The 144,179-nt window shown below is 34.6% G+C and overlaps 1 long non-coding RNA gene and 1 pseudogene across 2 annotated transcripts; one reads left to right on the top strand and one right to left on the bottom strand.

Moving 5' to 3' along the window:
- Window positions 1–28,545: 28,545 nt before the first annotated feature.
- LOC108586340 lies at window positions 28,546–109,473 on the bottom strand. 2 transcript variants are annotated; one of them, XR_001903531.3, is made up of 5 exons: window positions 108,702–109,473; window positions 102,417–102,553; window positions 65,707–65,794; window positions 31,752–31,801; window positions 29,371–30,870 (listed from the first exon to the last, which is right to left on the bottom strand). It is a non-coding gene; the product is annotated as an uncharacterized LOC108586340 (long non-coding RNA). The 2 variants fall into 2 exon arrangements; XR_001903529.3 differs by lacking the exons at window positions 29,371–30,870; window positions 31,752–31,801 and adding an exon at window positions 28,546–29,355.
- LOC110743491 lies at window positions 62,171–64,733 on the top strand (annotated as a pseudogene).
- Window positions 109,474–144,179: the final 34,706 nt, after the last annotated feature.

The following is a 144,179-nucleotide window of genomic DNA, read 5'->3' as shown; positions in this document are numbered from 1 at the left end:
GGGGATCGCTTGAACCCAGGAGGCGGAGGTTGCAGTGAGCAGAGATTGTACCACTGCACTCCAGCCTGGGTGAAAGAGCAAGAATTTGTCTCAAAATTAATTTAAAAAGAAAAATAAATAAATAAATAAATAAGTAAAGTAGTGCCATGGGGAGGTGATTCAAACAGAAAAAAAAAAAAAAAAAAAAAAAATTTTAAAGCAGCTAGAATCCTCTATACACATTCTTAAACTAATATCGCCAGGCTACTACCTCTCTGAAACCAGACAGCTGGAGGTTGTTATCCTCGAAAACATCTTATGTCCTATAAGAAGAGTTCTCTAAGACAGCAAGCACAGCTAAGAAACATACAGAAATCAGGGAAGTTAAGGGGAGAAAGTCTACATACTAATTGGAGAGACTTTACTAGTCACCTGTTACTGCTAGGTTCCTAAAAGGAACAGCGACAATGGTATATCCCTCAGGAGGAGATTGGAAGATTGCACTGAAGTAGACTGAACCATTCAAGAGAAAAGGTTCATTGATACTGACATTTGCATGCCATCCCTCAAAGTGATAATCTATCTATAGTGAATACTTAAAGTTCATTCAGGAGTTAAAATGAATAAAACAGAAATACGTGAAATAAGATGGATAAAACCTTATAAGCATTATGTTGAGATAACAGAATGTTTCAGGATATATTCAATTTACAAACATTTTTCTCATACAAAACAGTAATATATATTTGAGTAATATGCATATGTGTATGAATGTATAAAAACATAAATGGGAATGTATCACACCATCTTAATAAGAGGCTATCACTAAGAGGCTATCTCTAAGAGGAAAGAATGGAATGTGTAAGTCTTATCTATATCTTTATCATTTGATTAAAAAAGAAAACTGAAGCAAACCTGGGAAAAATTATTTTTTGTATTTTAAGAATTTTTTTAAAAAATATATAAAAAATAATTTAAAAAATAAAGATATTTCTTCTGCTTAAGGATAGAGTAAACGTTAGAAATGCTTGTTCCCCAGTGCCATAAAGAAATAGCACTTGAACATAAATTTAATTTTCTCAGCAAGGCCATTTTTATACCTTCTGCAGAAAGGGTACATTTGCCAGCAGTTTTGCCACGAGAGTACACCGAACAAAGGAGACAGGTTCATTTATAACCTGATGCATCCCTCCTACTGCTGTGTCCGGGTTACACTGGTTGGAATGGGACATCATATTTTGTATTTATCTCAACTGGCTAGCAACTTAGAACTTTTTAAAAGAGGCAAAGACAGAGGAGAACAAAGGAAGGAGGAAGTAACTTGTGGAGTGCTGAGCAAGGTAAAAACACCTTCAAATAAGGAAGAGGAACAGGCTATGACCTAATGCTAGCTTGGACCAGTATAAGCATGACAGGGCAAATATTTAGACTAAATTGTGGGAGCTAAGAACATAAAGTACATTGATTTTTTTATTACGGCTAGCAGATATTTAAGAATCTTAGTATGGGTCTTTGAATAAATTTTGTTTTTAAGAGAAGTTACTATGTATTCCTAATTAGATGGAGAGGAAAATATTTGAAGAGGAACCTCTACTTCACTTTTACAGTAAATAACAGTCACTGGCTATTTCAGGACACTAAATTTCTGAAAGCGAATAGGACAGCAAAAGACCATTTCCTGAAGCATTCTCAATGATGGCTGAACAAGATGACAACGTCCTCTTTCAGGACACCTGAAATCCAAGAAAGGCATCTTTCATATTACTTAAAAGTATCAAAATCAGGATGTCAAGAACATGGGACGGTATTGAGAGCACTAAAGCGTCAACGTAGAGCTTTACACAAGTAGATGAAAAGAACAAAAGACACTGATAATAAAACAGTGAAGAAGAATTTAAGTAAAAGGAAGAACATGCTAACCCTGATTTGAAGCCTAACTTAGTACAACTGTTAAATTAAGTTTAACCTAACGCTGCCTCCTTACATATTTTAAATTCAGCCTCACGATTTCTTTGTACATAGTGAACTATATCTAACCGGATGTGTAAACAGACCGTAATCTACTCTTGTGCCAATCACTGAGTTTCAGCCAATCAATGATGGCCAATTGTTAAAACTGTGTTAAAATAAGGCAGAAGCCAAATTGTCATCCATGTGGCTGTTTCAGTACTTCACTTACATTTTCTCTATGCCATTTTCCTTTTTCTATCCACGAATCTTCATTGACTGAGAGACAGCACTGGATCATCTCTGAACCTATTTTGGTTCAGGGGCTGCCCAATTTGTGAATCATTCTTTGCTTGATTAAATTCTGTTAAATTTAAGGTTTTTCTTTTCTTTTTTTTTTCTTTTTTTTTTTTTTTGAGATGGAGTCTTGCTCTGTCGCCCAGGCTAGAGTGCAGTGGCCGGATCTCAGCTCACTGCAAGCTCCGCCTCCCAGGTTTACACCATTCTCCTGCCTCAGCCTCTCCAGTAGCTGGGACTACAGGCGCCTACCACCTCGCCTGGCTAGTTTTTTGTATTTTTAGTAGAGACGGGGTTTCACCATATTAGCCAGGATGGTCTCGATCTCCTGACCTCGTGATCCGCCCGTCTCGGCCTCCCAAAGTGCTGGGATTACAGGCTTGAGCCACCGCGCCCGGCCAAGTTTTTTCTTTTAACACAACTCTATATAGGCTAAAGCCTGGGTGGCTTAGTACAGCAAAGCAAAAGGGAAAGTCAGATTTCTGGTTGCTCGTAATACATCAATTGCATGAAAATAAGAAAATTCAAATAGCAGTGGAATGCAGTCCTTTCTTGTGTATTATTTTCATGCAATAACAAAGAATCTAACCGTCAGACTTGATAAGAAAATGGTTCAGAAAGAGGCATATAAAGAAATGGGTACAGTTCTGAAACAACAATAGGATAGTAGGTTTTGTACTGTTCTAAGGAACAATGACATTGTGTAGAGGTGTTGCAGGATCAATCAAGTTACATAGTCAAGTTATATGAGAAGGAAACTGGGAAAGTATCTTTCAAGCTGCTTTTCCTGTGTTCATCAGAAAAGCTTCATTTTTTGTTTTACATATTGGAGATATATATATATATATATGTTTGTAGTAAAAAGGCTATAATACATACATATTTGAAATAATTGGCGAAAGGACACATAAATTATAGGATAGTTTTATAAGTCTGTCTGACTTCAACATTTTTTAAATAGATTTTAAAGAGAGGTTAGTATCATTTTTAAAATAAATGTTAGTGCTATTTTAAAAGATACAAGATTTTTTATGAAAATATTACAGACACTGCATTTAAATAATCTAGCCCAAACTGATTATTAATTTCACATAAAGTACAATTCTGCTTTCAGTGTCTACATTGTCGAACTTTTTAAAAAATGAATTTGCAGAATAGATAATAACTTTAAGTAGCAGCAATTTAAACAATATAGTGAAAACTCAGAGTGTCTCAATGATGACAGCCAATGAGTTCAAAAACACCTGTAGGTGATTGAGAGAGAGATGATAGATATGTAAATACAGAGATTTAGAGGTAAATATTTTTAATATTTTCTAATTTCACACACTGTCCAATATATTACTTTTAAAATTTAAACATGCCTTGTATACCAGATATGAAGAGGAGACACTGATATAGATTCCATGACGTCAAAAGAATGATAAAGAAATAATATAAACAACTTGATAGCCACACATTTAATAACCTACATGAAATGGAAAAAAAATTGCCTGAAAAACCTAATTTGTGAAAATTCACACAAGAAGAAATTGCCAGTCAGAATAACTTATACATATTAAAGAAATACTATCAATAATTAATAACCCTCCTATATAGAAAGTACCAGTCCCAGATGAGTCCACTTGTGAAATCTACCAAACATTTATGAAAAACATTATAACAATTCCTTACAATCCTTTTCAGAAGACAGAATCCGAGGGAGTAAGCTTCCTAACTCATCCAATGAGACTAATATTAAAACAGCACAATGATATTACAATAAAATAAAACTACATAACAATGTCTCACATAAGTGTATATGCAAAAATCCTCAACAAGACAAGACAAGTCACTGTAGTTTCACTGATTGGAACAAATTTACCATTCTGCTACAGGATATTGACAATGGGAGAGGATATGCATGTATGTGGATGGGGATTTTTTGAAACTCTTCGGACTTTGTGTTCAATTTTACTGTGAACCTAAAGCTTCTCTTAAAAAATAAAGTTTTTTAAAAATACCTTGAAGACTATTTTTATTAATTTCAAATTTTATAATGAGTATGTTCAAAATTACTTATTTAATTAAACTAAATCTGTATCTCCATATTATAATCTTACATCCTCTTTCCCTTTGACAGATCCTCCAGATCCTCTAATATCCCATCTTACCTGCTTACATCCACTGTCTCTCCCTCCCTGCCTCTATCTTTCCCTGTCTTCCTTTTATTTTTTCTCCTTCCTTCTCTACTTCTCACCTTTCCTTCCTTGGGATTCTTATGCTGTCAACAGTAGAGACATTTTAAAAATTATCTTAAGTATTGAGGGCATATGACACAAACTTATGGTGGAATTAGGGCAGGCAAGCACAGTGTCTCCGCAGTCACAGGACCAGGTCTTAGGTTGGGACTCAGGCAGGACTAGGTCTTAGTTCAGGAAACTATTGTCAGATAAAGCCAAGTGTATGGCTCTGTGATTGCCAGTCTGGTGACTCAACTTCTTTCGGTCTCTATCTGCTCTTGTAACCATATGGCCTACTACTTCTCTTTGCTTGCCTCACATTTAGACTAGTTTTAGTAAAGTCCATTTGACCCTACTAATTACCATGAAAATAAAGCATGCCTTTGGGCACATACACCTCACATGAGCTCCTGTACTAGCCAATTAATGTGTAAAAGCTCTATCAAATGGTGTATTTTCTTGGTTTATTAAATAATCATACAAATACTCTTCCTCTAATAACCTTGATAGACATTCAATCTAGATCTAAATTCTATGAAATTCATGTATATTAGTTTACCACTCCACGTCAATTATCTGCTAAAGCCTTTGCGTTGTCCATGTGAGGAGTTTTCTAGTTTTAAACTTTCAGAGGAGACTGGTCAATAGATGAGGCATTTGGGTAAGGGTAAGATGTGGTAGTAGTGCCAAAGCCCATCTATAGAGAAAAATCATGAAATTCTTTAATTAGTTTGAATTCTGAATGAAAAATAGAAATAGAAAAATAGTTTCTGTGATTTAAAATTGCTATTAAATACTTGTCATATATGCTTTTTCTTAAAAAAAAATGTTCTTTTTAGGTAAAGAAGTAGTGTATGAGTTGTCAATTAATTGATGTATTGGTATATATACATATATATTTGTATTTGTATGTATTTGTGTAGTGTGTGTACCTGTATGTGTAAACATAAAAGAACACTAATGACTAAATATTGAACTTGATTACTTACATTGCAAACCCTGAGAAGGAATAATGTCTTATTTTTGTCATGTACTGTACCACAGCACACACTTAGTACTCAGAAAGTTAAATAACAATAATAACAATTGTGTAACAAAAATGGTCACAGGGGAGAGACTGGTAGCAGGAGAATGAAGTCCAGTAATAATAACTGATACAATACTTGACTCCAGAAGAACATGTAATTTTTCATCTCTTGTACCCCCATGAGACTCTTAAAATTATTCAGGCAAAGTTTGACTCACAGAACTCCAAGCATACATAAATGCAAGAATTTATAGTCTAAGTCTGTTATAAGTAATGGGTCAGCGCACATCTGGGAGATTTGCAACAATAGAACATTTAGGGTGAGAGTGGTTTAGTATCCAGGCATTCTGATTTCACTTATACAGTGGGTTAGAGTGTGCAGTGAGTGGCTAAGTCTAATGGAGAATGTCTCCAGTTTGCCTGGGAAATTATAGAAACCTAAAATGTAGCAGAGAAAAGGGGCATGCCTAATAGCAGCCTTGAATAAAGATCCAAAAGTAGGCCTGCATGTGGTATAAACTACCGATAAGCCAGGTGGATTAAGATACTGGATATATAAGGAAGTGCAATTGCAAATGAGTCTGAAAAAGCTGCCTCAAGCCACATTATTAAAGGTCCTGAACGCAAGACTCAGGAGTTCATAATTTGTCTTGTAAATAGAGTGCCATCAATATAGTAGGCCACTATTACAATCATACATGAGTTTTGAAAATTTATTTATGAAAAAATATAAAAGATAAATGGAAAACAGAAGAAGCAGAAACTAAGGAGGTATGTGCCAAGGAGGCCTGAGGTATATTCTGGAAGTAAGGATGGAGGTGAAGGGGTGGAATTGACAGGATTTGAAAGTTTTAACTTGGAATGAGTAAGAATAAAAAGACAGATATGAGTTCATGTTTTTAGAAACTGTGTGTGAAGGCATTCACTGAAATAGATAACATAAACTTAAAAACAGGGAGAGGGTAATAGGGAGTTTACTTATTAGACCTTTTCAGATTGCACTGCAACACATCCAGATAACTGAAATCCTTGAAGATATAAAAAACAGAAACCATATCATCAGGACCAATAGAAAAATGGAGACTGGGGATCATCTCATAAAGAAGGTAAACAGTGTCCTTTATTCACTACAGTAATGCTCCTCCATAATAGAGATTTAGCTCGTCAGTGTCACTCCCTTGATTCCTCCCATTGCTACTAGTTTAATAGTCTCTCTGATCTCATTATTTTCCTTCATATATTTTCATATGATATCTACTGTAATTTAAGAATAAAAATGAAGAAAATATACTTGTGGTATGAAAATCAACTAAGAAGATGAAATCAAAAGATTCCAAGTCAACAGGGCTTTCAAATAAAAGTTTGAGGTAGTCGTATTTCAATTCTATTGGCTCAGGAGATTAAACCTCCTTGGCTTTGTATAACAGCTATAAGAACTTAAGCTGACACATATGTGTTGACTTATTTATTTAATTAATAAGTAAACATGGATCAGCTCTGCAGTTGCTAAAAGAATTGCACAATATATGATGTACATTGAAAATGTATACCAAGCTTGGATCAATTAAATCCTACATTTCAAAATATGGTAGATAGAATACTGGCCCTCCAAATTTGTTCACATTTTCATTCCCAGAATCTATTAATATGTCACATGACAAGAAATAATTAAGGTTGCAGGTGGATTTAAGTTTGTTAGTCAACTGACTTTGATATGAGATTATCCTGCATTATCCAGGAAGACCCATTGTAAACATAAGGGGCCTTATATACCAAAGAGGAATTTAGAGTGGTCACTGTCAGAGTAAGACTCAGTCAACCATTGCTGGCTTTTACAATGGAAGAGGACCACAAGCAAACAAAGGCAAGCAACTCTTAAAAGCTGAAAGAAAAAAAAAATAATTAAACAAATACTTTGAATCTAGTCTCCAAAGAGGAATATAGCCCTAATAATCCTTTGATATTAGCCCAGTAAAACTCATTTTGAACTTCTGACCTCCAGAAGTAAGTTAATAATTTGTTGTATATAAAGCTACTTCATTTATGGTAATTTGTTACAGCAGCAATAAAAAACTAATACACAAAACATTTACATATTTTAAAATTTTGTTTCTTTTTAATTCCTTAATTGGACAACTGAAATATTACAAACAAGCAAATGACTTTAACATGTTGTTCAAGAGCATCAAATTCTTTAATACAATTTCTGTATCACAAATGACAAGCTGTTTATCTAAGCTAAATTTTAATGGGAAGACTTTCCACTTTGCCTTCGGGTATCTTACATATCCTCATTTACATGGAGAAGAGTGAATCATTCAGTATCTAAATTCTAGGTAGAATTCTAAGGCAGATACTGTGCAACTTTGTATCCCCAGGGAGTAATCACAGGTCTTAGGGCTCTAAAAATTGACCATTGGTGTATAAAAATATACAGTTACTGTGTGAAGACTGAACAATGATAAAAGACTAACTGTGGTAGTAAACATTTGCAATGGACCTATCTCCTGATGTTCACGAGTTTGTCTAATACTCTTGACTTTTGTTAGAGCTAGACCTAGTGACTCACTTCTAATGAATACAATATGACAAAAGTAATAGGATGTCAGTTCTCTTGCTACCTACCTTTCTTGCTTAGAGGTCAGGCATCTGCCATTTTATCAGATACTGCATGTAGAAGTAGAAACAACAGCCAGTGAGAATCTGAGGACTGCCAGAAAGCACGTGAATCAGCTTGTAAGATCCTCCCCCAGGAAATCATTGATATGACTATAGTGCTACCCAACTCGTTAGTTGCAACCTCATGAGAAACCTTAAGCCAGGACATTCAGTTCAGCCATGCCTAAATCCCTCATCCTCACTCACTGAAAGAAAATAAATGTTTATTGTTTTAAACAGCTATGTCATCAGGTAATTTGTGATGCAGTAATAAATTAGTAATTCATTAACTGAAATACATAAAGAGTAACTGGTATAGCATATATAGAAATCTAGGTAGACTATGGAATAAAAAATATTTGAATCTAGCATTATTGCAAACCTTAGCCTATTACCCACCTCAAGGGTATACAGTGTCGGGTGTGTTGAAATGGTCTGAGAAAAATAGGATATATTTGAAGAATGCTGCTGGAATATTATGCCAATATCTTTGTATTCCTCCAACTAAGCGAAGTGAAAGGCTTGTTAAAAAGCTAAACATATTTCCTTTGTGCTTTGAGGATCATAGTTGAGTGGTGTTTGATTCACACCTGAAAAATCTACAGACTAGAGATTTTCTAGAGTGGACCGTGAGAGCAGAATAGTGGGAGCAGAATTAAGACATGTATATTTTTCCACGGACCACGTGTGGATCTCAGAAGGAAGTCAGAACAGATCGTTCTGAAAAGGGCCAGAACCCGAGATGATTTTCTCTTCAGGTTAATCAACCACATCAGAAGGAGTTCGTAATGCACAATAGTATTTTAAAGGTATCAAAAAAGTTAGCCGGTCTGAGACATTACTTGTCAAAGAAAAGGACTCTTCAATCATTGAAATTAAAGTTTGACTTGGAAAATTTTTATCTGGGGCTAACCAAAAGAATCCCTTTGAAATGTGGATATAACAATAACAAAAACCAAAGATTGCCACTCTTTTATTGAGTACCAACTTATAATTGTAGAAAGTATTAGAATTATTTGGCGATGTTTTAATGTTAAATCAAAATTTCAGTCACTCCTGATTTTATTGCGTCTACTTTTTGATATCTTTTTAAACTGATATATATATATTGAAACTCAGTTATATATAAAATATATTTAAATGATATATAATATATCATATATATTTAAATGATATATATCATATATATTTAAATGATATATATCATATATATCATGTATATTTAAATATGATATTAAATATATCATAAATATATATCATATATTTAAATATATCATGATATAATATATGATGTATTTAATTATATCATATATATTAAACACAATTTAAATATATATAATATATAATATATATCATATATCATTATATATATATATGGTTAAAGTCCAACAGTTTTTAATAGCATGTAAAGTGTAAAGCTTATTGAGCCTGGGACTTATTTTAAGTAAAAGTTCATAACTGAAGTGGAAAATTTGTAAATGGATTATTTCCTATAAATAGGTATTTACAGGAAAAGGCCATCTGCAAACAAAAAATAAAAAGTTTTAAACTACAAAGGGTCAATATCTGACGTTTCCTACACTGACATGACTTCAAAGAATCAATATTTTTCATTTGCTTTATCTGAAAGGAAAGCACTAAGTTAGTACCCAGAGACGCGCTGTAGGGATTTATTATTGAGGTTGCTTTCCTAAAGTACATTTAAATATTAATAATTTAAAAAGCACGGCCAAATTTTTAAGAAATATTTCTCTTTTAAAAGTAAGAAAAGTAAAATCATAAAAATCCTTAGGTTTTTGGGTAAAATAAGAACTCTACTAAGACTGTGGAATATTTATACTAAGAATTGTTCTAAGAAAATCTATATAAATATTGTACTTAGTTGCTGCTGAATGAGAAATGGACATTCTAAACATGCTCTTAGATATACAAGAACAGTTAGACTTAACCCACAAATATAGAGGTCTTTAGAAAGAAACTTCTATATATTTAGCTATCCTTCTCACAATATAATCTTTCCAAGCTAAACAGTGGACCAATGTTGATCAATATGGAAAAATTAAATGATTGACCCAAGCCTTTTTAATGGAATGCTGTGAGAATGTTATTCCTATATTTAAGTCAATTAACTAGTATTGGAGAATTACATAACATGATGTGACACTAACTATATGGTACAAAATAATATAGACACTATGATCGAATTTTGTCTATATGTGTGTACACATATATGTATATAGATTTTGGTGCACAGTACTATAGGTGGGTAGGTATCAAGCATTTACTCTTTGTACCTTAGGTTGTGCTAAATCATTTTTAATTTTGTTTGACAATTGTTACATTCTAATTTTGCTATAATGAATATATATTATTTTGAAAATTTAAAATGCTATAAATTTTCAAGAGAAATGTAACTAGATATGTTTAAAAAATAAGTCTATTATGATTAAGTTATCATGATAATCAAAGAATAGTATTATAACTTTATTTTGGCCATATTTTCCAAACCGTGTAAGTTTATTACTGTGTGTTAGTAACGTGAGCCTTTTCTGGATTTGATAGCATTCATGGATAAGTTTTCATGTCTCCTCTGTATTCTACATTAAATTTATTGTTGTTAGCATGGATTCTTGATCTGCCTTTTCCTCCCCAAAGCCATGAAATGTCCAATTGAGAACAAGATCAATTATTTTTGGATAACACTGTTGAGTATTTCTTAACATATCTTGAATTGTATATTCTTTGTAAGTAACTTGCTAATTTTTTTATATATATACTTTAAGATCTGGAGTACATGTGCAGGACGTGCAGTTTTGTTACATGGGTGTACACGTGCCATGGTCGTTGGCTGCACCCATCAACCTGTCACCTATATTAAGTATTTCTCCTAACGCTATCCCTCCCCTAACCCCCCACCCCCCGATAGGACCCTGTGTGTGATGTTCCCCTCCCTATGTCCATGTGTTCTCATTGTTCAACTCCCACTTATGAGTGAGAACATGTGGTGTTTGGTTTTCTGTTCTCATGCAGAACTGAATGATATAGAGATCTGTAACTTGCTAATTTTAAAACATTTAGGAAATACTGATTTTTGTAACCATTATCTTATTTGCTTTGACTCAGATAAAATTATTAAGCACAGATTTAAGCAACAGAATTTATCAATTTTAATCTGTCCCCCCCCCTAAATTTCAGAATAATAAATCATGCTAGCACAAACCAGGTGGCTCCCTAACATCTCACTTTTCACCAGACTCCAAACCTCAGCAGCTGCTATTGTCTTTTCTTTTCCTATCCTTGCAGGAATGATGATGAGAGGAGCAGAGAGGTAGAGGAACAGGATGAAAGGAAAGGAAGATGAAAAAGAATAGGGGAGAGGTAGAAAAAACAAATAAAGAAGAACAAAGAGAAAATAAGAAAGAAAAAGAAGCAACCATTTAATGAAACATGCCTGGTATTATAGTAGACTGTTTATGAAAATTATTTTGTTCAATCCACACAATAATCCTGTGAAGACTCTATTAGTTTCTGTGTTTTACAGGAGAGAAAACCCTCAAAGAGGCTGAGTAACTTGGTAAAGGTCAAACATGACATTAGGTAAAGCTACAATCAAAACACAGGCTTCCTGACTTCCAAGTGCTTCTCACTTTATTGCCTTAAATTTTTCCTTGCCTACCCCTTCATTCCCTCTCTTTCTCTCCTCCTTATTCTCCACATTCAGTAATGTAAGTGGCCTTCGGGGGAGGAACATGGTCACAGGGCCACAACTCTATAAAGTGATGGATTTTTTCCCAATTATTCTAGACTTCCAACTCACATAGATGCCAGTAGTGTTCCGTTGTTGCAGCTGCCAGATCATGAAATGTTACTGCATATTTTTGTGCACAGTTCAAACAAAATAAAATATGAAAATATTCATTTTGTGAACTCATATTTATACTTTTTTCATGTTGTTATATTTACAAATAAACCCACCAATGTTAAGCAGAGAATTTAAACATCACTTGGATATCAAGATAAAATGGACAACTGAGAAAATTGCCTGTGTAATTTATGTAAAAAAAAATTATTTTGTCTTTCTGGAATCAAGTCTAAGAGATGTCTTGATTAAAGTCATCACTTATTTACATAATTCTGTAAATTCTGCATGTGTATCTATTAAAATATGTCATTTTTACACACCAGCCATACCCTGTTATGAAATTTAACCAAGCTAATTCTAGAGACTATGACTAAAATGACTACCTGGTATGCCTTAGGTCTATTTGGAGTCACCAAAGTTTTTTTGAAGAAAATAATAACATTGTAATGTAAAATATTACAATGAAATCCTCTTTAATGAACAATTCAGTAGACATTCAGCTCCAGTTAGTGGTTATGTTAATGAAGTAACTATTATTATTGATGTTAAATCAAAGACAATGTATGTCCTTTTTCTTTATACTAGGCTCATTTATTAAAGTTAAAATTATGTGTTGTCAGACCTTCCTTTTATAAAATTCAAATGTTATTACCATAATTATTTATTATATAAAACTAAAATTTACAATAAAGTTTGATCAAGACATTTTAGTTGCTAATTAATAATGTAGAAATCATGAAACACTATTTTGGCATAAATTTTTTTTGGATTTAGTTAGTTCATAAAAAGATGTAGAAAGTTTATGTTTTCTTTCCACTTATGTCAGAATTATTATTTAAACCTAATACTAATATTGAATAAAATACATGGAAACCATGAAACAAATCTGTAATAATTAGCTGACTTGATGAATTACTACATAATTATTTAATCATCACACAATTATGCTTTGATTGTTTTTTATTAAGTTAATTTACAGAATTGTGAAAACCAATGTGCTTAGAGTGCACAACAATAATCGAAATACAAAACATTAATACAGGGAAGAAAAATTCAATGCATATTTAATCAGAGTAAAATCTCAAACAGGTTCCCATTGTAATGTACAACCTTAGGTGCAAAAATACAAAACAAAGCATTTATTAATCAATATAAATATTGGTTCATCAGGGTTCTCTGATATTTTCTTATTTTAACTTTTTTGTCTTTTGGGTTTCTTGTGCTTTTTGTTTTGTTTTGTTTTTGAGCACAAGATAATTACTTTCACAAATTTAATGCAAATGACATAAATTGCTCTAATGTTATTCTAGAATGTCAAAATATTCCTTAATAAGTTTGAAAAATAAGAAGCAACTATAGAAAGGGAGAAACCCGAATGTTAATAAATGAAGTAAATTCTCCTAAGACCAATAACAAAATGTGAGGTTTACATCTAACAACATCTTTTACTCTGAGAAAGACATAAAAACTGCACTGTTAGCTGTGTCTTTCTTATTGTTTGAATTGTGTTCAAATATGGAATTACTATGATCCAACATTTTAGGATTCCATGAGGTAAACTTGGAATTGTCTTCAAAATAAATATTCTTCACCTTTCCTGTCAGGTGAGATATGAAAGTTTTCAAACCTGTTAATCCGAAGCTCAAACACAAAATAAGAATTGGTATGTGGTGACAAAGGTAGAAATAAGAATGTTAATTTAATTTTTTATTTTCATTTTTTTGTGTGTGAATAGAATCTTTTTTTTTTTTTTTTCTTTTTTTTTTTTGGGATGGAGTCTGTCTCTGTTGCCCAGGCTGGAGTGCAGTGACACGATCTCGGCTCACTGAAACCTCCACCTCCCAGGTTCAAGTGATTCTCCTGCCTCAGCCTCACAAGTAACTGGGACTACAGTCCCACTGATTTTTGTCTTTTTAATAGAAAAAAGACACCACATCCCGCTAATTTTTGTCTTTTTAGTAGAAATGGGGTTTCACCATGTTAACCTGGCTGGTCCTGAACTCCTGACCAGAGGTGATCCACCCACCTTGGTCTCCCAAAGTACTGGGATTGCAGCTGTGAGCCACCACACCCAGCAGAAGATTTTGACAGAGAAACAGTTTTGTGAGGAGACATTGAGAATATGTTATTAAAACATGTAAGAATGTTGACTTTAAAGCTATAAGGTAGGTAACCCCTGTAGACTGGATTACTCAATTTATATATAAAGGTATACACAGACATATACAATATATACACTTACATTATATAATTATATGACTATATATTTAAAATATGTAATTATGCTTAATAATATATGTCAATGGTTTTATGTACATTAAAATCCAAAGTTAAAAGAAAGCAGGAAGGGAAGAATGAAGGAAGGCAGGCAAGAAGCAAGGAAGAAAGGAAGGAATGGAGGAAGGGTAGAAAGGAGAGAGCCAGGGAGGGAAAAAGAAAGAGGGAGAGGGAAGAAAAGGGAGAGAGATTGATCAAGGGTCAGGATCTTTGAGGTATTTATTCACTTTGTCTAACCAGATATTTTATAATTACAACCACATGGTCCTACCACACAGTAATAAAAACTTGCACCTTTTTTTTACTCTTATCAATAGCTATTATTGCATACTTGAATTTCAGTATGGATAGTGAAAGATTCATTTTTAAAAATATAACTATGCTATTTTAAAATGTAATATTTTCATACTACTCTTACCTAATATAGCATTTTTGGCCTATAAGCAAAACAGCACATTTAACACAGACTTTTAAAATGAAAGAACGAATACTGTAAATTAAAGGAATTAAAGGTTTAGAAGATATTCCCCAAGTGCATGTAAGTAATTTAAAAGCAGTTAGGTATTAGCCTGTATATAGAGTTGGCTAACACTACCAACATCATAAACAAATGTGATACAGATTGATTTTAGAATTTCAAGTTTTGTTCACCTAGGTAGATATTTAATGCTACAACTCATACTTTCTCAATATCTTCATGGAATAACTTCTGCCCTCTTCTCATCGGTGTATCATTCACAAGCGTTAGTAGCTTCTAGCTTTTCCTTATATTATTTCAAAACCCCAATTCATTCAGAAAACTGGAAATTTAAAAATAAAACTTTTTAAAGGGATAACTTAACAATTACTAATCCAAAATCCAAAGAAAGCCAAAATCAAGTCAAATATGTGGAAAATTGAAGTTTTGACTGGACACGGTGGCTCATGCCTGTAATCCCAGCACTTTGGGAGGCTGAGGCAGATGGATCACTTGAGGACAGGAGTTCCACATCAGCCTGGCCAATGTAGTGAACTCTATCTCTACTAAAAATATAAAAAATTAGTTGTGTGTGGTGGTGAATGCCTCTAATCCCAGCTACTCAGGAGGTTGAAGCACGAGAATCGTTTGAACTCAGGAGATGGAGGTTGCAGTCAGCCAAGATCCCTCCACTGCACTCCAGCCTGGGTGACAGAGTGAGACTCTCAAAAAATAAAAGAGGTGAAGGGGAGGGAAGGGGAGGGGAGGGGAGGGAAGAGGAGGGGAGGTGAGGGAAGAGGAGGGGAGGGGACGGGAGGTGAGGGGAAGGGAGGGGAGGGGGAAGATTGAAGCTTTAAAACTAATTATAGGCTGGGTGCGGTAGGTTACATCTGTAATTTCAGCATTTTGGGAGGCCAAGGCAGGTAGATCACTTGAGGTCAGGAGTTCGAGACCTGCCTGGTCAGCATGGGGAAACCCAGCCTCTACTAAAAATACAAAACTTAGTGGGTGGTGGTGGCATGTACCTGTAGTCCCAGCTACTCTGGAGCCTGAGGCCAGAGAATAGCTTGAACCCAGGAGGCAACAGCGGCTGCAGTGAACTGAGATCACACCACTGCATTCCAGCCTGGGCGACAGACTGAAGAGGGAGATTCCATTTCAAAAATAAACACATAAACAAAAATAAAAATATAACAAAACAGTTATTAATGTATCTCTCAATCTCAGAAATAATATATTTGCTTATTGTTTATATATGATTTTTACATATTTATATATCACACATATTTGTACATCTCTATATATCCATATTCAAACATGTTTATTGTGTATTCATGTTTAGGAGGAACAGAGTTTTATCTGATAACAAATGCCATTTAGTTTGAATAATATTTATATGGTTGATAACTTGTTAACGAAAGCCAAATATTTCACAGTTTAATATTTCCAGAAAAAAAAAAGTGGGGAAATCCCTGGTATATCAATGAGCATAAATCTGAGATGGGGCAATCACTAAATGATTTTGCTTGTTTATATTGCAGCCCAAACCAGACAGCCTTCTATAGATACTATCATACAAAAAGTTCCTGTAAAATCATTGAAGCTTTGCTTAGGAAGAACTGAGTAGAGGGAGTGTTAAAATCACAGCAGGAGATTCAACTCAGTCCAATTTATCCTGTTGCTTTAAAAACGGCATTGATCTTATGCAGCAGGTGTGGCACTTGGTTATTCTGGGCTTTTGCATTATCAAAAGCTTCTTTGACTTTAATGAAAACTGTATCCTTACACATTGGAAGCTCTATTGTGATTGAACCTGCCTATCTTTCCGATGCCTTTACTGTCACCAGAGTTCCTGGCCCTTCCCACTTTTGTGGCTTCTACTTCTACTTTGCATTTTTTTTATTTCTTCCTTAAGACATTCAGAGTCTTCAATGTTCTTTTTCACTTTGCTTTTTAGCTATTGTGCCTACTTTCCCTGATTCCTCTAGTTAGAGATTCCTTAAGCATAGACTTTTATATCCAGCTCTTGAAAGTAAGGAATAAAGCACAGTCAATAATGAGATGTATGATTCACTGTTGCACAATTTCAAGTTAGTATAGTTCCTCTCAGAGCCAACTGCAGAAAAGACATACATTTGGGTTTTACTCCTTCTACCATTATGCATCTTCATTTTGCCTTAGCTTTGACCTCCAAGTCCAAGAGCTCGTGCTTCTTTCTCAGGAAAGATGTTTCACCTGAGTCATCTTTGAAGCCTTTCCATCTTCCAGAATGAGCTAAGTTATGTCATATTCATCCAGGATTCTGCTTTGTATACAACCAGCTAATGGGGTAAAATAACTTGAGCATGGGTGACCAAATAGCTTAACGTGTTAAACTGCCTAGGTAACATTTGTACAGGTAACCTCTAAAAAGAGTTTCAGTTCCTAAAAGCAAGTAATCAAATTACCACCCTGTGTATATTTTCAGAAGATCATGACAATGTGATGATTTCCCTCACTATTCCCCTTCCCTACCTATCCTCATCTCTTCCTCTTTCCCTCTAGAGCAACCTGGCAGATTCACACTCTTCTCTAACTCTCTGCTGATTTAAATGTCACACACCCGCAGGCACATCATAAGTGTTATTTTAGCCTTTTGCATTATCTTTGGAAGCATTTATCTCAGTCTTTAGCAATTATTTGAGTGCATTTCTGCCTCTACCACATGATTTTGAGCTCTAAAAAGGCACAAAAAATTTTCTTACTAGCACAAGTAAATATTAAAATACTGTTAGTTAAATAAAGGAATGAATAAATTAATGCTCAAGTGAATGAATGAGGATAGAAATTCAGCTGGAGGATAAGAATCTCTTAAAGTGATTATTTTTATCATTTGGTCAAGTTATGTAATCCTTAACGTCAATTTCATCACCTGTAAAATGGATAGTAAAGATGATGTGAGAATCAAATGTGATTATGTCTGTGAAAACGCAGTGTAAAGTAAAAAGCACAATGCAAATATTATCTCTGACTACTTCATAGCCAAATTCTCCTGGCAGTTATTTAGCTGTTATTCATACATTATCCACTGATTTTGTATTTTTTCCAGATGTATACCATGACAGATTGCATTTTGGCTCCCCATTAGTGACACCCCCTTCCTTTAGGACTATACATCTCCACATATTGCCATGTGAGAAGCAGTGCCTTCCTTGTCACCCCACACCACTGACAAAAGGTTTGCATGAGTGACTTGCCACAGCCAATGAAATGTGACAGTGTGCTCTTTTCCAATAGCAGCTTTAAGAGCCATTGTATCCTTTTGCTGCCTTCTTGATCTTTCCTCTCTGCATAGGAACAAACTATCCCATTGGGAGCTGCTCCTTTAGCCCAGATCCTGGAATAAAGAAAAAACAAAGAGCAGCCATGCAACCACCACTGACCCCTGCATTTAACATGAGTAAAAAGTAAACCCTTTTACTTTCAGCCATGTTGACACTATAATTAATCAACCAGACTAATTAATTATAGACTCCTTTGAGAACGAATGGTGTGCTCTTCATGATTATACTGAGACAACAGACGTGAATAAGGATAGTCCTGGGCAAACAGGAGGAATGCACACCTTACCTACATGAAATAGTTTGAGTTAAAAGTTCTACAAGGCATATCACAAAACATTTAACTACTACTCCCAATCTTTCCCACTCCCTATATCAATTACCTGTAAGCTTTTATCTTAATTTTGGTTCCATCAGCAGTGCCTGTTAATATTATTGTGATTCTGTAAATACTTTTCTGTCTTGCGTACATATATTATTTTATTGATTTTCATTTTCTGCATAATTTCTTCCCTGGAATTAATTATCATTTTTAAGCTTTCGCTCGCTTTCCCATGAATATGTCACTAACTCAACTCCAAACTTCCTTCCAGTTATCTAAATGTCCTCTCTATTTATTCCTGTGCATCAAAAATTTGTGAATTTTTTTTAAACTTGAAAATTCTTGAAGAACTCCCAGAGGCCCCTACTTTCTCTAGATGGAACTGCATGTTCTCTAAATCTGACACACATTTGTTGTCAATCATTCTCCCTTCACCAGTATCTTGTGTATTCCCTTGAATTTTTTTCTCTCCTTTATTGGATCCCTGTTTTACAAAGAATTTTTTTTTTTTGTCTGTCTAGGTTTAATCCCTTGTTTTAGTTGAGACACCTCAAATTACTTTCTGGTGAAAGGTAATGAGAAATAATTGTTTTTGAAATTTTGCATGTCTGAAAGTATCTTCATTCTGTCCTTATTCTTAATTAATAGTTGAATTAAGTGAAACATTTTAATTAGACATCAATATCTGTCAAAAGCGTTCAAAATATTTTTTCCATTGCCTTAGCTTCAAATGTTGGAAGCTATTGTCTTTGCAGCCATTACTATTTCTAACATTTTATATGCGGACTATATACTCTTTTTCCTTGGAACTTGCAGAATGATTTTACCAGAAATATAACATTTCACAACACTGTGTGCCTTGATGTGGATCTATTTTCACTCACTGTGCTGGTCTGCTGTTGTTTCTTTTTGAATTTTAAAAATTTATTTGATCGATCTATCCATCTTATTTATTTTCTTTGGTTTTAACAAGCAAAATATAAGACTTATCTAACACAGTTCCATATCTGGTTTCAAAGGATGTAGAATAATTTTTTATTACATTTATTCCTATACAGGACTTCTATACACACTCTGTGATAACAATTCTATCTGATATTCTACAATTGTGTCATAGTTTATGAACTAGCTTAGTGAATTTACAGAGAAACTACTTCAACCTTCATGTGCTCACATGCATGTCTTAACTAAGGCGAAAAGAGACATTTTAATCTTAATTCTATGAACGAACACATCAAAGAATAGTATTTTTATCCATTTCTGCTATTCTCCCAGACCTCATCCCTAGGTAAGAATATATCATGTTCACACTGTTGTGCATAATTTATTTAGTAAGCACTTATTTTACTCCTCCATTGTGCTGTGCAGTTTCCTAGGTTAATATCTGATTTACTCTATTTTCATACTGCTATGAAGAAATACCTGAGACTGGGTAATTCATAAAGAAAAAAGATATTTAATGGACTCAAAGTTCTACTTGGATGGGGAGGCCTCACAATCGTGGCAGAAGGGGAAGAAGGAGCAAAGGCATGTCTTACGTGGCAGCAGGAAAGAGAGCATGTGCAGGGGAACTGCCCTTTATAGAACCATCAGATCTTGTGAGACTTATTCACTATCACAAGAACAGCATGGGAAAAACGCACCCTAATGATTCAATTACTTCTTACCGAGTCCCTCCCACAACATGTGGGGATTATGGAAGCTACAATTCTAGATGAGATTTGGGTGGGGACACAGCCAAACCTTATCATTCTGCCCCTGGCCCCTCCCAAATCTCATGTCCTCACATTTCAAAATTAATTATGCCTTCCCAACAGTCCCGCAACGTCTCCATTCTTTTCAGCTTTAACTCAAAAGTCCACAGTCCAAAGTCTCATCTGAGACAAGGCAAGTACCTTCTGCCTATGAACCTGTAAAATCAAAAACAAGTTAGTTACTTCCTAGATACAATGTGGATACAGGCATTGGATAAATGCTCCCATTCCAAATGGGAGAAACTGGCCAAAACAAAGGAGCTACAAGATCCATGCACATCTGAAATCCAGTAGTGCAGTCAAATCTAAAAGCTCCAAAATGATCTCCTTTGACTCCATGTCTCACATCCAGGTCACGCTGATGCAAGAGGTGGGTTCCCACAGTCTTGTACAATTTTGCCCCTGTGGCTTTGCAGGGTACAGACCTCCTCCTGGCTGCTTTCAAGGGCTGTCATTGAGTGTCTGTGGCTTTTCCAGGTTCACGGTGCAAGTTATCAGTGGATCTACAATTCTGGTGTCTGGAGGATGGTGGTCCTCTTCTCACAGCTCCACTAGGCAGTGCTTCAGTGGGGACTCTTTGTGGGGGCTCCCACCCCACATTTCCCTTCCACACTGTCCTATTAGAGGCTCTCCATGAGGGCTCTTCACTGGCCCCTGCAGCACACCTCTGCCTGGACATCCAGGCACTTCCATACATCCTCTGAAATCTTGGTGGAGGTTCCCAAACGTTAATTCTTGACTTCTGTTCACCTGCATGCTCAACACCACATGGAAGCTGCCAAGGCTTGGGGCTTGCACCCTCTGAATTCATGGCCCCAGCTGTACCTTGGCCCCTTTTAGTCATGGCTGGAGCAGCTGGGATGCAAGGCATCAACTCCCAAGGCCTCACACAGCAAGGAGGCCCTCAACCTGGCCAATGAAACCATTTTTACCTCCTAGGCCTTCAGACCTGTGATAGCAGGGGCTGCCATGAAGACCTCTCACGTGCCCTGGAAACATTTTCCCCATTGTCTTGGTGATTAGTATTTGGTTCCTCATTACTTATGCAACTTTCTGCAGCCAGCTTGAATTTCGCTCCAGAAAATGGGTTTTACTTTTCTACTGCATTGTCAGGCTGCAAATTTATGCTCTGCTTCCTCTTGAACACTTTGCCACTTAGAAATTTCTTCTGCAGATTCCCTAAATCATCACCCTCAAGTTCAAAGTTCCACACATCTCTAGGGCAGGGGCAAAATGCCACCAGTCTCTTTGGATAGCAAGAGTGATCTTTACTCCAGTTCCCAAAAAGTTTATCATCTCTGTCTGAGACCACCTCACTCTGGATTTTATTGTTCATACCACTATTAGCATTTTGGTCAAAGCCACTCAACAAGCCTCTAGGAAGTTCCAAACTTTTCCACATTTTCCTGTCTTCTTCCGGGCCCTTGAAACTGTTCCAGCCTCTTCCTGTTACCCAGTTCTAAAGTTGCTTCCACATTTTTGGATATTCTTACAACAACACCCCACTCTACGGGTATTGATTTACTCTATGAGTTCAGTTTCATACTGCTATGGAGACATACCTGAGACTAGGTAATTTATAAAGAAAAGAGGTTTAGTGAACTGACAGTTCCACATGGCTCTGGGGGTCTCATAATCATGGCAGAAGGTGAAGGAGGCCGCGCAAAGGCATGTCTTACATGGTGGCAGGAAAGAGCATGAGCAGCAGAAGTGACCCTTATAAAACCAACAGATCTCATGAGACTATTCACTATCACAAGAACAGCATGGAAAAAAAACTCACCCCCATAATTCAATTACCTCCCACTGAGTACCTCCCATGATATGTGGGGATTATGGGAGCTACAGTTCAAGATGAGATGTGGTTGGGACACAGCCAAACCATATTAATATTCTTGTCAGATTCAACAGTAAATGCCAAGGCTCCAAGTAGGGCATTTCTTGGCATGTGTGAATAACAATAAGATAATACTAATGCAGTTCAGGAGAGAGACAGAGTTTGGGAGGAGGTAAGAAGTAAAAGGGCTCATCATGTGAGGTCAAGTAAGCCTTTGTCAGAGCTTTAACATTTACTCCTCCTGATGTGAGGAATGACAGGTTTCAAGAAGGGTCATAAAATGATCTGCTTTAATAATTCTATAAGACAGCTGGGCACATTGGCTCATGCCTGCAATCCCATCACTTTGGGAGGCCGAGGCAGGTGGATTCCTTGAGGTTAGGAATTCGAGACCAGCCTGGCCAGTATGGTGAAAACTCTGTCTCTACCAAAAAATACAAAAATTAACTGGGCATGGTGGCATGCATCTGTAGTCCCAGCAACTTGGGAGGCTGAGGCATGAGAATCGATTGAACCCAGAAGGCGGAGGTTGCAGTGAGCCAAGATCACATCACTGCACTCCACCCTGGGTGACAGCGTAAGACTATGTCTCAAAATAAAATAAAATAAAATAAAATAAAATAAAAAATAAAATAAAATAAAAATAATTATATAAGAAAACTCTGACTTACATATTTAGAATAGAGAATAGAACAAGCAAGTACTAAGGCAAGGGATGAGTTAGGTAGACATTGCAATAATCCAGATAAAGAACAATGGGTAGATAGGACCAGGATAGAAGCTATGAAAAAATTAGAAATAGAAAAATTTGGTATAAAATATTAAATTTGATCTTACCAAATTTTTCTATTTCATTTTTTTTTCATAGCTTCTATCCTGGTCTTAGATTCTGTATAACATATTAAAAATTGATCTTGCCAGGCATGGTGGCTCATACCTGTAATCCCAGCACTTTGGGAGGCTGAGGCAGGCGGATCGCCTGAGATCAGGAGTTTGAGACCAGCCTGACCTATGCAGAGAAACCCTGTCTCTACTAAAAATACAAAATTAGCTGGGTGTGTTGGGCACCCCTGTAATCCCAGGTATTCAGGAGACTGAGGCAGGAGAATCACTCGAACCTGGGAGGCAGAGTTTGCAATGAGCCAGATAGCACTATTGCACTCCAGCCTGGGCAACTAAGACCAAAACTCAATCTCAAAATAATAATAATAAGTAAATATAAATAAAAATTGATCTTGATTGGATATGAGGTATATGAGGAAGAGAGCCAAGGACAGCCTCAAATTGTGACCCGGGCAACTGCAAACATAGAGTTGTTATTCACCACTTCAGAAAATGCTGTAGGAGAAGGTTGTGGGACAGAGAAATTAGGATTTTTAAATCAACAATGAGATGTCTTTTATGCATCAAAATGGAGATGCACATAAAACCATGTGAAATATCCATATGCAATTCAGAAGGGGGTGAATGTAATATCAGCAGTCAACTTTATGAATTCCAAAAGGTAACAGCAAAGAGAATATACAGCCTCAAGACTGACAGTATCACCACTGAGGTCACACAAGTGGGTCATCAGTCATGTCAAAGCATAGGAGATGACAAGGCAAAAAAAAAAAAAAAAAAAAGAAAACAAGAGAAAGAGATAGAATATAATAAACAAGGAATGACTACTTGGTTTGTGGGGATGTCAAAAGGATGAAGACTGAGATACTGCCACTCGGCAAGTGGAAAGGAACAAATTTGTAAAATAAACTCTCCAAAGACCTCTATCCTGGATAATTGATATTCAGTCTCATGGTCATTTGGCTCAATTTATAACATCAAAAGTGTAAAATAACCTCAAATATTCTATAGTAGGTAATTAGGAAGATAAATTATATTATAGTCACAGGAAAACAAAACATTTTATAATATTTAGAAATTTTTTGAGTCCTGATGCTGACCCAGAACAAGCTAGCCTGAGTCTGCACAGGTAGAAGAACCTCTGGTGAATTACTGGAAACATTAAGAAAGAGTGATATTAAATGCTGGACTTTCTATAATCAAGTACTGAGTTGCTCAGAGTAATAGGGACTTGTCTTGCATATTCAATATTACTATATTTTAAATCATGACCTAATAGGGCGTATGAGATAATCACTTAAATAGGAAATCATGGATTAGTCACGATGGCTTAAACCTATATGAGATATGTTATTTGAGCAATGAAGTTAGCAGAACCAGTTTAAGAGTAAAATTGTGTTTTCAGTCTATATAAGGTTTTAGAATTGCATAGGCCATTGCTTCAACTCAAGCCCATATACCTCAATCTCAAGATAATTATTTTGTGTAAAATCAGAAATACAGACAACATAAAATAAAGAAGATATAAAATTTGTTTTAGACACATGCATTGATTGATTTGTGAAGTGTTAAATATTCTCAAATATTTTTCTTTGTTAATCATGTGCATAAAACATACTATTCAAAAGACTGGAATTTCTAAGGGTTATTTAATATTTATGTACATCTTATAGTCTTTTTATGAGGTAGCTAGCATATTTTCTGTCCTAGGTTTTTCTCAAATTGTAACTAGAAATAATGAGTTAACTACCAAAATAGAAAATAACTAATTATGAGAGAGGACGGAATCAAACGCAAGTAAATATTGCTTGCCAGCAGGGAAGAGCTCCTTCTGCAAGATAGGAGGCATAATGTTGCCCGAAAACTGCTTAGTTTGCCGAGATGACAGACAGTTCACGAAAGAGTATGTAGCCAACAGGTAGTTAAACAGAAGGAAAACTCAGTGGAGAAATTCCATTAAGGAGAAAGTACCTGTCTTAAATGTCTTGGAAATGTCAAGAGGAGAGCAGAGAACTTTCTACAAGGATCCTCCTATTACAAAGGAATTTTCTCTGTAAAGTTGCATGGCCAGAATGAGGCATGCTTTGGCTCTTGCAAAAATCTCTAAAATCAGTAACATGTAAATATTAGCCATGACTAATACTATTAATATCATGGCTATTATTGTTGTTGGTATTCTATAAGAATGGAAGAGATCCTCATATGTAAAAGGAACTTATGGGGAAAGTCATATCATCATTTTTCATTTAAGTCTAGAATAATTTTCTAGACTTATAGGTCATATAGTAGCTTCACAGATAAGAAATCTGGTTTTGACCATTGTAAGAAGTCTGGAGAGCTTGATAGGAAAAAAACAAACAAACAAAAAAAACAAAAAACAAAACAACAACAACAACAACAACAAAAAACACTGCCTCCTTTTTTCCTTCTTCAGGATGGACTTGCTTTATATTCAAGCATCTATGCATTTAAAATATATTTATTACACACCAACTATATATCAAGCACCTATCACATACCAATGAAACAAACGCATTTCTTAAAGAAGGAGTCTGGGATTTGGGAACATATTAGCATGAAATTCTCCCAAACAGTAGTCCCTGAACAGAAAGCTGAGGGGAGCCAGAAATCTTATGCAGAAACATGCTTGATTTCATTCCACCAGAGAAGAAATTTGTGTGCTTCCCACCACACAAGCAACAGAAAATTACAAGCATGCCCTGCTCTATCACATGATTTGCCTTAATAATAAGCAAGAGTAATGTTATGAAATTCAAATGCATACAAATACTTGTATTTCCCATGAGAGACCTAAACAAAATAGCAAAATGAAAAATTTTATTTTACTACTCTCCCAATTTCTTTTCTTTGGAACAACTTCTATATCCCAAATCTTATTTTCCTCTATTCTTAAAGTGCCCTTTAACTTTGTACTACATTCAATCTCTCCAAGTGCCTGCATTGAGGTACTTCCCTTTCACCCTCTCTTCCAGAATTTATCTTGTACTGTTATTTATTGCTCCCTTAAATTACACACACATACACATACATACAAACAAACACATACACACACACACACATACATTCTCTTTCTCCAAATGACCACTTTTCAAGTATTAGATAATTTAAATTATTTTAAATATAGTATTTCACTTGTATGAATGACCACAGAGTCAGCTGAAGTGTTTAAAATGAACACAATTATCACATATTCATATAATCAACCCCAAAGCTATGAAAAACGTACATGGGGTTTAGGAAATCAGAGCTGAAAAACAGGGCCTCTAATGCAGACTGGCCTATGAATTGATTTATTGAGCATCTGCTTTATCATTAATGATTGATGGCAGAAGCAAGAGTGTTAGAGTGAAGTAGAAGAGCTCGTGTTAAAGTCTTTGACTGATCAGAACTAATTATAGGCAGCTAATTTTCCCAAATAACTGCACATTTCTCTCACACTTCTGTTACTTCTTCTGACTTCCTGCCCAGACCTTCTACCTGACTCATTTTTACTTTTCTCTGTATTTAAACTTTTAGTTCAAGCATAGCCCTTTCATGAAGCCTTTTAGAACTACACAGGCCATGGAACTCCCATGGGACATGTGGCTATGGCAACTTTATTTGAACATCTACTTCTATGAAAAAAGCCTTTTGAAGCAAAGGGCATAACTGTGATTTTGGGTATTTTTACAGGAAAAGACACTGAGAAGCATTTTTGTGCTTTAAGTATAAATATACGATTTGAAGAAACAGAGAAAGTTCTCTAGGAAAGAAAGAAATTTGAATTAGAATGTGCAAGAGAGCAGAGGAGGAAGAGGAGAGGATTTTGTGGAGGGCAGAATGAGAGAGAGTCAAGCATCTTAGAAATAAGAGCAGAGCCTATCTCCAAGAAAATACTGCTGAGGATCAAAATCAAGAATGTTCAATTTAAGTTACTTGTTACATTTTGCTGTTTTTCCTCTTTCTTCTCAAATCCAGTAGAGTTTGCTGCATACACACAAATGCTCTGTGGGTCTCCTTTGAGGAAATTGCGAACAAGGGGGCATGTTTTACTTTTGGGGCTACAAACCTGGGGAATCAGAGTTATTGTGAACATAATTGTCTCCCTTCCATTTTTACTGAGGATATTGTGGTAATAACAGCTGTTTATTCTCCAAGTACCTTTTGCTACCAGTGACTCTTTCTGATGCACAGAAATTTTGACTGGCACAGTGAACCCAGCCCTAGAGAAGAGTGCCCTAGAGTTAAGATTTAGCATAACGAGTAATATCCTATGGGGAAGGATCCACACCATTCTGTTCTGTTAAAGTATATAGATACCATTCTATGTCTCTATATACATTCCATGTATCTATGTAGTGTCTATATACTATATATAGTGTTTATACATGGTATATATAGTATGCTATATATACTATAGATACCATAGAGTACTTATATATAGTATATATACCATATAGTACATATATACTCTATAGTACATATATACTATATGTATATGTACTGTATATATCATATATACTGTATATACAGTATATATGTGATATAATGGTATATATAGTATATATACACTACTTCTATATACTATATATAGTACATATGTAGTATATATACGCTATATCTCTATACCACATATATATGTACCATATATAGTATGTAGATATAGTGTATATATACTATATATACCTATATCATATATGTGTATATATACTATACATATAGTATATAAATACTATATAGATACATGGAATATACATATAGTGTATATATCTATATACTACATATAGTATATAGATACTTCTGTTATGGTATATAGATACCATTCCATGTAGCTATAGAATATAGAATATACAGATACATGGAATGGTATCTATATGCCTCAACAGAGGTATCTATATAGTATCTATATACTACATAGATACATGGAATTGCATTTATATACCTCAACAGAATGCACCGCCAACTGGAAAATAGAGAATGTGTAAATATATGATTAAGAGGTGAAAATACAGAGATGAATGAAACAGTCTCCTGTCATCCATTTACCTCAGAACTTATTCCATATTCAGGATCCCTTGTGCTAGGAATATAGCATTGTTTGCTAAAAATTTTCCAAGCCTTGGGAAAGAAGTTTTTGTTGAGGCAGAATCCACAACTAGAAGAAACACAAATGCTCATCTTTTTGTTATGGTGACAGGAAAGAAAGATTTTCTGGACAAAATGTACCCTTGTGCCACTGAGGACTCAGTGACATGTGGAATTTTCCCACTGACCACTGGAAATGTACTAATGGTGGATCAGGAGTGCTTGTGGAACTGAAGCCTCGACAGAAAGTTACAAGTTCCCATCATTTAATTATAGTGACAGAGAACCTGAAATTTCTAGCTAAAACACATCTACATATTTCATGGGTGCTTTTTTTTCAGATTTCAATGTGCCTAAATTTGTTAACTTATGACTATTGCCATTCAAAAGCAGATGTGGTGTAGTTGTCACTGCCTGCCCCTGTGAATAAAATATTTAATATTTTAGAATAGATGTCAGCTGCTTAGACAATAATCCTAGAGAAAACAGTGCAGAATTGTTTTAAGGAATGGTGGATCACCAATGCTCATGTAGCCACAGAGGATGAGTGTATGTGGAAAAAGAAAAAAGATACTGATGATTCCTGCTCAAAAATTTGAATTCTGAATATAAAGTTTTAGCTTTAAAATTATTTAACTAATTTTTTCACTTACATTTCATTTTTTTAGGTTTGAACGAGAGTGACATATAAGAAAATAGTTATTTCAGTAAGAATAAAATAAAAGCCGCAAGTGACATAAAAATATTTGGTCATAGTTAAATGGATGGAGCTTTATTCTTCCACTTTCTGTGCTACATATAATAACGGTGCACATATTATAGGTGGCATCTTAGATCCAATAAAATTCACTGTTTTGAAAATTTGGTCCTGGTCAAGCAGAAACTAAAGTTTGTCTAGAAGTGCTGAGGAACAGAACTGAAACGTTTAAGAACGTCTACTTCAAAGAAAGCAGAAACCTTTGCCTGAGGGCCTAAGTTAAAGGATACAAGTCAGGGTAATAATCTAATCTCCTAATACTTGCATGTAGAATCAGATCCACATACACAGCCTAACAATTCAACTTTATTTCCATTTTTCCCTGAAGATATTGTGGCAATAACAGCTGTTTATCCTCCAATTACCCTCTGTCTACCAGTGACCCTCTGTGATGCATAGAAATGTTGCGTGGCATAGTGAACCCAGTCCTAGAGAAGAGTGTCCTAGGGTTAAGATTTAGCGTGAGGAGTAATACCTTAAGGGGAAGGATGCATATTATTCCATGTATCAATATACCTCAACAGAATGTACCACCAGCTGAGAGGTACAGGATGTATAAATATATGAGTAAGAGGTGAAAATGCAGAGATGAATGTTCTGGAACAGAGCAGTTCCCATCATCCATTCACCTCCAAACTTATTCCATATTCAGGATCCCTTGTGCTAGGAACTCCACCTGAAGAAGACATTACAGACTTAGACAGCAAACACCTAGGAAAAAGAGATAACAGTATGAAACAGAACATACACCCTCTCTGAAGAGTAGAAAACATTTACCTTTAGTTTGCTTACACTGTCTCTGTGCCACACAGAAAATATACCATCTTCATTGTTCATGATTATTTGACATACAGCACCAATCACTTCAAGGAAAGTAGTTGGGGAGAACATCTGAAAGTTTTAACTACATAATGATTGTATTTTGTCATCATTACATCGTATTTGGGAAGTAGATTTAGAGACTTTTGCGGGGTTTACAAAATCACTAGAGAAAAAGAGTAGCTTGTTGAAAATTATTAAATTAGCTAGCACATAGTTCCATGCGGGAAGGATTTGTTTTTCCCAGAATATATTGAGAAAATCCTTTAAAGTAGAGATGAAGCTCAAAAAGATGTTGGAAACAGACAGAAAGGAAACAGGTAGTGTTACATTTACATATATATTTGGTGGTGGAGAAAAGCACACGAGAAAGCAAGGACGGGACACTGTGGATAAAACCAGCAAACATGCTGGTGTCCAAGAACTTGTGGAGAATAGTGGCCAATAAGCTTTCGAAAACTACATTTTAAAGATTTAATAAATTGTATTTTTTCAGTATTATTGTGGAAACAACCATATTGGTTTTTTCCAGACCCATAATAAAATCAATTATACAGATGGATCATCTTTAATTTGAAAATTTGAAATCTGAAATGCTCCCAAATCCAAAACATTTTGAATGCCATTTTGCTCCACAAATGGCAATTTCCATTAGGCACCGAGTTGTCTCCTGGCAAAAGAAGGAAAACAGGAGCACAAGATGCTGTTTGTCCCATGTAATGTCACTCAAAACAGGATAGAAATGAGAGGCTACTGTGCTGCTTAGTTATGCTGGATACATCATTTTTTCACTATATTAATAACAAGTTATATTTTCTATTGTTATGTACTTATGTGTGAATAAATGTAATAAATGATTGCTTATCAGGAGCATATAAATTCAGAGTCGGGAATGATGGTGATGTCAAACAATCACAGACTGTCCACAAGAGTGGCTGAGATAGTGACAGCTTGACTTTCTGATGGTTTGCTACATACAAGCTTTGTTCAATAACGAAGTTATTTAAATTTCTGTACAAAATTACCTTCAGGCTATGAGTATAAGGTACATATAAAACGAGTGAATTTTGTGATTAGACTTGAGTACTGTCTCCAATATCTCACTATGTATATGCAAATATTCCAAAATCCAAACAAATCAAAAATCTGAAATATTTGTGTTCTAAGCATCTCAGATAAAAGATACTCAACACGTATAAGTTGGTTTTGTTTTAACTTTTATTTGCTTATTTTGTTGTTGGTATGTAAATCAAATAGAAGATATCAGGTTGCACATCTAGGACAATGTGGTCTAAAATCAGAGCAAACTATTTGGAATAGCAAGGTGACTCATGAAGCCAGTGATTCAGCCGAAGCCACAGGTGACAAAAAGGATGGAAATTCAACCATTTGCTTCAAGTTCAAACCCTGGATATACAGGAAAGTATGCAGAGCTCAAATGTAGGTGGAAGAGACTACTTCAGTTTCTCTGTGTCTTATCCTGAAATAGTAATTATCTTAACAACTATGACTTTTAAGAAATAGTAGATTATATATCAAGTATAAAATTTACTAAATTTCATCTTTTTTAAAGGCAATTACATTTTCAAAAAGAGATTCTGAATTTGCAGCATCCAACCTAACACAATGACATACAACTATGAATCTAAATGAAAAAATAAGTGTTAGTAAAACCCCAGTTATTTAGTAGTTATCTTCAACATTGTGGGGTTATTTTTAAATTTTAAAACAGAAATTTTGTTTTCATATTTTAAACTTTATTCCACTTATGAGATTTAATATAATGTGGGAATCTATTTTACAAAAAATTTCTCACAGCACTTCTTATTATTTATTTAAAACCTTTGACCTGATAAATTTCCTTATTGTCTAATAGAAGAATCATGGACTTCAATTTTTTTTTTTAATTTTAAGACATTTTATAAGCTTTAAAAATAGATATCAAAGTTGTACCTATAAAAAGCCTAGAAAATTCCTGAGCATCTCAACATTTCAATAGCAAAAATTATTTTATTTCACACAATCTGTTCATCAATTATCTCAAGTAACAGACAAAACAAAATACTTTTTAAAACTATAATAAAATTATTCTAATGCCTCATCTCGTAAAGGAATCACTGAAAGACATTTAGAAGCAATTCGGTTACCCCTACTGTTTTTCTAATGCAGGATTTGATTTAAAGTTGATAACAATAAGTTTAAATAATTTAAGCAATTTTCAAATATGGTTTACCCTTCTTTTGAGGTTCACACAACTCACTTTCCCCTTATTGATACAGTGAAATTACCTCTTTTTGTTTGCTCTCTCCCGTTTCATTGTACAGTGCAAGCCCATCTCCTACAAGTGAAATAGAGACTTAACACTGACAGTCCATTTATTTCCTTCCAATTTTCAGCAGGATTCAAAATTCTTCAGTTTAAAAGATATTCCTTTAAGGCTAAGATTTAAGGGTAATTTATTAATACATGTAAGGGTAAGAAAGTAAAGCCCCCTGTACAGTTCCTGGAACTGGGCACAGAATATCTTCCTCAGTTGTTTTGGTTTAGGTCCATAATTGCAGTCGTGCCATTTAATTTTCCTTCTTTCCTTCTTTCCTTCCTTCCCTCCCTCCCTCCCCTCCTTCCCTCCCTTCCTTCCTTCCTTTTCTTTTTCTCGTTCTTTCTTTCTCATTTTCAGCAGAGGTAGGGTAAAATAATCTTTAAGGCACTTGCCACATTTAAACAACTAAAAATCCACAGTTAATGGAAGGATAGTTATTTTGAGGTAATAAAATACTCCACTCATTGAAGGATACCTTTAGAGATATACATATAATTACAAAGACAGAGTTGATTAATTGGCATTAAGGAACTTGGCTTCAAGTTATCCACCATTCTAAAAGTTTAGAATTTACAAGTCCACCATTTAAAAGTTTGTATGATCTTTGACAAGTAACTTAATTTCTCTAGACTTATGTTTTCTCATCCATAAAATGAGAATACTCATAGGTTATAGTGAACATTGAAAGAAAAGGGTGCCAGCTATTATCATCATTGCTTCAGGCATGACCCAAGGACATTCAAAAGATGCAGATTTGGTCGTATGTGCTTAGAAGATTCTCTGGTCTGAAAGCAAGTACAAGGGCAGCTTTCTGGTCTGCATGGTTATAAAGCTCTGTGAATCTGCTAAAAGAAAAAAAAAAAAAGGTCTGACACTTCTGAGGCCCATAATCTTTTCAAGGATATTGGCTCAGTCCTCAATCCTGTACAGTTCTACAATCTCTTTTCTTTGTGGAATGTGCTAGTCCATTTCCTAGGATAGCTTGAAAGAAGTGGAATGTCCAGGTGACACCTTTTACCCTTCCACACCTTCTCCTGAATTCCATAATCAAAAATGTTTGCTTCAGGTATATTGTCTCCTGTGGTCAGTGACAATGATGTATTTTTGTTCTACCCTTTGCTATCCTGAGTGACAATACTGAGATTAACCTATAGGACATAGGTTTCTTTTTCTATTATGACTTATTTACATCAATGACAGTGCTGGGACATTGCCCCACTCTCTGAGAAAAACCCAGGCAGAAAAAGAATAAAAGTATTTTCAAATCAGACCTCCTTATATCTGGAATGATATGAGACTATGTCATGGACAAAAAGAAGGAAAACACTTTATTCAATTTACAAAAACACTTGAGAGCAAGCTCTATAGATATGCACACAGAAACATGTAATCAGGCAGATAAGAAAGATAATGCCATCAACTCCAATAAAAAATGGAAAATATAGGAAAAGAACTCCAGCTAAGACATTTAGTAGTTATGAGATAATAGAAGTAAAAACAAATGTAGATGTATCTGATGAAGCCTGGATTTGGCTTTCACTGACATAATAAAGAATATTTTTTCTATCCCATAATATTTTTCACATTTTCAAAATGGCTTAATGATGTTTCTTACATTTTGGTAATATCTTGGAATAGTCCAAATTTGACCTTGATCATCACACACAAATGTCTGGGACCTAAGAAAATTTACATAAAACAGCTCACCAAGGCCAAGGAAATGTAATCATAGAAAAAATGAGTGTGCATTGTAATACAGATCCCAAATTCCTCATTTGCAATTCCAGTATCCAAAAAATCTAATAACCAAAAGGTTTTTCCATCTAATGACAAAAGCCATACATAATGACAACACCAGACATACCCTGATGTGTTCACTGATTTTTTTAACTTAACTTGCTTAAATATTTGTAACATATTTGCTATTTAAATACTCATATTACTCATATCTTTTAGAACTATTAGCACCTGTGATTAAAAGATGCTGTCCCTGAACCCTTTGGGGTATTAATATAATACAATTTTGGTACTATTGTAATGACAAGAAGTTTCCATAAAAGCAACCAATTTATATTCCTTTGTTTTGAATTCAATATAATATCTCACAAGAAATTTTAAAAGGAATAATTAGGCACACACATGACAACTAAGAGGGCTTTCATTGGAAGGGACATTTTATGTCATAGATTACATCCAGAAAACAAAAATGCAGTACTTTAAATAATTCAAGTTTAACGACCTTTCTTTTAGGAAGAAGATTTTATTGCTTCCCAGAAATATCTAGCTTGATTGATATTATCTTTCGTAGCAAGAAAATTGTCATTTTAACACTCATTTTTGCCTGCTTTATATGTTTGGCTAATCAATTAAGGCAGATAATCTAAATTATCACATCCATTTCAGATTGACACCTAAGTAACACATTTATCATTTACAAATTTGAATTCAGTGACACAATTACAGAGAACATAATTAAACCAAATGGAAAATAAAAATTGACTTAATTTTCTCAAAAACACCAGGTCAGAAAAAGTGATAGAGATGCAGCTGTGCTTTTGCATTCTCTTTATTGTCTCCTGTTCAGTGAAACATCTGCTTCGTTTTCCAAACTACTAAAGAGGCTTCAAGCCCTAATAGATTCCACACAGAGTTTTATGGTTTGTATTAGCTGAGTTCTTCTCTTCCCTTTATTCATCTGAGGAACATCTTCCTCATAAATCATGTTTAACTAGACAAGTTAGTAGAGCGATTGTTGACATTCTTGTTTGCAAATCTCTCAAACTTTTACTTGTGATGATTATGTCATTTTTAAACATAAAACTACTTGTATAAGATAACATCCATTTATTAGAATAACAAAATATTTAAAGGAGCAAACTCTTAAACATTAAATAATTATATACATAAAAAGTTTAATGAATTGGCATGCATATGAATGCCTATGTACAGTCGTGTGCCTCAAAATGGTGTTTTGTTCAAAGATGGACCATATATACAATGGAGATCCCATAAGGTCATAATACTATATTTTTACTGTACCTTTTCTGGCATGTTTAGATATACAATACTTGCCATTACAATTGCCTACAATATTCAGTACAATAACATACTGTAGAGGTTTGTAGCCTAGGAGCAATAGGCTATATACCCCACAGTCTAGGTGCGTAGCAGGCTATACCACCTATGCTTGTCTAAGTGCACTCTATGATGTCCATACAAGGAGAAAATCGCCCAGCAACACATTTCTCAGAATGTATGCTTGTTATTAAGCTGTAAAAGGATTCATTTGTTTCATATCTAAGTGCATATGAAAATACACACATTACCATGAAAATATAAACTATATATCTATTTAATTATGAATAATCAATACCGTTTTTAAGACTATGAATAGGTAATTGTGGAATTGTAGAGTTGTCATAGTATTTTACATAAGACTATGATAAATTGAAGACATAGGAGGCTGACATTATTTTGAAAAGTACACAGTAACCATAAAGCTTTTAGTCAAACCAATGAAATGAAACAGGATGAAAATAAACAGTCATTTGAAGATTATTAGCATATATTAATACGTTAGAGAAATAGAGACAGAAGAGAGAAATAGAGTTTCTACATATGAGAACTGTATTCTGTAATAAGAGAATAACAATTAGAACAAAAACATTCCTAAAATATACAGAGACATAATTTTATTATAAGGTTGTTTCCTTGAATACCAAGTTTTTTAAATGGAAATTTAGTCATATACTTGGAATATAAAAAAAATTTGTGGATAAATAAAATAACCTACAAATGTCTGCATATGTCTCCTACATAAGCAAAAAGAAAATCAGGTTCACTTCATCATCTTCTCTCTCAGTGTGAGAAGGAAGTAGATGTTTCTAAAGAGTAGGGCAAGGATGTCCAATCTTTTTGCTTCCCTGGGTCACACTGGAAGAAGAATTGTCTTTGCCACACATAAAATACACTAACACTAGCTGATGAGTTAAATAAAATAAAAACTCAAAGAAAGCTAGTAACATTTTAAGAAAGTTTAAGAATTTGGTTAATGGATTCCTCAGCAAATTAACGCAAGAAGAGAAAACCAAATACTACATACATGTTGTCACGTATAAGTAGGAGCTGAATGATGAGAATACATGGACATATTTGTGGGAAACCACTCACACTGGGGCCGGTCTGAGGGTGGGGGATGGGAAGAGGGTGAGCTTCAGGAAGAATAAAGCTCATGCATGCTGGACTTAATATCTTGGCGATGGGATGATCTGTTCAGCAAACCACTATGGCACATGTTTACCTATGTAACAAACATGCAACATCCTGCACACGTATCCCTGAACTTCAAAGTTGGTAATCGAAAAAAAAGAAGAAGCTGAAAAAAATTAATTCAGTTGCAGGACAGCCATTTTGTAAACAGGACAATAAATAACTGCTGACACTAAAAAAAAAAAAAAAAAAAATTACAAATTCATGTTGGGCCACATTCAAAGCCGTCTTGGGCTGCATGGGGCCCTCAGGCTGTGGATTGGAAAAGCCTGGAATAAGGCAAACATTATTTCACATAAAATATTCTCCATTTTGAAGAAGCCAGGAAGTTTGGATGGGATCGACCTATTTCTCAGTTCCAAGTATTATTGATAGCAACTCTCTCGCTACTGCGATTATGCTGCCTCACAGCGCTGAGGAGCCAACCCAATAGGTGTTATCCTGTTGGGTGAAGCGACTGTTTTCCGAGGCGAGCTTGGGAACCATATCGGTGAATCAGAGAGCAGTTCAAGAGTTCTGTAAGGTGGCTGGAAATAGTAAAAAGTGGAAAACAACTCAGCTCTGGATAGTGTTATGTATAGATGTAAACTCTGAGACTAATACAGACGTTCTGCTACTGGTAGGGAAACCAGCCAGAGAAGGCCACCAAAAAAATAAAACCCAGAGTGTAACCACAGCAAACCATATATCAAAAAATATATCATAATATGTATCAAAAATTATACAAAAAAATCAAAACGATAAAAAACTGTGTCGAATATAAGGCAAAGTAAGTTTTTTATTCGTTTTTTAAATCATTGGATCTGAGGTGTAGAACTGGACTATTAGAGTCAAGGTATGGAGTGACTTAATTTTTTTCCTCTCAATGGACTAAATTAATTAATAACAAACATATATTACTTTAAAATACTTTAAAATAAAAAATATAATTTATGCAACATTTTTGAATCTGCACTCATTTACAACATCAATATCATCAGGAACTTTAACAAGTATCTTTCAAGAGGCCAGGCTCTGTAGCCAGGCCACTGCTGTTTTAAGAGCATGTACTAGCTTAACACTGCACATCCTTAATACCTCTATGCCTTAGTTTATTCACCTGAAAAGAGACAAAAGTTGTACTTACCCCAATATGGTTTTCTGATGATTGAACAATGCAGTATAACTATTATCCTTAAAACAGCCTTGACCCATAGAAATTATTCAATAAAAATTGTTAATATAATCACTATTACAATTACTATTATTGTCTATTATAAGTAGTAGTATTTTGCTAATGTCATCTAAAGGGTATCATTATGATGATCACTGTTTGTTACCCACACTCACCATTAGCATTTAAGGATTTTCATCAGTAGAGTTACTAGATAATTAAACATGTACTAAAATATGTATGACTTTAGGAGGCTGAGGTGGGCTGAGACCAGCCTGGCCAACATGGCAAAACCCTGTCTCTACCAAAAATACAAACATTAGCTGGGCCTGATGGCACACACCTGTAATCCCAGCTACTTGGGAGGCTGAGGCAGGAGAATCGCTTGAACCCAGGAGACAGAGGTTGCAGTGAGCTGAGATCATGCCACTGCACTCCAGCCTGGGCAATGGAAAAAAAAAAAGATAGATAGATAGATAGATAGATAGATAGATAGATAGATAGATAGATAGATAGATAGATTTTTATATATTTATTTATATATATTATTATTTCTAATAATCAAACAATCTATTTTTGTCAAAGACAGCTTTGTAGAGCTTTGATCTGACTTGTCTATGAAATACTGGCATTGTCTTTTCTTGCAGACAGAATATATCATATTCACATCTGTCCACTTAATAATATGGAATTACATTACAAATTGTAGTAGAATGAGAAACTGGGATTTCATAATGTTAGACACTGTGTGGCTGAAGTTGTTCAATCTCTTACCTCAGATTTTTGTAGAGGGTAATTACTTTAGTAACATCTTTTTCTGTCTAAATATTACTAAATTTATGACCCAACTTCCTAAGTGTTTTAAAAATAAAACTATTTTGGTTCAGATAGCAAAGAACTGTGAGATGTTCTCTGCTTTCAAGAATGGCTCCCTGAGTTTGAAATGTAACAGCTGTAAAGCCTCAGAGACTCACAGTTAAAATGTGTTTCAAACTGACTTGCAGTATTAAATGCACACTATTTATTTTAGAAAATGTGCGTAGGCATACTAAGTTAAAAATATCTTCAGAGTGGGCATATATGCTAATTAATATATTTTCTACAAGTATGTTTATATGTTGATAACATAAATGCATGCACACACACACAATAGCTGTTTATATGTAGGTAAAAGAGAAAAGGTTAAGAGAGAAAATATATAAGGAAAATAATTCAGGTTTAAACATTTTTGTAAAGTCACAATTTATGCTACATAAAGCTTTGAAATAAATTCATTATAATGTCAAGCTAATTTGCTATGTTTTACAATGATATTTTCACAATAATGCTACACTTGGTTTACTAAAAATTAAACTACCTGAACTTTTTGAGTATGAGTAGTCGGAATTTTCCATTTCTTAGCCTTTACTAGATGAAAGATAGTTTTAATATTTGTAAAATACAGGTATATAAATACACATAAAAAATAGTTAATAGTTAGAATGTGGGTTGAGTCAGTATCCTAAGGTCTAAATCCCAATTCTAATATATAACTTGTTAACTGTATCACTTTAAGTATGTTGCTTAATGTTTGTAGACTCATTTTTCAAATATGTACAAAGGAGCTAATAGTAATACTTATATTACTGGTTATTCTGATAATTGATTTAAATACATATGTAATATACTTAAAAGTACCTTACTTATACTAATTACTCAATAATAATCTATTATTATTAATCCATATTAACATGACTGTGTGCCTTTACATGACCACAAAAAGAGTCTCAAAGGATTTGTCTATGGTTTTTAATATAGGTTGTTTTTTATAAGACAGCTGGGTGCTGTAAAAGAGGGCGGGACAAGGAAGTCCGAGCCAAACAAAAGAGAAAATAGACCAAAAGTTCTGCCCACATGATATATGATATCCAGGTAAACTGGAATTTCAAATAAATACAATATTTTAGTATCATCTGCCCAATGTAATATTGGGGCATACATATAATAAAAATGTATTTTTGTTTGTCTGAAATTTATATTTAACTAGGCATCCTGTATTTATTTTAAATTGATTTTTACTAAGTCAGGCAATCTTATACCAACCCCCCCAAAAAATCATACAGCATATGTGATATAATCCAATTTATGTAAACTAACTCATCTTTATTTGAGCATTTTGTGTACAAATATAAATTAGATTATTTAAGCATATTTTTAATCTACAGGAATTTGTATATTATAAAGAAAAATATAAAATATATATACTATAGGATATATAGTATCATTCTCTCACATTACAATCAGGCAAACACAAATCCATTATGTATATATAAACATATATACACATATACATATATATACACACATACACATATATTTTTTAAAAAGAAGATAAGTTAAAAAAAAGGAACTATTCTGTTCAGTGCAAAATCCATTTATAAAATAAATCTCAGAATTGAAGTTGCATTAGCTTACACAATGTATAACTGGGAAGAATTGTGTTAATTTTGATATTCCCTAAATTCCATCATTCAAATCTGGTAATATGGCGTTTAATAGATGCTGGATCTGAAACATATAATCAAATTTTTATATCTCAATATGAGAATTTGATTATATAAGCATAGTGGATTTAGTGTGATACCTACGTTGATCTAACCCCCCCTTCTTCCCATTTAAAGAAGTGTAGGCTAACACAGTGTCACGATTTGGGCTTCTTATTAAACTCAGGAATTAGCAAAGGAAAATTAATTCACTTAATTAGCTGCAGGTGAATGCCTAAGAATTTTATGTATGCATCATATATTCAAAACTATTATCTGAAATCCTCTGAGACCGACTTCAGGCAAAGCTGGAGACAAAGCTGGTTCGGTGATGAATCAACTACAGCAATTTTAGGAGAAATTCAGAAATTATCCTGACATTAGTCATTAATTAAATTTTTATTTTTGAAAATGATAAGGACCTTCAATTGCTTCCATGTAACCATCAACTCTTTGTTTACTAAATTCTAACTGTGCCAATGACTCATAATTTCTGTTATTTTCTGTATTTTTCTTCACTTTAATACATAAGTTTAACACAGAGGAAGTAAAAATCTACTTTATATAATATTTGGCTGCCATCATTAATACTTTCCAGTAGGACTGCTATAAGTTTATAACATTAAGGTAATTATTCTAATTGCATCAGCAACTTTAACTGTTAGTTAGTGTTTCTTCTTGGTGCAATTACATGGAAAAGTGATAGCAGATAATCAAAACAATTAAAATGGGTGATGTAATTGTTGAAGGATAGAAATTAGTCTTCAGAATTTTAAGCAAGGGTTAATTTATGTTCCAAGATACTTTTTAAAAAGTCTTTGATATGAATATTCACAGAGAAGGAAAGAAAGAAAGGGTTGTTTTTCTCTGTCTCATTATTAAAGATAGAAAGTATCCTAGTTTGCACACACAAAGATGAAACTAGTGACCCATAGTAAGTAAAGCACAAGGTTTGAATCGTTTTTCCAAAGCAGTCATCATTTTAGAGATGCAATCTCACATTTTAATTTAGTTGCTATTGCAGTTAATGATACACAGCAGTGGTGGCTTATTGAGGTGGGAAGTCAATCTGTGGTCACTTAAATGGAACAGAGCTAACTATAAGATCTGTAACTATGACCTCATTAATACCCTGCACTAATCAATTAAATTAACTAAATTCAAAAAAGATGTAATTATCAGTATCACCAATGTGTTAACAAAAACAGTTCATATCTGCTGAATGTTTCCAATGTTTTCTGAGATAGTAAGAAGCATCTATCTACCAAAAAAAAGTCAGTTTAAACATTTATAAATCATTTGTACAATTACTTTGCGTATAAGATGACCTCTAACTTGTTAATCTTAATGTTTCTTATTTTAATATTGTTGGGACATTTGTAATGGGAAAATGGGATCTATTTATGCTATAAAAAATATATTCTCAATAAATCCATGTACTTTACCACAGATTTCCTGTCTTTTCTGACTTTAATTTCTTGGCCTACCCAGTGCCCTTTTGGTTTCAATAAACAAAAACCCATTCAAGTTTCAAAATAAATGAACAAAAAGGATGAGATTAGACAGAAAGTTTATTTTAAGGTCAGCAAGATCTCACAGAATCAAAGAACTAAAATAGGAAAGCTTCATGTTCTGGCAGCACAAAGTCAGAAACATGGGCTCATCTCCTTATCCCCCTGACTCTGCAGTCTGTCTATACTTCTCTTTTCCAGCAGTTCTGCTTCCTTCTGTGACAGTTTCTATATTTCCTTAGCTCATTTCAAAATTTTCCATCATGATGATTTTTAAGAAAATAAAAGTGTGAGATAGCTCCATTCTTCAAATAAAAAGAGTTTTAGCTGGGCTTATGGTGGTGACTTTGGTGTTCGCCTGCCCTAGACCTTTTAGTATGACCAGATTGATTAATCACGCGGTCTCTGGGGCTGTGAATAGAAGCAGATCCAGACCACCACCATCACTGCCCCCTTACAGAGCGGTGGACTGAATTGCAGAAAATTATGGGGAAAGTGGTATTAATCAAACTTGAGAAAGTCTGGCACTACAACTTTTTGGCCATTTGAAAAATCTGATCTTCATCCTAAAATCAAAGATGGAATTTATTCTTAAAGCAAATACTATATTTGTGCTTTGAAAATGCTTTGAAACTGCAAGGTTGAGAATGGATTTGAAAGGGATTTACAGTAAATTAAGACTGATAAAGAAGTTATTGCAACACTTCAGACAAGGGTTACCAATGGTATGGGCTAGGGTGGCAACAGAAGAAATGAAGGATAATGGGAAAATTTCAAAGCAATTTGGAGCCCAAGTCCAAGGACAAATGACAAATTAGAGGAGGCAAGGGAGGGCAGTGAGGGGGAGGGATGTGTCTTAGGTTTCTGGTTTTAGTTGAATGAATGGTATTATTCTAAAAAACACAGATGCATGAAGTTACGCACTGAATCTTACACTCTATTTAAAACCCCTATTGGGTATTGCCTAACACAGTTCTATATCCTCAGAAATCACATTATGACTCAAAATTCACTAATAATTTTTTGGGTTTTGTTTTTTGTTTTTAGATGAGGTTTTACTCTGTCATCCACACTGGAGTGCAGTGGCAAGATCATGGCTCACCTCAGCCTTGACCACCCAGGCTCAGGTGATTCTTCCACCTTACTCTACTGAGTAGCTGGGACTACAAGCATGTGGCCTGGGTTAATTTTTATATTTTTAGTAGAGATAGTGTTTCACCAGGTTCCCCAGGCTGGTCTCAAACTCCTGGGCTCAAGACATCCACTCACCTCAGCTTCCCAAAGTGCAAGGATTACAGGCATGAGCCATCATGCCTGGACAGAATTTTTAAGATTAATAATTTTTTTAAGTCACCATTTATGTATAAGGAATTAGGAGTTTTGAATTTTTATAAAATTGTTACTTGACATTTAATAACTGTACTTTTTTGAGATACTTTAGTACATGTATACAATGGGTAATGATTAAATCAGAGTAATTAGCATACTCATCACCTCAAACATTTATTATTTCTTTGTGTTGTGAACATTCAAAAATCTTCTTTTCTAACTTTTTTAATATGCACACTAAACTATCATTAACCATATTTACCATACAGTACTACAGAACAATAAAACTTATTCCTATTATGTAGCTGTAAGTTTGTATCCATTAACCAATCTTTTCCTGTTCTTCTCTCCCAGCTATACTTCCCAGCCTCTAATAATCACAATTTTACTCTCTATTGCCACTCAAATTTTATTGTCCTCCCATATGTGAGTGAGAACCTGTGGTATTTCTATGCCTGACTTATTTCACTTAACATAATGTCCTCCAGCCTCATCTGCATTGACAGTATTTCATTCCTTTTTATGGCTGAATAGTATTCCATTGTGTATACATTCCACATTTTTTAATCCATTTGTCTGTTGATGGACACTTAGATTGATTACGTATTTTAGCTATTGTGAATAGAGCTGCAATGAATTTCTGGGGGTGCAGGTATCTCTTCAATATATTGATTTCCTTCCATTTGGATAAATACCCAGTAGTGAGATTGCTGGATCATATGGTAGTCCTATTTTTAGTTTTTGTAAAAATCTCTATGCTGTTTTCCATAGTGCTTATAGTAATTTATATTACCCCCAACAGCGTAGAAGAGTTCCCTTTTTTCAGTACCCTCATCAGCATTGGTTGCTTTTTGTCTTTTTGATGATAGCCTTTCTAACTAGGGTAAGATGATACTTCATTGTGATTTTTATTTGAAACTTTGAAAATCTTAAGATTGCTAAGAAGGAGTATGGTAGACTAAATAATGGTCCCCAAGAGATATCCACACCCTAAACTCTGAAACCCGTAATTGTTACCTTAAATGACAAACAAAGGCTTTGCAGATGCAATTCTCAAGAGATGGGGATATTATCCTGAATTTTTCCAACAGGCCCTAAATGTAATTACAAGTATCTTTATAAAAGAGAGGCAGAGGAAGATTTGGTAGATAGAATAGAAGGCAATGTGACAATAGAGGCTGAAAGAGAGATGTAGCCACAAGCCAATGAATGCCAGCAGCTGCCAGAACCTAGAAGAGGCAAGTGATGGATATGGATTCTCCCCAGGGGGAATGTGGTCCTGCTGGCTCTATTTTTCCAGGCAACACTGATTTTGGATTTTTGGTTTCCAGAACAGACAGAATAAATTTCCCTTACTTTAAGCTACTAAGTTTGTGATAATTTGTTACAGCAGCCATAGGAAACTAATGAAAGCAGCTTTTTGAAAAGCAGATTTTTGAAAATACTTAATATCCATACCCATGACATAAGTATCTTCTGATACAGCATTAAAAATGTTTAATTCAAATGAGAATATTTTGTTTCATTGAAGTATATCTGTAGTTCTCCTACACAATACAGCCAAAATACAGGTGATACAGGCACCTCAGACATAATTATCAGAAAACTGCAGATATATATTTTGTAGGATTTAAAGGCCTTACTGCAATATTAGCATCAAGTTGAAATTCAAATAGCATGTTTGTAGGTAAATAAAGTGAATAAATATCCTTGATTTTTTTGTAATGCATACAAGTTTATTCAAATAGCTTATATAGTTTAATCTAAACTCAGTTTTGGCAACCATTTGATTAATTAACTATACCCTTCTACCAGCATTACCAGCATAGACCCAGCTACAACACACCAATCTTAGAAGCAGTACCCTCAGAACCATAATTTTAAAGTTCTACTTTATTGTTTTAGATTTATTTTAAGGAAGATAATGGTATTGGAAACCCATTTTCTTTCTCTTTTTTTCTTTTTTTTGTGAGATGCAGTCTCGCTATGTTCCCCAGGCTGGAGTGCAGTGGCATGATCTCAGCTCACTGCAAGTTTGCCTCCCAGGTTCAAGCGATTCTCATGACTCCAGCCTCCTGAGTAGTTGGGACTACAGGCACACCCCACCACATTCAGCTAATTTTTATTTTTTTGTATTTTTAATAGAGATGGGGTTTCACCATATGGTCCAGGCTGGTCTTGAATTCCTGGCCTCAAGCGATCAGTCCGCCTGGGCCTCCCAAAGTGCTGGAATTACAGGTGTGAGCTTCCACGCCCAGCCTGGAAACCCATTTTCAATTATTTTTAGACTATTCAAATGTTAGACTATTCAATTATTTTTAGACCTAGCATGAGTCAAACATAAATTATAAATATAAAATGGTACCTAGAATACTCTATGTAACTTAATTTGTGGGTAACAAGTAGATAATTAAGACTTAATAAATTTTCAAGTATTACCTTACCAAACAATAGAAGAAAATGGTGAGTATATCATACACAGATGACTGAAGGTAAGAAAATAGTTGCCCCTGCTAATCTGATATGTATGTTTATAAGGAATACTTTTTAAAGGCGTTTTTCTCAACATGAATTCTGTGTAAGAAGCAAGTAATCATACAGAACAATTTCAGAAAACATTATTCCACGGCATAGGTCTCAAGAGATGTTTATAAGCTGATAAAAGACCTAAAACTAATGGAAGTATTGATGATAACAAAATCAAGTATAAAATGTAAGCAGGGATTTCTTATCTTGTGTTTTCAATCATTTTTCCTAAGTCAATAATTAAATGGAGAGCATATTTCTTTCTTCATATTACATTGGTGATTGCATTTCACTCTTATTGTACCCCAGAGATGATAGAATGGTTCTGTAGGTGTGCCCAAACTAAAACTACTAGTGTTGGTTAACAATGGCACATATGTTACAAAATTCTATTATAAATTGCTTTCGTAGTTCTGAGATAGCCCAATGTATTTTATTAATCAGACATCCAGACATTTAATGCTTTAGCTACTCAAAATAGTTCCAAAGTGAATGATCAATACAATCTCTTCATTGAAAATATGTATCTCTTCAGGAGGAAGTTTGAGATTTATATCAACATGAGAAGTTAAAGAGAAACAGTTTCTTTGTTTAAAGAGATTAGCAATCTTCCCCAACAGGCAAATATACAGCCATTTCCACCACCAAAGTTTCAACACATGCTTAACCACTCTGATACTTTAGTTATTTGCTCTCTTCTCCATTGACTATGCTACCTGTGGGTAAGTCTTCTATTTCAAATGTTTGGTTCCCATGTTTCATGCTGGTTTTTTTTAAAACTTCAAATGACTAATGATTCTAGATTTTCTCTTCATATTTTTAAATAGACTAGATTGAATAGTGCTGGCAACTGGGGAGTTGTCTAAGCAGGGCATTAAACAACACTGTTCCCTATCATTCCCCCAGAACAAAGTCAATGCCTTGTACATTGTACAATGTACTCCTTGTACATACATAGGAGTACTATGCAAATAATAAGTTAATAATTAAAAAATGAACAAATAAAATACAAAAACAGATTTTAGAATCAAAAGCAATCATGTTTATGCATAAAGAAAATAGGGAGTAAGATTTTTGGATATTACTTAGTATATAAAATAGAAACTATAAAATTACTGAGATAAATAATGCACAAAAACGGAGGGAAGAAGTCTGTCTAAAGGAAAAACGGATTTCTAAAATATAGGAAAGGAACATCAGAGGGAGATATAATTTCCAATAATTTTACAAAGAGAAAACACTAATGTGGGTTAAAAATTTTCCCAAAACTGTCTACATGATGGAAAAGAAAACTCAAAGGCTCACAGAGGCAGCTCAAAGACACAAGTCTTTAGCACACATTAGCCATTTTTTATACACAAAGTCAACTTGGATGCAATGATTGTAAAGCGGGCCACTATTGAACAATGTCTTTGAGCCCTTCCATCATATTCCAGAGATGTGATAAAGATAAGTGCATAATATGCTCATTTGCCCAAATTTAGTACAAAAGAGATAGGGAGTGATCTAACTAAGGTTACTTTAATTATGATAATATATTCAAAAGTAAGGAATTTCATATCTATGAAGTAATAATTAGCTTCATTGAGTGGGTTAAAAAGTAAGGCACCAACATGTATTTTTATTAGAGCACATCTGTTTTGTGATAGAAGAGATAGTGCAGAGGACAAGGAATTATTATTATTGGGTTCTTTGTCATCCTGGCACTCCTACTGACCTGCTAAATGATATTGTGAGGCCACTAGAACTCTCAAGATTACATTTTCCTCATATTTATGCTAGGAGGAATACACTTATATTAAATAATTTTTAAGATATTTTCTATGAATAAGGATTATTTTTAACTTGTAATTCAGGTATGAACCCTCTAATATTTTCTGATCATCTGTCTATTTATCTCATTTCACTATAAGATAAAGAGTCACATATTATCATCACTTTCCTTATTTTATCATCATACTAGGTTAAAAATAGCTTTATTTTCCAGTAACAATATTATCACTTGTGATTGCCAGAATGATAGGACTGTACAATGATGCAAGTCTTTTAGTTTTCTTAAGGTATGACATAAATAAATATATTTTATCTATAGTTCACTTGAGCTCAACAAATTGCTTTTACCATTTACCACTTAAAAGTCTTAAGTATACCAGATGATTAATGGATTAATAACTCAAGGTTGCCTAAGGTTGCCTGCTATTGAGGACAATATGGAATATATAAGCAAGATTGGAAAATGAAGTGTCATAAGATTCAAGAAGAGCATGAAATGGAGAAATGTCTCATGAAGCTGATTTTATTTGAGAGAGGTCTTAAACACTGGGCTTATTTCAACGGTGGCTCTAAATAAAAATGAATTGCCATGGAGAGAAAACCGCTTGTGCAAAGGCATTGGAATGGAAAAGCACAGATTGCATTTAAGGAGCGGTTTATTGGGTAGTTTAACTGAGGAAGGAGTTTGAAAAGATTTTTTAGGACTCTTTTCTATAAATATTGCAGACTATTCTAAGACACTTGCATATAATTTTCTGTACTTTATTAAAATTAATTTAGAACTTACCCAACAATAGTAAAACAGAAAGGTACATTTCATAGAGAGAAATTATCCTAATAAAGGACCCTCACAATGTGAAAAATGCCTGATGGTCGTTTTTGTCGATGTCCTGTGGGTAAACTGAAACACATAATCATGTTCCATTCATCTGGTAGGGTTAGCTGATAATTGTGGTTTTCAAATAACTCAGTTCTAATGTTAATAGTTGCTCAAATATTCTATATTAGTATTTCCCGGGGTGAGTTCCATGGAACACTTTATATAAATGATGCACTAAAGATAACCTTTTTATAAAAAATATCTTGACTGTACACAGCATCTTAAAATTCCAAGAAAGAAAAATTAAAAATAACTAAAATGTATTAAACATTAACTACATATTATGGTACCATGCTAAGAACTTAACATGAGTTTTATTTGTTAATTCTCACAGCCACATGCTTTTTGTAGGCACTATTATTATTCTTGTTTTACAGGATAGGAAATTGTGAATTGGTAACTGGCAGCATGATGCCAGGAACCAGGATGTTTCATTCCAATATCCTTGTGATTCTTAGCTTTTTTGGTCAGAAAACTTCTTGTGGGGATCATTTCTGATGAAAAATGGTAAATGCCTGTGTGCTTCTTTTTCATGATAGCATAGCTTACCAAATATTTGTGACAAAAATCCAGAGGAGACTAGTCACATTCGCTTATTTTATTAATTTTCATGGTGTCTTTATATTTGATAACCAAATCAAAACCAATTAATAAATCTAAAAAAAAACCAGCTTTAGGTATTTTATCTAAAATGTAATTTTCAGTTTCTCAAATAGGCAACAAATTTTGCATGTTTGTTTTTTTTTCCAGGAATTTACTTGATATATAGTTTAGTTAGACAAATAAATATATCTTCCTTGCAAGAGTTATGATGAGCACCCTGTAGACTTGAAGTAGGCAATTGAACACATACAGGAATCATATTTCCGTAAACTTCTTCTGTACCTTACACTAGAGGTACTGCATTTACATGACCATATTTAAAAATAATTTCCAATGAATTTAAAAGAAAAATAATTTGGAATGTTATTTACTCATTTTTATAAGAGTGACTTCTGTATCTTTATGGAGTTAAGAAGAAGTGAAAAACAAAGTTTCACTGGAGACTATTTGTTTTCTTTTTCCTTTTTTTTTTTTTTTAATGAAGTTCCAAGACTGGGAAAAAGAAAAGAAGACGTAGCCTGACTTCTCCTCCTTCACTATTTTTTAAAGTTTTATTTTATTTAGCTGACCCATAATTAGCTAGATATTTATGGGGTAAATATTTATGGAGTAATGTCAATATATGAATGCATTTTGTAATGATCAAATCAGGGCAATTGGTAAATTCTTCACCTAAATATTTATTATTTATTCATGGTGAGAACATTCTAAGTCCTCTCAACTCACTATTTTGAAACATATAATATGTTCTTATTAACGATAGTCACCCTTCTTTTGCAATTGATACAGTTTTAATACATGTCCCCAACCAAATCTCTTGTTGCATTGTAATCCCCAATACTGGAGGTGCAGCCTGGTGGGAGGTGCTTGGATCATGAGGGCAGATCTGTCATGAATGGCTTGGGCTATCCCCTTGGTGATAAGCTCTCACACTGAGTACACACAAGATTTGGTCATTTAAAAGTTTGTGGTATCTCCCACAAACCCTCACTCTCTCTCTCTCATGCTTCTAGTTTTGCCATGTGATGCACCTGCTCTCACTTCACCTTTCACTATCTCTCATGCTTCTAGTTTTGCCATGTGATGCACTTGCTCCCACTTCACCTTTCACTATGAGTAAAACTCTCTGAGGCCTCCCCAGAAGCCATGCAATGACAGTGCCATGACTGAGCATCCTACAGATCTGTGAGCCAATTAAATCTCTTTTCTTTATACATTTTCCAGTCTTATGCATAATATTGGTACTGAGTAGATGGGCATTACTATAAAGATACCCAAAAATGTGAAAGCAACTTTGGAACTTGGAAACGGGCAGAAGTTGAAATATTTTAGGGGGCTCAGAAGCCAGAAAGATGAGGGAAAATTTGGAACTTCTTAGAAACTGGTTAAACAATTGTGATCAAAATGCTGATAGTGATATGGACAGTGAAGTCTAGGCTTAGGAGGTATCATATGGAAATGATGAACTTATTGGAAACCAGAGCAAAGGTCACATGTGTTATGCCTTACCAAAGAACTTGGCTCCATTCTGTTTATGCCATAGGGATCTATGACGTAGGAGCAAATAAATGACTTAAAGTTGGAATTTACATTTAAACAGGATGCAGAGCATTAAGGCTTAGAAAAATTGCAGGCTGGTCATGTGTAAAAAAAAAAAAAAAAAATTTGGTGAGGGGAGAAAAATTTAAGTAGTCTGGTAAGCAACCACCTGCTAGAGATATTTGTGTAACTACAAGGGAGCCAAGTACTAATATTCAAGACAATGGGAAGAAGATCTTGAAGGCATTTCAGAGATCTCTCAGACAGCCCCTCCCATCACAGGCCCTGAGGCCTACAAGGACTGAACAGTTCTGTGGGCCAGGCCTGGGGTCCCACTCTCTCTGCAGCCTTGGGACACTGCTCCTCCATCCCGGCTACTCTGCCTCCAGCCTCTGCTCAAAGAGTCCCAGGTATAGCTTGGGCTTCTGCTTCAGAGGATACAAGCTGTAAGCCTTGGTGGCTTCCACATGATGCTAAGCCTGTAGGAGCACATAGTGTAAGAGTTAAGGAGGTTTGTCAGCCTCCACCTAGATTTCAGAGGATATATGAAAAAGCCTGGGTGCAAGGCAGAAGCTTGCTGCATGGGTGCAGCCTCCACAGAGATCCTCAACTAGGGAAGTGTAGAGGGGAAATGTGGGGTTTGAGGTCCCAAACAGAGTCCCCACTGGGGCACTCTACCTACTGGAGCTGTGGGAAGGGGTCCACTATCCTCCAGACCTGAGAATGGTAGATCCACTGGCAACTTGCACACTGCATCTGGAAAAAAATAAAGGCACACTTAACTCCACCCCATGAAAGCAGCAACAGAAGCTGAACCCTGAGAAGCCACAGGGGTGGAGCTGCCCAAGGTCTTGGGATCTGATCCCTTGCACCAGTATGCCCAGGATGTGGGACATGGAGGCAAATGTGATTATTCTGGAGTTTTAATATTTAATGACTACTGAATACCTCTGTGTTTTGAAGCTTAATGCGGCCTGTAGCCTTTTTCTTTTGATTGATTACTCCCTTTTGGAACAGGAATGTTTACCCAATTCCTTTATCCCCATTGTATCTTGAAAATAAGTTATTTGTAATTCTTCAGGCTTATAGGTGAAAGGGACTTGCCTTGTCTCAGATGAGACTTTGCTTGAGTTAACATTGGAATGAGTTAAGACTTTGAGAGACTGTTGGGACAGTATGACTGTATTTTGCAATGTGAGACAGAACGACATTTGGGGAGTCAGGAGTAAAATTACATGGTTTGAATATAGGTTTACACCAAATCTTATGTTGAATTGTAATCCCAGTGTTGGAGGTGGGGTCCAATGGGAGGTGTTTGGATCATGAGAGTAGATTCCTCATGAATGCCTTGGGCTATCCCCTTGATGGTAAGTGAATTCTTGCTCTGAGTTCACACAATAAAGGGTCACTGAAATTGTGTGGCACCTCTCTACCTTTCTCTCTTGTTCTTGCTTTCACCATATGATGTACCTGCTCCTAATTCACCTCCCACAATGAACAAAAGCTCCCTGAGACCGCGTCAGAAGCCAACCAATGTTGACACCATGTTTGTACAGCCTACAGAACCACGAGCCACTTAAACCTCTTTTCGTAATAAATTATCCAGTCTCAGGTATTTCTTTAGAGCAGTTGCAAAAACAGCCTAATACAGCAATCAAATGCCAAAACTTATTTCTCCTAATGGTAACTTTGTCATTTGAGACTCTTTATGTGCTCTATGTTTTTTAGTACTCTTCTGGATTAGCTATAATCTTAATGTGACAATTATGCATTTTTATGTTCATCTGATGCAAATTAATCTTATTTCCTTGCCATCAATTATTTTGGAGCCTTAATATGTAATGACTGTTCTGCTGTGTTTCAAACTTGCTTGAGGCCTGCAGCCCTTTTCTTTTGGCTCAACAGAAGGACTACATATGGAAAGACTACAATTCTTAGTGCTTGTTTTACTTAGTCTGGGCCATATCATTGAGATCTGACCAATGGGATGTGCTTGGAAATTATGTATACATTCATACGTTTCATAAAGCATCCTAGCTGAGCCTCCACACTTTATCTTAATTCATCTGTCAGACAGCTGAGTGCAGAGAATACCTGGAGGATACATCAGGATGAGAGCCACAGGATTGAAAAATTCTGGGTCCCTGTTTAAGTACTTTAAATAGAATTTCTCAGTGGAGCCTCCAAACTCAAATGGGACTGTGAGAAATAAAATTCCATTCGAGTTGCTGAGATTTGAGGGTTGTTTGTTTTAGAGGATAACACAACCTACTATGCTGTCTTTTTCTGTTTTATTTAAAACAAAAGTATATATGTGAATCTGCCAATGAAGTCTCTTAATCTATTTACAAATACTAAATCACTTAATGCTTACTACAACCTCATAATATAAGTAGTATTATTATCCAAATTATACAAAGGAGAAAACAGAAACACATGTTCACACGGCTAGTAAGTAACAAAGCCAAGTTCCACTCTAGGCACTCTGGCTGCAGAGCTTCTGATCTTAAATTCCGGCTATACTATCTGAATTTAAGTAACTATTCTTTTAAAGATTTCATGGGTTTTTTTTGGGTGGGAGCTACTTTGTGTCTTTCTATGTTTCTGAATATTTCAGCAGTTTTATAGCTGGCTAATTATGGAGAGACCAGAAGAGACATTGGCCTGAGTCTTACATTTAAGAATGACCCCAAATGTGACCTAATTAAATTTGAAATCACTGTGCTTTGTGTGTCTTATGATTGAATTAGTTAAATGTAAAATATTTAAATATCTGTAGCTCTATTTTCACTCTTCTTCACGTTCATTCAAATTACTAGGCAGCATTAATATTTGGAAGTGGCCCAGTCAAGCTCTTATTCTCTGAGAAGTCCTGTTTTGCACCACTCATTGATGAATACCTAAGAAAAACAATTTCCATTCTATGAAGCTCAAAATGAATTCAACAGACTATTTCACTGAGTATCTAAAAGCTTGTAGATGCTTAAGGAACATTCCATGGTGCCACCAGGTAAGCCTCTGACAAAACTGCAGTAGGCAGAGATAAGGAGAATAGAGAAGCTGAATATGTTCATTTACTTGTACTGAAATGAACTTAGAAACCTTTTATGTTCATCTAATTCTGGAAAAAATTACATAGATCAATCTTTTCTATATCCTGTAAGAAATTGTTAGGTCACATCTAAGTAGAAGTTGTGTTATTGACAAAGGAGATATTGGCTAGAGCATCTGTGCCACCTCTGGCTTATTTAGCAGCGAGTCATGGGATCTGTAACTTTCACTTGGCTCTACGGAAAAGAAAGGAAAGATCTGTGGCTAATGAAATGTCAAAAATGTAACATCTCTAAGGGTTTGGCTCAACCCTTCAGAGTGCATCAGAGGGTCAGCACCAAGCTTCAAGTTAAATCCCTTCACAAACTGAGATCTTTGGGTTGTGAAAAACATTCTTTTTTTTTTTTTTTTGCTTCATCTTTCTGTCAGTTATTTTTTTCTGCCTTCTCAAACTAAACTGTTTGTTGCTTTAACGAATAATTGTATCCACGGGATTTGAGATTACTGTGAATTGACTGTATGGAGTGCTGTCATTTTATAAGTGGCATGCTCATGCAACTTTTTTCAGATTGCCAATGTGTTCCTGAGTGGTGCTATTGAAATTGTATGTGCCTATGTTTATTTTTGCCTGTCACATCTATTAACTTTAATTATCCAAATTATCCTTTTGTATACAGTACTACCATTTATTATTTTATCTGTTATCTAAAAAGATGTTATCAGAGAGAATAATCAATTGAGTTAGCATCTCTTAAAAATGCTTTAGGTGGCATAATAAAAGAGACCAAAGAATGAGGCTGAATGGTTAGAATTTGAGTTTCAGAACTTTTTTCCTAATATTTGGATAAAAAATTGATGACCCTTAAAAGTTTTTGGGCCTTAGTTTTCTCATCTGTTAAACCAACATAAGAATTTCAGTGAAAGTATTATTATAATGTAAATAAATTGATAGTATATTTGAAAGCACTTACACACTAAAGTTTAGCACAAAGGTTTTTTTTTTTTTTTTAATTTACTATTTTTATAAAAGTAAATAAATGAAAAAAGGCCATATGGACTGTTATAGTCAAATTCAGTCATTATTATGAAACATGTCCCAGTTTGGCATTTTTGTAGGAAAGCATACTCATGTTTTAAAATGCTCTTACCAAATAACTACTGAATGTATATGTCATTGCAGAAGAGATTTTCAGTGTCTTTTATAAAATTTTACTCATTTGTCTATACTAATCTAAAGAAAACCTTAAGATGACAAATAAAGGTCTAAGAAAATATTCGTGTCATTATTTAACTTTGAACATAGAAATTTCAAATTTGGGGAAAAAAAACTATTTCCTTGAGAATTGGATGCATGATATGTAGCATCCATTTAAAATATAACTTCATCACTGACTCAGGCAACTTCATATCGTATTCTAATATCAGGTTCAAAAACACCTATTTAGAGTAAATTGATTTCTTATCATTTTTTTAATGACAGAAAATTTTTTTACTAAATTTATTTGGTATCCATTGTATTCACATTTTCTTGATTTTAGGAGTGTGTTCCACACTACTAATTATATTTACCGTAATACAGACATACCATAGCTCAAAATGTAGAAAAACTCAACATGTTAAATGGCAGCAGTATTTTTGTTAAAAACCAAAATCTCTTTCAACAGGTACACAGTCTGATATCTATATATGTCGAAGTTTTTTGAAAAAATGAAAATGTCCAGAAGTAAAATGAAAAGGACGGAAAGAGACCAAATGATATAATTAAAGTTAATTTAAAATTTTGAAATTAACCAAATTGCAAAATAAGGGCATAATGGTCACTAACTCTATATTTTCCTATTTCACAAAGTAATCAATTTGCCATTTAAAAATTTATATCATTCTATGACTTTTCTTTTGACCGATGTGAACTGTTATTAATGCTATGTTTTACAAATCAACAGGTATTTTTTGTGTCTATTTTAGCTTTTATACTTTTGAGTATGATTTATTATGTTTAGGACTTCATGTTCTTTCTAAAAGAATGTCTTTGCTTTTGAATCTCCCAATGAAAAAGAAACACAATATTATAAACCTAATTTTTCTAAAAGTCATAACATTAAAACTATCATAAAATATATACTATTTTTATGTGGACAAAATATATTCTGAAAATACATGCTACCTTCAGAGTTTTCTAAAAAACAACCATAGAATATTCATGTGAAAAATTTATTTATTTATTTATTTTTTTTTTTAAGACAAAGTCTCACTTTTGTCACCCAGTTTGGACTGCAGTGGTATGATCTCAGCTCACTGCAACCTCTGCCTCCTGGTTTCAAGTGATTCTCCTGCTTCAACCTCCCCAGTAGCTGGGATTACAGGCATGCACCACCACACCCAGCTAATTTTTGTGTTTTTAGTAGAGATGGGGTTTCAATATGTTGGCCAGGCTGGTCTCGAACTTCTAACCTCAAGTGATCCACCCACCTCAGCCTCCCAAAGTGCTGGGATTACAGGCGTGAGCCACTGCAACCAACCCAAAATTTAACTTGTTATTGTTTAAGTATGTTAACTATGCTTGCTCTGTTGATACATTAGGAATTCAGTGTTGAGGGTTGTTTTGTCTTGTTTTGCTCTCACAGACTATAGGTATTAGCTCATTCTTGTATTGCTATAAAGAACTATCTGAGACTGGGTAATTTATAAAGAAAAGAAGTTTAATTAACTCAGTTCCTCAGGCTATATAGGAAGCTGGGAGGCGTCAGGAAACTTACAATCATGGTAAAAGGTGAAGGTGAAGCAGGCCCATCTTACATGGCTGGAGAAGAAGGAAAAGAGAGAAGAGGGAGGTGCTACACACTTTTAAATAACCAGATCTGGAGAGAACTAACTCAGTATCATGAAAACAGCAAGGGGGAAATCCACTCCTATGATTCAATCACCTCCCACCAGGCCACTTCTTCAACATGGAGGATTACAATTTAACATGAGATTTGGGCAGGAACATGAATCCAAACCAGATCACCATAGATCTTATTTAACTTTTGAGCCAGTTACATGTAACAACGACCATGGAGTCAAGCAATAAATGAGGAAGTTTCTCCAGAAGTTTATAAAATTGTAGCTGTCTCTTCAAGCACTGAGGGGTGGCTGGTTAAGCAGGTTATGATCTTTCCAGGGTGATATTGGAGGTTGTTTAAATTGCAATTACAGTTTATAGTGCAGCTGTTAAAATCTACCAAACCAAATTTTCAGAATGACCTTTTCCATTTATCTAAGGAATTTTGCCAAATGTTTAATTTGTAGGCATCTCACTTGGGCACTATTACAAAAATACACCTTTAAATGAATTATCTCATCTTTAGCATTCACACACAATAATGAATGTCTGTAAGTGACCTATAGTTCCAGTGGAATTAACTCTGTTTTATATAGGAGATGCTGTCAGACATGTAACTTTAATTTAAATAATATACAATAATTACTAGCCCTCCGGAAAGGAAGAGTATATTTGGAATTTTTAAAATGTTTCTTAAAGTTACCTCATCAATATTAAGAATTCAGTTTTGGAAATCTGTCACATTGGAAAAAGCATTGAAACAGCAATGTCAGTGCACTTATCTAAGCCATGTAAATGTCAAGTAACATATGAACATAATGCATTGTCTCTTTTTAATAATTTTTATTTAGCCACATCTATATTAATTTATATTAATCCAAGAAATAAACATCACATATTTATTTTTTCTTCATTTAAACAAATAGTTACAATTAGCCAAATGGGAGAACACTGCTTAAAAATTGATTTAGCTATGGCTTGTCTTGCTATCAAAATGGGTTAGTCCTAAATTACACTAAGCAAATTGAACACTGTTTAAAACATGATTGATTTAATTAGCTACACCTCTTTTAGAGGTCAGGAAACATTGATGAATACCTGGAGGGCTCAATGCTACTACTGTTCTTATCAGTAAAATGATCTTCTCCATATCAGAAGTGTTCAACCAAGTCTGTTGAATAAATATACGTGTTTTTGCTAGCTACACCGACAGAATATTTAAATGATAAAATTTTAAGTATAAAATCAAACATCAAATAGAACCAACTCCAGACAATACTTTCAAACTTCTATAGAACATGCCATATAAATGTAAAGGTTGAGCCGGTATATTTTGTTGTGGTTGGAAATGAAGGCTCAGAGGGCATCAGTTGGACTCTAGGCCAGAGTAAGTCCTATGAGATCTTGGAAAAATTACTTAACCATTCTAAACTGGTTTCCTCATCTGAAAGTTGTGAAAAATAAATTTACTGGCCTGCTAAAGTTTTTGGTAGGATAATAGCAAATAATGAGGAATAAGCTCTCAGTACAAAGCCTGGCAAATTGCAAATACTCCAGAAATGATAGGTATTATTATAGGTAAAATAAAAGTTAATGCAATAAACCAATATTCCTTCAAACAACAACTCAAACACACACCCTAGTTCGACTGCTTAAAGGAACATATGTGTCCAGTATCCATGCAGATAATCTAAATATCACAATGCCTATTTAGGATATTCTAATTTCCTTAGCTCCAGGGTCAAGCGTCTGAGGGCCAAGAAGTGGGGCCTTTGGAAGAAAGTAGACACAGATAGAAGATAAGTAAAAGCAAAGTGAAAGGAAATAGAAAATAATGACACACAACCTAGTAGGCCCCAGGAAGTAGCTTCAAATTTTGTTTGCCTTACCCTAGTTAATGTTCAAACCCAGAGTTAGATTAAACTATTATGATTCCCTTTTACAAATCAGGAAACTAGATTATAAACAAGCCAATTCCATTACCTGTAGTGAATCATCAGTAAGGGAGATGGGACTTCACCCCAGGTTCGTCTGCTCCTGAGTGGACCCATACTCTTTATGCTAAATTATATGGTCTCTTGTTAACAGAATTTCAGACATGTATTTGGACAGACTGTATTGCAAAATAAGAATCGGGATCATTAGACTGAGAAGGGAGTCTCATCTAAGTAATTGAAGGGGAGAAGGTGGGAAATACTGCTTCAGTGGATCACTGAGGCAATGAAGCCTCAGTAGTTGAAAGGTTATTGGAGCCTTGCACATGAACTTCATTTGCATTCCCTGCTCTAACAGTTCCTCTTGATGTAACATTGTTCTGGGACTTTCACCTCTCAAAATCTTGGTTAGTTTATTTTTAAAATGGAAATAGTAAGACAGCTTTGAGGACCAAGTAAAATAATACATTTAAAGCATTTAACATCAATTTTAATAAATAGCGAGGTGGTTATTTTGTTGTTACTGTTGTCATCATTACATTGTTTAAAAAGCCAGGGTAGTCCATGCACTGAAAGATAAAGCACATGATGGTAAAGAGGAAGAAAAAAATCAATCCCACTCTGAGCAGAGATGTAATAGAAATATGCATGGTAAGATGTAGACATGACCAGCTACAATTCAGCAATGCATGTCAGGTATCATAAAGCTAGAGGAATTAGTATACATAAACACATATTGAAAATAACCTCTTAAAAATAAAGAAAGCAATTTTGACTCTAATAAGATCTTCATAGTATTTGGATATTTGGCTAAAATAACTTCACTGTCTCCTGAATACTGAAGTGAAAAATTCAGTACTATACTCCTTTATTCTTAATGTCCTGATGTCACAGCTTTGTGCAGTGATGAGTTACAGTCACCTTAAAACATTAGTTTAAAGGACAACAATTGCAGACATTATTTATATAACAAGAGGCCTTTCATGTTCTAATTTATACTTTATACATAGCAGTACTCTTAATAAGTTGCATTTAGTTGTATGTCAGAACCACTGTCAGGTGAAGAGAATGTAAGCAAGATTATTTTGACATTTTGTAGAGATGACAGTATATAAAGAGGAATTTGGAGCTAAGTCCATGGAGTAAGGGAATCAGAGAAAATGGAGATTAGCATCGAAACCATCACTGTTATTCTCCCCCTGAAAGAGAGCACATAGTCATCTCCTTGTCCTTTTGCTGTCTTGAAATCTGAACAGTTCAGAAGCACTTCATTCAGGGATGTAGACAGCCAGAAGACTTCTTGGGAAGCCACGTTAGTCTGGAAAGGTTACTGGTTTCAAAAGATAAGTAAAGTGGATGATACAAAATTAGCAGTCAAACGGTTCTGAGTCCTGGGGTCATATACCAGCGTTTCAATTCTAGCCTGCCACTTAAAAGCTCCATGTTTTTGTATGAGTTAATTAGTCTCTTTAAGCTTCAATTTTACATTTGTAAATGACTTTACTAATAGCAATGAAGAATTATCTGATTCAGAATTAATTTATAATACTGTAATTGATAATTCAGTCTAAAGGTCCTTCACATGTGTCCAGATTTAATTTATTTAGCTTATAAAAACTGATTCGCTGTAATTAGATTATAAAAACTTCAGGTAGTATTGTTATTTAACATTACGTATATTCCATAGAAAGTATTCAGCATATATTAGGTATTCCAAAAGCTACAAGATGAGACCATTGTACTTCTACTAATTCAATACATGGAGGCTTATAAATAATTATCTTGTGAAAGTTGTTTTAATACCAAATAGCTAATAATTTTATTATTCAGTTTGTTCTATTTTGGTAAGTACAAGAAAAATAAAATCTTGCTTATTTGATTTTTTAAAAACTCAGACTACATTATCTTATACAAATGAAAAAAATGTAGAGTGTAACTTAAAACCCTAGTAGATTGTAGTGCTATATATGAAGCAAAAAATATCAAAATTATTATACACTGGAACACTCTGGTAATATTCCTCCCAGATTTACTCAAGACATTGTTTGGCAATGGAGTAGTGAAGGTGATTTATTTTAGATTTCTGTTTTATTTTCTGATATGGCCTTTACTGAAATTTTCCCTAGTATTTCCATCTTTATGAAAATTCTTCTTCCTCTCAGGAAAGCTATGAAGAAATTGCTATTTGTCATGTAAAATCCTTTTGTTATTTAACTCTATTGTCTATGAAAAAAATTCTGCATGCAACCTAAAATTTAAAACTTAATTTTTACAACAGAGAAGCGCCTTGGCAGTGAAACAGATATGAAAATATAGTATTTACAATTACTAATTCTTGGGAAAAACGGAAAGATCCAAGCCCAGAACACAGAGATCTTTTATAGCTACACACAAATGGAGGGGAAAAAGAGAGAAAATATGTTCATTCCCCAAACTGAAGACAAGGATGAGGAAGTATTATGACTTTCAAGTCTCATTTGCAGCGTTTCTACCTCAAAGCATCATCACATATCATGAGTTCATATTCTGCAACAGTAATGATGCAGTTTTCAAATATAATAATACAGGAAAGTGAACCATATGAAAAACCAGCAGGAAATTGTTGTGCCAAAAAATAACTTCCTTCAGGAAAAAGACTTGATAGGTATTGCACTGTGCATAAAAACAAGTTATTTAGACATAGGGAAATTGACATTTCAGTCATTTCAGCTTTTTGTAGCTTGGACACGAATATAATCTCAAATATGAATTGAGTTCATATAGCTCCTTGCATAATCATATGTTGAGATATACGATTACACTAATTTCATGTACCAAATCATATGGTGAGCCAAATGTATTTTAAAACATTTTCACCTATTTTGACATGCATGTGGTCTGAATATATGCAGAAAACTATTAGATGTGTGTCTTATGTTATAGTATCAAACATTTAAAAGGAGAAAATCAGGGAAAAAATAATATTCACCTTTTTCCCTACTTTTTCAACATGCTATGAATAGAGTTTGCCTCTCACTTAACTTTAACACAAAATAAACAAGAAGACACTCCAGGATTTTTAAATCAGCTTTATGGAAATACAATACATTTCAACTATTTAAGTTATTTAATAGTGTATATTTGGTTTGTTTCCAGTTTTGAGCTATTGTGATTACAACAGCTATGTACATTTATGTACATATTGTTGTATTGACACGTTTTTATTATCTTTGATACATCTCTGGGAGTCAAATGGTTGTACCTTAAGGTAGGTATACATTTAACATTTTAGGTTACTGCTAAATAGCTTGCCAAAATTATTATATCATTTTACTTTCTGCTAACAGGGTATGAGATTTCCAGTTACTCCAAGTCCTCATAAACATTTTGCATTATCAGCTTCTTTACTTTCCTCCATTCTCATGTGTGTGGAACAGTATCTCATCGGGCTTTTTAATCTGTAATTCTGATGACTAATGCTGTTGAGTATCTTTTCACATGCTCATTGGACATTTATATTCTTTTGTGAAGTATCTGCTAAATGGTTTGCCCATTTTCAAATGTTTGCCTTCTTCCTATTGAGCTGTAACAAGACTATCTTCTGGATGCAAGCCCTTTGTCAGATTTATCATTTTAAATATTTTCTCTTCTTTTGTGACTTGCCTTTTGATTTTCTTTACAGCCATTCCAAAGAGCAAATATTTTTAACTTGAATACAGTCTAATTTCTCAAGCTCTGAGGTAAATTTGAAACAGTTGAAAATTATGTTTCTTAAAGCTGTCTAAATATGTAGATATTCTGGTTTCTCATTCAAATGTGAGCTTATCCTGTTCAGATTTTTATAACACTTTTTTCCTTCCACCATTTCCAACCTGGTTAGCTATATTTTACCTCACCAGGCCAAGAGAACACAAACTTCTGTTAGCAGCCAACACTCAGATGACTAATGAATTCACAAACTTCCTACAAAAGCAATAAAAGAAGGTAAAGTACAATGGACTGTTTCATTTTTTTAAGGCTTTTGCCCATTTGATTAGGCCCAGAAATTGGTTGAGTGGGTGAAAATAGTCAGAAACAGGACCACTTAAAAGCATGGCAGAAAGACAACGCTGTAGCCATAGCAAGTATCATAATTTGAAGCAAATAAAATTAAATCAATACAAAAAAAAAGAGTAAGCATGAATAAATAGCACAAAATGATAGATGAAAAAGAAAAAGTACACCAAATGCCCACCTTCAGGGAGGAAATATTTTGCATGGTTTCACATAAAGTACTTCAATCTGAAAAAGTCTACATATACATCAATTCTATCACAAAGTGCATAGTCATAAAACATAACAAGATATAAGAGGGTCCAAGTAGACTAACAAGTTAATCATGAAAAATGAAATAATTATATTATTGAAAGTCTAGCAACAGATAATATTCTTACTCTTGATGCAATTAGATGAAACACACATATAAAAAAATCAGCTTAAAATAAAAACTTTCATTTTTTGCAGAATTAAAAATAACAAAATTAGAATATAAGAAAATTACTATTGAGATAGACCACCATCATGAATGACACCATAACTATCTGCACTAGAAAGTTCATGACCAACCAACTACTTCAGAGGAAACAAATGGTCACTGATGTCCTTCACCCCGGGAAGGCAACAGTGCCTAAGACAGAAATTCGGGAAAAACTAGCCAAAATGTACAAGATCACACTGGATGTCATCTTTGTATTTGGATTCAGAACTCATTTTGGTGGTGGAAAGACAACTGGCTTTGGCATGATTTGTGACACTTGGATTATGCAAAGAAAAATGAACCCAAACTTAGACTTGCAAGAATGGCCTGTATGAGAAGAAAAAGACCTCAAGAAAACAATGAAAGGAACACAAGAACAGAATGAAGAAAGTCAGGGGGACTGCAAAAGCCAATGTTGGTGCTTGCAAAAAGCCGAAGGAGTAAGGTGCTGCAATGATGTTATTTGTGCCCACTGTGGATTTGTCACGAGAAGATTAATAAATTAAAAACTTTCATGTGATAGAAAAAAGAAAATTACTATCATCAAATCTATTAAATTCTAATATAAGAAAGTTAATAAGTATAATGAATTAAAAAACTAATTATCTTATATAGATATAAAGTGGCAAGATATGAAATAAACATACATATAATTACATATACAATAAAAATCAAGGAAATTAAAATAAAACTGGTTTATAATATAGCTTGACTATCCCTAGTTCAAAAATCCAAATTCTAAAATGCTCCAAAATCTGAAATTTTTGAGAGCTGACATTTTACTACAAGTGGAAAATTCTAAACCTTACCTCATGTGATGGGTCACTGTCAAAATGCAGCAAAAACTTTGTTTTATGGACAAAGTATTGAAAATATTATATAAAATTACCTTCAGGCTGTGTGTATAAATTACACAGGAAACACAAATGAATTTCATGTTTACACTTGGGCCTCATCTCCCAGATATCTCATTATATACATTCAAACATAACAAAATCTGAAAATGCCCATCTGTCGTCAGTAGAGACTAGCATTGAGTCCCAGTGATGTACTGGGGTGATATGTCAGTTACCTGGTGGTAGGTTGATTACATTGGACTGGTCTCCTCATGGAAGAGGCAGCAGTTGGTTCTTACTGTAACGGATACTTACTTTCTATATGGATTTCCTTCCCTGCATACAGTGCTTCTACCAGAACTACCATTTGTGGATTTACAAAATGCCTTTCCAGCCATCATAGTATTATCTCACACAGCTATGCTCTCATTAAGGAACTCACTTCACATCAAATAAAGTATAACAATGGGCCATATGGTATTGACATGGAGCAGCCAGGCTTCCTTAAAGCAAAAAAAAAATATTTAAAGGGCTTAAAGGTAGAGGGCAGTTTACTGCGTATAGACTAGGAATCCCAGAGTTTACAGAAGAAGAATTTGGGTAGTAACTAGGGAAAGTAGAATAGCACTATAGCTTATTATGAAGATAGTATGAGATAATATAAATTGTCCTAGAGTCTTGCTTATTAATCAGAGAGGTAAACAGCAATGAAAGGAAAGATGCATTTAGTCTTAATGGTGTGTTAGAGAAGAGAGATCCTTAAGTCAAACGGGATTTATTTGTTTTACAGTGTTTTTCACACTCCACAGTAACTTCAAACAAACAAACAACTCAATTCTGAATAGTGCCTTTCCTCCCAAAACTTATAATTATTCAGGTTAAGGCAAAAGACCTGATGTATTTTTAAAGTTTCCCATGTGATTCTAACGTAAAACCATTGTTGAAGCTTCTCAGTCATTGTCTAGAAATGAGTCCCAGTAATGGTAAACTGGAATTTATGTTTTTACTTGTCAGCTGGTGGAGGCAGGGTATAGAAGGACAGTCAGTCAAATGAATTAAAACATGATCCCTGTGTGTCTTCTCTTGAGAGAAGAAGGAGTATTCTATAATTCTAAGCAAGTTCAGTAAGGATTTGAAACAAAGAAGCAAATGACATGTTTGTCGGTGGGTTTTCTCATTTGAATTTTTCCAGAGTTGGTATGCTTAACAACCTCACAATAATTCTAGGCCAATATTCCCTTCTGAGACTTAATCATTTGTGTCTTTGTTGGTAGAAGATTAGTCAATGAAATAACCTGGCTCTTCAAAGATTTTGAGATCACCAGATACAATTAGAACAAAATGTAGATCACATTAGAGAACATATATTTGGGAATGAAAAAAAGAAATGCAATATACTGAGATTCAATGGAATGCTTAGTGATATTTGTGGTAGCAAAGTATCACTAGAGACATGCATAATTAAATTTTTGTTGTCCCTACCAGTTATGTGACATTAAGGATCTAGCAGTATATTATCTCCGAAAGTAAAATTGGAACCTCCAGATACTTGAAAAAGTTACATAGAATAAAATTATAGAGAAATTTTATACTTACAGATAAAAGAATTGCTTTTGCCAGTTTTATTATTATAAGTGCTTAAAAGGGACATCAAAATATATGTCATTTTCAGTCATAAACTTAAGATCTTAAGTTAGGGAACAAATAGTCACGCAGATTGATTTATCAAAAAAATAGGTGTCAATGATTTAACAAAATATAATTATAAAATAAAATTAAATGAATAAAACAAAAAAAATAAAGTAATCCTATTTTCTTCGGAGCTCAGATTATTTAAAGACAAATCTAACCAATAAGAGTTTAGTTAAGCAGTACTGCTTACATTCAAACTAACTTTTCCAGTACATGAGCTCAGGAAAGCACATTCCAATTGTAATTTTCTTTCCTCTTTGCTCATTGCTCCTTTTGCTCTAGTTTATCTTTGTCACCCGAGTCTGCTTTCAGGTTATTTGGAAGACAGATAATCCACATTTTTCTAAATCATTAAACTAGAATCATACCACTCATTTAGGTTTCTTAACTAGTTCTGCTTTTTTTTGAATAGAATTATACATTTTTAAAAACACATAAATGTATATAGCTTTAAAATAATCTTTAAAAGCTTAAGACAAAAGCATGTGTTTCTCTATCACACATTTTTCTATTACCCCTTCGTATTCCCCAGATAAAAATATTTCAATTCTTCCTAGTTTTAGTTTGCATATTGCTAAATAGTATAAATATACTTGAATTAGTCATCAGTAAATATTATTTACTTCTTGTAGTAATGAATCAACCTTTTTTATACCACTTGTCACTCCTCCATCTTTTCAATATCATTGTATCACAATTAGTGTAAAACTAACTTTCAGTATTTTTATTATCATTACTGGTTATTCTTTCATGCTAGACCATATAGATTATTATTAATACCTTCTGTCTTATAGACCAATCTCTTATTTCTTCTACATCATTTTTCCCCTTTTAATTACTAGTTTTTTTTTAAAAAAAAACATTAAATCTAAGCACAACCTTTATCTACTTCTTAATAAAATTCCTCTTGACAAAACCCAGTCTGTATTGTCTGGATGGGTTGCTGTCTGGACCTTCTGTACAGTAATTATTCTAGTATTTTCTCTCACCATATTTCAGGAACTCCCTTCATCCTTCTTATGTTGAATTATCTGTTTCCTGAATCATCTCCCTTTTTTTTAGTCATGGTGACAGTAACTGCAATAAACATAATATAAAAAGAATTTAAATCTAGAATATACAAATAAATACTAGGAATCCATACAAATAAACAAGTCCACTAAAAATGGTACAAAGTCTTAAGACACTTTATAAGAGTAGATTTTCAAAAGACAAGCATATGAAAAGGTGGTCAACACGATTAACCATCAGAAAAATTCAAACTAACACCAAAATGAGATAACAGTAGAAAACCACCAGAACTGATACAATATTTAAAATTACAATATAAATGCTGGCAAGGATGTAAAGCAACTAGCATACTACTGCATTGCCAATGGTTATGTAAATTATTAAAATCATTTTGGGTAATTCTATGTCAATTTCTATTAGAGCTAAACACATATAACCCATAACCTAGCAGTATCTCCCTTAGGCATATTCCCAGGAGAATCGAGTTTATATGTTCACCAAAAGACATATACAGGAAAGTAGATAATGGCTTTACTCATAATAGCGCAAAACGTAAAACAGTCCAAATATCTCACAACAGTAGAATGCAAAAATAAATCATGATTTATTTACATGATGAAATACTCCACAGCAGTTTTTTTTAGATTAAAAAATATACTATACTTAAACACAACCACAGGAGTGAATCTAACAGACATAATGATGAATAAAAGAAACCAGAAACTGCTGAAAAAGTTTACTCTATTTAGCTGTACAAAGCAGGCAAAATTGGGTTATGGAAATATTATCTTGGTTGAGGTCATGACTTCACAGGCATACACATGTGTCAAAGTTAATCAAACTGTATAATTTAAATATGTTCAGTTTAATGCCTTTTAATCATATATCAATGAAATTTAAAATGCATAAAATCAAACATGGGCTAAAAAGTGATAAAATTCAAAGTAATGATTATTTATTCAGGAGGATATTGACTAGAAAAAAGCCCAAGAAAACTTTCCAGGGAGCTGATAACACTCTATTTATTTGTTCTGGTGTGTGTGTGCATATGTAAAAGCTCACCAAATTGTACTCAAGATTTGTGAGCTTTACCTAGTATATACTATTTTTTTTTTTTTTTTCTGAGATAGGGTCTCGCTCTGTTGCCCAGGCTGGAGTGCAGTGGCACAATCTCAGCTCACTGAAAACTCTGCCTACCAGGTTCAAGCAATTCTCCTGCCTCAGCCTCCAAGTAGCTGGGATTACAGGCAGCTGCCGCCATGCCCAGCTAATTTTTATATTTTTAGTAGAGATAGGTTTGCACCATGTTGGCCAGGCTGGTCTTGAACTCCTGAACTCAGGTGATCCGCCCGCCTCGGCCTCCCAAAGTGCTGGGATTATAGGCATGAGTCACCACGCCCAGCCCCCTAGTATATATTTTGATAAAATCTATAAAATAAAAAGGAGTCATCTGCAGTCTGCAGTTCTCTGTCCTGATGTTAATTTACACTACAGGGAAAGGGAGGCAGAGCAAAATGGTGGAACAAAAGAATCCACTAATCATCCCCACCATCCCCAACCAAGACGCCAATTTAGCAACATCTACATAAAAAAAAAAAAAAACCTTCATAAGAACCAAAAATCAGGTGAGCACTCATATTAACTGGTTTTAACTTCATATCATGGAAAGAGGCACTGAAAATATAGAAAGAATAGTCTTGAATAGCCACTGATGCCACCCCTTCCTATCCTCAGCCCCTTAAGCAGAGCACATCTCTGGCTGGGCACTGGGGGAGAGCACAGCAAACAATTGTGCAGCATTGAACTCAGTGTTTTCCTGTTAGAGCAGAAAAGAAATGAAAACAGGAACAAACTCAGCTGATGCCCACCCACAGAGGGAACATTTAAACTAGCCCTATCCAGAACAGAATCACGGATCCCAGTGGGCAGAACTTGAGTTCCTGCAAACCTCACCACTTAGGGCTACAGTGCTCTGTGTCCCTAAGTGAACTTGAAAGGCAGTCTATCCCATAAGTACGGCAACTCTTAGGTGAGTCCTAGTGCTGAACTAGGCCCAGAGAAAGAGGACTGGATTGTAGGGGGATGTGACTTACTGAGACACCAGCTGGTGCAGCCAAAGCAGTGCTGACATCACCCCTCCCATCACCCCAGGCTGCACAGTTTGTGGCTCTAAAACAGACCCCTTCCTTCCACTTGAGGAACGGAGAAGAAAGAGTGGGGAGGACTTTGTCTTACATCTTGGATGCCAGCTCAGCCATAGCAGGATAGGGCACTGGTCAGAGATGTAAGCCCCCATTCCAGGCCCTAGCTCTTGGACAACGTTTCTAGATACACGCTGGGCTAGAAGGGAACCCACTTCCTTGAAAGGAAAGGACCTAGTTCTGGCAGAACTCATCATCTGCTCAATGAAGAACCCTTAGGCCCTGAATAACCAGTAGTGATACCCAGGTAGTTGGGTATGGAGGGCCTTAGGTGAGCCTCTGAGACTTGATGGTTTCAGGTGAGACTCAGTACATTACTAGCTGTGGTGGCTATGGGGCAAAATTGCTTCTGCTTGAGAAGAGAAGAGAGAAAAGCAAAGGAGACTTCGTCTTGCACCTTAGGTACCAGTACGGCCACAGTGGGGTAGAGCACCAAGTAGCCTCTTGGGGTCCCTGATTCCAGGACTTGACTCTTGGATGGAATTTCTAGACCTGCCTTGGGCCAGAGGGGAGGTCACTGCCCTGAAGGGTGAGTTCCAGGCCAGGCAGAATTTAACACAAGTAGACATAAGTACCTTGGGTCTTAAGGGAACATTGGTGGTAGTCTTGCATTGCTCCTCGTAGCCTGAGGTGGCAGTGGCTATGGGGTGAGGCTCCTCTGCCTTTTGAATAAGGAGGCAAAAGTGGAAAGGACTATGTACTGTGGTTTGAGGGCCAGCTCAGGGACAGTATACTAGAATGGCAGGTATACTTCTAAAGTGTTTTTATCCTGAATCCTGACTACCAGGTGGCACTTCTGAACACATCTGGGGCCTAGATGACTTTGCCACTCTGAAGGGAAAGACATAGGCCTGGCCTGCTGATTGTAGAACGCTAGACTCTTCAGTAAACACAGGCAGTAGCCAGGGAATGATTATAGCAGGCCTTCGGCAAGACTTAGCACTATGATGGCTTCAGGTCTGACCCAGCACAGTCACAGTAGTGGTAGTCACAGGGATGCTTGCATCCCTCCACCCCTAGATTTAGGTAGCTTGGAACACAGAGAGAGAGACTCTGTTAGTATGGGAGAAAGTAAGGGAAGAGAACAAGAGTCTCTGCCTGGTAATCCAGAGAATCCTCCCAGATCTTGTCCAAGATCACCACAGTGGTACTTCTACGAGTCTGCATGAACCACAGGGTTACTGGGCTTGGGGTGCCCTCTAAAGCAGTTACAGTTTAGATCACAACACCCAAGTCCTTCCAAATATCTGGAAAGCCTTCCCAGGAAGGATGGCTACAGATAATCCCAGTGAACACTGTAATAAACACCTAACTCTTCAATGCCCAGATACTGAAGAACATCTAATAACATCCACACCATCCAGGAAAACATAACTTCACCAAATGAACTAAATAAGGCACCAGGGACCTAGAGAAAGATATCAATAACCAAGTACAATAAGTTATAAAAAACCAATCATATTTAGCCCAAAAAAGATGGCTTCAAGGCATTTAATACTCAAACTTGCAAAGTTCAAGGATAAAGAAAGGAACCTAAAAGCGACAAGATAAAAAAATTCAGTAACATACAATGGTCTCCAATGCATTTGGTAGCTGGCTTTTCAATGGAAACCTTACATGGCAGAAGAGAGTGACATGACATATGCTGAAGAAAAATAAACTTTTACCCTAAAATAGTGTATCTGCTAAAAAGTTCCTTCAAACATGAAGGAGAAATACAAACATCCCCAATCAAACAAAAACTGAGGGACTTCATCAACTCTAGACCTGTCGCACAAGAAATTCTAAAGCAAATATTTTAATTAGAAAAGGACACTAATGAGCAATAAGTAATTTCCTGACAGTACAAAACTTGAAGTAATAGTAAATACACAGAAAAACAGAATAGTATAACACAGTAACTGTGGTTTGTAAACTACTCTTATCTAAGTAGAAAGATTAAACCAATCAAAAATAATTACAACAAATTTTCAAGGTGTAGACAGTACAATAAGATATAAATAGTAACAGCAAAAAGTTAAAAAGCAGGTAGACAAAGTTAAGGCATAGGATGTTTATTAGTTTTCTTTTTGCTTGTTTGTTTGTTTATGCAAACAGTGTTAACGTATCCACCTAACATAATGGGTTACAAGATAGTATTTTCAAGCCTCATCATAATCTCAAATCAAAAAACATACAATGGAGACACAAAAAATAAAAAGCAAGAAACTAAATCATATTGTCAGAGAAAATCACCTTCTTCTAAAAGAAGGAAATGAAGAAGGAAAAGCAGACCACAAAACCACCAGAAAACAAATAACCAAATGGCAGGAGTAAGTCCTTTCTATCAATAAATTTGAATGTAAATGGACTAAACTATCCAATCAAAAGATACAGACTTGCTGAAAGAATGAAAAAACAAGACCCATTAATCTGTTGCCTCCAAAAAAAAAAAAAATAAAGAAACCACTTCACCTATAGAGACACTCAGAGACTGAAAATAAAGGGATAGAAGAAGATATTTCATGACCATGAAAACCAAAAAAGAGCAGGAATCGCTATACTTGTATTAGACAAAACAGATTTCAAGACAAAAACTATGAGAAGAGACAAAGATCACTACATAATGATAAAGGCATCAATTCAGCAAGAGTATATAACAATTTTAAATATACACACACCCAACGCTGAAGCACCTCAATATATAAGAGAAATATTATTAAAGCTAAAGAGAGAGATAGGTCCAAATATGATAATAGCTAGAAACTTTAACACCCCACATTCAGCATTAAACAGATCTTCCAGACAGAATATCAAGAAAGAAACATCAAACTTAATCTGCACTACAGACCAAATGGATCTAATAGATATTTACAGGACATTTCATCCAGTGGCTGCAGAATACACACTCTTTTCCTCACCACATGTATCATTCTCAAGAATAGACCATATATTAGGTCACAAAACAAGTCTCGAAACATTGAAAAAATTGAAATAATACCAAGCATCTTCTCTGACCACATGGAATAAAGCTAGAAATTAATAACAAGAGAAATTTTGCAAACTACACAAATACATGAAAATTAAGCAATATGCTCCTTGATGACCAGTGGGCTAATGAAGAAATTAAGAAAGAAATTGAAAAAAAATTAAAACAAATGATAATGGAAATACAACATACCAAAACCTGTGGGATACACCAGAAGTGGTACTAAGAGGGAAGTTTATAGCTATAATTGTCTACATCAAAAAAGAGGAAAGACTTTAAACAATCTAATAATGCATCTTAGATAATTAGAAAAGCAAGGGAAAACCAAATCCACAATTAGTAGAAGAAAATAAATAATAAAGATCAGAACAGAAATAAATGAATTTAAATGAAGAAAACAATACAAAAGATCAAGCAAACAAAAAGCTGTTTTTTTGAAAAGTTAAAAAAAAAAAAGGACAAACCTTTAGCCAGACTAAGAAAAAAAAGAGAGAAGATATAAGATAAGATCAGAAATGAAAAAGGAGACATTACAACTGACACTGCAGAAATTGAAAGGATTAATAGTGGCTACTATGAGCAACTATATGCCAATGAAGTGAAAAATCTAGAAGAAATGGACAATTCCTAGACTCATACAGCGTACTAAGATTGAACTAGGATGAAATCCAAAACCTGAACAGACCAATAATAAGAGACAAAACTGAAGTCATAGTAAAACGTCTCCTCATAAAGAGAAGCCCAGGACCTAATGGCTTCCCTGATTAATATTATCAAACATTTAAAGAAGAACTAATACCAATCCTACTGAAATGGTTCCAAAAAATAGAGGAGGAAAGAATACTTTGAAACTCATTGTTTAAGGCCAGTATTACCCTGATACTAAAGCCAGACAAACACACAGCAAGAAAAAGAAAACAACAGGCCAATATCTCTGATGAATATTTATGGAAAAATCCTAAACAAAAATCCTAAACAAAAGTACATTAGAGGCCAGGATTCATGGCTCCAGGATTGGTGGCTCATGCCAGTAATCCCAGCACTTCGGGAGGTTGAGGCAAGGAGATCACCTGAGGTCAGGAGTTCCAGGCCAGCCTGGCCATCATGGTAAAACCTTGTCTCTCCTAAAAATACAAAAATTAGCCAAGTGTGGTGGCCCATGCCTGTAATCTCAACTACCTGAGAGGCTGAAGCACCAGAATTGCTTGAACCCAGGAGGCAGAGGTTGCAGTGGGCCAAGATCATGCCACTGAATTCTGCCCTGGGAAACAGAATGAGACTCTGTCTCAAAACAAACAAACAAAAACAAAAAACATATTAACTTATTCATCATGCTAAAGTTGGATTTATTCCAGAAATTCAAAGATGGTTCAACATACACAAATCAATCAATGTGATGCATCATATCAACAGAATGAAGGACACAAACCATATGATTATTTCAACTGATGCTAAAAAAGCATTTGATAAGATCCAACACCTCTTTGTGATAAAAACTCTCAAAAAACTAGGGATAGAAGGAACATAGCTCCATATAACAAAAGCCGTATTTGATAGACCCACAGCTGGTATCATACTTAATGGGGAAAAACTGAAAGTCTTTCTTCTGGGACCTGAACCACAAGAAGAATGCCCACTGTCACCAGTGATTATTCTTGTTTGCAGATGATATAATCTGATATTTGGAAAACCATAAAGACTCCACAAAAAAACTATTAGAACTGATAAGCAAATTCATTAAAGTTGCAGGATACAAAATCAACATACAAAACCAAGTAGCATTTCTATATGTCAACAGTGAACCATCTGAAAAATAAATTAAAAAGTAATTCCATTTACAATAGCCACACATAAAATTAAATACCTAGGAATTAACCAAAGAAAGGAAAGAGATCTATAAAGCAAACTATAAAAAATTGATGAAATAAATTGAAGAGAAAATAAAAACATGGAAAAATATTTCATGTTCATGAATTGGAAGGATTAATATTGTTAAAATATCCATGATAGCCCAATCTACAGATTCAATGCAATATCTAACAAAATACCAACAACATTCTTTACAGAAACAGAAAAAAACTATTATAAAACTTATATGAAACCAACAAAGTCCCAGAATAGCCAAATCTATCTTAGGCAGCTCATTAATGAATTTGTAAATTTGTGAGTTTGCTTATATAATCATATGGCCTTTACCCTTAGACATTTTGGTACACAAAATCCTTATAGCACACACATATATATTCACATATACATGTACATGTGTACACATACATATGTACACATACATTTATGTCTACAAACAGTATGTGTGTATATGTGTGTATGTATATGTGTGTGTGTGTGTGTGTGTGTGTATATACATATAAAAACTAAGTTAGTATATAACATTGAAGTAAATGTTATTTATTGGTCAAATATTATGCCATAACATTAAAATGTTGCCCAAATGAATTAAATTTTACCTCACTAATAAGATAGCAAATAAAATTAAACATCAAACATATCACTGGAAAAAAATATGTAGAGAGATACAGAGGAAATTCAAATAGTGTTTTAAACCATTTCAACAATCTTGACACTGTTTTCTAAAAATGCTAAAAGATATTACTCTTTTATAAATATGATTCTCTAAAATCACTGAAGCAGGGAAGTACACAAGTTAACTATAGGAATGGAGTGATGGCCAGCATCCTGAGCATTGTTTGAATTGCCACTCGATGTAGATATCTCTTGTCTTGAAAAAAATTTGGTTGGATAGAACTCCTATTAGAGGCCGGGCGCGGTGGCTCAAGCCTGTAATCCCAGCACTTTGGGAGGCCGAGGCGGGTGGATCACGAGGTCAGGAGATCGAGACTATCCTGGCTAACATGGTGAAACCCCGTCTCTACTAAAAATACAAAAAACTAGCCGGGCGTGGTGGCGGGCGCCTGTAGTCTCAGCTACTTGGGAGGCTGAGGCGGGAGAATGGCGTGAACCCGGGAGGCGGAGCTTGCAGTGAGGAGATCAGGCCACTGCACTCCAGCCTGGGAGACACAGCGAGACTCCGTCTCAAAAAAAAAAAAAAAAAAGAACTCCTATTAGAGTCTGTACGTAATAAATGCCGTTGAGCAAAAATAAAAATTATAGGTAAAAGGTGGTAGCAATTGAAATAATCTTATAAAATAACATTTTGAAATACAATGTTTTTGCTACTGCTATTTTCTCTCAATAAACAATACAGTACAGTACATTAAATTATAGTCTTAGAGTTCCTCTGTTACATTTTCAATTTATTTAAAGTGATAAATAGAAGAACTAAAATCGCCAAAGCAGCCTCTCCTTTCCTTCTGCCACATACTTTTCCTTTGCTTTCTATGTAGTTATTTAACAGAGTTTTGCTACAGTATAGAAATTTTTCATCACAGCCTATGCAAAACCTATTCTTGGGGGGACATTTCACAACTCACCATGGGTTTTTTCGTTTCTTATTTTTTTAAGACTTTTGAAATAATGCCAATTATTAAATCATGTTTACAGCGACTGTAGACTGAACATATACTACAAGATTTTGAAGTCCCATAAAAATTAAAGTCAATTAGTAACCCCAATAATTGCACACTGACCTTTCAAAAACAATAAATTTATATTTGGCTTTTCCATAAAAAAAAAAAATGGAATAATACTCCCTACAGACCTTACAGTAGTAGCAATGATGAAGTACTTGTTGTAATTATGAGGAAAACCAAGTAATAGAGATTAGAAAAAGATTTCATTTTTCTTGAAAAGCAATGCTGTATTAGTCCGTTTTCACACTGCTATAAAGTCATACCTGAGACTGGCTAATTTATAAAGAAAAGGGGTTTAATTGACTCACAGTTCCACATGGCTGGGGAGGCCTCATGAAACTTACAATCATGGGGGAAGGGAAGAGGCACATCTTACCTGGTGGCAGATGAAAGAGGAGAAGTGAGCAGGAGAAATGCCAGATGCTTATAAAAGCATCAGATCTTGTGGGAGCTCACTGGCTCACAAGAGAACAGCATGGTGGAAACCACCCCAATGATCCAATCACCTCCCACGTTAGTCCCTAACACATATTACAATTTGAGATGAGATTTGGGTGGAGACATAGAGCCAAACCATATCAAATTCCAATGATGTGCCACACCTTGCCAATAAGTACATGTGTTGGAGAAAAAGAATATGTTACAGTAAAAACTAAAATAAAATAAATAAATAAAAATAAACCCATCCTTTCATTGTCACAGAAATCTGGATGCACCTAAACTTGGCAAGGAAATAAATAAATTTTGGAATACAAGATGAACCACACCTACTAGTTAATTCTTGGTATTCTAAATAATCTCAAAACATTATGTGTATCAATTTCTTATTGCTGTTGTAACATGTTATCACAACCTTAGTGGCTAAACGCAGCACAAATTTCATTATCTTAACAGTTCTAGAGGTCAGAAGTCTTAAAATCAAGGTGTTGACAGGACCATGTTCCTCATGAAGACTCTAGGGAATAATCCATTTTTGTACCTTTTCCATCTTCTAGAGGCCACCCACATTCTTTACCTTGTGGCCTCTTCCTCCGTGTTTAAAGTACATAGTGTAATATCTTCTTACCTCTCTAGCCTCTGCTACTCTGCTAGTCCCTGTTGTGTTGCTATACAGGAGTAGCTGAGGCTGGGTAATTATAAAGAAAGAGGTTTATATGGCTTATAGTTCTGCAGGCTGTACCGGAAGTATGGCATCAACATCTGCTTCTGCTGAGGGCTTCAGGGAACTTCCACTCATGTCAGAAGGGAAAGGAAAAGCAAAAGTATCTCATGGTGAGAGAGGAAGCAAGACAGAAGGGAGCATTAGAGAAGGAGGATATGCCAGCCTCTTTTAAACAACCCAATCTCACCTGAACTCAGAGTGAGCACTCACTCATCTCACTCATCATCAGGACAGTACCAAGCCATTAAGGAGGACTTCACCTCCATGACCAAAACCCCTCCCACTAGGCCCACCTCCAGTACTGGAAGTCACATTTCAACATAAGATCTGGAGGGGATAACCATTCAAATCCAAACCATATCAGCCTTCATCTTCATATCCTCATTGACTCTGACTCTTTAGTCCCCTCGTGTAAAGACCCTTATAATTGTAATTATGTTGGGCCTACTCAGATAATCCAAAATAATCTCCCTTCTCAAGATCCTTAATCATATCTGCAAAACCATGTAAGGTGACATTTTCACAGTTTCGAGGGATTAGGACATGAATATTTTGGGAGGGGGCATTATTCAGCCTACCACACTATGTAAGAAAATATGATACTGATATTTAACTAAGAATGAAATTTCTTAATTTTCCAGTGTGTTTTTTCTATCAATATTCTAAATGTTTTCAGCATCTGCTATTGAAGCCTGTGGAAGTCTGGGTTTGCAGTTCGGGAAAATTCAGCCCATTTGATTTGTTTAAATAAAGGAACTCTTTGAGCTAAAATTATTTGCTGCTATTAGAAGTTATATTACCTTCAGATCAAGAGCATGCAATTTATTACACTAAGGGCAAATAATGTCAAGTCTCAAAGTCAATTTTCTTTAAATTTATGTTATTAAAGTGTGAGTTGATGCTTACCTGTATATCTGGCTTCTGCTGTGATTATTAGTCTTTTTCTTCTTCTCACTGAACTATTGTGTATAAAACTCAACTCCCTCAATCAATTTCTGCCCTAGTTCCACTCACACCAAGTATTTCAAAATTAGAGTTGTAACCAAGAAGGCCCAACACCCGCCTCAAGGCCTGAGATATTCAATGTCCCTCAAATTCTTGTATTTTTGTTCTCATCTGATGTCTCTCCATGTATTCTCAGAAGCAACACAAACCTCTCCCACTGTTCTGCACAACACAGCTATTTGTTTCATCAAATCTAGTGGAAATTAGCAAAGATTTTTCTTTAATTCCAAACAATTTGCCAAATTAAATAAATTTTTCTCTGCCACATTTTGCCTAATACATTCAATTTATTTAGCAATGATTGAGGCAGATGAGAAAACCATAAAATACTCACTGCTTACTTCTTCCACGTAGATGGAATAGTTTGCTAAAAGCAGTAAACACTAGCAAGGTGTTAATGGCTGTGACACACGGAGTCAGACTTTAAGTCTTTGCTCATTCATATGAGTGACTAGGTATTAAAATAATTCATTGTCACAGAGTTTTACAGACATGAAATTTCAGTTGTGAACTATAATGGAAGAAATAGATCATCATTAAATAATTTTCACACTATTAAATATTTAATGATGTCCATCATAATTGGACAATCCTTTCAAGATTTTTAATTATAATAATTAAGTATCTTCTTTAACTACCCTACATAATTGCTGAAATAATCAGAATACTAATGCAGTTTTTTTTATTTTCAAAAAGTACATTAAAATCATCCTCCTTGACAAATATTAAATGTTTGTTACCAATACACTTTGAAATGAAAAAGATATCTATAAATACAATAAAATGTCTTTGGTTTCCATTTCAATTAATTTTATATTATTATTTAATTTCTCAATTATAGTCATGGTAGCTAAACTAATGCAAAATGGTTTATGCATTTCACTTCTCAAGAAATAATGAAACTCTTCCAGAATTTTGAAATATGTAAATATTTTGGCATATATGATGATTGGCTATCCCAAATTATCCACATTCAAATTCTCCTTTGATTTCCTCTTATTATAATGATGCCAAATGCTAAAATATTTACCTTCCCCCTACTCTTGCAGCTGGCTCAGTCAAGGCTCCAGTTCTAAAAAATGAACCATAAGCAGAAACTGCAAGAAAAGGGTCTTAAGAACTTAATCCAATGTGCTAACACTGGATTTCTTACATCCGTCTTTTTCTTGTGTGAGATACATAAAGCCATTATTTATTTAAGTTGACAGTTTAAGTTTATTTTGCTTACATCTGAATAAAATCCTGATATTGGTTTTATTTACTCTTTTATGTCAATTCTTCCAAAATTCTATATGTGTGTATCTGTGTGATGTATGTCTATATGTGTGTATGTCCACACATATTTACACACATACAGGTAATCACTAGAGAAAATACATTGCAAAAAAAACAAAAAATCTTTTGCATTTATAATTTTTTGTGATAACTTTCTAAAAAGAAAGCCACAGAGAGGTGAGAGATGCTGTATATAAATCCATAAAAATAAATATATGCCATTCAAATAAGTCATCTGTAAGGATGACATTCCTGAATGTTTTCCTCAAGTTCACTTCTGTGTACCCTGAGCCACTTCATTTAAAGCCCTAGTGCTCTTATGAATCTAAAACATTGCCCTGAACAAGAGTAGTTGCTCTATGAGCATGCTCTATATTTTTGAGTTCAGTATGCATGGGACATTAAAAAGTATAAAGTGAGTTTAACAAAATTTAATTAATGATTTTATTTTCATTTTATCTGTATCTGTATGTAACACTAAACTTATTCATAGTCATTTGTGCTTATATGGGCCATTTAATAATAAATATCTAGAAAGTAAACTTTTAATCCTACTGCAGTAATTACTAAAGTAATTGACTTATGAACCTTTAGAAAACTCTACTTAAACCTAAATGGCATCCTGAAATAAAGTGTGCCTTTTTGACCTATTTCTTTCAGAACTTCTTTATTTCTTAGTAAACTCAGATATATTGTTTTGACTATAATAGCTCAACTCTACCACATCAAATTGTACTAATCCGAATGTCACCATTACACTGTAGCTCATCATTTCATTGAGGTTCTTCTACTATGTGTTTAAAACCCTGCTAAATACTTTACCTGAAATTTGTTTTACTTCTTAAAATTATCTAGATAAATTGCTTAAGAGATTTTAAGCAATTTGTCAGGCCTGTCATGACTAATGAGGGACCAATATAGAATTTTAATGAGCTGTGACTCTAGAAGGAACTTTATAAAACTCTACGCCATAACAGCTCTGTCTTGCAAAAATTGCTTTCCCCTTTTTAAAGGAATTCACACATTTTACCATTGCTATATTTCACAGGGTCTATGCTCTACTTTTTCAATGATTCTATAAAACAGCTTCAGTGCTTTGGAGAAATATTGAACTCTTCTTCCTTAAAATTTCTCTATCCAATTTGAAGTTTTACAAAAGGGGGTGCTTCAATAACTCTTTCTTTGACATAACCTATTCTTCATTGCTGTTCTGATGCTAAAATAGGCTTGTCAAACTCTGTCTACCAACTCAAGTCGTTTCTGCCAACAGAGAGGTACACATTAAAATAAATTAAAGTATGATAGCTATAGTAACTTTAAAACTTTCTCCTAACATGCTTTTTGAGTTTTAGAGTTTGGCATTTCATAACAATATAGTGTTCTTTCAGAAATGTTGTCAATTTCTGCTACTCTCCTGGTTTCATCTTATCTACAAATTAAGTTATTGACAGGTTTTATATAAAGTTTCTTGAACTATTTCATATTTTCACAGTGTTGGCAGTGAGTATGCTGAGCCTACAGAAAGCAAAGGTAAAGGATTTGGAATTCAGAGGCCCTTATTTATCATTCAAAAAGGCAAGATCCACTTTTGCTTCTAATTCTTTATGTTTTATGGGAAAATAGCTGTGAATTCTGGTAGTTTTTAAATCACTTAATAGTTCCAAATATGTCTTTATAATTTTCTGGAAACAAAGCCAACTAAGTTATTTTCTTATAATTTTGAATTATAACATTCTTAAGACTTAGACAAGTAGTTTCAAGAATGCTGAATAAGAGTTACATAAATTAAACATAGGCAGAAAAATATTCATTTAGGCACATGTATTTTTGAAATTTTCAGGTTTATCACCAATACATAGATGTACACATGTACAATGTACATATGCATATACATATATGTGAATATGTGTGTATCTATGTATGCAAACACATAGACACAAACACATGCACATGCTGAAGGATAAGGTAAGGCAAAAAATTCTACCTATTTTGCATCAGTACCTGATCCATAGAACAAGTCATTAATCTGTCTACTTCACCCATCTTCATTTTTCATAAAACATGTATAGACTGCTTAAAATATGTACTTTAAGTTTCAATCTTCAACTAATTTCAAACCACCATCTCACACATATAGGTATTAAAAAATCTCTACACACTATAAGGCACTATTTTATAGTGGCATCTAGCACAAATTCTAGGGGAAGGCCACCTAAGTTTGAAATCATGTTTGTCGTTTACTGATTGCATGACACATGGGAAGTTACTTACACTCACCTAGCTCAGTTTCTGCATCTGTAAAACAGAAACAGAAACACATACTTCTCCTTTAGAAGGTCACAATCTGAACGGTGTGCCCTTTACTTCCACCCACAACCCATTGGTCAGAATTTAATCACACGGGCACAGCTCACCACAAGCATTGACAAGGAAATGTGCTCTTTATGTTGAGTCAAATATGCCTCAAAATAAAATAAAGAAAGAACTAATGCTAGGTGACAAACATGAGTCTATTTGTCTCAATGCAGTAGCAGAAAATCATTATTTTAAACTATTAGCCAGATCTTGCCACTCTTTTATTCAAAACTTGGGAATAGCTAGTTCTCACCTCACTTAGATGAAAGCCAAAATCTGGCAGGAATTGCTATATCTAATATTAAGACTTGATAAATGTTTAAAAGCTGAGTCTCTAGGATAAGAAAATGTATGTATGTATGTGTTGGCAAACAAATACACACATATTTGTTTATTATGAAGTTCACTAATCTAAAAGTCTTGTAACACAGTTTACAAACAATAATAAAATATGCATTTTTTTTTTTTTTTTTTTTTTTTGAGACTGAGTCTTGCTCCGTTGCCCCTGCCTGAGTGCAGTGGCACCATCACAGTTCACTGCAGCCTGAGTCTCCCAGGGTCAAGCTATCCTCCCACATCAGCCTCCTGAGTAGCTGGAACTACAGTCACACAGAATCATGCCTGGCTAAGTTTTTAATTTTTTTTTAGTAGAGATGGGAGTGTTCCTATGTTGCCCCTAGGCTGGTTAAAAACTCCTGGACTCAAGCAATCGTCCTCCTTAAGCCTCTCAAAGTGCTAGGATTACAGTGGTAAGCCATGCCCAGTTGGCATTATTCTTTATTGGAAATTCCATACCTTTATAACTTCAGATTGAATTGCTATTTCTCCCAAATTCCACTGTTTAATAATTATATTACCAACAGTAATGTCTCAAATTCAGGCTAAGAATAAATGTTTAATCACTATCCAACTCAACTTACTAGCCTCTCATGTCATTGACAAACAAGTACATTTTTGACGAGAATGCTGCTTGGTATTTTTGTCTATATTAATGATAAGACAAAAGTAAAACCATAAAAAACAGCCAGAACTTCTCTTAATAGTCAATGATGTGAGTTCTTTCTTTGATACCTCAGTAATCCTTTTTGAATGCTAGTAGAAAATTTCCTCATTTTTTGTGTTATCTTCAATGCAGCTAAAACTGTAGCTGCATTACTAAGTTTTCTCCATCATTTTATCCATCACTTTCTTAAATCAAGAGATAATAAAGTAATACATCTGTAACTGATCTGCAGCATTTGACAATTTGCATGCTTTAAACACTCTTGCAATGGCCAATTGTATACCACCAACATGACATCTCTGAATGGAATGTTGAGATGTGGAGTAACACACAATTATGTAGTATGTAGTACTAGACTTTTTTTTTTTTTTTTTTTGAGATGGAGTCTGGCTCTGTCACTCAGGGTAGAGTGCAGTGGCATGATCTCAGCTCACTGCAGCCTCCACCTCCTGGGTTAAAGCAATTCTCCTGCCTCAGCCTCCTGAGTAGCTGGGACTACAGGTGCGCACCACCACACCTGGCTAATTTTTGTATTTTTTTTTTTTAGTAGAGACGGAGTTTCACCGTCTTCGACAGGATGGTCTTGATCTCCTGACCTCGTGATCTGCCCACCTCGGCCTCCCAAAGTGCTGAGATTACAGGCATGATCCATCACGCTCAGCTCTTGTAGTACAGGATTTTCACCATATTCACAAAATAAATGTAAATAACTTCAAGACCATATGTGATAGTAAAATATAGTTAAATAGGAAAAAATGAGTTTTAAATATTTTCCTTGTTTTTTTTTCCTATAATTTGTTTAATTGTAAGTTTATATAATTAAATTTTTTAAATGGAAACATGGAAATTATTACAGAATTTCCAAGTCACCCCATTTTTATTTCACGCTTTGATCAACCATTCTCTATATAAGGGAAGGGACAATAACTCTCGGTTTTAGAATCCAATATACTGGAAAAATGCAAAATAATTTTTACATTTCTAAAGAGTATGCAACAGGAGTAATATGGTATCTATTTTCCAGTCATCTCTTCAGTATTATGTCAGTGCCAAGTGAAGTTGCCTTTCATCAAGCATTCATTAGATTTGTTGACTAGTATTATGATTATCTTATACTTCCCAACATCAAGTACATTATAGATAATGTAAGCAAACACAAGTGGCTAAAAGTATCAAATTTATTTCTTGAAAAAGATCATGTTTAGAGATCAAACTCATACATGAACATGTATTCATTTTTAAAGGATGATATTTCCTACATTGGCTTTATTGGCCTATAAGTCTTATAAATCAGATGAGGCATTCTTCTTTTGTTTTAGCCATAAGCAGAGTCTCACATTTTTCACTCTTCTACCTCATAAACTCCAGCAGATTGGGTTATAAATACTAAACTAGGGGATCTGCTGCCAAATACTGGCATCTCTGCCCTCGCTTTTCAATTGCAATTTTTTTTTCTTTAGAGGACTTCTATCTTACTCCTACTCCTGTCCTTTCATACCATAGCCTGCAGGCAAAGTTTCCCAGCAGTCACTAACACTGACACTTTCTTCATCATTTCCCAAATGATGCAGATCAAATCCAAGAGTCATGCAAATGTTGCAACAATCAGAAAATACAAGGACTCAATAGAAGTGTAAGTATTTCCATTGCAAGAGTCTGAACTTGGAAAAGGTCCAGTCACTGGAATTGTGCAAGGTAATCTTTTGGTAATAGGATTTCAGTTTTTTGAACATTTGGAAAGTGAAAGGGAAATAAACCTTAGCAAATCAGTTGAGATCAGTACTAGCCTTTTAGAATAAACAGTTTTGATGTCTGATCTCTTCGATTAAAACTATGTGACCATTAGAAAGTCACAAATACCCTGTATTTCAGTTATTTCATTTGTTTTAGAAAAAAAGTTTGGAAGTAGATATTCTAGAATATCCTTCAGCCCAGTAATCTTACATAAATGCTATTATATTTTAATATAAAAGTCTATAGTGGCACAACTGGGAATAACAAAAAGTTTCATGCCTTCAGGAAGAAGATAGGAAGCCAACCCAATCTTTTTGTTAAATAACTGAGTCTAATGCAATGTTATGCTATGGTAATACTTTTGTAACCAGAGACATTCCTTAACAATTTGTGATTAAGCAAAATTTGTGCTTGTAACATTTCTCATCTTCTTTTCAATGACTTCTTTCCCAAATGGCACTGCATTTATGGCTTGCATTCCACTAATAATTAATCATTCTAATATTGTAGCCAGAAACTGACTTTTCTGAGTAATAACTTACATATATGTCTTATGTAACAATTAACAAAGTAAGTATTATTATTGTTTCTTAATATGGAATTGTCACTATTTGCAAAAGAGAATTTGTAGGATCAGAAACATTAGCAGATAACACATGGTTGTATGGCTTCTGAAGGGCAAAACTGAAAATGAACTCAAGATCTTACAACTGCAGTTGATGGTTAGCATGCTGCCTCCAGATTCAAGTGTTTTGATGGCTTCAACCCCTGCATAACAGGATGGATTCATGAAATTTATTATAGATACAGGGTCTATACAGTGTTTAGTAGGAAATAAGCTTTGTGATTTCTATGTTAAAGGTTTGGTAAAACATAAGATGATAATTACAACTGCACTAACAATTCCTAAAGGACAAGAAAAAATAGATAGTGTATAAAAGGTGCCAATGACCTGGTATCAACCAAAAGCTAAGTCCTGTCCAGTTTTTAAATGTATATAGCCCTGGGTGATCCCTGAACAAGGTCTTTTTTTTTTTTTTTTTTTTTTTTGAGACAGAGTCTTGCTCTGTCACCCAGGCTGAAGTGCAGTGGCAAGATAATGGCTCACTGTGGCCTTGACCTCCTGGTCAAGCGAACTTCCCATCCCAGCCTCCTGCGTGACTGAGACTACAGGCATGTACCACTTTTGTCAGTTAATGGTTTCTAGTTTTTGCCAAGACAGGGTCTCATTATGTTGCCCAGCTTGCTCTCAAAGCCTGAGCCATTCTTCTTCCTTGAGTCATATATAAAAATGTAAAAAAAAAAAATATTAAAAAGGTTATTGAAATTTCTAACTACAAAAAAAGAATATATTTAGCCTCAATATCAATGAACTCCAAAAACAGGAAAAAGGGACCACTATGTTAGAACTAGTTATTTTTAACCCTGTTCACATCTGAAAATTGAACAAATAAATGTGTGTGTGTTTGTGTGCTTGTGTGTGTGTGTGTGTGCATGTGTGTATCTCCCTGTGCTACCATTTAAAATTAAACTAATCATCAATCTGGAAAGAAAAAAAATAAAACTACCTATGATCCAGCAATTTCACTACTGGGTATACACTCAAAGGATATAATATAAAATCAATATGTCAAAGCTATATCTGCACTCCTATGTTTATCATAGCACAATTCATGATAGCCAAGTTATGAAATCAACTCAAATGCTCACAGACAGATAAATGGATAAAAAAAAAAAAAAATGTGGTATGAAAATCCTGTCACTGACAGCAACATGGATGAACCTGTAATATATTAAGTGAAATAAGCCAGACACAGGAAGACAAATACCCTGGATCTCACATATATTGAATCTAAAAAGTGAAACTTGTGAAAGGAGAGAGTAGAATGGAGTTTACCAGGGGCTCAGGTGAGTTGCTTGGGGTATCAGAGTGACATTGGACAAAGGGTAAAAAAAAATTAGTTAGGAGGAATAAGCTTAAGAGATCTATGCTACATATGATGACTATAATTAGTAACAATGTATAGTATACTTAAAACTTCCTGAAAGAATAGATTTCAAATGTTACCACAACAAAAAAATAAGTATGTGAAGTAATGCACATGTTAATAGCTTGATTTAGGCATTTTACAATTTATATAGATTTCAAAACATGCAATACAGCATAAATATATACATTTTTATTGGTCAGTTATAAAAATAAATAATTTTTTAAAGTATGTGTTATTTGCTCACATATATAACTTCTAGTGTATTGTTGAATGTCTTAGTCACGTTAATATATAATTATTTTTAAAAATAATATGGAAAAATAGTTGAATTTTCTGCTTAGCGTATACTAGACAAGACAGAAAGACGAAACATGTTGCCTAATGATGCCAAATAAAGCATGCCTTCTACCAGGACTATATTATGATCTATTAAAGGATCTAAAACTGAGCTTGAATTTTTTAAGTGTTTTTGATTGTGATTTAAATTTTCCCTTTACCTTGCTCTGAAAATAATATAGCAAATGAAACCCAAAGACATGTATCAACCCATGATCCAAGACAAAGATGTTACAATTATCTCGGAAAATAAATTGAGACATAGTGGTTAGGCTTTTTAATAACTATTTTAGTTGGATCTTGAAATATCTTTAAAATTTTCGCTTAGGCATGGGCAGAAATGGTCTTCGGATTAATGATGTTCCTGATGTTCCTTGATGTTTCTTACTCCTTGAATTAATGAGATGGAACAAACTGCTGCAGTCAGCAACAAAAGTAAATATTGTACATCAATTCAAGGGGAAACTCAACAAGTTTTCTATAAGGAAGAAATGCAGCAAAGTTATTGCAACTATGTTTTGTTTTGATGTTCATTTGGAGGCCCAGAAAATAGGATAACCATGCTTTAGCTTATATTTCAGCAATCAATCATATAGTTTATATTCTTCATCTATATTACTTTACATATTCTGACGGTTTTTGTTTTACCATTTGGGGACCTCATTGTTCAGATAAGTATATGCAAAATTAATAATTATTAAAGAAACAGTTTCAGAGAGACATTTATCATCTAAGTTTCTATTAAGTTAAATAGTAAAGATAAAGTAATATCTTGTGGAATCATATTTGGTGGAAGTCTTTGATTAAAAATATACACTTTTTAATTTTAACCCTATCTTGAGTATTTTAAATAGAATAAATGCTTCTTGGCTATATTGCTTCTGTAAAAACCTTTGATTATTTAATAGAGAAAAGAAAATCATGAGCATCATGGAACAAAAGTTATTTTCACTGCATATTATTGGTGATAGAAACTTAGAAATTTATTTTCGCTGTGCTACATTTCATAAAAATGTTTTTGCTCTCCTAAGATATCTATATTTAAATATAGATAGCATCCTTTCTTATGCATCTATTATAAGAATAACTATCTATTCTAAGAATAAGAATTTTTTAAAATGAATGGTAGTAGCTGTGAAAGATCAGTAGTATAATTAATAGTTTAAAATGTACTTTGGTATAAATTGGAATTAATTTAATTTTAACATCACAAGCAGAATATTATATTGCAGCCCTGTATCATTAGTATAATTTTAATAAAATGTACTAGAGTATACTACATATGGCAAATCTGGTGACAGATCAGCAAATTGTTTCTGATTTCCTCCTGGGTATCATAGACTACATTTTCAGGACCCCTTACAGGTGTAACCACGTGACTGAGTGCTGGCCAGTGACATGCCAATGGACATGATGTATACCATATCTACAGGTAATACACAAAATGATTATGCAGTCCTCCAAACTTAATTTCATCTGCGAGACAGAAGATTTAACTGGAGACTCCTGGAGTCTAGGGTTAGACAGAGTTACTTGATAGAAACCTATACTCCAGAATGACTAGATGGAGCAAAACCACCACCCATGCCCTGCCCTGTTAATTTGTACTGGTCAATGAAGTAAACACAAAGTTTAGTTGTGATAAAACATGGAGATTTTGTGATTGTAACTGTACTAAAGTTAGGTATGCTAACAAACACAGTGAGAAATGTAAGTAGGATTCTGATCAGGAAAATAAGCCTACAGGATTCAAGGTCCCATTCCTCTTAACCCACTGGCCCTGTGAGGCAATTGCTGCTATCTGAATTCCATACAAATTTGTCCTCTTTTCCAACAGTAGTGTAAACCCTATGTTAAAGCCCTAGTATTTAGTACATAGCAAAATTCTATATTTCCTAGTATTCCTTGGAGCTGGCTGTGAGTCTAAGTGCCTGCGGACTGATCTGGAGCAGAAAATACATGTATAACCTGCAGGTATTCTTAAAAACCTTTCTTGCTTTTTATTTTTGTATAGGCTGAGTCTTGGACTTGGCAATGTCCAGCTTTTACCACATAGATTAAGAAATAACATCCTGGCGAGGTGTGGTGGCTCACGCCTGCAATCCCAATACTTTGGAAGGCCAAGGTGGGTGGATTACAAGGTCAGGAGTTTGAGACCAGGTTGGCCAACATGGTGAAACCCCGTCTCTACTAAAAATACAAAAATTATCTGGGCGTGGTGGCATACACCTGTAATCCCAGCTACTCAGGAGGCTGAGGCAGGAGAATTGCTTGAACCTGGGAGGTGGAGGTTGCAGTGAGCCAAGATCATGCCACTGCACTCCAGCCTGAGCAACAGGGCAAGACTCTGTCACCAAAAAAAAAAACAAAAAAAAATCAAAAAAAGGTTGAATTTTTTTTTGTCCCTAAATGACAGTGTGGCCTAGAGAAGGAAACAAATTGCTGTCCTACTAATGCTACAGTATATTTTGGCCTGAGAAGGAAACAAATTGCTGTCCTACTAATGCTACAGTATATTTTGGCCTCATCAGTATGGCAACTGAACATCTATCCTAACAAATAAATATATCTTATATATCAAGATAGTTTACCTCATTTGTTCAACTCTGAATTTAGATGAGCAAGTTTCAGAAATGACTCCTGAATTTCTGGTGTTACCAATTTATCTTAAACCCCGTTGTCCGCTGACTTGGGTTGACTAATATTTCTGATTAGTCTCCTTAATATATTGAAAAGAAAAACCACCGTGTTCTCTTGCATGTTCCGGAATAGACAATATTTTGTCCATACCTGCCTTTTTTTCCCCTCTTCTTCTGAATAATTGTCCTCTACGACATTTCCCTCTTTTCCATTTACAAACTTCTTAAAAATATATGCCTTTAAGCTGTTGTAAGAAAATTTCTTGACTCCATTGGTATAGTATAATAGTTCATGAACACTATAGGATAGAAAAGGAAATAATTGGGGAATTACTTAATTTTTTAAAAAAATTTGATGTAAATAAGATACAAAGGAAAAAAAAATCACTAATCTTGTTGACATAGACAATTTACAGAAAAGAGATGACCAGAAAGTAGAAAAGTTCCTGAAGATGAAGAGTATATCTACTCTCTCCTGTCTGTTTAACTCATCACATCTAGGAAATATTTATTGGTTAAATTATTACTAACCTTATTTGTCATTATACAATCACTTATAATTTGCTTTCTGTGTCTGTCATAGCAATGACTTTTGCTGTGAATAGCTCAGATCACTTCTAATGTTAAAAATACCTTAATTGATTTCTTACCATATTCCCTCAAGAAAAGCTTCTAATTACTACTGGTGTCATTTTTGTTCCTTCTTTGATGTTTAACTTTGATAATTTGAGAAAAGACAAGCTCCACTGAAATCATTAAATTACAACAGTCTTCTACTTTTCTAGATAATTTAGATGGAAGGCTGCATTTTAAAAGATACCATTGTATGTTATCACTGTTGACCTTCAAGTCAGAATACCTGAGCTCATATTTGAGACTATCACAAATCTGCTTTTTAAAATTATGTTTCATAGCACCACATTCTTTAAAATGAAGGCACTAGACAAGGTGATACTTCTTTTTAATTAGTTGTTGAATTTATACAAGAGATTAATTCTAAAATACATTTGAGGGTCAATAAAACAATGAAATAAATGTCTGTGTATGCATTCAGGTTAAAAAATTGATCAGGAAACCCTAGCCAGAGCAATCAGACAAGAGAAAGGAATAAAATGCATCCAAATTGGAAAATAAGTCAAACTGTCTCTACTTGCTGATGATTTGATTATATACCTAAAAAACACTAAAGACTCTTCCAAAAGACTCCTAGATTTTGATAAATGAATTCAGTAAAGTCTCAGGTTACAAAATCAAGATACACAAATAAGTGGCACTACTATAAACCAACAGCATCGAAACTGAGAATCAAATCAAGGACTCAATCCCTTTTACAATAGTTACAAGAAAAAGCAAACAAACAAACAAAAACCAAAATATACTTAACCAAGGAGGTGAAAGATCTCTACAAAGAGAATTAGCAAACACTGCTGAAAGATATCATAAATGACACAAATGAATGAAAATATATCCTATACCCATGGACCAGAAGAATCAATATCATGAAAAAGACCATATGCCCAAAATTATCTACAGATTCTATGCAATTCTTATCAAAATGTGAAAAGCATTTTTCACAGAAGTAGAAGAAATAGTCCTTTGTTGTTTATATGGAAACAACAAAGAACCCAAATAGCCAAAGTAATTCTAAGAAAAAAAAAATCTGGAGACATCATATTACCAGACTTCAAATTATATTACAATCATATAGTTACCAAAACAGCATGGTACTGGTATAAAAGTAGATACATAGACCAATGGAACAGGACAGGGAACCTAGAAATAAAGTCAAATACTTACAACCAACTGATCTTCAGCAAAGCATACAAAAACACAAACTGGGGAAAGGACACCCGATTAAATAAATGGTGCTGCGTAAACTGGATAGCCATATGTAGAAGAATGAAGCTAGATCACTACCTCTCACTGTATACAAAAATCAACTCAGGATATAACAAAGACTTAAATCCAAGACCTAAAACCATAAAAACATCTAGAAGAACACCTAGGAAAACTTCTGAACCATTGATCTAGGCAAAGAATTTACAACTAAGACCCCAAAAACAAATGCAACCAAAAAGGAAATAAAGAATTGGGACTTAATTGAACTAAAAAGTTTCTGCATAGCAAAAGAAGTCATCATCAGAGTCAACAAACACCCCACAAAATGGGAGAAAAATATTTGCCAACTAACAAATGCTGGCAAGGATGTGGAGAAAGGGAACACTACCACACTGTTGGTGGGAATGTAATTTAGTACAACCACTAAAACAACTTGGAAGTTTCTCAAAAATTTAAAAACAGAACTATCATACGATCTGAGTTTCCCACTGCTGGGTACATTTCTAAAAGAGAGAAAATCAATATGCCCAAGAGTTATATGCATTCCCTTGTTTGTTGCAGCTCTGTTCACAATAGCCAAGATTTGGAAGCAACCTAAGTGTTCATCAACAGAGAAATGGATAAAGAAAGTGTGGTACTTATACACAATGGGGTACTATTCACTCATAAAAAAAGAATAAGATTCAGTCATTTGCAACAACATGGATGGAACAGGAGGTCGTTGTGTTTAAGTGAAATAAGCCAGGCTCAGAAAGACAAACATCACACATTCTTACATATTAAAATAATTAAACCCATGGAGATTGAGAGTAGAAGGATGGTTACCAGATGCTAGGAAAGGTAGTGGGGGCTGGGACGGGAAGGAGGTGGAGTTGGTTAATGGGTAAAAAAAATAGAATGAATGAATGAGGTCTAGTATTTGATAGTACAACAGGGTGAACATAGTTGATAATATTTTAACTGTACATTTTTAAATAACTAAAGGAGTATAACTGAATTGCTTGTAACAGAAAAGGTAAATCCTTGCAGGGATACATACCCCATCTTTCATGATGTGATTATTATGTATTGCATGCCTGTATCAAAACATCTCATGTACCCCATAAATATATGCATGTATTATGTGTCCACAAAAATTAAAAAGAGTAAGAAAATATTTGCAAACTATGCATCCACAAAGGACTACTATCCAGAATCTGCAAGAACTCAAACAAATCAGCAAGAGAAAAACAAAAATCTCATCAAAAATGGGCAAATGACACAAATGGACATTTCTCAAAAGAAGATAAACAAATGACCAACAAACATATGAAAAATGCTCAATATCACAAATCATCAGGGTAAATCAAATTAAAACCACAGTGAGATACCACCTTACTCCAGTCAGATATGTCCATGATTGAAGGTTAAAAAACAAAGGATGTTGGCATGTATGTGGTGAAAAGAGAACTCTTATACACTGCTGTTGGGAATATATATTAGTACAACCTCTACGGAAAACAGTATGGAGATTTCTTAAAGAACAAAAATATATCTATCATTCTATCCAGCAATCCCATTACTGAGTATATACCCAAAGAAAAATATGTCATTATATAAAAAAGACACCTGCATGTGAATGTTTATCACAGCACAATTCACAATTGCAAAGATATGGAATGCACCTAAGCACCCATCAACTGATGAGTGGATAAAGAAAATGTGTTATAGTGTGCCATGGAATACTACTCAGACATAAAAAAGAATGAAATAATGTATTTTGCAGCATCTTGGATGTAGTTGGAGGTCATTATTCCAAGTGAAATAACTCAGAAATGGAAAAACAAATACTGTGTATTCTTATCTCTAAATGGGAGCTAAGCTATGATACGCAAAGGCATACAGAGTGATGTAACAGACTTTGGAGACTCAGAAGTGGGGAAGGTGGGAAGAGGATGAGGGCGGAAAACTGCTTATTGAGTACAACATTCACTATCCAGGTGACAGGTGCACTAAAATCTCAGATTTCACCATTATACAATTTATCCATGTAACCAAAAACCACTTGACCCCAAAAGCTATTGAAATTAAAAAAAAAAAAAACCACCATGTGTCCCCATACACACACCCACCCACACGTGTACATATGTATGTAATAAGTCATAACCATTATCTTTGTAGTCTCTATTGACACACCTCAATCCATTGCCTCTCTGACTTTTGAGAAAATATAGCTATACTGAATTTTACATATTATTGGCATTCATTTCTGCATAATTTTATCATATATCTTAGCAACTCGTACAGTGAAATAATTTTAGCCTTTAAGAAATTATAATTGTCAAATTGTATATCTATCTAGATCTGTATCTCTATCTATCTATCTATCTATATTTGTAGAAAGATCTCTTAAATTTTTGACACTTTTAGGATTTTTCTGTAGTGGTCATATTCCCTGCATATGAATTCTTTTTTTTTTTTCTTTCTTTCTTTTTTTTTTTTTTTTGAGACGGAGTCTCGCTCTGTAGCCCGGGCTGGAGTGCAGTGGCCGGATCTCAGCTCACTGCAAGCTCCGCCTCCCAGGTTTACGCCATTCTCCTGCCTCAGCCTCCCGAGTAGCTGGGACTACAGGCGCCCGCCACCTCGCCGGGCTAGTTTTTTGTATTTTTTAGTACAGACGGGGTTTCACGGTGTTCGCCAGGATGGTCTCGATCTCCTGACCTCGTGATCCGCCCGTCTCGGCCTCCCAAAGTGCTGGGATTACAGGCTTGAGCCACCGCGCCCGGCCATGAATTCTTTTCTATTTAATGACTCTGGATTCACTGGGATTTCTGAATTGGGGGATTACTGTCTTTCATCTATTAGTTCTGGAAACTTCTCTGATAATACTTTTTTCCTATTTTTTTCTCCTCTGCTTTTCATAGTATCCTCCAGAGTTCCCCATCTCCTTTGCATGGTTTCGGTGCCTATCTTACTCTGCGCTGCAATTCAAGATAGATTCCTCAGGATCATTTTTCCAATATTTTAGTTATTATTACAGCTATGCCTAAAATTATAATTACATCATCATTTTTATTTTTTGAAATTCTGTTTTGCCAGAATTTACCTAGCTATTTTCTAGTTTCTTCATTTCTGACATTTACTCATACTGGAAATTCTCAGTTTTACTCAAGTACCTAAATTGTTTTTAATGTGAAATGTACTACACATGTAGAAAAGTTTATAAAATGTAAATGTAAAAATTGATAAATCATCACAGAGTGAGACTTCTATTTTAACCGAGGTCAAAAAATAGAACATTTTCAGCACTCGTCTCCTCAAATCCTTTCCAAATCATGATGTCCTCTCTATCCTGTAAATATAATTACTATCCTGAACTTTATGGCGACCACTTAATTATTTTCTGTTTTCTACACTTATACCCATACCTTTCACATATATAAATAAATGTTGTTGATTTTTGACACTAAATAAATAGAATCCTTTATTTTCTTCCCTTCAAAAAACTGTGTTGTCAATCCTGGTGCGAATGTGGAGAAGGGGGAACTTTTACACAACATTAGTGGGAATGTAAATTAGTACAGTCATTATGGAAAGGAGTATCGAGGTTCCTCAAAAAATTAAAAATAGAACTACTATTAAATACATGATCCAGCGGTATCATTACTGGGTATATACCCAAAAGTATTGAAATCAGTATATCAAAGAGATAGCTACACTCCTATGTTTGTCACAGCATTGCTCACAATAGCCAAGATATAGAATCAACCTAAACGTCTATTAACAGATGCACGTATAAAGAAAATGTGGTATATCTACCCAATGGAATACCTCCACTTATTAGCTATCAAAATACATCCAATCCTATTATTTAGGGTAACATGGATGAACCTAGAGGACATCATGTTAAATAAAATAAATGACAAAAAAGACAAATACTGCATAAACTCATTCATATGCAGAATCATATGTGAATTCATATTTGGAAAGTTGATCTCATAAAAGTGGAGAAAGCATAGTGGTTACCAGAGGCTAGTGGTTGGAATAGGGAGATGCTGAACAACAAGTACAAAGGTACAGTTAGATAGAAAAAAGAAGTGTTTCTGTTCTATTATGTAGTAGGGTAAACATAACTAATAACATTGTATTGTATATTTCAAAATAGCTAGAGAAGAGGATATGGAAAGTTATCATCCCAAAGAAATGATTAAGGTTTAACTTGGTGAACATGCTGACTACTCTGATATGATCATTATGCAATACGCATATGTATTGAAACACCACACGGTACCACCCCGTGTCCATTACAAAGTACAATTTTTTGAAATGTGGTGTGACATTCATTCACCTTGTGTTTGGTAGGAATATTTTCATTTTTATTATAGTATTAGATGGTGAAAATACCATAGTTTATGAACATATCTTATTCTTCATTGAACATTATTTTGTTTTCTGTTTGGGGTATATTACAAAAATATTATGAATATTTTTATTATGCCACTTAGAAAATATACAATAATTTCATTTTTGTTAATTTCCAGGAGTATAGTTACTTTCTCATAGGATACATGGAACTTCATTTTTACTAGATGATGCCAAACTGTAATCCAAATTAGTTGTACTTGTATCCACTCCCATCAGCAGCATATGATTATTTCCACTGCTACACTGTGACAAACACATAGCGCTATCATTATTTATGTTTAGCCATCTATATAGTAGATTCTCATTTGGGTTTCATTTGGTTTTTAGATTATGAATAACATTGAACAGCCATTTATGTAGTCACTAGACATTGGATTTTGTATCAAAGTGAATATTTAATTTTTTTTTCATTTTGTCAAATTTGATGCTTTAATGTTTTTAAAATATATGTTATTAGTCACGTATTTTATATCTATCTTTTACTCTCTGGCTTGCCATTTCTCTCACTGAATGAATGGTGTGTTGATTGAAATAAGTTTTTAGTTTTAATGTTGTTCAAATAAGCTCTCTTTCTTTTAGGGTAGATACCTTTGCTCTCACATTTAAGAACTCTTTCTCTTTCATGGTTCATTACATTTTCCTCTATTATCACCTACAGATTTTATTGTCTACTCTTTCACAAATGGCTACAATGCAACTGACATTGAAATCTAGGATACTATGTGTTACAAGTCTCTTTTTTTCCCCACATGAAAACACAATGTTTCTTGCGACATTTATTAAAAGAATATTTCATCACTGTCCTGCAGGGATGACTTTGTTATAAATCAACTCTTATACATGAATAGGTCAGATTCTCTCTCATTGGCTAATCGTTCTATTCTAGTCCACTAGGCATTTCTATGTTTTCCGGCAAGTTTTGACATCTAATAGAAACAATAGTCTGACCTAGTTCTTTAAGAGTCTTCACTCTGATTGACTATATTTTTGTATAAGTTGTAGAATTAACTTTTGAATCTCTTCAATAAAATCTGTTGAGATTTTGATTTGTATCACATTATACGAATAGATGAGGATAATTGATATCTTTATAGTTATGTTCACCTGCTTATTTTTCTTCTTTTGACTGTTTTATATGTTTTTGCATAGAAGTGTTGCAGAAATTTTGTTAGATTTAATTCTATACATTTGATGGCATTTGATGTAATTATAAATGGTATTTTGTTTAAAATATTTCTAAAAATTTTTATTCGTGCATGGTAGCACAAATGATTTTGACATATTAAACTTTTTCCTGAGAAGCATGCTAATCTCATTTATTCCTTTCAATAATTTGTCAGATTATTTTGATTTTTTAATGTATACAGTTGTAATATCTGCAAATAATAAATCTTGTACTTATTCCCTTCTAATACATGCCCTTTATTTTTCTTGCCTGCTCTACTGATTGGTAATGCCAATTCAATGTTGAACACAAGTGCTGAAAGAGTCAAACTGTTTTATTTCCAATTTTAAAAGAAAAGTTTTCAAGATATTATTATTAAACATAATAATGATATTTGTAATTTCTGTAGATATACTTTAAAAGATTAATGACATTATCTTGCATTCCTTATTTTACAGTTTTTAAATCATAAATATATGCTTATTTTTATCAAAAATAAGCTTTTCTGCAGCTATTAAAATGATTAGATATTATTTCCTACATTTAATGTGATGAATTATATTAGATGATTTTCTAACATCATGCTGACCTTATGCTACTGAGGATAAATTAAAATTGTTCAGTATATATTACCCTATATATTATCTTTTCTGAATTTGGTTTTGTAATATTTTAAGATCTGTATATCCATATCCATACTTGTTAATAGTATTAGTGTATAATTTTCCTTTCTTAAAATGTTTTCTAATAAACAGTTTTCTGGAATCATTTATGAAAATTTTATTTTTAACAAATTTTCTGGAAGAGTTTGGCAAAAATTACAATTTTTAATAATATATATTTTTTGAATTTGCTAGTGAACCTATACAGGCTTATAGATAGCATGGTGAGATTGCTTTATTAATAACTGATTTAATTTATTTAATAGTTATAGGTTCATGAACATTTCCTATTCCTTTTTGAGCCAGTTTCGTAAACTTTAACATGCCTTTGATTTGCCCACATCATGTATATTTTGTAGTTTATTCACTTAAAACTGTTGATTTGTTTGAATAATTAAAACAAAATGCTTTAGAATTTGGAGCAATGTTCCTCTTGTCATTCCTAAATCTGATTATTTGTGCCTTATCTCTTTTTGCTTGATGAGTGTTTTATTTTTATTGCATATTTGTTTTGTACTTTATTAATTCTAATTTTCATTATTTTTGTTCTACATTCCTTGCATAGTCAATATTTTTTGTTTTCCTGAGAGAGCCTATTTGTTTTTATTATTTCTTTATGCCTAAAATATTTGATTAGAGCAATAGTGTTTCTCTAAGGATGGATTTAGTTGCGCTCACAGGTTTGATTTGTTGTATTTTCATTATTATTCAACTCCAAGCATTTTCAAATAGCCATTGTGATAACTTTTTGACTCATGTGTTATTTAGACATATATTTCTTTATTTCTAAACACATAAGAAATGTTTTTCTAGATTAAAGGTAATGCATTTAGAGAATATACTCTGTATAAATTCAGTATTTAAAAAATTTTGAAATATGCTAACATGTAGTCATTTCTGTGAAAAGCCTATATGTGTTTGAAAAGAGTTTGCACTCTGCTGTTGTTGGACACAGAATTCTATATACATAAATCAAGTAATTTATTAATGATACTATTCAAAGTTTATATATTATTTCTAAATATACATCTACTGTTCTATCAGCAACTAAAAATCTTCCATTACAGTTGTGGATTTGTCTATTTTTCCATTCAGATCTACCATTTTTATATATATTTTAATACTATATTATAAATTATATAAAGATTTTAATAGCTTTAAAAATCTATGGATTTAATTCTTCATCAAGATGAAGTGTCACCTTTATTTGTGATGTACTTATGTTCATTTTTTGAATTCTCTCAACATAGTTTCATGAGCTTTCTTTTGGTGTTTTTAAGTATATTATTTTCCATTTTCTACACTTTCTGTAAACTTGTATTTTAAATTACTTTCTTATAAATAGTACATTGTTTGATTACTATTTTACATACAGCTAGCAATCATTGTCTTTTCACTGATGACTTCACTTATTTATACTTTATATCATTACACATTAATAATGATATTAATAGTATATGTGAATTTAAATGACCATGTTGTTGAGTGTTTATACACAATTTCTTGAAGTTATAGTCTAATTTTTTTAACACATTTGTAAAGTTTTAATATGGAGTGAATTGTGTCTCCACAAAATTCATGTGTTGAAGCCCTAGCACCCAATGTGACTATATTTGGAGATAGGGTCTTTAAAGAGGTGATTAGGGTTAAATGAATTGTTAAGCATGGGACCCTAATCCGATAGTACTAGAGTCCTTATAAGAAATGGAAGAGGAATCATGAATGGACACATCCAGAGAAAGGGCTACCTGAGGACACAGCAAGAAGGTAGCTGTGTGCAAGCTAAGGACAGAGACCTCACAAGACATCAACCCTGCCAGCACCATGATCTTGAACTTCCAGACTCCAGGACTGGGAAAATAAATTTGTCATTTAATCCACCCAATCTCATGTGTTTTGTTGTGGCATTCCTAGTAGACTATATAATTCTTATTCATGATTATCTTTAATTAATGAGCCTGCTCTATTATCTATATTTCTTTTTCTCCCCCTTATATGTTACACTTTTTCACAGTATCCTTTATGTCTATTTTATCATGTATCTTAGATTGTTCAATTCTCTTCATTCTTCATTCAGTACACTTTCTACTAAATTAACTTCTAGTTTACTAACTTCTTTTTCAGCTATGTCTACTCTCTTCTGGCATTGCCATTCTGGTTTGTCTTTACTTTTATAATTGTCATTAGATTATGTTTATTTTAACATTTCCAGGACACTGATTAAATTGTCAATATACATTGTATTTCCTTGAATATAATAAGCAGTATTTTAAATATTTTTCCATCAATATATATCATCAGTCCCTATGAATCAGTTTATTTATTACTGCTATTGTTTTCATATATTTTACCTTTAACAGATGACATGATTGTCTATACAGAAAATCCCAAAGAAGCAACAAAAAACTGATGAAACTAATAAGTGAGTACACAAAAGTCACAGGACAGAAGATCAATATACAAAAATTTACTGATTTTCTCTATATTATCAAGGATCAATTGGAATAGGAAATGTAAAATTAATACTATTTACAATAGAACATAATATAAAATAGGTATAGCTCTAACAAAATGAGGAAAGAATCTATATCTGGAACTACAAAAAGAGCTCCACTTTTTTTTACTCCAAAAACTAAAAGAAATCAAGGATCTATATAAATAGAGAGATGACTTGTTAATGGAGAGAAGACTCAATATTTGTGTGTCAATTATTTTCAGAATGATTTATAGATCCATGCTATCCCAATCAAAATGCCAGCAAGCTATTTTGTAGATATTGACAAACTGATTCTAAAGTTTATATGAAAAACAAAAAAGATCTACAATAGCCATCACAATACTAAAGAAAAACAAAATTTTAGGACAGAGTGTATAGCATACAATAAAGCTATAGTAGACCTGACAGCAAGGTATCATTGAAAGAATAAACATAGATCACTTATACAGAGTACAAGACCCAAGGGGAAGAGGATACACACACACACACACACACACACACACACACACACACCCCACATATATTATTTAAATGTATATTCATTTTATTATATAAAAATTAGTTGAATATGTTTATATATAAAAGAACAAAGAAGCACAATCAATTCAATGGAAAAATGGTAGTCTTTTCAACAAATGGTACTGAAACAAATCAGATGCCCATATTAAAAAAAAAGGAGGAGGAGGAGGAAAAAGAGACCACGCTCATCATGTAGCAGACCTGATACCTTTCACACACAACAAAACCTGAAAATGGATTATAGTTCAAAATATAAAATGTAAAACTATAACATCTCTAACTTGTAAAAGAAAATATCGAAGAAAATGAGTTAACATTAGGCTTAGTGTTTTTACATGTATACAAAAAGTATGATCCATGAAAGAAAAAATGAATAAGTGAAAATTTATTAAAATAAACATTTCTGTTCTGTGAAGGACACTTAAAAAATTAAATATTAACCAGAAGTAGAAGAAAATACTTATGAGACATATACATGGCAAAGCACTTGTATGTAATATATGCAAAGAGGTCTTCCAACTGAACAATAAGAAAACAAACTACACATTTTTAAATGGGCAAAAGATCTAAACATCTCAATAAGAAGATATGTAGATGGCAAGTAAGCAAATGTAAAAATGATGCTCAGCATAGTGTGGCATTAGAGGATTGAAAATTAAAACAAAACTGACATAACACAACACACCTAGTAGAACGATTAAAATTCAAATATCTGACAATGCCAATTGCTGGTGAGGATGTGGAATAAAAGGGACTCTCATTAATTGCTGATGGAAATGTATACTGGTGCAGCAACTTTGGATAACAGTTTGCAAGTTTCTTACACAGCTAAACAATTTTACCATACATCCCAAGAATTGAACTCCTATGTATATATTAACTGATTTGGAAATATCCACACCACTAAAACCTGCTCCTGAATATTTGTGTGAATAAACAAATTGTAGCACATCCATCAATGAACTTAGGTTTTTGACTAAAAAAATGAGTCATAAAAAAGAAAACATGAAAGAATCTTAAATGCATGTTGCTAAATGAAAGAAGCCAGTCTTAAATGCTACATAATGTCCAAATATATGACATTCTGGAAAAGAAAAAGCTATAACCATACAGATATCAATTGCGGTGTATGAGGGGAAGATGGTTGAATAGATAAAGAACGAGCAAATTTTCCGGGGGTAAAACTATACTTCATGTTACAGTAATATTGGATATAAGACATTAAGCATAGAACTCTCCACCACATTGGGAGGCCGAGGTGGGTGGATCACCTGAGGTCGGGAGTCCGAGACCAGCTGGACCAACATGGAGAAACCCCATCTCTACTAAAAATACAAAATTAGCTGGGTGTGGTGGTGTATGCCTGTAATCCCAGCTACTCAGGAGGCTGAGGCAGGAGAACCGCTTGAACCTGGGAGGCAGAGGTTGCAGTGAGCCGAGATCACACCATTGCATTCCAGCCTGGGCAACGAGAGCAAAACTCCGTCTCAAAAATAATAATAATAATAATAATAATAATAATAATAATAAAAATGTATATATTTAATAGTTGCAGGGATTCCAGGATGGAATACAAAACGGAACAAAAAAAATCACACTGTATTGCAAATGTAAGAAACAATCTCATTGAACGTGTAGGGGGAAAAGAGTGCTGAGAAATTCCTTCAGAATTGAGCAGTGTGTAAGACTAAAGGCAATAGAAGCTGTACGTAAACTCTATACTCCAGTTGATAAAGAATTTCCCATAAGGGTACAGGTTAAGAATTCTGATACCTCTATATATGTATACTGAAAATAAATGGATGGATGATGGGAGTCAGATTTTTCAGTCTTGATGTGGGAGGTTACAAATAAGCAAAAAGAGGAGTCTAGAAAGATCTACATAGTGGGTATGAATAGAGTTAAAGATATCAGTATGAACTCAGATTTAGCTTAATATTGATACAAATAGGTATATGCGAAAATATTTATATAAATGTGTATTGTGCGTGTATGTATGCATATTTATATTTCCTTGCTGTGAGATAAGAGGGCCTAGAAGAAACGACACCTAAGTAGTAGTTAATCCATAGAGCATCTAGATTTTGGTTTTTAATATCATTCTCTGTATTAGCCCGTTTTCACACTCCTACAAATAACTGCCTGAGACTGAGTAATTTACAAGGGAAAGAGGTTTAATTGACTCACATTTCAGCATGGCTGGGGAGGCCTCAGAAAGCTTACAATCATGGCAGATGGCGAAGGGGAAGCAGCGCACCTTCTTCACAAGGTGGCAGGAAGAAGCATGAATTCTGGAGGAACTACCAAACATTTATACAGCCATCAGATCTCGTGAGAAGTCACTCACCATCACGAGAACAGTGTGGGAGAAACCGCCCCCTGATTCAATTATTAGTACCGCCACCTGATCTCTCCCTTGACACCTGGGGATAATGGGGGATTACAATTAATACAATTGTATGGGTGGGGACGCAGCCAAACCATATCCTTCTCCAATAAAAGAAACCAATGCTTTTTGGAGAAATTGCTGAGTCTAGAACCGAGGCAGAAAAATAGGGAGCATGAGCTTTGAGCATTTTGTAGTGACAGAAAAAAAGAAAGCGCTCCAAGACAGACAAACAGACCAAATTGTTGGAAATACGTCAAAGGGACATTTGAGTCAACTGAAAGAGCTCCGATAGCCAAAGCTGGAGCAAATTTTATGAAAAAAAAATATAAAATAGTATTGAATTATATCCTAAAATATAAAAATTCGTGAGTCCTATCCAATATAAATTAATTATTTAATAAATAAATAATTTAGAGAGAAGAGACAAATGTTCCATACAGAAGAATTTTTAATAATAATATATGTTGATATTTTTCCCTCAAGGAGATGGAGCATACAACTCCCCATCTATTAAGTACAGAGTGTGACTTTCTTCCAAAAAGTACAGTATGGATACAGGAAAAAATAACTAACAGTGGAGAAAAATTACAAGTACTATATATATATCAGCTGGGTGATCAAGGTCAACATCAACAGTGATAAGTCATGCTAATTATATGTATCATTGACGAGAAAGCAAAACAGATGCTTATTGCCCACACTGTCTTCTGACTTAACGGTGACAGGTAAAGTACTAGCTCCTTAAATATTTCCGACTCTAATCCTTGGAACCTGTGAATATGTTCCCTTACATTGTGAAGGAGGCTTATTTACAGATTGTGATTAAGACTACAGATCCTGAGATAGATAGAGGAGTCTGGATTATCCAGGTGAACCCAATCTAATCACATAGGTCATTAAAAGTGGAGAACTTTGTCCAGTTGCCGCCAATTGGAGAGATTCAACATGATAATTGACCTACCATTGCTGTTTAAAGATGGAGGAAGGAGGACATACCAAGAAATATGAAGGTCTCAATAAATTGTTTCTAGAAGAGACAGAGTCTTCAGTTGGGCCTCCAGCAAAGAAACATGGCCTCATTACTACTTTGATTTTGCCCAGAAAGACACGTGTTGGACTTACAACCTATAGAACTGTAAGAAAAGAAAATTGTGTGTGTTTGAATGATGCTTTATATTTTTTCAGTGTTTAATTGTAGTAAAATATACTTGACATCAAATTTACTATCTTACCCAATTTTCAACGTACAATTCAGTAGTGTTATATACATTCACATCGTTGTGCAACCAACCTCCAGAACTCTGTTCATCTCACAAAACTTCAATTTTCCCCTCCCCAAATCCCATGCCATCCACCATTCCACTTTCTGCCTCTGTGAATCTGACTACCTTAGATACTTCATGTAAGTGGAATCATACAGTGTTTGTCTTTTTATGACTGCCTTACTTTACTTAGCACAATGTTCCCAATGTTTAATCATGTTGTAGCACATGTCAGAATTTCCTTCCTTTTAAAGGCTGAATAATATTTCTATTCATATATATATATACACACACATACACATACACATGTATATTCCATTATATTTAAATGTACACATACTTTTTGTTTATTCACACATCAATGAATACTTGGGTTCCTTCTATCTTTTGGCTATTGCAAACATTTGGGAATAAAAATATGTATTATAAGACACTAAGTTTGTAAAAATTTGTTATGGTAGAAGTAGAAAATTAATACATTTACTTTGTATGTTTTAGATCCTGTGTGTATACCTTTGTTTAATAGATCCTAAGTCACTTTTATATATTTAGCCATAAGGGAATCTGTTAAATGTAACAGTTAGGTTTTTAGTCTCCACAGGCAGGAAGACTAGCTAAAATATAATTTGAATTGATGCTAAAGTATCACTCAACAATAGCAACACAAGAATTATTGATGTAAATGTGGTAGTTGCCACTACAAATGTGGATTAAGATTAAAAAATAATTTCATTTGTTACTTTCTGTGGATTGAAAACAATAAAACAATATTTCAAGGTAAAAAAGCAGAGGACAAGGACCCAATTCATGTGTCTAAAAAATTTTTTCAGAATAAATACACACACACACACACACACACACACAAACACACACACGAGGCAGGGGAGATGAATGAGAATGTAGTGTGGAAGTCAAAAGAATAAGTTTGAGGAAGGGTCAAATGGCCCAAAGTGTCAAATAAGATTCAGAAAGGTAAAGGGCAGCCGATGGGTGAGAATAGTTTCTAGAATTTGTAGAAACAGAAAAGGAATCGCAGTGAGGCTAAAGAATGAGGGATGGAGATGTCAGGTTGCAGTGTACTCCTGTGGGACTGCTTGCCTCATGACAATACACGGCAAACACTTGGACATCCCAAAGTGAGGTACTGGACTACCTATTCAGGACAATCAAAGAAGGTGGCTAGAATCCTTTCTGTGCCCCTTGGCCTCAAACACCTAGGTTTATAAGAGTTGCATTACAGACAGAAGAAAAATTCAACCTTTTCCATCATGGAGAAGGTGGTGGTTTCTTCTCTTTTACCCCTGGACTAATGAGAGTAACTTCCAGGGGACATCTCAGTGATGGAGCATTCCACAAAAGAAAAACGTCAGCTTTAAACACATTCCAATCTCATTGAACAGTGTTGCTGCTCAAAATAGCACCAGTTCAGTGGATACCAATCTTTCCTTCTCCTTCATAAGACTGAAAATCCAGAAAGAGCTGAGCATGTCCTTTTCTGCATGTCCCTACTTCCAGACTCTGCTAGATTTAATTGAGTGAAGTGGGAAGCTTTATCTTTGAATAATTTCAAAATTTTGATTATTATACTGGACTGAAAATACTTATTACATAACTAAAACGTTTTTGACTCAAGGGACCTGAGGTCTTACCATCTAAGAGTGGGCAAATCAGCTTTGGAACCAGCTAGAGATTTTATTCGGGGGCAGAATAAATTTATTGCTAGGGAGCAAATTTCAGAACAAGCATGAGGGAAATACATTTGTTGTATGATGACATTATATGAATCTTGCTCTTTCAACAAACCATATATACTAAGCTTTTTCCCTTGTCTAAGAACAAATGTGTATACAGAGAAAATACTCTTCATCTCCGATATTGCCTCAGGACTTTTCTCTTACTAATCTGTGTTGATCTTCTCTGGCTACCTACTTTCTTGTTTAAACATTGACTCTATTTTTCAGTTTTTCTGATCTTTGCTGAGTTAGGTTCCTGCTTAACACAACTCTTCAGTACCAAGTGTATGTAACTACGGAACAGAGATGCTCTCACTGCCCACAATGATGCTGAGTCATTGATTTGAACAAAGCAGCTCTTCCCGCCAATACTCCACAAAACTCTGCAAGTGGAATATCCCTCGCATTACGTTACTGACCCCCACACATCAAATCCAAACACACTAGTTTAAGAAAACTGATCTGATAAGTAAGAAAAGCTACACATCAGGCCAATAAATGATGTATACTGCCTTACTTGACCTGGTCTCTTGCATTTTTTTTTAAAACTAAAGAACTGAAGAGGAGAGCTACCCTGGGCAAAGTTGCTTAATTTTGTTTTTTAATGGATTTTGTTTTATTCTCTGATTTAGAAGAAAAATGAGAGTATGGCTCTGATTGAGACAGTGTGAGTCATACAAAGAAGATATTAAATATTTTTCCAATAGAAGAAATTTGTTCTTTAAGCTTCTTTTCAACAAATAGCATTAAACTTTCAAGATTCCCTCATCGAATGATATATTTTGTTCAGTTCACCATTTACATCTGTATTGGCAATAACGTTCAACAGCACTGCCAGCCAGGGCACACACACACACAAAATGATGGTGTCATTTTGAAAACTGAAGTATCTGTTAAATTTGTTGTGGAATTTTTTACATTATGTACAGGAAGCCGTAATTACTGTTTTACTCCTTTATTTGAAATATTGAATTGGTACCTAGGCAGGTTCAATGCATATTAACATATTTTAAAGGGTTAGGGAAAGCACTACTCTAAAATCTAAATGTAAAAAGTTAGTTCTGGGCAATAGTCACACATTCTCAAATCTGAGCAATGGAATGCAAACCCTTACCCTTTTATATATTAAGAAAGGAGCCTTTAGTTCCTGAATCTCATGGCAAGCCATCTGGGAAGATTTCCTCTGATTACTGATATAGAATAAGGTTAAACTACTTGTCACCTCTTCTCTAGTGAGTTTCTACTTTTGAATTGTTATCTACTTTGTTCTCATATTCTCATTTTTCTGTCTGAGGAAGGAGAGAAAGCATTATAAAGGAAAAAATGAGGAGGTCAATGAGAGAGTATGGGAGACATTTTTGCTTTCTCTCCCACTTGAAGCCCAATGTAGCTAGCAAAAGTAAGCTAACGCACTACTCTCTGTTTGCTATCTATACCACTCCATTTTCTTAAATGTGCACCACACACACACACACACACCCCTTGCAAGGCAAATTTTCTTTCCTTCACTTTTCTAACATCTATGCCATGTCCTACCTGAAATCTACTATGGTTACAAGCACTCATACCCTGCAAAGAAAATTGTCACCCTCTGTGCTACCTCTAGAAATCGATCTCGGACCATTTGGTGGTACTTTACTACTACTTACATTGTATTACATTGTGGATTTTATGTTATAAAAGACAGAGCATAAGGTAAAAATGATATTTGATAATAAACAGATCCTTAAAAATCTCAAAAATCATTTCTGAAGTTGTTAATTATTGTACCATACTTCAGTAAATCCAGCACAGCTAAATGTTTCAAAAGTTGTAATATGTTGTTTATTCTTAGTTGAATAATTAATACAACAGGGATCCATATTTGGGCAAAAGGTTATGCAAACACTTGAATCACCTGTATATGCAAGATGTTCACCCTGGTAAAGATGAGGGAACTGAGACAGGCTGAGAGGATTGCAGACTCAAGCTCTCACTTCCCTGCAAAAGCCCCTTGAGTTTCATGACAGGCAGAAATTTTTACCATTTATTTATTTTATTTATTTATTTATTTATTTAAATTATTTGTCTTTCTGCCTCTTTTTGCCCAATTCTCTCTTCTTTCTCCACGAACCCTCTCTCCTTCTGAGTGTTATATTCCCTCTGCTGATTATATATGTGCCACTCTTATCTCTCCTCCTTGACTTCAGTCTTCTCAACAGTAAGCCCTGTATCTGAGCTTGTATTCTTCCATATACTTAGCAAAGTACAGGGATTCCAAGGATAATTGTAGGATAAATGTTTACACTTTCAGAGTGACGAACAATAGTTTTGGAGTCGAGTGTGTTAAAATTTTACTAGGAAGTGACTTTAGCCTCAGAATCTTTGTTAAAATTAAATCATATAAATAAATATAGAGAATGTAGAGGGAAGTAGAAAGGCAGTGGTTAAAGTAAGATGGAGGTGGAGAGGGAGGACTGGAGACCAATATGATTAGGTCTGCTCTCATTTGAAATATCTTCCTCAAAGGGGTCCTTCAGAACTCTAAAATCATCAGGACTACAGTTTGGAAATCACTTTCTCAGGGTAATTACTTGTCTGTAAAATAGGTGTTAATGCCTTGTGAGGGCATAGAGAAAAGAGGAGCTTTAAATGCAATGTGAGAAATCAATAAGGAAAGGAAACATTTTCAGAATTATGGATAATGCAAATAAAAAAACTTCAAATGGAGTATTCATATTTTTGGCCTAAATTCTTGAACAAATATTTATGTCATATCCTCTATACAAAATACACTTACAAATGTCACAGTAGCATAAGACATTCAAATGATTTGGAAATGTATTGCCAATAGGAAAAAGTGTTATTTTAAGAACGGCAGAATATATAAAATGTTCTATTACACTGTATTATAACAAAATTAGAACAAATAATAAAATATAATAATTATGGGACTAAATATTTTCTACTGTAGAAAATATCGAACATCTCTAAGCCTCAAGTTTTCTTTGAAGAGATATGGAAAATGATATCTATTCTGTAATGTTTCTTTGAGCAACATCAATAAAATGAAAAGTAACTATCTGTCCCATAGTATGTCCTCCATATGTAAAATTGTATTGTATTTTTTACTTTTAGAAGAAAGAGGTTTTGAAACACATTAATGTTATAATTATTATTAAAGTATTAGCAATTAAAACTTTGAAAATAATACAGTAGATTTATTTAAAAGGTATAAATCAAGACTCATCTTTGCATATATATTTTTTAGATTTGGGGAAATATATATACATTTATAAGCTGTTTTAAAAATGTTTACTGTATCCTATATTCTTATATACTGATAATCATGTGTGTGTATATTTATTCACATATATAGATACATATATAGAGAGAGTATGTGTCACTTAATAACAGGTATATGTTCTGAGAAATGTGTTATTAGGCACTTTGGTTGTGCAAACATCATAGGCTGTATGGTATAGCCTGTATAGCCTATTGTTCCTAGGATATAAACCTGTATAGCATGTTACTGTAAAGATTATCGTAGCCAATTGTAACATAATAGCAAGTACTTGTATATCTAAACATTTAAACATAGAAAAGATATGGTAAGCATGTGGTATAAAAGATTTTTATAATGGTACACACGTATATAGTATTTACCATGAAAAGATCTTGCAGGACTGGAAGTTGCTATAGGCGAGTCAGTGAGGGAGTGGTGAGTGAATGTGGAGGCCTAGAACATTACTGTACACTACTGTTGACTTTATAAACACTGTACACTTGTACACTTGGGCTAGACTAAATTTATTTTTTTAATCTTGTTCTTCAATAACAAATTAACTTTTTTAAAAAATTTTTTTGACTCTTAGCTAAAACTCAAACAGAAATAACTACACAGCTGTACAAATTATTTCTTTTTTATATCCTTATTCAATACACTTTTTACCATGGTAAGTTTTTTTTTTAACTTTTAAAACTTTATTTGTTAAAAACTAAGACACAAATACAAACATTAGCCTAGGCCTACATAAGAGCAGGATCATCAATATAACTGTATCCTCACACGTCTTGTCTCACTGGAAGATCTTCAGGGCCAATAACAGGACTGGGATTGTCATCTTCTACAGTAACAATGCCTTTGCCTGTAATACCTCGTGAAGGACCTGCCTGTGGCTGCTTTATAGTTAACTTTATCTTAAGTAGAAGGAGTACATTCTAAAAGAATGATATATCGTATAGTAAATACATAAAACAGAAACCATCATTTATTATCATTATAAAATATTATGTACTATACATACTTGCATGTGCTTTATTTGTCTATGAGCAGCAGTGCCGTAAGTGTGTTTATGTCAGCGACACCACAAACACATGAGTAATATATTGCACTGTGACATTATGATGCCTATGACATCACTAGGTGATAGAAAGGTTTCAGCTCCATTAAAATCTTACAGAACCACAGTAGAATATAAGATCTGTTGTTAATCTAATCGTTGTTATGAAGTGTTTGACTGTATATTGTCACATAAGTGTATCCAATGATAATGTACATGTGCTTGTGATTCATTCATAGTCAATCAGAAAACATGGAGAAATGCTATTTACTGTGAAGCACATACAAAAATAACAAAAAGACAAATATGAGCATTAAATACTGCTGTCTGTAATTATTTTTGCCTATTTGTATCTTTTACCTTTATTAGACTTGACAGGAGCTGTGTATTGGAACCACAGTGTCTGTTTTCCAGAATAGCCAGGCTTTGATCAGTGCTCTCCTTTTCTTTTCAAAAGAGAGTGGCTTCTTTTTAAAATAATATATATTTTTTTGCCATGGTTTTAATTAACTCCTTCACGCAGCTAGAAGGAAATAAAAGTACTTTCTTATGTGCTGGTTTTGCTTGTCAAAACAGAAGCATATTCTGCTATTGCGTGGGTTCCATTGTTACCAATTAGTCACCCATTCCCAGCTCTAGCTTAAAATGATGGCATATGACTCAGCAGCACAGCTTTTGTTGTGTGTATTTGAATATTTTCATTTTATGATGAAAATGCTTAAACGTAAGAAAATAAAAATGGTAGTATAATAAACTGATCATATATTGAACACCTAGTTTCAACATTTATCAATGTTTGCTAATCTCTCTTCTATTTCCCACATATTTTACTTCAGTGTTTTAAAGCAAAACTCTGACATATAATTTCTCCTATGAATTCTTCACCATGTAATATCTCTGAAAAATAAAGATTTTTTTAGCTAACCACAACACCATTATCACACTTCATCAGGTCAACAGCAATTATTTAATGTTAATTGATACCTAATCTGTGTCCAAATATTCCTGATTTTTGGTTTGATCAAGTTAAGATTCACATCAGTTCAACTTCTTGCATTTGCTTAAAATGCCCCTTACATAGTTTCCTTTCACCTGTACTGTCTCCATGGCCCCGCTGTTTTTTCACGGCATTTATTTGTTAAAGACAAGCTTATTTGCCTTATAAAATTTCCCATGTTCTAGACTGGGCCTACTGCTTCCACATTAGGTCATTGAATACGTTTCTTTAGCCCCTAAATTGCCTATGAATGGGTATATATATTTAGTGGCATAAGACTTAGGTTGAACATTTTTTAACAAAAAAAAGCATCATAGGTGGTAGTGTGTACTTATTGTATCACACCAGGAGGTACGGCATGTCTTATTGTCACATATTTAGAGATGTTCAAATTAGTCAGTTTATTCAGATGTTGGCAGTCTAATTTACCATTGGAATTCTCACGAATTGAATTTCTTACTTCGTTTTATTCATTTTCTTCATGGATCTGGCTGTCCATATCCCTCCCAAAGTTTGGAAAGTTTTAGCCAGTATGTCTTTAAATAAACTTTTTGTCCCTTTTTCACCCTCTTCACTTTCTGAAACTTCTATAATCTGTATATTTGTGTGCTTGATAGTGTGCTGTGCGTCCCTTATGCTTTCATTACATTTTTATTCTTTTTTTTTTTGAGACGTGAGTCTCTGCCTCTGTTGCCCAGGGCTGGAGGCAGTGGCCGATCTCAGCTCACGCAGCCTGGCCTGGCTTTCATGCCATTCTGCCTCAGCCTCCCGAGTAGCTACAAGGACTACAGGCGCCTCCGCCACCTCGCCTGGCTATTTTTAGTAGAGACGGGTTTCACCATGTTAGCCAGGATGGCTCCCATCTCCTGACCTTTGTGATCCGCCTGCCTCGGCCTCCCAAAGTGCTGGGATTACAGGTTTGAGCCACCACACCGCCTCATTTTTATTCTTTTTTCTCCTTTTAATTGCCTAATTTCAAATGATCTGCCTTTGAGTTTGCTAATTCTTACTTCTACATGATCAAGTTTCCTGTTGAAGTTGTCTGTGGAATTTTTTTCTATTTCTGTCATTGTCTCCTTCACCTCCATAATTTCTGTTCAGTTCTTTTTTATAATTTCTATCTCTTTATTAAACTTTTCATTTTGTTCATGCATTTTCTGTCTTTATTTAGCTGTCTATCTGTGTTTCCTGAATCTCATTAAATTTCTTTAAAATGGTTATTTTGAATTATTTTTCAAGCAAGTTATAGATCTCCCTTGTTCAGAATCAGTTACTGAAGCTTTATTAGTTTTATTTGAGGGTGTCACGTTTGACTGATTCCTCATTATTCATGTAAACTAGCATTGTTGTCTATGCATTTGAAAGAAGAATAACCTCTTTCAGTCTTTACAGACTGGCTTAGGCAGGTAAAGGCCTTCTGTGAGGTCCACAGGCTAACAGGATTGCTTCCAGCATCATGGTTAAGTAGAGTTGGAGCCAGGGCATGGGGCTGCTGCTGAGTTTACAGTGGGGTCCTCACTTGGCAGGACAAATTTCATGGACTGCAGTAAGTGTGGATCCTATCTGGTCTTTGGGGGAACTGAATTACCTCCAGGACGTTGGTCACTAGAGTTGGCACTGGAATGAAGGTCTGCTTCAGAATCCACAGACACTGGGCCCTTATCAGGTAAAAAGATAGCTATCCCTTTCTCTGGATCCCTAAGAGGGCTCCCAGTGGGTCATTTATGGAGTCCCTGGACAAGGAATATTGGTCAGGGACTCTGCCCAGGATTGCGGCTGACAGAACTTAGCAGCAAGTCACAGGGGTAGTTTAGAGTCCACAGCCAAGACCAAGCTCTGCGGGCCTGCCTCTGGGGCCATAGGCAGACATGTCTCCCAGTTGATCTCTTTTCACACTGCAGGTAAGAGGTGTTGAAGTTGAGTTCTGGAGTTGTTTCAGGACCTGCTATAGAACTTAAATCAGCAAGACTGCCCTGTCGATTCATATGGACATTTTTTCCTTTGCATCCTGTGCAAACAGGCCTACTCTCAGACTGTAGTTGAGAAGAGATAACGCTGAATTTCGGGGCCACTTCAGGGTCCCCAGGTGGGACAGAGATTGGCAGATCTATGACTTGAGACATGAGTGGGTGTGGCTTTTCCCAGTTCTCTGCAGTGGATGGTTCTGGTAGCAGGATCAAGGCCAAATATGCATGTAGCCAAGTCCACAGGGGGATGTAACAGTTTTCTGTTCTGGAGCAGGAAACTTACTTGGGCATGAGTCTGCCTTCTATCACCTGGGCATGGGTCTGCCTTCTCAAATGCCCCTCTTAGGTATTGTGAGCTTTCACAACTTCCTGTCTGAATATCAAGGCTCCCACAAGGGCACTTTTGTCCATGGATGGCTACAAAATTACTTTTGCTGTGGAAAGATATGAGTGGGGGACTTTCTCCTGCCCTCTTGCTAATGTCACTCCTCTCTATTATACTTTAATATACAACACCCTCAAACTCTTTTCCACTGATTTTCATTTTCAATCTTTCCCAGGCTATTCTTGCATAATTATTTTTCTGAGTAAATTTTAAATTCAACTTCTCTAGCTCCTGGAAAAAAATGCATATTTTATTGTGATTCAGTCATATTTATAATTTAACATAAAAAACTAGGGACAACTGACATTCTATAAAGTTCAAATATTCCATGCAAGAATACTTTATTTCTTGCAAGCCAAGTTCAGTGGCTCCTGCCAGCACTTTGGGAGCACTTTGGGAGGCCAAGGAAGGGGGATTGCTGAAGCCCAAGCATTCAAGACCAGCCTAGGCAACATAGGGAGACTGTCTCTACAGAAAATTTTAATGATAATAAAGAAAAAAAAAAAGAAAGAAATTTTCTTTCTTGCAAATGCTTTTCTTTTGTTCAATTCTACTCTTGTTCCTTTCAAGAGCATTGTATTGAGTTCCTTATTTGTTGTTTCTTCTCCTCCACATTGCCTATTATCTTTATACTTAGTTGATTTTTGTTTCTGTATGAGGAATTTTTTCCTTCATTGTATCATTTAACTGGTTATTGTCTATGTACATAAATCTCCTGCGTTTCAGTGAAACCAAATTTTCATCATCTTAGTTGATTTTTTTTTTTTTTTGCTGTAGGAGGAAATTTTTTATTTATTGTATCATTTAATTGGTTATTTTCCGTGTACATAAATATCCTGCATTTCAATGAAATGAAAATTTTCTTGATAACAATCAACAATCCATATTTGATCATAAATACACTGCTTCAGAATTACAGTTTACCATGGGTAAACTATCAAGGGTAATTTAATTATATTACCCTTCCATATAATTAAATTCCATATTTTTTTCATTATGCACAAATTTTTTAAAAGCCCAGTGAAAATTATTTGGCTTTTTCCAATTATAATATATAGGTAGAAATGTACATTGGAAAAGGCAATCTTCTGTGCAATCTTTTGACCCCCTCTCAGTCACATAAGAATGGAACACTTTCCAATCAAGAGTAAAGAGGCCTCATACCCCATGCTATACTTAACACCTTGTATATGAATCTCTTTTCCGGTTTTTTGACTCAATGTATATGCCTTTGTTCTACTTTAGCATGCAAATTATATGGCACCTGGCCAACTACACTACTATGTCTGTCCCCTGTGGGGAGTGGACAGAGTCCTTCTGTTGCAGCACAAGAACAGTGTGCAGGCTAATTGCCCCGTGTCAGTTCCCAGGACCTGCTAGCCATGGGAGATCAGTGCCTACTACTGAAGCTGATCTTGCTCTGTCTCTTCTCTTTGTGAGTAAAGTGTATTCACCCAGTGCTTGACTGTATTGTGTTTTCCTTGGCAACTCCAATACTCAGATGCAGTGAGGAGAAGTATTCCAACTTCTGCTTCTGATAACAGGCCACAGACACCACTTGTTTGACAATATACCATTGGATATGTTGAAGCAGAAGATTTTAAAGTCAATGAGAAGATTCTGAACAAAGTTCTTATTAGTATATTTAATAAAGTTTTTAAATTGATATAGTGTATTAAACAGGAGTATTGGCTTGTATTCACTTTGTTAAATAGAGAAAGGTAAAATGTATTCAAAAAATAAGGTTTCACAGTTTTACCAGCCAGAGAACATTATATTTTGTGATGACAGAAATACTTTCAAAACATGTAACTTGGACCATTACTTAGGAAATGATTATCTAAAAAGAAAACTTTTATTTTAGGTTCAGGAAAACATGTGAGGTTTTGTTACATAGATAAACTCAGGTCATGGGAGTCTGTTGTACGGATTATTTTATCAGTCAGATATTAAGCTCAGTACCCAATAGTTATCTTTTCTGCTCCTCTTCTTCCTCCTACCTTCCACCCTCAAATGGACCCCAGTGTCTCTCGATTCCTTCTTTGTGTTCCTAAGTTCTCATGATTTAGCTCCTACTTATAAGTGAGAAATATGGTATTTGGTTTTCTGTTCCTGTGTTAGTTTGCTAAGGATAATAGCCTGCAGCTCCATTCATGTTCCTGCAAAAGTCTTGTTCTTTTTTATGGTTGCATAGTATTCCATGGTGTATATGTACCACATTTTCTTTAACCAATCCATCATTAATGGACATTTAGATTGATTGCATGTCTTTGCTAGTGTAAATAGTGCTGCAATGAACATGAATGTGCATGTGTCTTTACAGTAGAATGGTTTACGTTCCTCTGGGTATATGCCCAGTATAGGATTGCTGGGTCAAATGGTAGCTCTGCTTTTAGCTCTTTGAGTAACCACCATACTGCTTTCCACAATGGTTGAACTAATTTACCCTCCCACCAACAATGTATAAGTGTTTCCTTTTCTCTGAAACCTCACCAGCATGTTATTTTTTGACTTTTCATTAATAGCCATTCTGACTGGTGTAAGATGGTATCTCATTGTGTTTTTGATTTGCATTTCTCTGATGATCAGCGATATTGAGCTTTTCTTCATATGCTTATTGGCTGCATGTATGTCTTCTTTTGAAGGTGACTGTCATGTCCTCTGCCTCCTTTCTAATCAGGTTATTTGCTTTTCTCTTGTAAATGTGTTTAAGTTCCTTATGGATTCTGAACATTAGACCTTTGTCAGAGGCATAGTTTACAAATATTTTCTCCCATTCTGTAGTTTGTTCACTCTGTTGATAGTTTCTTTTGCTGTGAACCAAACTCTTTAGTTTAATTAGATCCCGTTTGTCAATTTTTGTTTCTGTTGCAATTGCTTTTTGCATCTTTGTCATATTGCAAAGACATAGGCATCTTTGCCCATTCCTTTGTCAAGAATGGTATTGCCTAAATTGTCTTCCAGGGTTTTCAGAATTTTGAATTTCACATTTAAGTCTTCAATCCATCTTGAGTTGATTTTTGTGTATGATATAAGGAAAGGGTCCAGCTCCAATCTTCTGCATATGGCTAGCCAGTTATCCCAGCACCATGTATTAAATAGAGAGTCTTTTCCCCATTGCTTGTTTTTGTCAGCTTTATCAAAGATCAGACTGTTGTAGATATGTGGCCTTATTTCTTGGTTCTATATTCTGTTTCACTGGTCTATGTGCCTGTTTTTGTATCAGTGCCACGCTGTTTGGCTACAGTAGCCCTGTAGTATAATTTGAAGTCAAGTAACATGATGCCTCCAGCTTTGTTCTTTTTACTTAGGATTACCGTGGCTATTTGGGCTCTTTTTTAGTTTCATATAAATTTTAAAATATTTTTTCTAGTTCTCTAAAGAATCTCATTGGTAGTTTGATAAGAATAGCATTGAATCTGTAAATTGCTTTGGGAAATATGGCCTAATGATTTTCCTTCTTTCTATCCATGGAATGAGATGCTTTTCCATTTTTTTTTTTTTTAATTTTTTGTCTTCTCTGGTTTCTTTGAATAGCATTCTATAATTCTCATTGTAGGATCTTTCACTTCCCTGGTTAGCTGTATTTATTAGCTAAATAAAATTCCTGGTTATTTTATTATTTTTGTGGCAATTGTTAATGGGAGTGTTTTCTTGATTTGGCTCTCAGTTTAGCTATTGTTGCTATTGTTGGCATATAGGAATGCTAGTGATTTTTATGCATTGATTCTGTATCCTAAAACTTTGCTGAAGTTGTTTATCAGCTGAAGAAGCTTCTGGGCCAAGACTATGGGGTTTTCTAAATATAGAATCATGTCATCTGCAAGTAGAGACAGTTTGACTTTCTCTCTTCCTATTTGGAGGCCCTTTATTTCTTTCTCTTGCATGATTGTGCTGGCTAGGACTGTGAATACTATATTGAATAGGAGCGGTGAGAGAGGGTATCCTTGCCTTTTTCTGGTTTTCAAGGTGAATGCTTCCAGCTTTTGCCCATTCAGTATAATGTCGGCTATGGGTTTGTCATAGATGGCTTAAAAAGAATTTTTAAAAAGATGATTCTATTAAGCCCTTTGACTTTCTAGAACTGACAATCATTAATGAAATTAAAGTAAAAATCCCTGGAAGAAGTCAAACATTACTTTTTTTTTTTTTTTTTTGATTTTTTAATGATTTTTGTTTTTTCTCCAAATGCATGTAGAAATTACTATTGATAAATATATCTGTATAAACAACATATTTTTAATTACTTTTGCCTTTATTCAATGCCTTTTGCCCCTATTCATTTAAAAATTTTATCCAAATTCATACATGTAAATTTAAAGAAGCTTAGTTGTCCTTATAGGAATATCACCTGTGAATAATTCCTCATATTACATGGCATCTGCAGAGTTCGCTATGCACTTTTGCTTATAATGCCTGCTGCCTCAAGTTCTCTGTAGCTTCATTAACGTTATCTGCTTATTAGTCATATTTACAACATAATTTCCATGGGTAGAACTGGACTTTGTGTTGTACTAGTGACTTGGTAAAAGAAGTAGGGCAGAGAAATGAGAAAAATATACAAAGACATTAAAATATACAAATGAGACAAATACACAAACACATTAAAAAGATATTTAAATACATCTGTAAAAATATATTACTATACATAAGTATATATCAGTACAATAAAACCATGAAAAATGTTAATATTTGCTTTTTTAGAATTAAAGGGCATATGTCTTATAGACTTAAGAGATTTTTGAAACACAATTCTGGCTATGAAGGATGTCTAAATTTAGCACCCAATCCATATATAAGATATTCTTAATTTGTATGTGTAAACTCAACTTTGGAAGGGAAAGAAGTTGACTAGTAAGGAGGAGATGCAACAGGAGATAGCACTCTTTCTTCAGACAGACTCTTAATCTTCCCTGGTGGTCCCCGCTTTAAGAACTGCACTTAACTATAGGTGATGAAGTTCATTGGATTGTAGTAAATAATTCTATTCAGCCCATTCATACCCTTTAGGGAGAGGGGGGAAGATAGTTTAGCTGAAGGGTGCCTCTGCTCATTTATTCTGCAATAGTCACTGCTTGATAAATGGAGCTAATCCTCTACAGAAATGTTCCAATCCCCTTTGTAATTACTTGCTATATGGAAACACAGTGAATGTGGCCTTAATTATAGTGCTATAAGATATGAAGTCTGAAATGCATTGTTATCTATATAAAATGGAAAGACACTGTGTATTCATAAAATTAAAGATTATATTTAGTGTGAAATGGTTTTGAAGGTCATAAGCAAACTTGCAAATTAAAAGTCACTGATAAGACCTACTCTCATGTTTTGCTTTCTATGTAATAGGGTAAATAGTAAGATTTAAAAGTCATATTTCCAGGGTTAGAATTTGACATCTGTTAAATTTGACTAGGCTGAAATTCTTAGTCACATGAAAATTTTAAAATTGGGTTATTATCATTAACATTTTCTCCTTTAAACAGTCTACATGATTCAGTGTATCAGAGAAAATGGAGAAGCTCTAAATTAAGGCCAGTGAATTAATAATTCTGATTTAGAGCAAAGGCAATTTTAGCCTGGCTAATTTTTCATATCTGCTCAATTAACCTCATAGTGCTTTAGAACAAAAGGCAGCATGATGAGTATCATTTAAATTAAACAAATGTCATTTATCAGTGAAGGCACTGACTTATATCAGCCACTCCAAGCCAAAACCACAGTATCAAATGGAGTGGACAAGCAGTGGGCCACTGGGATTTAATTTTCCAGCATTTGAGAAATCATGCACAGCATCACATGTGAGGCTTGCTATTTAATGAGCTCTTCGAGATCATCTAGAAAAGCAAGAGTTATCTACCCAGTAGCATTTGTAAAATACCTACTTAATATTCCATTGTGACCCTTGTCACCGGGGAGAGGCACTTTCTTCTGAGAGTGATGTCAATAATTTCTAATTAAACATTATACCTCTCATTTTACATTCAAGGCATTCATTTTCAGAAATTGGAAAACGGATATCATTATGGGATTGCCTGAGTATCTTTCTATTTAGCAGCTACATTCACCAATGATGCTTTCCCAATAAAGCATTTCAGTTCCAAACAGATACAAAATTTGAAAAAAAATTAATTGAATATCACAATATACCAGAAAAGAGAGTTAATTACTCCTACTCAGCATTCACACTCTTCATATGGACAGGCATTATACAGTTTAAAATCATTATCATGTTTTGATAGTCAATAGTTTATTTATTATAGTTGGCCTCTTTTTCAATAATTTTTTAAAAGTCTATCAAATGAAATTTAGAATAATTTCACTCAATAATCATTTTGTAGATACCCAGCTATATTTTGAATTTTAGCATGGAATATCAAAATGTATTTTGTCACAGAACCATTTTTATCTCTGTTCAATAATATGAAATTTTCTTCAAAAAACCTCTATTAAACTTATGAGACCACATAGCCAGCCTATGAGAAAGGCTGACTAAGATCTAGATGTGTGTAGTAAACATGACTAATGAACAAGATGAGGCAGGAAGGCAGAGGCCCTTACTGAGCATGACCTAGCAGCTTCCTGAGTTTGGTTTAAGCTAGTGAGGTAAGACATCAGAAGAGAAGGTTGATTATCTGTTTCTCAGCATTGCTCCCAAAAGGGGCCTACAGAATCAAGTTCAACCCCTGTAATCAAGACTCTACAAACTAAAATGTACTTCTCTAAATTTCTGTGAAATATTGACTGCCATTTAAAAAGGCATCACAAATTGGAGATAGCAGTTATTCTGCTGTTGATGAACATAACCATGAATCATAGAATTTCAATTGGTTTTTACCAAAATGTTTAGGGCTCTGGGTGCTGGAAGCATCAGGAGCACCAGCCATGCCCTCCTGATATCGGAAAAAGTGGTAATTTTAGAGAATTTGGGAACTGACTTACCACTTTAGATAGCAGCAATATTTCAAGATAGTACCAAGTTAGGAAAGGAGAAATGGAGAATTTCATCTTTGTACATGAGAGATTGAATTTTCTTAGCATATCTCAGATAATCACTCAAAGATGATTCCAGAAACATTGGGGATGAACTTGCACAGGATTACAGTCTCTAAGGGATCACGGGGGACAGAGCCAGAAAACTTTAGAGCTGTGTGAGGTGCTGTTGGGCAACTTCTTATTCCCAAAGAGTATGAAGTAAAAAATGGCAGTTTGTCCAGAAAATTTGTGTTTTCATTTATTTATTTGTATAAGGTAGCACATAAAGGCTAAAATTATTTTCTAAGACTGTTTAGTATCTTATTAAAATGTCAAGTGCTGAGTCTAATCTCTTATAATCAATACTTCACTAAAAATTTGAGCAACACTGAATATATTGAAGATATTCAAGTGTATGTTTTTCAAATTTCTGCTAATATATACTAGTATCAGCTTCCCCCACTTAACACTGGAAATAAATGGAGAAACATTAAAAATTTAAATAATATAGGTTTCTCACAATTACCAGAAACCACAATTATTTTTACATTTGTATATAATCATTTTTAAATTATTTTTTTCACTTTGGATTTATAGGGCAAAATTACATAATTTGAACTAAAGATTTATGTAGGAATAGATTTAAATGTTTATGTTATTCAGAGAGAAGCAGTTATATAAATATTAAAATACTAGGGACAACAAAAGATAAACTATCTCAAGATAATGGTTCTTCATCTATTTATATAGCTCAGAGTATTATTTCCAAATGACACTCTTTACATAAACATATTATTCTGAAAGGATGGCTTATTTTATATTGCATTTAAATTTCAGGAAAATTGAATAGGAAGTAACTCAAATTTGATAGGGTAGGACAGTGGGAGTTATAGCAAGAAAACACAAGAATTTCCTAGGTAAGTGAGTTCTTGCCAGATTATCAGGCAAGAAAACATGAGACCAGAATAAGGGCAAATTTTAAAAAATGAGTAGAGGTATTAGAGTTATAAATTACAAAAAAAATTAAAATCTTGCACACAATGGCTAATACATTTTATTTCTTATGTCAGTCCTGATTGAAATCAGATCAAATGGAAAATCATACTGATTGCTAATGTTATGAGAGACAAAAAATGAATCCAATGCTCACCACATTAATTTATTCAGATTAAATGAATATATTAGAAATTTTGATAAAGGTTTTGAAAACATGTTATTTAAGGAACATAGAGATTACAGAATATGCTTTTAATGGTATTATAAAATGAGAATAGGCAGAAATACGACAAGAAGAAGTGAAAATGTAGAAGGGAGGGAGAGATATAAAGGGAAGAAAAGGGAGTTCTTCAGACTGAAATGAAAGGACACTAAACAGTAATTCAAATCTATGTGAAGAAATAAAGAACTTTAAAAAACATGGCTACAAAGATAAATGCAGATATTCATAGTAATGTAGTTTGGTTTTACTACTCTTTATTCCCTAAAGAACAAATGCATAAAACAATAAGTATAAATGAATGGTGATGGATACAAAATGTATAAACATGTAACTTGTTAGACCTAATACCATAAAAATCCTAGAGGAAAACCTAGGTAGTACCATTCAGGACATAGGCATGGGCAAAGACTTCATGTCTAAAACACCAAAAGCAACGGCAGCAAAAGCCAAAATTGACAAATGGGATCTCATTAAACTAAAGAGCTTCTGCACAGCAAAAGAAACTACCATCAGAGTGAACAGGCAACCTACAGAATGGGAGAAAATTTTTGCAATCTACTCATCTGACAAAGGGCTAATATCCAGAACCTACAAAGAACTCAAACAAATTTACAAGAAAAAAACAAACAACCCCATCAAAAAGTGGGCAAAGGATATGAATAGACATTTCTCAAAAGAAGACATTCATACAGCCAACAAACACATGAAAAAATGCTCATCATCACTGGCCATCAGAGAAATGCAAATCAAAACCACAATGAGATACCATCTCACACCAGTTAGAATGGCGATCATTAAAAAGTCAGGAAACAACAGGTGCTGGAGAGGATGTGGAGAAATAGGAACACTTTTACACTGTTGGTGGGATTGTAAACTAGTTCAACCATTATGGAAAACAGTATGGCGATTCCTCAAGGATCTAGAACTAGATGTACCATATGACCCAGCCATCCCATTACTGGGTATATACCCAAAGGATTATAAATTATGCTGCTCTAAAGACACATGCACACGTATGTTTATTGCAGCACTATTCACAATAGCAAAGACTTGGAATCAACCCAAATGTCCATCAGTGACAGATTGGATTAAGAAAATGTGGCACATATACACCATGGAATACTATGCAGCCATAAAAAAGGATGAGTTTGTGTCCTTTGTAGGGACATGGATGCAGCTGGAATCCATCATTCTTAGCAAACTATCACAAGAACAGAAAACCAAACACCGCATGTTCTCACTCATAGGTGGGAACTGAACAATGAGATCACTTGGACTCGGGAAGGGGAACATCACACACCGGGGCCTATCATGGGGAGGGGGGAGGGGGGAGGGATTGCATTGGGAGTTATACCTGATGTAAATGACGAGTTGATGGGTGCAGCACACCAACAAGGCACAAGTATACATATGTAACAAACCTGCACGTTATGCACATGTACCCTACAACTTACAGTATAATAATAATAAATAAATTAAAAAAAAAAAAAAAATGTAACTTGTGACAATAATTAAATAAAGAGATAGTAGAGCTATATAGGAGCAAAGTTTTGTACACTATTGAAAGTAAGTTGGTACTTATTTGAGCTAAATTGGTATAAATTAATACATTAATTATAATGCTCAGGCAACGACTAAGAAAATAACTAAAGAGTATATAGTATAACAAATGAGAAAAGGAATTGAAATGGTACAATAGAAAACATCTGTCTAATAAAAAGGAAGACAGTAATGGAGAAATTGAGCAACAAAAAGGCATGTAAAATGAATAGCAAAATGGCAGAAGTAATTTCTTTCTTATCAGTAATTACATTACAACAAATAGATTAAATGTTCCAATTTCAAGTCAGAGACTGGAAGAATGGCTTTTAAAAAAATGATCCAACTATATATTGTCTATAAGACACTCACTTTAGATCCAAAAACTCAAATAATTTAAAATTGAAAGGAGGAAAATATATCCCATACAGACAGTAACCAAAAAAAAAAAACAAAAAAACAAAAAAACAAAAAACAGCTGTAGGGGCTATACTAATGTTAGATAAAATGTATTTAAATACAAAAATTATGATAAGAGACAAAGAAGGACATTATATTCATACCCCCTTATCATGCAGATATGTTCAGATATCCCCAGTGGATTCCCGAAACCACTGAAACTACCTATACATAGTGCAGAAATCGTTTTGTTCTTCTCCAGAGTTTTACAGATATAACATTCATTTTTACTGTAGATCTTAGAAACTTTAGCACACAATTTTTTTGTTATTAAATCTAGTACTTTCACCTTTATACTTAAAAGAAGCACTTTACAGCTTCTCTTTGGCATAACTGAATTGTCAGCATCATTACCTTAGTGCTTTGGGGCCATTATTAAGTAAAATAAGAATTACTTGAACACAAGCACTGAGATACAGTAACCATGGATCTGATACACAGCTACCAAGTGAATGACAGGCAGGTGATGTATACAGTGTGGATACGCTCGGCAGAGGGATGATTCCTGTCCTAAGTGGGACAAATCTTATGATGACATAAAATTTCAGCACGCTACCCAGAATGTTGTCCAATTTAAAACTTACGAATTATTTATTTCTGAAATTTTGTCTTTAATAATTTTGGGTGACTATTGACCACAACTGAAACCACAAGTCAAAAATGTGGATAAGGAAAGATTACTGTATGTAACAATAAAGAGGTCAATTCATCAAGAAGATATAACAATTATGTTACAATTATGCACCTAACAAGTCTCAAATAAATAAAGCAAAACCAGACAGAATTGAAGGGAGGAATAGATAGTTCAATAATAATAGTTGGAGACTTCAGCACCTAACTTTCAATAATGGGTGTAACAACCACGAAAAAAAAAGAGAGAAATAAGTGCATAGAAGACTTAAACAATACTGTAAACCAATTAGATCTAACAAACATATAGAGAATGCCCCCACTCAACAGCAAAACACATATTTTTCTCAAGTGAACATGAAATATTCTTCAGGATAAAATATTTTAGGATGCAAAAATCTCAAATATTTTAAAATTAAATCATATAAAATATCTTCTTGAATCACAGTAGAAAGAAGTTAAAAATCAATAGCAGAAGGAAATCTTATAAAAATGTGGAAATTAAACAACACAGTCTTAAATCATGGGTCAAATAATAAATTATAAAATTGAAAAATACTTTGAGCTGAATTAAAATAATTATATTAATTAATATTGTCAATAATATTTAATAATATTGATATAATTAATAATATATATTAATATAGTTCATAATATTGATATTGTTATTAATAATATAATATGATATTATTAATAGCAATGTTAATTAAAATTAATATTAATAAACTGTGAAAATAGTACTCAGAGGAATATCCTTAGTGCATTTGAGCTGCAATAACAAAACACCACAAACTGGGTGACTTTATAAATTATAAGATTTATTTCTTACAGTTCTGAAGGCTGGAAACTCCAAGATCAAGACGCTGGTAGATTCAGTGTCTAGTGAGGGCCCGCTCTGTGTTTCATAGATGGAGTCTTCCAACTGTATCATCACATGCTAAAAAGGGGCAAAGCAACTCTTCAGGGGCCTATTTATAAAGGCACTAATCCCGTTCATGAGGTTGGCTCCACCTTCATGACCTAATCATTTTCCAAAGGCCTTACCTTCTAACATCATAACGTTGATGATTAGGTTTCAACATATGAATTCTGGGGAAACACACCATTTGGGCCACTGCAGAAATTTATAGCTATAAATGCCACATTTAAAAAGAAGGAAGGTCTCAAATTAACCTAAGTTTACACCTCAACAAGCCAGGAAAAGAAGAGCAGACAAAATCAAAAACTAGCAGAAAAAAATAATAATGATTAGAGATCAAATCGTGAAGAGAAAAATAAAACAAATAAACAAGACCAAAGTTGGCTATTTGAAAACATTTAAAAAATTGACAAACCTTTAACTAGTGTGAACTAGGACAAAAAGAGAAGACTCAATCTACTAAAATCAGGAATGGACATGAGGATATTACTACCACCATTATTGAAACTAAAGAGGATTATAAGAGAATAATGATATGAACAATTATACGCCAACAAATAGCATAACCTAGCTGAAATGGATAAATTTCTTAGAAACATAGAATCTATCAAAATGATTCAAGAAGAAATATGAAACTGAATACCCCTAGAACAGATAAAGAGATTGATTACGTAAGCAGAAAACTTTCAACACAAAAGAGCCCAGGGTCAAATTATTTAACTGACATATACTACCAAATACTTAAAGAAAAATTAACACCCATCTTTCTCAAACTCTTCTGAGAAATGAGAGTGAACATTTCCTAATTTGTTCTATGAAGCCAGTATTAACCTACCACCAAAGCCAAAGACATTACAAGAGAACTGCAGACCAATACTACTCATGAATAAATGCAACAATCTTCAATAAACTGAACCCAAAACATATTAAAAGATTTATACAGCACAACCAAGTAGGCCTTATGCCAATATACAGGTGGGTCAACACAGGAAAATTATTATATCTAATATGCTACATGAATAGAATGAAGAAAAATATCAGATCATCATAATGGATATGAAAGGAATTTGGCTTTTTAATTAAATTTAAAAATTAATTCAACATTTTAAATAATAAAACTATTATTTTTATTTCTTGAAAAGATCTCCAGAGGTAGAAAAACTATAGCAAACATACTAATAAGTAAGTCCCACCTCTCATTTGCTGAAAGACTGGGACTACTGCAAATGGGGCCTTGTGATTCTGAAGACAAATGTGAATGTTGTAAATCCAGACAGTAAGAATCTCAATTTTGTAAATTGAAAATGTAGAGAAAGTTTGAGAAGGTAGAAATTAGTTTAGCATGCTGATATATGCATAATTTATACTTTGAGGTCAAATATCTTAAACTGATGGTGAAAGTTTAAAATAGGATGGTAGAGGGGAAGGAATTTAAAAAGTAGAGGTAGGGAGGAAAACACTGTTTGTATTAATGTTCGTAGAGAATAGTCTACAAATATAGTCCAAAAATATAAAGTGTCTTGTCATATGGTGACTACAAAGTTATCTTCAAAATATGGTACATTTACACCATGGAATACTATGCAGCCATCAAAAAGAATGAGATCATGTCTTTTACAGGGACATAGATGGAGCTGGAGGCCATTATCCTTTGGAAACTAATGCAGAAACAAAAAAAAAAAAAAACACTTAAGTGGGAGAAAATGGTGAGAACACATAGACACATAGAGGAGAACAACACACACTGGGGCCTTTTGGAGGGCACAGGGTGGAATGAGGAAGAGGATCAGGAAAAATAATGAATGAGTACTAGGCTTAATACCTGGGTGATTTAATAATCTGTACACCAAACCATCATAACACAAGTTTACCTACATAACAAACATGCACATGTACCCCTGAGATTAAAATAAAAGTTAAAAAAATAAAAAATAAAAAACATAAAACTGTTTATGTCCCCTTTTCTCATTGGACTATTATAAAGTTGTTAAAAAGTGTTAGATACCTCTACATATACAGCTATTAAAAGACCTTCTAGATCAAGTAACAGCAAACATTTTTTTTTTTTTTTTCTGTACAATATCAGATAGTAAATATTTTAGTCTTTGGAGTCATAAGGTCTCTGTTGCAGCCATTTGGTTTTGGTGTTATAGCATGAAAGCAGCCACAAACAAGACAGCAATAAATGAGTGTGGCTTTATTCTCATAAAACAAAAGATGGGCTAGATTTGATCTGTGAGCTGCAGTTTGCCAAACTCTGTTACAGCTAAAATGGTAAGAGAAACAATCAAGGTACAAAATAGTGTGTACAGATGTGATGTCATTTATATAGAGAACAATATGTATATGCTTATCTATGTATTAAATAAAGCTGTAAAGACAAACGGAAGACTAGTAACAGTGATTTCCTCTAGAGATTTCCTCTAGAGAGGGTAACAGAGCTCGGGACAGGCTGAAAAGACAGCATACATTTTACTGAATACCAACATGCACATTTTGAATTTTATATGATGTTCATGCATACCTATTCTAAAACAATAGCAAATAAAATATTTTAAAATAAAATAGAAATATATAAAATAAAAATAGAATTAATATAGAGTATTAGCAAAGCCAAAAGTAGATTTTGAGAAACTGATAAAATAAACACATTTCTGTAGGATAGATGTTAAACAAAAGGAGTAGAAACAGGCCTCAACAAAATTTGTAATATTTTTATTCATTAAAGACATCTTAAGCAAATTAATTCTCATGACAGAGGTGCGCACATTCCGTGTAATTAGCACGGATGCCCTGGTGAAACTCATAAAGTAAATTAGCCATAAAAGTTACCACGAAGTTTTCTAACTAGAACCATTTTGCATATTCCATTTTTTTATCCATAGAATCAGTCTCATTATATATATGTATGCCACTATACCACGGGACAACATGAATAATTTTGAACTTAATGTTAGATTATGCTATGAATCTTAGTGAAAGTTTTTTTTTGTGTTTGTTTTGTTTTGTTTTCACAGTAGGGTGCATCACTAAGAAACATTGATGTAATCTATCAGGAAATGGTGTAAAAAAGTAGACAACATTTTCCACACATTTTGCAATCCAAATGAAAATAACTTAAAAATTCCAGTACTAAAATGCAGGTTCCTTTACATTTTTATTGGCTATTTTCCTATTAGAGTAATGCAAATAAGATATTCAGCAATAGTGGTTTAGCCCTATACTTACATGAGAAGTGGTAACACATAGGCAGATTTATCTTATTTCTTTCTTTCATTTATACAGTACGTTAGAGTAACCTTTATAGTCTCATTTAATTCATCCTCAAAACAACATTTGAAGATGGTCACACATTTTAAAGTTGCATATTTTACAGATGAGAGGTGGTTACTCAAATTACGCATCATGTTATTGCTACAATTTTCGTAGGGAGTTTTTAGGCCCTTGATGGTAGAAGTAATTACAAGCCTTCTGGGGGCAATGCACTTTGAGATAGACTGCAAAAACAGCAATGATCAAGATAAATTCCTCTGCCACATCAAAGTGAATCTGTCTCTCTCTCTAATTATTGTAGGAGTTCCACTTAATCATTAGAAAAACAATCTTGCACGCTGAAGTTGTAAAAACCTTCTATTCCTCAGTGAGATCAAAGGCCAGGCCATTTTGATCCCTTCACACCACCATGTGTTCCTAGAGACTGCTGAACCTTGACCCAGCTTAATCAACTGTGGCCACCACTTCTGTGCTGGCCCTCCTCATCCCCTCCCCATTCATGATACGATCTGCATTTTAAGGTAAGAATTCTAAAAGTCATCTCTCTCCAGTGATAGTGAAAGCTTTGGAGGTCCTCTCTATTTCTCCCTATATGTCCATCTACGTATCTTGTATCTCCCCCTTTTTAAAATGAGAAACTGCAGTTCGAAATTAGATGACACTATTATAAGGTTAGGTGGGCCGTGTGCTAATCATAGTTTGTCAATCTCATTTTTTTCTTTTCTTGGTATTACTAAAGTATCGGGACAAAATGCCCCCACAGAAATACTGATTGAATGCTACAAGTTTTGGTTTTCAGATTGCAAACCACAAATAAGAAGTTCATGTATCATTTTGTAAAGTCAAAGTCACCTTCAACAGAGTTTTCTTTAAATGAAAGCACTTGATACTATCAGTCTGTTACTAATTAATATGAAGCATTGATTGAAATGCTTTATTTTGGAAAACCACTTAGCAATAGTATTTTTAACCTTGAAACAATATTTTATCAGGTTGATAATACAAGCCTAAATTAAATAGTATCTTGCATTAAATCTATAGATTGCTTTGGGTAGTATAGACATTTTAACAATATTGACTCTTCCAATTCACGATCATAGAATATTTTTTATTTGTGTGTGTGTGTGTGTGTATGTGTGTGTGACCTCTTCAGTTTCTTTCATCAGTGTTTTGTAGTTTTCACTATAGAGAGCTTACACTTCTTTGGTTAATTCCTAGTTATTTAATTTCATGTGTGCCTATTGTAAGTGGGATTATATTTTATTTCTTTTTCATATTGTTTGCTGTTGTCATATAAAAATGTTATTGATTTTTGTGTGTCGATTTTGCATCCTGTAACTTTACTGAATTTGTTCATCAGTTCCAATAGTTTTATCGTGGAGTCCTTAGGTGTTTCCTGGTATAAGATTATATCATCTGCAAACAAGAATAATTTGACTTCTTCCTTACTAATTTGGATGCCCTTTATATCTTTCTTAGGTCTGATTGCTCTAGCTAGGACTTCCAGTACTATGCTGAATAACAGTAGTGATTGGGCATTCTTGTCCTCTTCCCCATCTTAGAGGTAAGGTTTTCGTTTTGTCCCCATTCAGTATGATACTAGCTATGGGTCTGTCATCTATGGCTTCTATTATGTTGAGGTATGTTCCTTCTATCCCCAGGTGTTTTAGGGTTTTTATCATGAAGGGATGTTAGATTTTATCAAATGCCTTTTCAGCATCAATTGAAATAATCATATGGTTTTTGTTCCTTCTGTTGATACGATGCATCTTATTGATTGATTTATGTATGTTGAACCATCTTTGCATCCCTGGGATAAATCCCACTGAGTTCAGGATGAGTGATCTTTCTAAGGTATTTTTGAAGTTGGTTTGCTAGTATTTTGTTGAGGATTTTTGCATCAATGTTCATGAGAGATATTAGCCTGTGGTTTTCTTTTCTTGATGTGTCTTTGTCTGGTTTGGTATCAGGGTAATACTTACCTTGTACAATGAGTTTAGAAGTATTCCCTCCTCCTATTTTTTGAAACAGTTTCAATAGGATTGCTATTACTTCTTTAAATGTTTGCTACAATTTAGCAGTAAAGGCATTGGGTCCTGGACTTTTCTTTCTTGGGAGACTTTTATTATGACTTCAATCTCATTACTTGTTATTGGTCTGATCTGGTTTTGGATTTCTTCCAGGTTCAATCTTGGTAGGCTGTATGAGTCTAAGAATTTTTCCATATCTTCCAGATTTTCCAATTTACAAGCATATAGTTGCTCATGGTAGCCACTAATGATGCTTCGATTCTCTGCAGTATCAGTCGTAATGCCTCCTTTTTCACCTCTGATTTTGTTTACTTGGATCTTCTCTCTTTTTTTTTTTTTTTTTGGTTGGGCTAAAAGTTTGTCACCTTTGTTAACTTTTTCAAAAGCCAATTTTTTACTTAGTGATCTTTTATATTCATTTATTCATTTTATATTCATTTATTTCTACTCTGATCTTTTAAAATTTTTTCCTTTATTAAGTTGGGGTTTGGTTTGGTCTTCCTTTTCTAGTTCTTTAAGATGTATTGCTAGATGGTTTATTTGAAGTTTCTCTTCTTTTCCAATGTAGGCACTTACAGCTATAAACTTCCCTCCTAGTGCTGTTTTTTCTATATCCCATAGGCTTTGATATGTTGTGTTTCCATTATCATTTGTTTCAAACAATCTTTCAATTTTCTTTTTAATTTCTTCATTGATCCACTGGTCATTCAGTAGTTTATTGTTTACTTTCCATGTATGTGTATTGTTTCTAAAATTCCCCTTGTCATTGATTTCTTGTTTTATTTCATTGTGGTCAGAGAAGATGCTTGGTATTATTTCAATTTTTTGAATGTTTAGAGACTTGTTTTGTGACCTAACAGATGGTCTATCCTTCAGAATGATCCATGTGTTGAGGGAAAAAAAAATATGTATTCTTCAGCCATTCCATGAAATATTCTGTAAAAGATTAGTTTTGTGTAGTGTGAATTAAATTTGATGTTTCTTTGCTGGTTTTCTGTCTGGATATCTATCCAGTGCTGAAAGTGGGGTGCTGAATTATCCAGCTATTACTGTATTGGGACTTATCTCTCTTTACCTCTGTTTCCTTAATATATCTGGGTTCTCCAGTGTTGGGTGTATATATATTTAAAATTGTTATATACTTTTCCTGAATTGACATCTTATTATTATATAGAAACTTTCCTTGTGCCTTCTTATAGTTTTGGTCTTGAAATATATTCTGTCTGAAGTAAGTATAGCTACTCCTGCTCTTTTTTGGTTTTCATTGACATGAAATACCTTTTTCATACCTTTTTTTAATTTTAGCCTATGTGTGTCTTTATAGGTAAAGTATGTTTCTTATAGGCAACAGATCATTGAGTCTGTTTTTTTATACCACGCAGCCCCTTCAGTCATTCTCTGCCTTTTTATTAGAGAGTTTAGTTCATTTACATTCATTCTTATTATTGATAAGTAGCACTTACTTCTGCCATTTCAAAATTTGTTTTCTCATTGTTTTGCAGTCTTCTTTTCCTTCTTGCCTTCCTTTAAGTGAAGGCGGTTTTCTCTGCTGATATGATTCGTTTTCTTCCTCTTTATTTTTGGTGTATCTGTTATATGGTTATTGGTTCAAAATTACCATGAGGTTTGCAAATACTATCTTAAAATCCATTATTTAAAACTGATAACAACACTTTTTGCATAAACAAATAAACAAGCAAAAAGAAAATTAATGAAGACTATGTCTTAACTTTGCTTCCTTGCTTTTTAATATTTTACTGTTACTATTCATATCTTATTGTATTGACTATGTCTTAAAAAGTTGTTGTAGTTACTATTTTTGATTGGTTCATTGCTTAGTCATTTACTTAGGATAAGAGTAGTTTACACACCACAGATACAGTGTTATAATATTCTGTTTTTCTACATACTTACTATAACCAGTGAGTTTTGTGTCTTATTACTTATTGCTCACTAACTTCCTTTACTTTCTGACTGAAGTATTCCCTTTAGCATATCTGATAGAACAGGTCTGGTTTTGACGAAATCTCTCAGCTTTTGTTTGTCTGGGAAAGACTTTATTTCACCTTCATGGCTGAAGAATATTTTCACCAGATATACAATTCTAGGGTAAAATAGTTTTTGTTTGTTTGTTTGTTTCTTTATTCAGCACTTTAAATATGTCATGTCACTCTCTCCTGGCCTGTAAAGTTTCCACGAAAAGTCTACTTCCAGATACACTGGAGCTCTACTGTATGTTACTTGTTTCTTTTCTCTTGCTTCTTTCAGAATCATTTTTTTATCCTTGACTTTTGTGACTTTGAGTATTAAATGTCTTGAGGTGGTCTTCTTTGGGTTAAATCTGCTTTGTGTTCTATAACTTGTACTTGGATGTTGATAATATATTGAAAAATATTGGATATTGATATCTTTCTCTAGTTTGGGAAGTTCTGTTATTAACCCTTACTTTCTATCACTATTGCTTTCTCTATATCCTCTTTAAGGCCAATAACTCTTATATTTTCCCTTCTGAGGCTATTTTCTAGATCCTGTAGATTATCATTTTTTTATTCTTTTTTATTTTGTTTCTTCTGATCATGTATTTTCAAATAGCCTGTGTTCAAGTTTACTAATTCTTTCTTCTGATTGATTAATTCTGTTATTAAAAGATTCTAATGCATTCTTCAGTACATCAATTGCATATTTCATCTCCAGAATTTCTGCTTGATTCCTGTTATTTTAATCTCTTTATCAAATTTATCTGAAGGAATTCTAAATTCCTTATCTGTGTTATCTTGAATTTTGTTGAGTATCCTTAAAAGAGCTATTTTGAATTCACTGTCTAAAAGATCACATAGATCTGTTTCACCAGGATTGGTCTCTGGTGACTTAGTCCATTTGGCAAGCTCATGTTTCTTGGATCATCTTAATACTTTTGTATGTTCATCTGTGTCTGGACATTGAAGAGTTAGGTATTAATTGTAGTCTTTGGAGTCTTGGCTTGTTTGTACCCATCCTTCTTGGGAAGGCTTTCCAAGTATTCAAAAGGACTTAGGTGTTGTGATCTAAGCTGTATCTGCTTTAGGGGGCACCCCAAGCTCATCAACACTGTGGTCCTCACAGACTCATAGAGGTGCCATCTTGGTCTTGGCCAAGATCCAGAAGAATTCTCTGGATTAGCAGTCAGACACTTTTGTTTTCTCCCCTTAATTTTTTCTAAACAGTGGAGTTTGTCTCTCTGTTCTAAGCCACCTGCATCTGGACATGGAATGACCCAAGGACCCCTGTGGCCACTGCCCCTAGGATTGCACTGAGTCAGACTTAAAGCCATCACAGCAATGGGTCTCACCCAAGGACCACCGTAACCACTCCCTGGCTACTGTCTATGTTTGCTCAAAGCCCTGGGGCTCTAAAATTCAGCAGTTGGCAAAACCAGCCAGACTTATGTTCTTCTCTTCAGGATGGTGAGTTTCCCCAGGTCCCAGGCAGGCTCAGAGGTACTGTCTGGGAGCCAAGACTGGAGTCAAAAACCTTTGAAATGTACTTGGCGTTCTGCTCTGCTACAGCTGAGATGGCACTCAAACCACAGGTGGCAGTTCTTCCCACTCTTCCCTCTGCTTTTCAAGGGAAGAGGAACCTTACTCCTTGGACACCGCCAACTGAGACCCACAGAGAGTACTGCCAGACTACTGCTGATGTACCTGGAAGGCCCAATGGCTCTTCCGTCAGCTTGTGGTGAATGCTGCCTGGCCTGGGGCTCACCCTTCAGGAGAGTGGGCTCCACTCTGGTCCTGGGCAGTTCCAGAAATCCTGTCCAAGACCCAAGTCCTGGAATTGGGAACCTGAAGAGCCTGCTTGGTGCTCTACCTTCTCTGGCCAAGCTGGTACCTAAGGTGCAAGTCAAAGTTCCATTTACATTTCCTTCCGCTTTTCTCAAGCAGAAGGACTCTTGCCCCATAGCCACCACAGCTGGAAATGTGCTGAGTCTCACCTGAAGCCAACGAGTCTCAGTATCTCACCCAGTGCTCTCAGTGTACTTTCTGCATATCACTGCTGGTTATTTAGGGTCCAAGTTATCTTAAATTAGCAGATGATGAATTCTGCAAAGTCCAGGTGCTTCCCTCATAGGTACCAGTTTCCCTCCCCCTGGCCTAGGGTGTGCCTAGAAATGCTGGGAGCTAGGGCCTGGAAAGTGAGCCTCATGACTCTGACTGGTGACCTATCCTGCTATGTATGAGCTGGTAACCAAGATGCAAGACAAAATCCTCCCCACCCTTGCTGATATCCCAGTAGGTCATGTGAGCCCCCAGTCCACTGTCTCTGGGCCCAGTTCAGCCCTAGGACTCACTCAGATGTTGCAGTCTTTGTGGCCTAGACTGATTTTCAAGTTTATTAGAGGCTCCAGAGTATTTTAGCCCATGGTGACAAGGCTTGTGTAAACTCAAGGTCCAACTCCTGAGATCAGCAATTTGCCTCTGGCTAGGACTGGTGCAAATGCTCCCCATGTGGGCGGGCTTTAGCTGAGTTTGGTATAGTTTTGCTTTTTCCTATAACAAAGGCAGTGCTGAAATACCTCACAACTGCTGGCTTTCCTTCATTCCAGGACACTGAAATGCTCTCTGCATAGTGCGACCACTATTGGAGGATGAGGGGAGGAGTGATGTTGGCAATTCAAGACTGTTTTTCCTATCTCTTCAGTGCCTCTCTCAGTGATACGAAGTTAAAACTAGGTACTGTGAGTGCTCACCTAATTTTTGGTTCTTTTGAAGGTGTTTTTTTCTGTGTAGGTAGCAGTTAAATTGATGTTCTTGTGGTGGTATGATCAGTGGAGCCTCTTGTTCCATCCCTTCCACATTAAGCTTTCTTTTCTTGTTCCATCCCCTCCACATTAAGCTTTCTTATGTTCTAATCTCTGACTTTGCATTTTCCACTTTCTAGAATACCCTGTTATCTTCTTTACTTCTTATCCCAAAAGATTTTCACGGATAAATTCCCTCCTAGATTCTCATTTTAACTAGGTGTGAATCTGTTTTCTAGAAATATTATATAAGTTACATATATTATTTTACATTTTCTAGAAGCCGCATTACAAAAAGAAAACAAATAGATATGATTTAATAGTTTATTTTACTTAACCCAACATATACAAAACATAATTTCAACATGTAGTTATTATGAATATTATTTATGAGATATTTTACTGCTGTGTACTGTGTTTCCAAAATCCAGTGTTTTTATGGTGCTTAACAATTTTGGATTAGCCTCCATTCAAGTGCTCAAGTCACGTATGGCAAATTTCTACACTATTAGACACCATAGACAATATTATCCATGTAGAAAAAAAATTCCATCCAGGCTTCCTTCAATGTTTTCAAAAATCAACTTTATTGAAGCATAATTTGCACATAATTAAATACACAGGTTTTAATTATGCAATTCAGTGCATTGTGATGAATTTACACATCCAGGTAATAACAACCTATTACACAGTTCTCTATTGCTGCTGTAACAAATAGCCACACTTAATAGTTTAAAAGAACATACATTTGTGATTATAACTTATATTGAAGTCCAGAATCCTAAATTGAGTATTTTGATGCTAAATCAAGCTTTGGGCGTGACTGGTTCCTTCTAGAGGCTGGTGGGGAGAATTAGTGTCCCTGCGTTTTCAGAGGTTGTCCTTCTCTTCTAGAGCTTGTCTGCTTTCCTTATTACATGGTCCCTTTTTTCATCTACATGTCTTCAGTCATCGTATTTACTTTTCTAACTTTGATCTTCTTGCCTCCTTCTCATAAGGAGACTTGTGATTACACTAGGTCAAGCTGAATAATCTAGGATAATCTCCCCATTCTCAAGATCCTTAATCTAATTGTATCTGGAACTCTCTCCTGCCATGTAAGGTAACATATTTACAGGTTCTGGCCATTAGGACTTGGACATCTTTGGAGAATCATTCTGTCTACCACACACCACAAACGGGATAGAGAACATTTATGTCATAACAGAAAGCTCCTTATTCCTTTGCAGAAAATCCTCACCAACCCCTAAGCCTCCAAATCACTGATAATATTTCTGTCACCTTAGATTAGTTTTGCTCATTCTACAGCATCAAATAAATGAAATCATAAAATACAAGCTATTTGTGTCTAGCTTCTTATACTCAGCTATAGTGTTTTTGAAGCTCTTTCATAATTTTGTGTATATCAGCAATTTCTTAAACTTTATTGCTTAGTGCTATTCTATTATATGATTAGACCAACATTTTGCTTGTTCACTCACCTATGCATAGACATATGGGTTGTTCTCAGTTTGTGGCTCTTTTGAATATAGCTGCTATAAACATATATATACATGTATATTTCTACATGTATTTCCATTTCTCTTGTGTAAATTTTAGAATAATTTTTTGTTTTATTATTTATGCTTTATGTTTTATTATTTTGTTTTAATATTAGAATTTTAGCTTTTATGATTAGGCCTAAGACAACCTAATTTATTATAGAAATAAATTAGATGTATGTTTAACTTTATAAGAAACTGAAATGTTTTCCAAAGTAATTTTACTAGTTTACACTCTTAAGAATGATGTAGAAGGATTCAGCCTTGCCACATGCTTGTCCACAATTGATATTTTTAATCTTTAATTGTAGCCATTGAAATGAGTTTGAAGTAGAATATCATTGTGGTTTTAATTTGCAGGTTGATGATTAATGACTAAGAATCTTTTCAAGTATTTATTGACTAATTGAATTGTATATCTACTTTTGTAAACTGTCAATAAAATCTTTTGTTATTTTTAAATTTTATTATTGCCTTTTATTTCAGAGTTGTAGCAATTCTTTGTATATTCCACATACAAGTTCTTTGTCAGAGGTATGCATTGCAAATATTTTCCCCCAATCTGTCATCTTTACTTCTCATTTTCTTTCTTTCTTTTTTTTTTTTTGAGACGGAGTCTGGCTCTGTCGCCCAGGCTGGAGCGTAGTGGTGCGATCTTTGCTTACTGCAAACTCTGCCTCCTGAGTTCACACCATTCTCCTGCCTCAGCCTCCCGAGTAGCTGGTACTACAGGTGCCTGCCACCATGCTGGCTAATTTTTTGTGTGTGTTTTCAGTAGAAACGGGGTTTCCCTGTGTTAGCCAAGATGGCATCAATCTCCTGACCTCGTGATCCACCCACCTCAGCCTCTCAAAGTGCTGAGATTTGTCATTTTCTTAAGAGTGTCTTTTGAAGATCAGATGTTTTTCACTTTGATGAAGATCAATTTTTTGCTTCTATGATTCAGTGTTCTAGGAATCTTGTCTTACTCTAGTATTATAAATATTTGCTTATTTGTTTTATTGTAACAATTTTAGCTTTTATAATTAGTTCTGGGGCAACTTTTAAACTAAATTTTTTGGTGGACTGGGGTAGGGATAAAGGTATATTTTTTCTTTATATGTATATCCAACTAATGTAATACTATTTGATCAAAATATTTCCATTTTTCCTTTAAATGAATGGATATCTTGGCAACTTTGTCTGTTAACTTGCATATGCCGACCTTTTACTAAACTCTATGTTTGTTCCATTCACCATTTGTCTATTCTTATACCACCATATTTTCTTTTAGATTTTTAGCTATAACTCTTTTTAATTTTATTTTAAAGGTTGTGATAGGAATTACAGTAGACATTTTTAAATTATTACAGTCTACCTAAAATTAATAGTTTAGCAGTTCATACTTCTCCACCCTTCAGAGTCCTAAGACTCATACAATGATACACATCCATTTATGATCCTCTGACTTTTTGGATATTGGTGTTTTACATTTTACTTCTACGTATAAAACTCACCTAACAATTATAATATGTACTTTAGTCATCTGTCTTTTAAGAAATTAAGAAAAATAGTTAGTCTTTTATATTTAACCACATACCACTTCTCACACTCCGTCTCTTGTTATAGCTCTCATTTTCCACCTACCACCCTTTTTAGTTTGCCTAACAAGCTTCTTTCAGCGTTTCTTGTATTGTTGGTCTGCTGGGAACATATTCTCTCAATTTTTGTTTATATAAAAATGTATTTCACTGTCATTTTTGAAGGATAGTTATATTGTCTGTAGGATTCTAGATTGACATTTTAAGTAACTAAATACATTTTTGATAATTATTAAAGCCTTTTCTGCTACTTCCAACATCTGGGAGGTCTTGGCGTTGTGGTCTGTTTCTAGTAATTACATTTTTCTCTACATACAGCACATTATCTTACCTTTTTGCATGTCTTATTTTGTTATATGCTATATAGTGCATATTATATGTTACAAAAAGTCAACTTTTAATAAGTTTTGAGTTTTTTTCTAGAAAACAGGCACTTTACTGAAGGCTTCATGTGTTTCTGTCAAATACTGGTTCTAAACTTTGCAATGGAAACTCTAGAGTAATCCTTATTCTAGGGGATGGTCACCATTTCTATGGTGCAACGTTTTTTGGTGTTACAGCTAAATGACAAAGTTTCTCTACCTTGGTTGGAGGAGAACTCCAAAGTTTCAGAGTGCTGTACAACTTCAAAGATTTCCATTTGGTCTCAATGTTGTAACAACTACACTTTGCTAGCCCTTAGTGTTTAATCCTGAGCTTATTACAGTTCAGCCCTAAATCTGTGGGGAATCACCTCAGAAACTTTTGTGCTCCTTCTCTGCCTGGTTCCCTTCTCTCCCATACTCCACCCACAAGTATTAACTACTTCACCGCCCAAACCCCGATCTCTGCCTCCACAGCTCAGTGGGATTCTGCTTAGGTTCTACCTCCCTATGCCACAATCAGGAAACTATAACCAGATGGAGATCTAGAATGAACAGAAGGCTCATACATGGGTTCTCCTCACTCATCAGTTTCGGTTCTCTACTTCCTATTGTTCAATGCCTGAAATTGTTTACCTACTATATATTTTTCTAGTTTTGTAATTGTTTATAGCGGGAGGACAAGTCTAATTACCTCATCATGGTTGGAAGAGGAAATATTTTCATGAAGAAGTGTACAAATATATGTAACTTTTACTTGTACGTCTCCTTGTAAGAAAGTAGAAATAGTATTTGCAGGACTGTGAAAACTATAAGATCATTTAGTTGCATATTGTATACTGAATATTTAATAAATGAGTGAACGAATGATTGAGGATTCATTAATAGATTATTTTATATCCTTTTTTGCTAATATTTCATATTTTTGTTGCATGACTACATTAATCACATCTTAGGCTAATGAAAAGTATGTGTTACTATATTTGCTTCTAAATTGTTTTGTTCCAAACTTTCCTTCAATGAAAATATACAAACTAATTTTTTTTAAAAGAAAGATCTTCTCATCTGATTCTAGTTAAATAAAAAGCAAATATACATTGTTCCAAGCTGGCCAAATAGGAACAGCTCCAGTCTACAGCTCCCAGTGTGAGTGATGCAGAAGACAAGTGATTTCTGCATTTCCAACTGAGGTACCGGGTTCATCTCACTAGGACCGGTTGGACAGTGGGTGCAGCCCACAGAGTGTGAGCTGAAGCAGAGCAGGGCATTGCCTCACTTGGGAAGCGTGAGGGGTCGGGGAATTCACTTTCCTAGCCAAGGGAAACCATGAGAGACTTACCTGGAAAATCGGAACACTCTTGCCTTAACACTGCACTTTTCCATCGGTCTTAGCAAACAGCACACCAGGAGATTATATCCCATACCTGACTCAGCAGGTCCCATGCCCACAGAGCCTTTCTCACTGCTAGCACAGCAGTCTGAGATGGAATTGCAAGGTGGCAGCTAGGCTGGGGGCGGGGCGTTCACCACTGCTGAGGCTCAAACAAAGCAGTCAGGAAGCTCAAACTGAGTGGAGCCCACCACAGCTCAACGAGGCCTTCCTGCCTCTGTAGACTCCACCTCTGGGGTCACGGCATAGCTGAACAAAAGGCAGCAGAAACTTCTGCAGACTTAAATGTCCCTGTCTGAAAGCTTGGAGGAGAGCAGTGGTTCTCCCAGCTTGGAGTTTGACATTATCTGAGAACGGATAAACTGCCTCCTCAAGTGGGTCACTGACCTCTGAGTAGCCTAACTGGGAGACACATCCCAGTAGGGGCCAACTGATACCTCCTACAGCTGGGTACCCCTCTGAGACAAACCTTCCAGAGGAAGGAAAAGGCAGCAACATTTGCTGTTCTGCAATATTTACTGTTCTGAAGCCTCTGTTGGTGATACCTAGGAAAACAGGGTCTGGAGTGGACCTGCAGCAAACTCCAACAGACCTGCAGCTGAGGGTCCTGACTGTTAGAAGGAAAACTAACAAACAGAAAGGAATAGCGTCAACATCAACAAAAAAGACATCCACACCAAAACCCCATCTGTAGGTCACCATCATCAAAGACCAAAGGTAGATGAAAACCACAAAGATGGGGAGAAACCAGAACAGAAAAGCTGAAAATTCTAAAAACCAGAGTGCCTCTTCTCCTCCAAAGGATTGCAGCTCCTTGCCAGCAACACAGAACAAAGCTGAACAGAGAATAACTTTGATGAGTTGACAGAAGTAGGCTTCAGAAGATTGGTAATAACAAACTACTCCGAGCTAAAGGAGGACGTTTGAACTCATCGCAAAGAAGCTGAAAACCTTGAAAAAAGATTAGAATAATGTATAACTAGAATAAACAGCATAGAGAAGACCTTAAATGACCTGATGGAGCTGAAAACCATGGCTCAAGAACTACATGATGCTTGCAGATGCTTCAGTAGTTGATTCGATCAAATGGAAGAAAAGGTATCAGTGACTGAAGATGAGATGAATGAAATGAAGTGAGAAGAGAAGTTTAGAGGAAAAAAGAGTAAAGAGAAACGAATAAAGCCTCCAAGAAATATGGGACTATGTGAAAAGACCAAATCTACATTTGATTGGTGTACCTGAAAGTGACGGGGAGAATATTACCCAGGAGAACTTCCCCAACCTAGCAAGGCAGGCCAACACTCAAATTCAGGAAATGTAGAGAACGCCACAAAGATACTCCTCCAGAAGAGCAACCCCAAGACACATAATTGTCAGATTCACCAAGGTTGAAATGAAAGGAAAAAATGTTAAGGACAGCCAGAGAGAAAGGTCAGGTTACCCACAAAGGGAAGCCCATCAGACTAACAGCAGATCTCTCAACAGAAACTCTACAAGCCAGAAGAGAGTGGGGACCAATATTCAACATTCTTAAAGAAAAGAATTTTCAACCCATAATTTCATATCCAGCCAAACCAAGCTTTATGAGTGAGGAGAAATAAAATCCTTTACAGACAAGCAAATGCTGAGAGATTTTTGTCACCACCAGGCCTACCTTACAAGAGGTCCTGAAGGAAGCACTAAACATGGAAAGGAACGACTGGTACAACCACTGCAAAAACATGCCAAATTGTAAAGACCATTGACACTAGGAACAAACTGCATCAACTAATGAGCAAAATAACCAGCTAACATCATAATGAATGGATCAAATTCACACCTAACAATATTAACCTTAAACGTAAATGGGCTAAATGTCCCAATTAAAAGACACAGACTGGCAAATTGGAAAAAGAGTCAAGACCCATCAGTGTGCTGTATTCAGGAGACCCACCTCATGTGCAGAGACACACATAGGCTCAAAATAAAGGGATGGAGGAAGATCTGCCAAGCAAATGGAAAACAAATAAAAAAAAAAAAAGCACAGGTTGCAATCCTAGTTGCACCCTAAACCAACAAAGATAAAAAGAGACAAAGAAGGCCAATGGTAAAGGGATCAATTCAACAAGAAGATCTAACTATCCTAAATATACATGCACCCAATACAGGAGCACACAGATTCATAAAGCAAGTCCTTAGAGACCTACAAAGAGACTTAGACTCCCACACAATAATAGTGGGAGACTTTAATATCCCACTGTCAACATTAGACAGATCAATGAGAGAAAGTTAACAAGGATATCCAGGAATTGAACTCAACTCTGCACCTAATAGACATCTACAGAACTCTCCAACCCAAATCAACAGAATTTACATTTTTCTCAGGGAAACATCACACTTATTCCCTAATTGACCACATAGTTGGAAGAAAAGCAATCCTCAGCAAATGTAAAAGAACAGAAATCATAACCAACTCTCTTTCAGACCACAGTGCAGTCAAATTAGAACTCAGGATTATGAAACTCACTCAAAACCTCACAACTACATGGAAATTGAACAACCTGCTCCTGAATGACTGCTGGGTAAATAACAAAATGAAGGCAAAATAAAGATGTTCTTTGAAACCAACAAGAACAAAGACACAACATACCAGAATCTCTGGGACACATTTAAAGCAGTGTGTAGAGGGAAATTTATAGCACTAAATGCCCACAAGAGAAAGCAGGAAAGATCTAAAATTGACACCCTAACATCACAATTGAAAGAACGAGAGAAGCAAGAGCAAACACATTCAAAAGCTAGCAGAAGGCAAGAAATAATTAAGATCAGAGCAGAGCTGAAGGAGATGGAGACACAAGAAACCCTTCAAAACATCAATGAATCCAGGAGCTGGTTTTTTGAAAAGACCAACAAAATTGATAGACTGCTAGCAAGATTAATAAAGAATAAAAGAGAGAAGAATCAAATAGATGCAATAAAAATGATAAAAGAGATATCACCACCTATCCGACAGAAATAGAAACTACCATCAGAGAATACTATAAACACCTCCACGCAAATAAACTAGAACATCTAGAAGAAATGGATAAATTCCTGGACACATACAACCTTCCAAGACTAAACCAGGAAGAAGTTGAATCCCTGAATAGATGAATAACAAGCTCTGAAATTGAGGCAATAATTAGTAGTCTAGCAACCAAAAAAAGTCCAGGACCAGATGGAGTCACAGCCGAATTCTACCAGAGGTACAAAGAGGAGCTGGTACCATTCCTTCTGAAACTATTCCAATCAATAGAAAAAGATGGAATCCTTCCTAACTCATTTTATGAGGCCAGCATCATCCTGATACCAAAGCCTGGTAGAGACACAACAAAAAAAGAGAATTTTAGACCAATATCCCTGATGAATATCAATACAAAAAATCCTCAATAAAATCCTGGCAAACCGAATCCAGCAGCACATCAAAAAGCTTATCCACCACAATCAAGTTGGCTTCATCCCTGGGATGCAAGGTTGGTTCAACTATGCAAATCATTAAACATAATCTATCATATAAACAGAACCAAAGACAAAAACCACATGGTTATCTCAATAGATGCCAAAAAGGCCTTTGACAAAATTCAATAGCCCTTCATGCTAAAAACTCTCAATAAACTAGGTATTGATAGGACATATCTTAAAATAGTAAGAGCTATTTATGACAAATGCACAGCCAATATCATACTGCATGGGCAAAAACTGGAAGCATTACCTTTGAAAACTGGCACAAGACAGGCATGCCTTCTCTCACCACTCCTATTCAACATAGTTTTGGAAGTTCTGGTCAGGGCAATCAGGCAGAAGAAAGAAATAAAGGGTATTCAATTAGGAAAAGAGGAAGTCAAATTGTCCCTGTTTGCAGATGACATGATTGTATATTTGAAAACCCCATCATCTCAGCCCAAAATCTCCTTAAACAGATAAGAAACTTCAGCAAAGTCTCAGGATACAAAATCAATGTGCAAAAATCGCAAGCATTCCTATACACCAATAACAGACATCACAGAGCCAAATCATGAGTGAACTCCCATTCACAATTGCTACAAAGAGAATAAAATACCAAGGAATCCAACTTACAAGGGATGTAAAGGACCTCTTCAAGGAGAACAACAAACCACTGCTCAATGAAATAAAAGAGGACACAAATGGAAGAGCATTCCATGCTCATGGATAGGAGGAACCAATATCATGAAAATGGCCATAGTGCCCATGGTAATTTATAGATTCAATGCCATCCCCATCAAACTACCAATGACTTTCTTCACAGAATTGGAAATAAAACTACTTTAAAGTTCATGCGGAACCATAAAAGAGCCCACATTTCCAAGACAATCCTAAACCAAAAGAACAAAGCTGGAGGCATCACACTACTAGACTTCAAACTGTACTACAAGGCTACAGTGACCAAAACATCATGGTACTGGTACCAAAACAGAGATGACCAATGGAACAGAACAGAGCCCTCAGAAATGATACCACACATCTACAACCATCAGATCTTTGACAAACCTGATGAAAACAAGAAATGAGGAAAGGATTCCCAGTTTAATACATGGTGCTGGGAAAAGTGGCTAGTCTTATGTACAAAGCTGAAACTGGTTCCCTTCCTTACACCTTATACAAAAATTAATTCGAGGTGGATTAAAGACTTAAATGTCAGACCCAAAACCTCAAAAACCCTAGAAGAAAACCTAGGCAATATCATTCAGGACATAGGCATGGGCAAGGACTTCATGACTCAAACACCAAAAGCAAGGGCAACAAAAGCCAAAATAGAAAAATGCAACCTAATTATACTAAAGAGCTTCTGCATAGGAAAAGAAGCTACCTTCAGAGTGAACAGGAAACCTACAGAATGGGAGAAAATTTTTGCAATCTACCCATCTAATGAAGGGCTAATATCCAGAATCTACAAAGTACTTAAATTTACAGGAAAAAAAAATCAAACAACCCCATCAAAAAGTGGGCAAAGGATATGAACGGACACTTCTCAAAATAAGACATTTATGCAGCCAATAGACCATGAAAAAATGCTCATCATCATTGACCATCAGAGAAATGCAAATCAAAACCACAATGAAATACCATCTTACACCAGTTACAAAGACAATCATTAAAATGTCAGGATACAACAGGTGCTGGAGAGGATGTGGAGAAATAGGAACACTTTTGCACTGTTGATGGGAGTGTAAGCTAGTTCAATCATTGTGGAAAACAGTGTGGCAATTCCTTTAGGACCTAGAACTAGAAATACCATTTGACCCAGAGATCCCATTAACTGGGTATATACCCAAAGGATTATAAATTATTATAAATCACTATAAAGACACATGTACACGTATGTTTATTGTGGCACTGTTCACAATAGCAAAGACTTGGAACCA

This window comes from Papio anubis, chromosome 5 (genome assembly GCF_008728515.1).
Source record: "Papio anubis isolate 15944 chromosome 5, Panubis1.0, whole genome shotgun sequence".
NCBI lineage: Eukaryota > Metazoa > Chordata > Mammalia > Primates > Cercopithecidae > Papio > Papio anubis.
The sequence above is the reverse complement of the archived record's forward strand: the minus strand, read 5'-3'. Positions and strand labels throughout refer to the sequence as shown.